Source organism: Pongo abelii, chromosome 8 (assembly GCF_028885655.2).
Source record: "Pongo abelii isolate AG06213 chromosome 8, NHGRI_mPonAbe1-v2.0_pri, whole genome shotgun sequence".
In the NCBI taxonomy this organism is placed as follows: domain Eukaryota; kingdom Metazoa; phylum Chordata; class Mammalia; order Primates; family Hominidae; genus Pongo; species Pongo abelii.
In genome coordinates, this window is record NC_071993.2 from 119,275,634 (window position 1) to 119,397,529 (window position 121,896).

Sequence of the window (121,896 nt, forward strand, 5' to 3'; positions counted from 1 at the left end):
CAGGGGAAATGGAGATAGCGGCCTGAAGCTATTTAGGAGATGAAATGGCTCAAAATTAGTGATTAGCTCTCAGGGTAGAGAAGAGAGTAAAGAATGAATTCCAGCCCCTCAAGTGAGTCCACAGATACCTGCAATGACAAGGGAAAAACGAGAACTGACAAGCCCCACTGGTCTGTGCTTTCAGATCTAACACACCTGCAGGAAGCCAGCAGTGCCTACAGCTTCACAAGACGATGACGTTCCCACTCTGCTGGGAGCTTGACATGCCAGGCATCCAGCCATTTCTCACTTCTGCTTTAGGTCTCAGGCAAACTATGCAAAATCCTTTAAGTCCAGGGCATCTCGTTTTTCATGGCAAAGAGCAGTGACTCAACCTTTGAAAGCCACTTGACATTTTAATTTGCCAGTGCCCCACCTTGGCAGAGGATAATCCAAAGGTTCAGAGTGGCTGAGGGCGTTATTCAAGGTCACATAGCAAGTTGGAGGTGAGTAGAGACTTAGAACCAAACATTCCCAATTTGTTACACTACTTGCTGCCCAGGTTCTGAATAAATCAAGCACCTTAAGCTATGTCACTGCCCTCCTTAGCCTATGTAAGCAATGGTGCCAAGAGTAGGAGAAAATGCGGTAGCCCCCATTCTCAGTGTTGTGTCAGCTCCTGTATAGTCAATCCCTTCCTCTTAATAACAGAACCTCTGGGTTTGTCTCTGGAGCAATGGGTGGGTGGGCAGAAATCCACATCTCTATACATCCCAGTTCCTCCCGGACTCTATGTCTATTCTTGACTAGCTTTGAATAACTCGAAGAAGGTGGAGTGGGGCGTGTTCTGATTCTGAAACATGACATTTGAACAGCACCTCTCTCCTGGGAGTGAGCCATAAAATGAGGTAGCGCCTGGATCTCATCTTTCATCCTGGTTCCCCTCAGCAGGCACCTGAGCCCCTCCTGTGTGCCAGGCACGCGTCAGCAATGCACATCTGTTATCTAAACACAATTTTGCTCAGGCCTCTGATAAGCACTTTACCTGAAAGAGGAAGAAAAAGGTTTTTTAATGCTTGCCTTCTCCTGAACTCAACCCTGCTACAGTTGATCTCATGTGCGGTATGCAAATCCAGGGGCACTGAATTGCTGTGAGAAAGTGAGAGATGAGAGCTGGGTGCGGTGGCTCACGCCTGTAATCCCAGCACTTTGGGAGGCCGAGGCAGGTGGATCACCTGAGGTCAGGGGTTCGAAACCAGCCTGGCCAATATGATGAAACCCCGTCTCTACTAAAACTACAAAAATTAGCCTGGCGTGGTGGCAGACACCTGTAATCCCAGGTACTCAGGAGGCTGAGGCAGGAGAATCACTTAAACCAGGAGGCAGAGATTGCAGTGAGCTAAGATCACGCCACTGCACTCCAGCCTGGGTGACAGAGCAAGACTCCGTCTCAAAAAAAAAAAAAAAAAAAAAAAGAAAAGAAAAGAAAGAAAGAAAGAAAGTGAGTGATGAGACATCTAGACACCTGGGGGGTGGGAAAGTGGGGCGTGGGACGGGAAGCTGAAGCCTCAGAGGCTGGGAAGGCCCCAAATGGGAAATCCCCACTGTGGGTGGCCCCAAAAGATGGACAGTGAATATGATGAGATGGACAATATAGGCCCTCCTCCTCCCCCACATCTGCATTCATTGATTCAACATTTATTCAACAAACAGTAAATAAACACCTTCTGAAGTGTTCTGGTACTGGGACTATAACAGTAAACTCAACAGACCAAAATCTGTTCTCCTGTAGTTAATATTGTAGTAGCGGAGACAGATGTTAACAAGGATATCAAATGTTAGGTAGTGAGACAGGATGGAGTGACAGCCTGAGTCAGGAAAGGCGGCCCACAGAATGGGTGGTATGTGAGAGGGGAATAGGAGTGCTGTCATGGGAGGCCAGGGAAGGTGTCAGGGAGAAGGTGAGTTGTTTTTTTGTGTGTGTTTGGCTGGGGGGTTGTTTCTTTGTTTTTTGAGACAGTCTCACTCCATCACCCAGGCTGTAGTGCAGTGGTGCCATCTCAGCTCACTGCAACCTCCCCCTCCCGGGTTCAGACGATGATTCTCGTGCCTCTACCTCCCTTGTAGCTGGGACTACTACAGGTGTGCACCACCACACCCAGCTAATTTTTTGTTGCATTTTTAGCAGAGATGGGGTTTCTCCATGTTGGCCACGCTGGCCTCGAATGTGCCTGGCCTCAAGTAATCCGTCTGCCTCGGGAGAAGGTGAGTTTTTATTAAGCACTGAGGGAAATGAGGGAGCTAGTACTGCAGATGCCTGGGGGAAGAGCCTTCTAGGCAGGGAAACAAAAAATGCACAGTTCCTGGGATGGGAGCGTGCTTAGAGTATTAGAGAGAGAAACATCAAATCCACTGGTCAGGAGCAGAGTGGGCAGTGAGAGCAGGAGGGGCTGGGGTCAGAGTGGTGGCCAGCCAAAGAACAAAACTGATAAGCATTTGATTTTTTGTGTGTTGCGGTTAGAACAGGGTCAATCCATAGGGACAAAGGGGCCAGTGGACTTCGAGGGGACATGTACATTATATCTGGTCTCCCTCATAACACTACAAATAAGGCAAGCGGGGCTCAGGAGGGAAAGAGGAATTGTCCAAGATCACAAGGTTAGGGTGGTAGAAGCTGGAGTCGATCCTGCAACTGATAGATTAAGCCTCTGCTCATCCCACTACAGTCAGCTACAAAGTGGGCAGTTGGGAAGGAGAAAGAGAGTGAGACACGGAAGTGTGTCTAGATAACAGATGTGCAGTGCTGATGCCGTGCCTGGCACACAGTAGTTACTCGGGTGCCTGCGGAGGGGAACCAAGATGAAAGATGAGATCCAGCTGCTACCTCACCCCACACTCACTCCCAGGAGGGAGGTGCTGTTCACGTGTTGTGTTTTCAGAATCTAAACATGCCAGATTCCACCTTGTTTGAGTTATTCAAAGCTACTCAAGGACAGGAGAAATAGTGTCGGGAGGATTGGGGATGTTTATAGATGCGGATCCCTGCACGCTCATCTATCTCTCTAGGGCCAAAGCCCAAGGAATAGCCCAACCCCCACATAATCGTAGGATCTGAGAGTGGAAAAGACTAATACTTAAAGTGATCACATATCCCTCTTTGCATGGGACAGGCCCAGAGTGCTCCTATTGTCTTGCAGAATTATTTTAAGACCCTCTTTCATCTTGTAACACAACCTTGGTTTGGATCAAATTATATACTCACCCTACTGGGCCTCAGTTTATAGATAGAGGCCCTGTGTTACAAGGTCTGTGATACACTGTAAGATATTTCAGCTTAGATCGTAGGATGTGTATGTGTTTGTTTTAACCTATGCCCTTGGGTAAAACAAGGAGTAGTAACTCACCTAGATGTGATTAATTAACACTTGAAGTACACTCATCAGGAATACACACTTCAGGCACTGGTTAGCATTTGAAATGATCTAATAAAAAATGGAGGCTACAACCAGCCCTTCGGTCAGAGACTTTATAAACAGTTATGATGAATGTTAGAAAGAATTTTTCCTTGGTGGAATGAAATGATGAACACGCGCAGATTGCTAGACATGTTCAGGCACTCCTACTCTTGCATGAACAGAATGTGAGAACATAGCCTAATTCTGCAAGACAACAGGAGCTCACTGGGCCTGTCCCATTCAATAACCTGTACTCTCTGGAAAGCCACCCTGGGCTTCATAGGAAGGTTTTATTGTCTGATTCTGGATAGGTTATCTGATTCCTACTGCTAAAATGTTACATTCATCTAAAGAGAAGCTTTTAAGCAAGATGCTGAGGGAAGACCTCAAAGGATACAGAGCTGAGTCTTCATCAAGCTTACATAATTACATGTTTGCATGTCTTTTTGCTAATAAGCAAAGGCACATGTGGTGGAATTCCAACTGAGACTTGTTTGAGACTTTGCTTGAGACTTGTTTTCTCTGTGATCTTACCTGTAGATCCCGCCCGTATCTACTGAAGAATTAAAGAACTGTGAACAATCCAATTTTCTTGGCTCAGTTGACAACATCTGGGAAGGTGGCAAAGTCCCAGAGGAGAAGGACCCACAGGCTGTGTCATACACACCAAAGCAAAGAAGATCTTGGGCAGCTGTACAAGTGTCCCTCAGGGAAAGAGCCCTGTGTATCCAGAGGGCATGGAAGCTTCAAGGAGAATTCGTGAGCCAGTGGCTGTGAAATGGGACAACGCAGCTGCATCCTGCCTGATGGTCTCCCAAACCTGCAACCACTGGGAATGGGGTTATCTCAGACGCTATCAGTGTGCGTACATGATGACCCTGGAGACACATACACTCCTAAGCAATAAAGGCTGGGAAGCACTGAACTGAGCATGGTAGGGTTCAAAATAGGAAGTTAACTTATTTATACCTCTTTTTATTCTTTTATTCTTTTTAATTTTTGTAGGTACATATTCAGTGTATATATTTATGGAATTCATGAAATATTTTGATATAGGCATATATAATAGGTAATAATCCCATCAGGGTAAATCACATCACCTCAAACATTTATCCTTTCTTTTTGTTACAAATAATCCAATTATACTCTTCTAGTTATTTTTTAAATGTACAATAAATTATTGTTGACTATGGTCACCCTGTTGTGTTATGAAACACTAGATCTTATTTATTCTATCTAACTACATTTTCATACCCATTAACATCCCTACTTCCCCCCAACACACACACACCCTTTCCTGCCTCTGGTAACCATCATTCTACTCTTTATCTTCATGAGTCTAATTGTTTCAATTTTTGTTAGCTTCCACAAACAAGTGAGAACATGCAATGTTTATCTTTCTGCGCCTGGCTTATTTCACTTAACATAATAATCACCAGTTCCATCCATGTTGTTGCAAATGACAGGATCTCATTCTTTTCAATGGCTGAATAGTACTCCACTGTGTATATGTACCACATTTTCTTTATCCATTCATATGTTGATGGACACTTAGGTTACTTCCAAATCTTGACTTTTGTGAATAGTGCTACAATAAACACGGGAGTGCAGATATCTCTTCAACATACTAATTTCCTTTCTTTTGGGTTTATACCTAGCAGTGGGATTGCTGGATCATATGGTAGTTCCAATTTTAGTTTTTTTTTTAGGAACTTCCAAACTCTTCTCCACAGTAGTTGTCCTAGTTTACATTCACACCAACAGTGTACGAGGATTCTCTTTCCTCCACATCCTCACCAGAATTTCTTACTGCCTGTCTTTTGGAAAAAGCCATTATAACTGGGGTAAGATGACATTTCATTATAGTTTTGGTTTGCATTTCTGTGATGATCAATGATGCTGAGCATCTTTTCATGAACCTGTTTATTGTTGATATGTCTTCTTTTGAGAAATGTCTATTCAGATCTTTAGCCTATTTTTTAATCAGATTATTAGATTTTTTTCCTGTTGTGTTGTTTGAGCTCCTTATATATTCTGGTTATTAATCTCTTGTCAGATTGATAGCTTGTAAATGTCTTCTCCCATTCTGTGGATTGTCTCTTTACCTTGTTGACTGTTTCATTTGCTGTGCAAAAGCTTTTTAACTTGATGTAATACCATTTGTCCATTTTTGCTTTGCTTGTCTATGCTTGAGGGACATTACTCAAGAAATCTTTGCTCAGTCCAATGTCCTGGAAAGTGTCTCTAGTGTTTTCTTTTAGTAGTTTCATAGCTTGATGCATTCAATTTAAGTCTTTAATCCATTTTATTTGATTTTTTATATGGTGACAGACAGGGGTCTAGTTTCACCCTTCTGCATATGGATATCCAGTTTTTCTAGTAACATTTATTGATGAGACTGTCCTTTCTCCAATGTGTGTTTTTGGCATCTTTGTTCAAAATGAGTTTACTGTAGATTCATGGATTTATTTCTGGATTCTCTGTTCTATTCCATTGGTCTGTGTGTCTGTTTTTATGCCAGTACCATGCTGTTTTGGTTACTATAGCTCTGTAGTATAATTTGAAGTCAGATAATGTGATTCCTCCAGTTTTGTTCCTTTTGATCAGGATAGCTTTAGTTATTCTGGGTCTTTTGTGGTTCCATATAAATTTCAGGGTTGTTTTTCTATTTCTGTGAAGAATTTCATTAGTATTTTCATAGGGATTGCATTGAATCTGTAGACTGCTTTGGGTAGTATAGACATTTTAACAATATTGATTCTTCCAATCCATAAACATCCTCAAGATATAAGTAGTTTACACACCACAATTACAGTGTGATAATATTGTGCTTTTCTGTGAAGGTACTATTACCAGTGAGTTTTTTACTTCAGATGATTTCTTATTGCTCATTAATATCTTTCTTCTTTCAGATTGAAGAACTCTCTTTAACATTTCTTGTAGGACAGGTCTGGTGTTGAAATCCCTCAGCTTTTGTTCGTCTTGGAAAGTCTTTATTTCTCCTTCATGTCTGAAGGATTCTTTTGTTGGAACAAAGTAAAAGTTTATCCTAAAGATAAAAGTTTTCTAGAATACAAGTTTTTCTCCTTCAGCACTTTAAATACGTTATGCCACTCTCTCCTGGCCCATAAGGTTTTCACTGAGAAGTCTGCTGCCAGATATATTGGAGCTCCATTATATGTTATTTGTATCTTTTCTCTTGCTGCTTTTAGGGTCCCTTTTTATCCTTGACCTTTGGGAGTTTAATTATTAAATGTCTTGAGGTAGTCTTATTTGGGTTAAATCTCCTTGGTATTCTATAATTTTCTTGTACTTGAATATTGATATTTTCCCCTAGGTTTGGGACATTCTCTGTTATTGTCACAGGATCCTTAGGGTGTCACTTTTCCAGCTCAAAACCTCTGTGGCTGGTGGTGCTTTTGCCTGAATTTTGCTCGGGCCCACTGGGCTCATTCCACCCACTCAGCCCAGCAGGCTGTGCTTGGGTTGCACTATCAGCCCAGATCCCACACCTGCCAAGGGCAAGCCAAGCATGGAGCGGTGAGGAGTGTGTGACTGAGTACAGAGTTTGGCCACTGTGCACAGCCAGGCATGCCAGCTGTGGCAGGGTAGGTAGCTCCAGGAGCCAGCATAGGCACTGGCTCCCTCCATGGCTGTGGCTGGACCAGGCGTACCACAAGCAGCTTCCAATGTGGGCACCGGGAAATGTGGTGGCACCCAGAAGCTTGGAGGTGCGAAGAACTGCAGAGCCCCAAAGAGGGTGTCACAGCCCTGGCTCGGGGAGCTTCTAAGTCTAGGATCCCCAAAGGGCTACACCTCTTCTGTCCTCACTTCTCTCCTCCTTGTTGACCCCAACATGGCAATCAGGGGGCATGTATTTGACGTGTTTGTGTTACAGCTCTTTCAGTCCTGCCATCCAGTAGGTCCCAAGTTCTTATCCTGCATCCAGGGAGAATGGAGTAGACAACATAGACAACTGGAGGGTGAGCAAGGTGGAGAGGAGCTTCATTGAGTGACAGAACAGCTCTCAGGAGACCCAAAGTGGGTAGCTCCTTTCCACAGCCAGGTCATCCAAAGGAGTGTCCAGCTCTCATCAGAGAGGAGATTCAGAGTGTGTAGCTCCTACCCACAAGCAGGTCATCCTGATGAGTGTCTAGCTTTCAGCAGAGAGGAGACCAGGAGTGGGTAGCACATTTCTGCAGGCAGCCTGTCCCTACAAGCTGAGGAGATCCAACATGGGTAGCTCCCTTCCACAGCGGGTGGTCAGCCATCTGTGTGAGTCTGGCTGAGTCTGGGGTTTTTATGGGCTCAGAAGGGAGAAAGTGCATGCTGATTGGTCCATGGGCAGCCATGAATAGGCCTGGAAAAAGCATTGTAAGTTCTCATTCTGGGCCATGGACTCCACCTGGAGCTGGCAGCCCAGACCCCAGGCTTCAGGTGGTCCCTGGCTTGAAGGTGGAGTTTCACCAGGGACCCGCTCCTTTCTGCCCAGGAGCCTGTCTGCCTCCTGCCACCATCAACATTCCATCCACAGGACCCAGGCTGTTTGTGCCAAGGGGTTCCTGCAGGCCCATGCCAAGCTGCCTGCAGCATCCCTCGCCAGCCTCCTTCTCATGTTCATCGGCACCCAGAGTCCAGTGGGGGCTGAGGCGGCAGGGGGTTGGCATGTCGGTGCCACCCCAAGTGCACACACACCTGGCTGAGTCACGACAGTACCTGGGCTCAGCCACAGCTTTGCTCTGCACTGGAGTGGGAGCCAGGAGTGGAGAGAGGCCAGGGAGCAGGAGCAGACACTTCCGAGCCTGTGGGGAAAGAGCCCGCAAGAGCGCAGGGATGCTCAGGTCGGGAGCCGGGGCTGGGCGGCAGCAGCTGTGCCCAGGAGCATGGGCTCCTGCTCCACCAATTCAACAGGGGGCAAGGCTCTCACCTGTTCCCAGCTCCCACCAGCACCACAGAATGCACAACCCCACTGCACCTCCCCTGCTGCAGGTGGTGTCTTCATAGCAGCTGCTCCAGACTGGCCACTGCTGCCATCATTATTATTCCTTTGAATAAACTTCCTACCTTTTTCTGTCTCCCTACCTTCTCTTTAAGATCAATAACTCTTAGATTTGCCCTTTTGAGGCTATTTTCTAGATCTTGTAGGCATGCTTCATTTTTTTTTTTTTTTGGTCTCTTCTAACTGTGTATTTTCAAATAGCCTGTCTTCAAGCTCACTCATTCTTTCTTCTGCTTGACTAATTCTTCTGTTAAGAGACTCTGATGCATTCTTCAGTATGTAAATGGTATTTTCTGCTTTATTCTTTAACTATTTCAACTTATTTGTTAGATTTATCTGATGGGATTCTGAACTCCTTCTCTGTGTTAAATTGGATTTCATTGAGCTTCCTCAAAACAGCCATTTTGAACTCTCTGCCTAAAAGGCCACATATCTCTGTCTCTCCAGAATTGGTCACTTGTGCCTTATTTATTAATAGCTCCTGTGGTGAGGTCATGTTTTCCTGGATGGTCTTGATGCTTGTTGATGTTCATTGGTTGTGGGCACTGAATATGTAAGTATTTATTATGTTCTTCACAGTCTAGGACTGTTTGTACCCATCCTTCTTGGGAAGGCTTTCCAGGTATTTGAAGGGATTTGGGTGTTGTGATCTAAGTCTTTGGTCACTGTAGCCATATCTGCTTTAGGGGGTGCTCCAAGCCCAGTAATGCTGTGACTCTTGCAGACTCATAGAGATACTGACTTGGTGGTCTTGGGTAAGATCTGGAAGAATTGCCTAGATTAACAGGCAGAGACTCTTATTTTCTTCCCTACTTCCCCCAACAAACAGAGTCTCTCTCTCTCTCTCTGTGCTGAGCTGCCTGGAGTTGGGGAAGGGGTTAGAGAAGAACCCCTGTGGCCACCACCACTGGGACTGTGCTGGGCCAGACCCAAAGCCAAGCCAAGGACTGAGTCTTACTCAAGGCTTGCAGTCACCATTGCCTGACAACTGCCTATGTTCACTCAAGGCCCTAGAGCTCTACAATTAGCAGGTAGCAAATCCAGCCAGCCTTGTGTCCTTCCCTTCAGGGCAATGAGATCCCCCTGGCACTGGATGGGTCCAGGGTTGCCATCTGGGAGCTAAGGCATAGAGTCAAGAATCTTAGGAATCTACCTGGCTCTCTATTATACTACAGCTGAGCTGACAACCAAGCCACATGACATAGTCCTTCCCGCCCTTTCCTCCCACTTCCACAAGCAGAGGAGTCTCTCCGCCATGGCCTGTACCACCCCAGGCCCACAGTGAGGACTGCCTGGCTACTACTGTGGTTCACTCAAGGCCCAAGGGCTCTTCAGTCAGCTTGTGGTGAATTCTGCCAGGCCTGAGTCTCTCCCTTCAGGGCAGTGGGCTCCCCTCTGGCCCAAGGCAGGTCAAGAAATTCCATCCAGGAGCCAAAGCCTGGAATTGGGGATCCCAGGATCCCACTTGGTGCTCTACTTCTCTATAGCCAAGCTGGTAATCAAGTTGCAAGACAAAGTCCCCTTTAATATTCCCTCTCCTTTCCTCACACAGAAGGGGTCTTCCCCCATAGAGCCACCACAGCTAGGGATGTTCTGGGTCACACCCGAAGCCAGCACTACTCTGATTCTTACCCAAGGGCCATGACAAATACTTCCTGTCTACTACTGCTGATTATTCAGGGCCCAAGGGCTCTTTAGTCAGCAAGTGATGAATTCTGTCAGTACTGGGCCTTTCCCTTCAAGGCAATGGAGTCCCTTTTGACCCAGGGTATGTTTAGAAATATTATCCAGGAGCTGTGGCTAAGCTAGTATCCAAGTTGCAAGACAAAGTCCTCTTTACTCTCCCATCTCTTCTACTCAAACAGAAGGAAGAAGTACCTCCAAGAGCTGCAAGCTGTGCTGCCTGGGGTTGGGAGAGGGGTTATGCAAGCACTCCCTTGGCCTCCAGGCTTATATCCCACTAGGTCCCATGCACCCCAAGTCCACTGGCTCCATGCCAAGCACAGCACTAGGGCTTGCCCAAGAATTACAGTCCGTGTGGCCTAAACTGCCTTTCAATTTTATTTAGAAGCCCAGAGCACTTTAGCCCATGATGGCAGGGCTTGCCAGAACTCAGCTTCTGACCACTGCAACGGATGATTTGCCTGTGGCTAGGACTAGTCCAAATGCTCCTCCATGGGTGTTGGTTGGGTTCTGCCTAGTGTTTCTTTCTGCTATGACAAGGCAGCAATGAGTTTCAATGCAAATTTCCACAAACACTGCATTCTCCCTCCAAAAAGCACACAGATTCTGTCTCCGCACCACATGGTGGCTGCTGGAAGATTGGGCAGAGGTGGTGCAGGCAATTCAAGGCTGTCTTTCCTACCGTCTATAGTGCCTCCTTCCTTAATATGATATTAAAACCAGGTACTGTGAAAAATCACCTGATGTTTGATTCTTATGAAGGTGTTTTTTTGTGTGGATAGTTGTTCACTTTGGTGTTCCTGTGTGGGTGGACAATTGCTGAAGATTTCTGTTCAGCCATCTTGCTCCGCCTCCCTCCTGCACCTCTTTTACAGCTTAGTTTGTGAACAAAGATTCATTCCTGTTATGATAGCTATCATTGATTGCTCATTCACTCACATATGCATTTATTCAACAGCATTTACGGCAGGTGCTGTTGTAGGAGTTAGGGACACTACAGTGAACCACAAAAACAATCCGGAAGTAATAGATACATGGTACATCCACGCAATGAAATATTTAGCAATAAAAACAAATGAAGTACTAATACATGCTACAACATGACTGAACCTGAAAACATTATGCTAAGTGAAAGAAGCCAGAAACAAAAGATTATATATTGTATGATTCCATCTCTATGAAAAGGCAAATCGATGGAGACAGAAAATAGATTGGTAGTTGCCAGAGGATGGCGTAAGTTGAGTGCAAGTGAAGAGCGACTTCTAATAGGTTCAGGGTTTATTTTGAGGATGATGAAATGTTCTAAAAATAATTGGGCTGACGGTTGCACAACTCTGTAAATTTACTAAATCCACTTACTTATACACTTCAAGTGGGTGAACTGAATGATATGTGAATTGTATCTCAATAAAGCTGTTAAAAAAGAACATTACATTAAAAATTTTTAAGATTAAATCAATAGATGCAGACATTTAAAAATTAGTAGATACAATAGTAGCGCACTACATGACTACCAGGATTACTTCCGTGTATTTAGATTTTTTTAACTTTTTTTTTCTGCAGAGATGGGGTCTCACTATCTTGCCCAGGCTGGTCTAGAATTCCTGGCCTCAAGCAGTCCTCCTGCCTTAGCCTCCCAAAGTGCTGGGATTCCAAGCATGAGCCACCATGCCCAATCAGTATATTTGTTTTAATATAATGAACACTTCTGCTAGTGAATTATCCAGAATGCAAAAGTAAGTGAGGCATCAACTGAACCAGGCTGAGCTCAGAAGCTCAAGCTCAAATTGAGAAGGCTGCCAAAAAAAAAAAAAAAAAAAATAGTGTGGATTTTCTGGGGCTTTTATTGTCCCCACCCTTTTCAGTTTCCATTAGTCTAGAGAAGTGAGAATCAGCAGATTGGATGAAATTTCCTGAACCTGAAGCTGTTGAGAAAAGTCTTCCTAAGCCTCCTTGAGTGCTGGCAGGCATGGTTTCTTTTGGTTCTCCAGAGACAGAGCCTAAAGCAGACCCTTGGAAGCAGGTAACCTTTTGGGAAAATATTCAGGCAGCAGGAGTGAGAGACCGCAGAGAATGAGACCTGGAGTGGGGAGCACCAGTCACGAGGACCTTATCAAGCTGATTCCCATCTTGGGAAATGGAGCCCAGACCTTCTGGGGACTGTCTGAGGCACCACGTAGAATGTAACTCAGAAGTGTCTTTTATTTATTTCTATTATTTATTTATTTATTTACTTTTTGAGACAGGGTCTCATACCATCATCCAGGCTGGAGGGCAGTGACGCGAATAGGGCTCACTGTAGCCTTGACCTCCTAGGCTCAAGTGATCCTCCTACCTCAGTCTCCAAAGTAGCTGGGACCACGGGCACACACCACTATACCTACCTAATTTTGAAATTTTCTGTAGAGATGAGGTCTTGCCATATTGCCCCGTCTGGTCTCAAACTCCTGGGCTTGAGAAATTCTCCTGCCTTGGCCTCCCCAATGCCAGGGTTACGGGTGTGAGCCACTGCACCAGGCCAGAAGTGTCTTTTGAAGGACCTGGAACAGGCATTTATCCCTCTCCAAGAACATTAACTGCCCCCAGCTCTGGGCAACACCTACAGGTGGGCTAAGTGGGTTCCCTCAGTTTCTGAGAAAGCTCTGAGGTCAAACCTGGCACTTGAGATGGGACACTGGAAGTAGGCAAAGAAGTGTCCACCACTGCTGACCTGCAATTAGAGGGGTGACCAAGAGGTTGTGATGTGGGGCACAAAAAGAGTCTGCTTCATGGGGTGTGAGATCCTGGGTGCTCACTGTCTAGAAAAGAGACACATGTCAGGAAGGTGGGTAGGGGAAGGGCTGACCTCACCAGAGAAGTACCCCGTGAACATGACCAAACCACTGGGGAAGGAAGACAGCATGTTTCAGACATTGCCTGTGCATTGCTTCCTTCTCTGCTTGCAGTCGGTCCTAAAAACATAAGAGAGATGCTCTTCTGTTTAGCAGAGGAGAAAGCTTGAATAAATTACGCAAGCTGCCTGAAGTTGCTCTGGAAGAATATGACAAGGTAGGGATTCAAATTTGGAGAGCAACCTAATCACAAAGCCCAACTAATATTTCTGTATCTTGATGATGACACATTATAAAATATGTTTTATATAGGGGCTCAGATCACACACACACATATATAACTAAAAGTTTCATAAAAACCTCCCTTCTCATTGGGCAATACACTCTCATGTTTAGTTCTATTCTGTTTTTAAATGCCACTTGCAACCATTAAACTTATTTCACAATTCACTAATGGGACACATCCCATGATATGGAAAGAATACTCGATTACTTATTTATTCAGTCACTTGTGAGACACATATAGTGCCCATCCAAGCCATTCCCCCATCAATAATAATTGTCATATTATTTGTAATTAGCCCTCTCCTTCAGTCTTGGCCAGTTCCCAATTAAATGCTCTTAAAACTGGGTCAGTTTTCTTTAGAGTGCTAATCTTAAAGTGTACTTACATATCCCATTTGTGCGGTTATTGATTTCTGCCTGTCTTCCAAGAACTGTAAGGTTTACTCACAGTCAAGTCTACTTTGACTCCCCTGTCTCCCTAGCACCAGCAGCATGAATAGTATACAGCAGGTGCTCACTGTTGGTATAATGAATTCATTTTAATAAAAGTGATTGGTTTTGAGGTCACTACTCTCAGATGTATTTTTTTTTTTTGGAGACGGAGTCTCGCACTGTCACCCGGGCTGGAGTGCAGTGGCGCGATCTCGGCTCACTGCAACCTCCACCTCCCAGGTTCAAGGGATTCTCCTGTCTCAGCCTCCCAAGTAGCTGGGATTACAGTCACCTGCCACCACACCCAGCTAATTTTTTGTATTTTTAGCAGCTAATTTGTTGTATTTTTAGTAGAGATGGGGTTTCACTATGTTGGCCAGGCTGGTCTTGAGCTCCTGACCCTATGATCTGCCTGACTCAGCCTCCACAAAGTGCTGGGATTACAGGCATGAGCCACCACACCCAGCCTGCCCTCAGATGTATTCTTATCTCCTTTCTTCTTCACAACTCCATGAGTGGACACAGGGAGGGGGGTCAACTGCTTGACTTCAAATCCTGCCTCCAAATCCTATAAGCTGCATGACCTCCAGCAGGTTTCTCATTCACACACATAAAAAATAATAATGACTTACCTTATGGAATTATTGTGAGAATTCATTGATAAGATCTCATTGAACAAAAATAAAGTGGGGGTAGGAATAAAGAAAGTTTACTGTAAAAAGCCCTGAAATGAAATATAGTCAAGTGAGGCAGATGTTATGAATTGAATCGTGTCTCTCTTGCCAAAAAAAAAGAGAAAAAAGATATATTGAAGTCCTAACCTTCAGGATATCAAGTGAGCTTATTAGGAAATTGGGACATTGCAAAAATCATTAAGATGAAGTCATACTGGAATAGAGCAGGCCATTAACCTCATATGGCTGGTGTCCTTATAAGAAGATGGCCACGTGAAGACAGAGAAACACAGTGAGAACACCATGTGATGACAAAGGCAAGATTGCAGTGATGCAGCCATAAGCCAAGAAATGCCAAGGGCTCCAGACAAACTACCAGAAGCTAAGAAGAGGCACTGTCAGATTCTCCTGCAGGTTTCAGAGCGGATATGGCTCGGCTGACACCTAGATCTCAGACTTCTCGCTTCCAGAACTGTGAGACGATCAATTTCTGTTGCTAAAAATAATAACCTCAATGACGATTAGTCATTATTATCATCATTCTACAGATGAGGGCAAAGTAGCATCTTTCAAACCCAAGTGAATTAATTGGCATTCATCCTTTAGGGCCTGGGGCTGGTTTCTGGGCTATACCTTTTATATATTTCAAATGCACACTCTAACAATACAACAATTCAAAATTTTAATAATTTAAACCCTTCCCTCAGGTAGCAAAATCCAGTGGCTAGCAATTATTGCAGTGTCCCAATTTAAGGGCATGTTAATAACATGTAAATGTTCTATTCTTACCAACACACATTCTAAATAATCTCTTCCAATCAGGCCTACTAAATTGTCCTTCTAATCTTATCACCTGTGACATTAAAAATCTCTTGACCAGGGAGAAGCAGGCCCTAAAGAGGAATTGTGAGAGGATTCAGCAAAGACCTGAAGGTGACTGAGGTTAAGGAAGCATTGCCCCTTGTCATCAGATCTTACGTTTCCCAGACAGTAACAATCATGCCTTTTAGGGTCTAGAGTTGACCCCCATCTGGGTGTGTGTTTGACCTGCAGTGAGATCTTACCCAGAAGGGGTGAGGAGTCTTCTTTGAAGTAGGATCCACAGGGTTGGCCTGACTGATTACTAGCTTGGGCCCCTCCTTCCATGTAAAAGAGACATTGCCCAGGTCCCCCAAGCCTGACAATGTGGCAATGTGGACTGGTGATGGAGAATCCAGAGTGTGACTCAGACCCGAAGTTGGCTCCCGGCTCAGCCACTTATCAGCTGCCTCACGTGTCCTCATCTGTAAAAAGTGAACAAAAAGAGCTCCTGCTTCATAGCATTGCTGTGAGGGGAAATGGACTTGATGGGTGGATGTGCTAACACAGCACAAGGCACACATTAACATTTTTTAAAGGTTTGTCTTCTCTTCCTATATTATTATCATAATTATTATTAACATGAGTATTGAAGCCTCAGGTTAACTTTGACTTCTTCAGTTCCCAAATGCAATCATTTTTTTTTTCTTTTTCCTTTGTTTTTTTGTTTTGTTTTGTTTTTGTTTGTTTGCTTGTTTTTGAGATGGAAACTCGCTTTGTTGCCCAGGCTGGAGTACAGTGGTGCAATCTCGGCTCACTGCAACCTCTGCCTCTCAGGGTCAAGTGACTCTTCTGCCTCAGCCTCCCTAGTAACTGGGATTACAGGAGCCTGCCACCATGCCCAGCTAATTTTTGTATTTTTAGTAGAGATGGGGTTTCACCATGTTGGCCAGGCTTGTCTTGAACTCCTGACCTCAAGCGATCAGCCTGCCTCGGCCTCCCAAAAAAGTGCTGGGATTACAGGTGTAAGCCACCATCCTCGGCCAATGCAATCATTTTCCAGGTACTATTGATTTCATTTCTGCAGAGTCTCCACTGTCCCCTTCTCTCCATTTCTATCCCTTTCATTGCCTCTTGCCTGAGTGAGATTGGGGCCTCAGCACTTCTCATGTAGTCCCGCTCAGCTTCTTGATGAGCATAATGACACCTTACACCAGTGGTTCTCTAACTTTGCTGGAAATTAAAATCATTTAGGGAGATTTGATGTCCCCATGCCCACCACAGACCAATTACATCAGAATGTGTGGCCATAGACAGAGGTACCAATATGATCCAGGGGATTCCAATGAGCCTGCAAGGCTGAGAAGCACTGCTCAGTCCATGGCTCACACTACTGCTAGAGTGGCCTTCTCAAAAGACAGCTCCACCCAGGCCTCTCCCCTTCTGAAAAACACTGGTGTCTCCCTTCTTTTTCAATTCAAAAGAAATCTTATTGCTGGGAGAATCCATCCAACCAAATAGTTCCAAGCCCTATTTTAAAAATAAGTTCACTGACTCTGCATATGTTAGTAGTTTTCCATTTGCAGAGTATGTGGACTGACATATAGGTACTATGAGTTCAGTAACACTTTTAAATGAATGGTGTTTCTTAGTCATCACTACAGAATCTCCATATACTTGAAAAATAGCACATATTGAGAGCTGTTGTGCCATTTCTGTATACATAGATTCATTGACTTACCCCAACAACCCCACAGGCCCCAGGGTCCACAGCCCACAGAAACTGCTGATTATGGTCAAGGTGAAAACTTCATTGAGCATCAACTTGAAGCCATAAAATGGTTAGATAGGTTTTCCAAGGCCACAAAACCAGAGGTGGAGCAGGGAGCTGAGCCCCAGTCTTCTGATACCAAGTTCAGTGCTCTTTTTACTGCAGAAGATTCTCAAGACTTTCTATACTTGTCCTAACACACCTGGTATGGTTTGACTCTGTCCCCACCCAAATCTCATCTTGAATTGTAGTTCCCATAATCCCCACATGTCATGGGAGGGACCTGGTGGGAGGTAATTTAATCATGGGGGTGGTTACCCTCATACTGTTCGCATGATACTAAGTGAGTTCTCACATGATCTGATGGTTTAATAAGGGGCTTTTTCCCCTTTTACTCAGCACTTCTCTTTGCTGCCACCATGAGAAGAAGGATGTGTTTCCTTCCCCTTCCACCATGATTGTAAGTTTCCTGAGGTCTCCTCAGCCATGCTGAACTGTGAGCCAATTAAACCTCTTTCCTTTATAAATTTCCCAATCCCGGGTATGTCTTTATTAGCAACATGAGAACAGACTAATACACCATCTCTTTTGATTTATGTGGCACCATCTCCCAACAAGCACGAATAGGCCTAATAAAATAGATCCTGTTATAGGACCAATATGTTTATATGCCCACTGTGTAGCAAAAGACCACACACACAGACAGCAGGGTTTGCAACAGAGAAAGAGTTTAATGATTACAGAGCACCAAGCAAGGAGATGGAAAGCGACCCTCAAATTCATCTCCCCAAGGAATTCTTGACTGGTGCTTTTAAGGGGATTGTGGAGTGGAAAGGGCTGGAGAGTTGGGATCATTGATTGATTGGGGTAAGAGGGATGAAATAATCAGGAAACTATTTTTTGGTGAGCCAGTTCCTGTGAGGTTCTTCAGACCAGAAGATGTCAGTAGTTTCACTGATATGCAGGACTTGAAAGGAATATCTCAAAGGGAAAATTTAACATCTCATAATGTTAAAGTTGTTATCTACAGAAGAGTTGAGGGGAACTATAATCTTATAACAGGGTGTACATGATCCTGAGGCAATAGGCTCCAAACAGCTATGAGGAAGCAGGTCAGAAAGCAAGCTGACCTAATGATTAATGCTGAGTTTGCTGCAAGCTTGGTTTATTTACATATCTCCCCCTCCCTTCTTCACTGATTTTATAAAGTTTATAGGGGTGGTTTGAATCCCTCACACCATAACTTCTTGTGGTAGCAAGAATGATGGTCCCCAAAGATGTCCATGTCCTGATCCCCAGAACACATAAAAATGTTACTTTATTTGCCAAAAAAGACTTTGCAAGTATGAACAAGTTTTGCATCTTAAGATAGGGAGATTACCATGAATTATCCACATTGGCTAAAGGTAATCAAAAGGGTCCTTATGAGAGGGAAATAGAAGTGTCCAGGAAGGACATGTGTCAATGGAAACAGAGGTCAGCGTGATGCAGGGCTATGAGCCAAGGAAGTCAGGCAGCCTCTAGAATCTGAAAAAGACAAGGAAGAGACAAGTCAAGAGCCTCCAGAAAGGACACAGTCCTGTTGGCACCTTGATTTTACCCCACTGAGACTAATTTTGGACTTCTGACCTTCAGAATTGTAAAACAATAAACTCATGTTATTTTAGACAACTGAATTTGTGGTAACTTGTTACAGCACAACAGGAAACTAAAACACCCTTGCATACACCCCTGGGTTTCTACCTCTACATTTACAAACGAGCTCCGCCTCTTCCCAGGGGCCCCTCACATCACCACTTGTTAAAATGCTACCCCACTCCACAACGGAGAAGAAAAACTTACAAAGGGAAAAATACTTAAACACCCAATATATGTATAAAAATATTACAATACCAAAAGGGAGTGTAGTGGTTAATAATACTGAGGTCTTCACAATCAGAGCTGCATTTTAGTTCCAGCTCTGCCACTTTAACAGCTATGCAATTTGGGGTAAGTTATTGAACCTCTTTTGGGTTCTTATGATGGTCTTTTGATGTGTCAACTTGCCTAGACTACAGTCTCTAGTTGTTCCATCACCCCAATCCAGGCGTTGCTGTAAGATGTTTTGAAGATGTGATTATAGCTCATAATCAGTTGACTTTAAGTAAGATAAATTATCCCAGATAATCTGCATAGGCATAATTTAATCAGTCAAAAGGCCTTAAGAGCTGAACTGAGGCTTTCCTGGTGAAGAAGAAATTCCATCTCTGGACCATATCTTCAGCCTGTGCCTAAAATTTCCAGCCTGCCCTTCCAGGGCCTGCCCTAAAGATTTCAGACGTGCCCAGCCAGCACCCACAATTGCATACAGCAAATTTCTTGCAATAAATCTCTTAATATATATCTCATACTTGTTCTGCTTTCAATTGATACAATCCTTAAGCTCTAAAATTGAGATAATAGCATCTACTCACAGGACAGTTGTGAGGATTCAATGAGATAATGCATGGAAAGTGTTTGGCACACAATTAATTGCTAAATAAATATTTGGTCTTGTTCTCTTCTGTTTGTAATAACCTTGGTAGACTGCCTTGAGTTCTTTCCCTCATTCTTTTCCAACCTCCTTGCCCTGTGAACAGCAAGGAACCTGCTGCCATGCTGATACCATGTCACTTGGTTTAGCCAATGGCATGTTAGCAGGTGCTATCCAAGCAGAGACTTGAAAAGAATTTGTATCTCAGAACTCCTTGCCAGCCACATAAGGAAGCCCTTGATGGATGATGAGAGGTACATTATCCAGTCACAAACTTCCCTGCCCTTGTTACCAATAAACAGCAAATCCTTTAAAAGTAGAGCCCTTATCTGATAGTAGCTGCATGAGTGACCCCAACTGAATTTAGCCCAAATTTCAGATTCACAGATCATTAGCTAAATGAATGGTTTTCTTCATAAGCCACTATTTTGGGAATGTTCTGTTATACAACAAAACTAACTGAATCAGGAATAAAAGTGAGATTCTTTTTAAATCTTTCAAATTGGAAATTTCTTTTTTGGTATCAATGACCATTATTAATTTGGGCATAGGAAAACAGATCTTTTCTTAGATTTCTTTTGGGCATATAAATTGTTACAACCTTTTGAAGGGAAGTTGATTAAAAGGTATAATATGTTTGAGAACTTTATGTACATATTCTTTAATCCAGTAATTCCAGTTCAATAATGTATTGTAAGAAAATAATTAGAAATATGCACAAAGATTTATGAATAATGATGTTTAATGAGGTGAGCATTTTGAATGGTAAAGTGGATCTATCTATATGATAGTAAAGAAAGCAATACATTTCCAACAATGGAAGATTATTGAACCACTCCTGGTGCAATATAATTGAATACCAAGCAATAAATAAACTTAACATTTCAAAGATTGTATAGTCTTAGAAAGCTCATAATTTGTTCAATGAAAAATGATACTATAAATCTGTGAACAGTTTGATCTAAGTTTTATACTGTGTGTGATTGTATAAATTGATTGATTGTATAATTGATTGTACAGGGGAAATTGATTCTATAGGGGAAAGAAAAAGAAAATACATCAAAATATTAATAGTGATTATTTCTGGGTGTGGGATTATTGGTGGTTATTTTATATTTTGCACTTTACAACATTTTTGTGATGAACATATATTATATTAATATTTATTACCAGAACAGTAAAAAGACTTTAGAAATTCTATCCATTCTTGAAAACCATGTCAAAGGCCAAACCAGCAAAGCCTTTAATTATCCCTGATTGGGAACAAGAGGAACATCCCCTAGTGATTTGCTCCTCTCTGTGTTGCTTATGACATGCCTTGTATTGCAGTCATTTATTTACTTTTCTTATCACCCCACCTTTATGGTGAGTGCTTCAGGGCTGTGCTGTATTTGCCTTGAATGTAGAAAGCACACATTGCATATTTGTTATCTAAAGATGTATTGGATGATTTGTTGTGATATCACATTCAAAATATACCCCATATCAGACTACTTCTCCACCTCAGCTCTGGTCCCTGGTACCATGCTGACCTCATGTCTTATGACTTTTCCCTAACTCACAGTCCAGCCATACTGGCCTCCTTGCTACTCTTCCATCTCCCCATACAGGCTCCTGTCTCTAATACTTTGTGCTTCTTATTGCTGCCTGAAAGAACTCCTCCCCAGTCATTGGTGTGGCTTTGTACTCTCTAATTCTCCTTCAAGTCTTTGCTCAAATGTCTCCTTTACCTCCTAAAACACAACGGCAAAACTTCAAATAACCCAACTTAAAAATGGCCAAAGGACTTGAATAGACATTTCTCCAAAGACAACACACAAATGGCCAACAGGTATACAAAAAGATGTTCAACACTGCTAAGCATCAGGGAAATGTAAATCAAAATGACAATGAGATATCACCTCACACCTATTTAGCTGTTCTTTAAAAACAAAAGATAAGTTGTGGTGAGGATGTGGAGGAATGGGAACCTTTGTACACTGTTGGTGGGAATGTAAAATGGTGTAGTGGCTATGGAAAACAGTATGGCGGTTCCTTGAAAAATTAAAAATAGAACTATCATATGATCCAGCAATCCCACTACTGGGTATATATCAAAGGAAATGAAATCAGTATGTCAAAAATAAATCTCCACTTCTGTATTTATTGTAGTATTATTCATAGCCAAAATAAGGAAACAACCTGAATGTCTATCAATGGATGAATGAATAAAGCAAGTGTGGTATACACACATAATGGAATATTATGAAGCCATAAAAAGAGAAGGAAATCCTGCCATATGCCAAAACAGGGACGAACTGGAGAACATTACGCTAAGTGAAATAAGCCAGATACAGGACAAACACTACATGATTTCACTTATATAATGTATCTAAACGTGTCAAACTCATAGAAACAGAGAGTAGAATGGTAGATGCCAGGGGCTGGGGGAGGGGCAATGGGGAGTTACTATTCAACAGGCATAAAGTTTCGGTTATACAAAATGAGGAAGCTCTGGAGGTCGGCTGCACAACATTGTGCGTATAGTTAACTTAAATTTTTGTTGATGGGATAGATCTCATGTTACCTGCTCTTACCACAGTTTTATATATACACATATATATGTCTCCCCTTCTCAGTGAGGCCTACCCTGAACCCCACTCTCCACCCCAGAACTTCGTTTCTCCTTCTCTTGCTTTGCTTTTCCCCATAGTTCTTTTCACCACTATATATTTCACTTATTTGTTGTGGTCCACCTCCCTCAGTTAGGAAGGTCTTCAACAGAGCCCCGCACAGAGAAAGAGCAGGCACTTGATAAATATGTACTGAATCATTCACGTCTCATGCCACAGCCACTGTGCTTTACTCCTCTTGCTTGACTCTTAGGACATAGCTCCAGTTGCAGGTTTAACTTGAACTCTGAGGCCAGGCAGCTTCTTTCAAAACTAATAATGTTCAAGTGGCAAAGTTCAGTTGCAGCAAAGCATTAATTGCTCACGTGAACATCAAAGTTTCCAAAGCCTTGTGACCTTGCTTCCCTAAGACCCAGAAAGGGGAGTCCTGGACATCAAAGGAATCCATCAAGTGTTACCGACAATCATTCCAGCGATGCTGAAAGTCTAATGTTTTCAATGACCCCTGGCCTCTCACTTGAGCAATAAACCCAAAAGTGACTTTTCTCTTCAAATTTCCTTTCCCTAGTCAGACCAACAGGCACACACAGAAGCATGAAATAATGGTGCAATAGAACAGGGCTGGACTAAGAAGTCAGGGAGCTAACTTCTAATCTAGCCTTCTTCACTTCATATCTGTGAGTATGGGTGAGTCCCTTACTATCTGAGCCTCAATTTCCTCATTTTTTAAAAAAAGGATTCAATCTAGATCATCATCTCCATATACCCACTTTTCTTGCTCTGAAATGTTAGTGTTCCATGAAATGCTAAGTCTCTGCAAAGAGGATGCTAGAGCCATCCTGGGTTGCATTTCCTCAATTCCTCCATGTGAACCCTGTCGTTTTTCTTCATTTCTTTCCCCTGCATAAAACTACCTTCTGTCATATCCCAGGGCAATTCTAATTATGAGGTTCTTAAGAGGATCTCCTGAGCTTATTCCATCCCTAAACTGGAACAGGCATAAAGATCTGTTGGGGCTCTGTGAGTATGAAATGCACTAATGTGTACAAACCATCTGTCTCAGTGCCAGCATATAGCAGGCTCCTGGCAAATATTCATTTTGTCCCTTTCACGTCCTTTTCAGGGTTCTATTCTGATGAGCCTAGGAAAAGAGAGAATGCATGAAACCATTAGCCCAGCATCCATCTGATCAAACTTGCCATCTTCATCTTCAGAAATGACAGGGCAGCCGCCTTGCCTTGGTCCATACAATTCCACCAGGGCTTGGTCAGATCATCATGATGTCAACAGGCTTTTTGTGGATCATTCCCAATGGCTTCATTTTTTGCAACATATATTCTCTCATTTAATCTTCACAACAGCCCTATTAAATAGCTATCATTTTCCATGCTACAGATGAGGAAATTGAGGAGCACATGTTGCTGAGGGTTATCACAAGCTGGTAAGTGACGAGTTGGGCACTCAAAATCAGGTTTTCCAATGCATAGCTCCTTCCTCCTTCCCAAAGCTGTAGAGTGAAATCGGTTTGAAGGAATGAGTCACTATCTGAAAATGCTGGGTCGACATGCGCCAAGTTGCAGGAGTTAACATTGGCCTGGTCCCTAACATATTTTTCCCTTAAGGGGTAATAATGAACAAACCTTAACCTGTTAAGCATCTGCATGCACATAGTATTACATCTGATTTCTAATTTTTCCAACTCTGAAAGCAAGCTGAGCTCAAAGAGATTAAGGAACCAGCCTGAGGATACCCAGGCAGTAGCTGGTAGAGCTGTGGGCCCTACCCAGGTTCCTCTGGCTCCGTGGTTCCCCGTCCCCACTCTGCAATTCTCTCTAGTAATGTCAATTGTTGGGCCCTAGGGGTGAGATTTTACCACAATACCATCTGAGTACCTACCCTGCACAGAATACTGCTTACCCCATCTGAGTCTCTGGCACAGGAACCAACAGCACGAAGTTGGCCTCAGCTTCACCTCCCATCACCTGAGCACCATCTGAGCCCACCACTTGCCCTTCCTGCTTCAAACGCATAAGATCCTCATGAGCTGCCCTGCTCACTAGGCCTTGAAATTGCCATATTTTGCATCACTCTCAACACTTCCTTATGGACAAAGGATACCTTGAGGGCAGAGCTTATGTGGGGTATGTTTCTGTTTGCTCATGGCATCTGGTATAAAGCCTTTCTTATAAAATCCTGAGAATAAATGGATTTATGCTCAATGCTTTGGGAATTGTGATGAAGCACACTGTGCTTCATTAACATGTTTCTCCATCCTTGCATGGAAGAGGCTATGAAATTTAAGGGTTGAGCAGCAAGAAACTAGGTTGTGAGCAACTTGAGAACAGAAACAATGTCTGATTCATTGTCTAATGCTTAGGCCAAAAGCCCTTCCCCTAGCGCTTAGGACCTCAATGAACAAACAGACTTCAGCAAGTCCAACAACCCCCTAAACATATATGTAAATGTTTTTGAGGATGTTCATTTCTACACTTGTCTGCTGCAAAAACCCAGAGCTTTCATTGGATTCTCAAAGCGTGTTAAGACTCACTCTCCAAGTACATAGTAGATGCACACTCATACATCCAACATATGCTGAATGAGCACTTCCTCAGAACCATTTACTCTGTGGATTGATGAAGGAAGGAAAAGAAGTGTGCAAGGTGCAGACTTTTAAAGTCAGATTCATTTATTTCACTGGTTTTAGTTAAAGCTTTTGAGATACTGTTAGGGGGTCAAGTCCTTCTTCCCAATTAGAGTCCCCCTTAAGTCATCTTAAAGGCCAAATTTTAAAAGCAGCAATATTACACAAGTTTCAGGCTAGAAACTGGGACACCTGAATTCTGATTCCAGAGTTGTTACTGATTAGTCAGAGTGGCCTTAGGCAAGTCCCTGAAAGCAGGTGGTTTGTGACACTTCTCAACTTAAAGTCTGCCACAACCCAATGACAGATGACTTTTCCATAGGAGAACAAATTTATTATTTTTTAATGTATGGAAAAGTAAAATATAACCATAATTAATAAATGTTATATTGACAACACATTCTGGAAGATTCTTTCTAATACCATACCCTCCATCCCTCTGTTCCCCTATATCCCTTACTCACCCATGCCTCCCCTTTCATTTCCACCCAAGAAAGCATATGAGCAGGTGAGGAATAGTGATTCCTCCTATTTTAATTTAAAAGTGAATCGTTTGCAGACATGAGCACTTTGATGGTAGTGTGTTATAGACTCCGGGAACATTCCTCCCAGGACGTCGTGAGCATTTGGAGCTCAAGAAGGTGGAGAGATCCCTGGATTTAGAGTCAGAGCAATTACATAGCAAATCTCAGCTCTGCTTATTGGCTGTGTGACTTTGGGAAGTTAGATGACTTCTCTGTGCCTCTGTTTCATTATCTGAAAAATGGAGATGGCACCCGTTATCTCACAGGGTTGTGAGGGTTAAACAAGGTATAGGGTGGAAAGGGCCAATTAGCACTGTGCCCAGCCCATAGATAATGAATTTCAGTGTTCTTCTCCTAATTACTCTCTCTGGACCTCAGGTTTCTGGCCATCAAGATGAAAAGGTTGAATTAGATTTACGTCGGCAGGACCTATATTGGTTTCCCTCACCTCCTGACTCTAGAATGGATCCCAGCTACCTTGGGGGTGAGGCTTTAGTAAAATGGAAAAAACCAGAGACAGAGGCTGGGGGGGGTTGCTCACGTCTGTAATCCCAGCACTTTGAGAGGCCAAGGAGGATGGATCACCGAGGCCAGGAGTTTGAGACCAGCCTGGCCAACATGGTGAAAATCCGTCTCTACTGAATATATACAAAAATAATTAGCCAGGCTTGGTAGTGTGCACCTGTAGTCCCAGCTACTCGGGAAACTGAGGCATGAGAATTGCTTGAACCGAGGAGGCAGAGGTTGCATTAAGTTGAGATCGCGCCACTGCACTCCAGCCTGGGCAACAGAGCAAGACTCTGTCTCAAAAAAAGAAGAGAAAAGAAGAGACAGAAACCCTGTTAGCAAAACAATACATCAAAGATTTGCTACTGAGTTAGCCAATATTATTGAGGGAAACTTCTTAGCAGATGCTTCTCTCTGAAGGACAGGAAAGGTCATCCTTCACTTCTGTAGCAACCACAAAGGAAAAACTGGAAGGAGTGGCCTGTCCTGGCCTTCTAGGCCCCACAGAGAGAATTAAGCAGTCACAAATCTTTGCTTCTCAAACTAAGATACAGGTATGCAGGAATGCAGCAGGAGCTAGGGACACCCGAGGCACGAGAAAGCCAGCTTATCTTACTGAGACACTGTATTGCAATTTTTTAAATTATTTTTTTTGCAGTTTTTTAAAATGGCAATATAAAACTTTATATTTTGCTTTTATTTTTAAAAACACAGATATATTATGATAAAACTGTTTTTATAGACTTTTAAGACCAGGGCGGGGAGGGGGCCTAACCCATTCATATACTCTTATGAGGTAGAAAAGTTTAAGAAACACAGGCCAAGATGGTTCCTAACATTACGTGTGGTTGAATGTCTGTGCCAGCTCCAGGCCTGCCTCTCCAAACAAGACTATCGGAGCTTATCAAAAACAAATAACTAAATTAAAATACAAAACTGGGGCAGAAATTTGAAGTTCACCTTAAAAAGAATTAGCTCAAACAGCAAGCAAGCCAGAAGCAGCTGAACAAACTAAGTGCTCCCTGGCCCAGGCTACAGGGTTGCACGGTGCTGGGGGAGCATTTTCACTTTATGCCCAGGACAAAAGGCCTTCGTGGACATCACATGTATTGAGGCAGGCGCCCTTGTGATGTTGCAGGCAGATAAGGAATAGGCCAATCATTCTTATGGTGTGTAAAAGGAAAACAAGAGCTGTAAGAACTCCAGTGGACAGAAAGGTCACAAATCAACTAAACACCAAGAATGACAAAATTCTAATCATTTCTGGATACTGCCTACATGTTGAAAGCAATTCATTTTATTGCATAAAACTGGAGAAGTGCAGAAAAGCATAAACTACAAGTAAAAATTACCCATAATCGCTTTGCATAAATCTCTAATTTAAATTTGGAATTATACTATACACAATGTTTTGTTACCTATTTTTTCATTAGACATTAAATTAGGGGACACCAGCTCCCTACACAGACAGGCATCTATGTAGATGGTGTCTCAAGATGGTGCCACATGTGAGAAATGAGGCTTCACTCTCACCATCAAAGGGACTTTTCCCAGTCTTATTCTGAAAAATTATAGTTTTTTTTTTGTTTGTTTGTTTTGTTGTTGTTGTTTGTTTGTTTTAGACAGATTCTCACTCTATCACCCAAGCTGGAGTGCAGTGGCTCGATCTCAGGTCACTGCAACCTCCACCTCCAGGGTTCAAGCAAGCAGCGGGGATTACAGACACCCACCTTCACACCCGATTAATGTTTGTATTTTTAGTAGATACTGGGTTTCACCATGTTGGCTAGGCTGATCTTGAACTCCCAACCTCAGGTGATCCACCTGCCTTGGCCTTACAAACTGCTGGGATTACAGATGTGAGCCACTGCAGCCGACCCAAAATAATGGTTTCTAATTATTTCATTACAATGCATTTTTATATTATTATGATATACAATACATATAAAGTAAATTATATTTCATTTATGCAGTTATATACACATTTCAATATTCATGCATGTGTATGTATATTTAGTTTACTTAACCAGTACTTTTGGAAATTTATATCTAAATTTTCACCATTATAAACAATGACAGTAACAATAGCTAATATTTATTGTGTTAAGCACCTTATAAGGATTATCTTATTTCATTATTTCACAAGAATGCCCCAAATTGGGTATTGTTATCATCTCCATTTTACAGATGAAGAAATAGAGGCAGAGAGAAATGAAGAAATTTGCCTAAAGTCATAGAGCTAGTAAGGGATATAGCCAGGACATGAACCCAGGCATTCTTTTAATCACTATGAAATCTGAATTTCAGTTTCTTCATTAGTTAAAAAACAACAGCAACAACAAAAACAAAAAAAAAAACCCTTTTAGCACACTGGTCTAAAAGGTCCCTTCCAACTACATATTCCAGTTAATCCATTTCATCACTAAGAGAGATACAACAGTGGTAAAAGTGGAGGCTTTAAAGCCAGACTTGTCTGAGCTTAAAATCCTAGTTATACTACTTACCAGCCTTAACTCTTAAACTTTAGTGTTCTCTTCTTAAAAATGGGAATGACAGAAGTCCTTACTGGGTTGCTTTGAGAAATAAATGAGATGATGCTTGATAAATGTCTCAAACAATCCCCATAACTAATAACATTTAGAAGTGACTTTTAGTGAAAGCATTGTTGCCAATTTTGCCCCAAACTTTCTTCTAGTAATGCAGTGGCAATCAATGAGGCCCTTGACAAAGGATAGAGAGTTTGGTTATTCTAGAAAGTAGAAATGAAGCCAAACAATATCCAAGTCACACTAGGAACCTCACCGGCTTCAGGCCAGATTTGACAATCAGGCCCCTCCCTCAAGACCAAGTACTGGTGGGGAGAGTCCTCTGGCCTCTATGAGCCCAGACTGGCCAGTCACAGACCCACAGGGAGACCTGGCCCCTCCAGGCCATATCCAGGGAGAAGACCTTGCAGAGGGTCCCAGAGGAGCAAGGAAACCAGACTTTAGCATCATCTGCTTCTGGGCCAGGGGTGTGAAGACAAGCAGGCACCAATCATGATCTATGCTTTCTCAAAGGTCTCTGGAAATATCCAGCCATAGTCTGCTTACAAAAAAAGGGGAAAAAAAAGGCTGGTTTTATTTCTAACCAGTAAGAGAAATATATTCTTCTCCTTGGATATTTTCAAACTCCTGGAATTCATCATCCCAGAGGGGACACCAGCTCCCTACACAGACAGGCATCTATGTAGATGGTGTCTCAAGATGGTGCCACATGTGAGAAATGAGGCTTCACTCTCACCATCAAAGGGACTTTTCCCAGGAGGCAACACACTAGTTGCTGATCTACCTACAGGGGCAGAGGCTGCTCTGCAACCACTGCTACGAACACTAGGACAAAATGTGGACACAGCATTGCCAGACCTTGTCACTTTTCAGGTCAACTTAAAAGTTAAGTGATTATATGAAATCTGCCAATTTTTAAATGTTGGCTCAAATTCATAAAACCCTAAAACGGATTGAATCAACTCATAACCTGCCAGTCCATAACCTCTGAGTTAGGGAATGCTCTTCCAGAAATACTCACTAATCAGGAAAGTAGTGGGAAATGACCCTGAAAAGGAAGGAAGGAAAGAGGAAGGAGTCATTACTAGCAGTGTGGAAACATTTAAGCAAAAGTCAGGAGGTGTTCATCAACAGAATACAACAAAGAGATTGATTAATCCAGTAAAAAGGATGAGGAGAAAGGAAATAAAACTGGAAGAATAAGTTAAGGGAGATCATTGGGAGACCCAAATATTGGTATCTGGAGATTTTATTTTATCTTGGTAATAATAGGGAGCCATTGAAGATGTTTGAGCACAGGAGTGACTGACAATTGGCTGCAGAAGGTTTACACAAAATCAGGCCTCTTTTACCAAAATGTGAAAAATCTCTCTCTCTTTAATGAAATGAATACACATGCAATCAAAGGAAGAGCTCTGGAGGGCTGCAGCATTTTTTGAGGCATTGGGTCAGCTGAAATTCGAGCCCAAATCAGCTCCACTGATTCACTGACTTGACTTTGTTCTCTTTTCCCAAAACCACTGTCTTGTCTTTCTCTCACTTGCAATGTGTAAGCTGCCTCTAATGAGCCACCTTGAAGTTATTTAAGTTCCAAAAGTCCTGGGACAATGAGTCCTACTCCATGGAGGATGCTATCAGCTCCCTTGAAATCCCAAACGTAGAAAAATGGGATTGCCCGGTAGGATAATGGTTCCAGTGCATAGAAAAGGAGGCCCTGGTGTGAAGTCATGGGTTTGAGTGATATGGAGGAGAGAATTCTGATTCCACTCAGGATAAGCTCAAGTGCAGAGGGGAGAGAGAGGTCAACATTTGCATTTTCCAGCAGCCATTTGATAGGGAACCTCTACTGGGCCCTGATGAGATTCTGGTGGGCAGCTTATGGGTCACGTTGCAGTTAACCCCACCTGACTCCCTTTTACCAGCTAGAAAATAAAGATTTTGCTGTAAGTCACCCCTCCCTCAATGGCAACGAGGCTGAGTGAGGTGATTCTCTGAAGCTTCAATTCTCCAAACTCCACCTGGGAGAAGACTGAGTACAGATGAGACAGAATCTTGAACTTCCCCTCTTACTCAGTGGTGTGGAGCTCAGGAGACCTTTGGCTGTCATAGTTGAATATTTGAGGTTTATTCTATATTCACACATAATACTGAAAGTTCAAGACATGAGTCATTTGTTATTTTTGGTCATGTGAATTTGAGTTTCAAGCATGGTGAATGGGGTGATGAGATCCAGTTCCATAGTTAATGATGGACCCCAGTCAATGGGCATTTGTTATCACTGTCCTAATTTATGGAAAGTAATGGGAAGAGACCCTGAACAGACTCAACTGCTGAGGGAAAGAAAGGAAGGTATTTCAAAGAAGGGAAGTTTGATTGGGGAAATTATATTCTATGCAAGTGTTAGCAAATATGGAAATTCAAGAAGGTCTTAAGATCCATCCCCAGTGATCGTCAAGGTTCTACTATGCTGTAATCAAAAATGAGGTATTAGCAGGATATCAAAACTTCATAAGCAAAGGGCTCTCAATGAATAGTTGAGATCCATCTACCAGTCTCTCTGTCTACCTACTGTTAGTAGAAAAATGCGTAGTTAAAATGCATAGTTAAAAAATAATAACAACAGCATAAGAAAGGAAACAGGTCAAAGTCTTAATGAGTTTGACGCAAGAAGATGTAATTCTGTGTTTTTCTCTGCTTCTTCAATATTTTGTACATTTTCTAAATATTTCAGCAGTGATCAGTATTACTTCTGTAGTATGAATAAATAAAAACACAAAGGGGAAAGAGGAAGAGGGCAAGAAACACAAAAGGAAGAAACTGAGGAAGGTAAAAGGATGAGAAAATGTCTCAGCCTAACCCCAGCCGTGCAAATCAGCTCAGAGTCACTGTTCAAGGCCCCCCTCCACTTACCCCTCCAATAAATTGCACTATGGTCAACCAGCAGCCTTTTCTCAAGATAAAGGCACCACTAACCACAGGGCCAGCTTCACTGTTGGAAATCGCAATTTCTAATAGTGCCTTGCATGCACGTGTGACCTTGTAGTTTTGAAAATGCTTTCACGACTTCCACCTACCAGTCTGTATCTCTACCTAGTGTGGGTAGCAAGAGATGTCATTAATTTAAAAGGAAGAGAGAGAGAGAGATTTGGCATAATTCCTTATGAGTAATTAGTGCTTTGATATACAACTTGTAATTTTTCAAAACATCTTGTGAATGCCTCTCCTTTGACCTTCACCACAATCTTACAAGAAGTGAGGTGGAGGCCGGGCGCGGTGGCTCACGCCTGTAATCCCAACACTTTGGGAGGCTGTGGTGGGTGGATCATGACGTCAGGAGATTGAGACCATCCTGGCTAACACAGTGAAACCCCGTCTCTACTAAAAAAAATACAAAAGATTAGCCAGGCGTGGTGGCAGGCGCCTGTAGTCCCAGTTACTCGGGAGGCTGAGGCAGGAGAATGGCGTGAACCTGGGAGGCGGAGGTTGTAGTGAGCCGAGATCGTGCCACTGCACTCCAGCCTGGGTGACAGAGTGAGACTCCGTCTCAAAATAAATAAATAAATAAAGAAAGAAGTGAGGTGGAAATGAATGACCAAAGAAATGAAACCATTGGCCCAAGATCAGATAGAGAGTTAAGGGAAGAACCAAAACGGGGAGAATCTAAGTGCTTCCTAAGTCCAAGTCCTTCTGCCTCTCCAAGGGTAGACCACACTTTGCTGTAGTTACCTTGGAGGTGTCCACACAGCCATAAATGGATTTCCTGTCAATTTTAACCATCTTTTAAATCCTCTGGGGAGGATTGATTTCATAGCTTTTTAAATCCAACTGTAAGAGAACAGAGAGTTGGTTTCAAACCAGAAGCTAAAGTAATGTGAATGGTCTGAGGTCACGGGTAAAGCGATGGAGCGCAAAGGCCAGGGCGTGAAACCGTGGAACTCTCCGGCGTCAACAATACTTAGAGCAAATCGCAGGCCTGACTATGCAGCTCCCAAATTCCTCAAATTCAGGTTACTGGATTACTCTGTTTTGGTTTTCTTTCAAAAGAAGAAAAAAATCATTGCACTATATTCTCCCATAAAAAAAATCTTGCAGCTATGCATATATGAACACAATGCTGAGTGATCCCAAAATATCAATACCGTTATTTGGACCAGCCTATTGGCTCACTAAGTCACAGACAGATAAAGCCCTTTAATTGCAAATTGTTAATGAAGTGGGGAAATAGTCAGTAACCAGAAAATCACCAAATAAATTGGGTCTGTAAAGACAGAGCCAATTAACATGAAGGCAAATGGGAATGCAACCAGAAAGACACCTCCAGCCCCATGTCCCAATACTGCAGGTGGAAGGTGGTAAGGGGTTGGCCTAAATTTCTCCTACAAGCTCAGATCTGGCATGTTCTTCTGCTTTGAACTTATTTCCCAATACATGAGAAGACACAGGCTGGTAAGACAGAATTGATGGATGAACAGTTCTATAGGATGTGATTTAAAAGCAAAGTTAGTATCAGAAAGATTCACTGCAGGGCATGAAGCACTTCGGGACTCGAAGCACCCAAAATCTTGAAGGCCACTGTGCTGGCATCGTAAAAAGGTAGGCCATCAGCTCCCCATACATAGAGAATCCCTAAGAGCCTCACCAGAAGAAGCCCGAAGGACTCAGATGAAAGATGTCATCTAAATGGTTTAAATGTCATTTAAAGATTGAGTAACTTATCCACAGACACACAGGCGGTCTGTCTCACATTCATGCCCTGGATCCTAACCATCCACGTAGCCCCTCCCATCATTACTGAAACAATTGCATCGTATTCATGGGCTAAGGCAATGATACTTTCTCCTGGTATGAAAAAGACTCAGACAGCAATCACTGCATTTTATGTCATCATTTAACAATTATTTAGTTAAATGCCAGGCACAAGGCTGAGTGATGGGAATTCAGCTGTGGACAAGTCAGAGACAGTTCCCTGCCCTGCAGCACTTCCAGCATAGTGGGAAAGATAAGAATTCAACAAAAAATAATAACATGACCATTAACACAAAGTTGATAGCCTCAAAGGTGCTTAGAAAATGATAATGCAAGAGGTTTTTATTGTAATTAACTTGGACCAGCAGTTCTCAAAATGTGGTCTCCCAGTCTCTTTGCGTCTCTAAGATTGTTTCAGAGAGTCAGTGAGGTAAAAACTGTTTTCTTTATAATACTAAGATGTGATTTGCCTTTTCCACTAGGCTGACATTTGCACTAATTGTACAAAAACAATGGTGGGTAAACTGCTGGCGCCTCAGCAGGAATCAAGGTAGTGGCGCCAAACCAAAATAGTAGTCATAATTGTCAATGCAACATACTTGTGGTTTTAAAAAAAGCTGTTTCACCTAAGAATTTTCTTGATGAAGCAGCAAAAATTATTAATCAGAATAAATCCTGACTCTCAAGTAGATAACTTTTTAATATTAATATTGCATATGACAAAATGGAAATCATGCATGAAGCATTTCTGCTCCCTATCAAAGTATAATAATTATCTTGAAGAAAAGCACTAAGATCACGTAAATTAAGGGGTGAGCTAGCCACTTTTTTATGAAACAACATTTTTTCTTGAATAAACAATCTACAGACTAGCTATCATTGTTCAGACTTGGATCTTTGGCAGACATTTTCTCTAAAATGAACAAAGTGAGCTTTTCACTATGAGAAACAACTGACGACGTCTGTTGCCAACAATAAAAGTCAAACTTCTACTAGAAAACTGGAATTTCCAAAGTCTAGTTCCACCATCATGATCTCAATACTCATTGAATTTTCTAATTCTGGCTTTAAGGAATGCGATTTTTAAAAATATCTATAATGAAATGTGTTAACTTTTGGAAGCTCTAATAACTTAGTAAACCAATATTTTCTGAAAGATCAATGCATTGTATTATAAATTCTGCATGAGCAAAAATTCCATTAGAGTGCAACAAAAACCAATGGATTTTAGTGTTACAGAGTACAAAAAGTTTACTGATATGGTTTCAGATTCCACAATGCTACTGATCTGTAAGAAACTACTGTATGTTGAGTTTTGCTGTAGTTATCAAAAAAGAATATCTACAATCATCTAAAAAACATCTAAATTTATAGTTTTTCTAACTATAAATCTGTGTGAAGTCACATGCTCTTTGTATATGTCAACCAAAACAACGTATCACAAAAGATTGAATGCAAAAGCAGATATTATAATTCATCTGTCTTCTATTAAGCTAAATTGTAAAGACTCTCATAATCTAAAAATAGTGGCATTCATGAATTTTTTGTTGTTTTGGAATATAAAGTTATTTTTTATTAAAAATACATTATTTGTGTTAGCATTTATGGGTTAAGTATTGTTATGTTCAAATAAGTTAATACATATTTTTTTAAATTATCAGCTTTAATTTCTAATATAGTTAAATATCAGTGGACATAGTCCACATAAACCAAAGCCCTCAACAATCTTTAAAAACATAAAAGAATCCTGAGACCAAAAAGTTTAAGAAGTGCTACTGATTTAGATCTTTATAGTAAATAATAAGATTATTAACAAGATGGATAATTGCCTGAATACTTAGGTATTGTCATTCCAAGGCTTCTATATGTTTTGTTCATTTTTCTTATTTTACTCATTTAACAAATATGTATTAGCTTCCAGGCTGTGCTAATCTAATTATTAGCTAGTATTTCTGCTAATAAGACTAGCGGAACTTTTTGCTTTCCCTTTCATGTTACAAATTGAATTGAATTAATAACCACTTGAATTAATGCAAACCTGGAGCCACACAGCTTAGGGTCATAGTCAGGCTTCCTTAGGCAAGATCCTGAGCTTTTCCTCAGCTGCACATTGAGGATAACCATATATACCCAACCTCATACGACTGTTGCAAAAAGTGAATCTGGCAATACATGAAAAGTGTTTATGATAGTACTGACATAATAAAGGTTGCATAACTATCAGCTGGAGTTGTGATATTATAAAATAGCTTACTCTCATTGCAATTCAAATTTGAAAAATATCATATAATGGCATTTTTATTTTGTAGAAAAAGGGCCTATCTGAATGTCCTGGACATACCACTCTAAGGGCCTTGCACGCTTATGACCCTCTCTAAAGGAAAGAAAAAACAAAATTCTCTTATACCTGATCAGCATATTTTATCCAATTTGAACATGGCTTTCTGATCTCAGCTGATTGGACCAGGTATCGAACCACCTATAGGCCAGTCAGCAACCATTGAGATAGCTGCTTTGGCAAAAGAGCTCTGCCATTAGGGTACCAGCTGACCAAGGAGATCCTCCCTTGGGGTGAGACCAGGAATCTGCAGACGGGCTCAACAGGCACTTCAGTGGGCAAAATGTCTGCACAGGGCAGGAGGAGAAGATGCAACAGCTTTAGGCCAAGATTTACAATTTCTGGATAGATAATCTCAAAAGTCCCTGTCAGCTTTGACAACCACTGACACATCCAGCCTAGAATCCCAAATTCTTCTCTGCCTTTCCCCCGAGTCTGAAGCTCAGCATGCTGAGGCCTGAGGCTTGGCTGTCTTGGGTCAGAAGACCCAGCCACACTAAACCCTGCTGCCATGATCTCTACAGGGCCTGCTCTTTAGAGTTCATCACTGGAGGACAGGAAAGGCAGGATGGGCCCCATACAGTTAGCTGCCATCAAAGCAATCTCCACACTGTCTGCAGATCTTCTGTTGGGCCAGGGCCCAGGAGGTAGCTGCTGGTGGACACTTCTAATGCAGCTGGGATTGGCAAGCATAGCCTTGCAATGTTTCTAAAGGAAGCTGAGGTGGGAGAACTAGGTGATGAAGAAAAAGAGGCAGAGAACCTCAGTACTGCAAAAAGTACATCCTAGGCAGTACAGCAAAAAAGATGGAGATGGTTGGAGAAAACTCAGCTTTTCATAATTCACATTGGTCATTTCAATCTTTGATTTGAACAATTCAGATCATTTTCAACCTTATGTAAGGTGACCTTAATCACTCAAATATCCCACTTTCTAACTAGATTGCTGCCTTAAAGCCCTTCCTTAAAGAAAATCTGCTGCCACCATTATACATAGACTAGTTTTTCCAGCTAAATCACTGGATTAATTAAACAGAGCCCCTACACAGGCTTGGGAATCCTCTGTGACGTTTTCCTCACCCACAGCCAGTGTGCACAGATTAGTGAATTCAAGAGCTGGGTGGCAGGTCCAAAGGCTATTTGTTCTCTTCCTGCCAAAGACTGAGGTCTGTGTGATCAATCCTAAAGGTTTGCAGGGAGTAAGATACCTAACCATTTCTGGAATAAAATCAGGACAGAAATTATTATTCTGATAACCCAGAATCAACAGGTTGCTGTTTGTGAGCACAGCCTTCTCCAGGGCTTACTACAGAGTGTTAGGACATTCTGGGACCCAGTGTATATGCTCAGAATTGTCCAGATTCTTTCTGGATAATTCTCTATGGGGGCCTTTTAAACCCATGCCAAGTCCTTTACTTTTTATTCATTAGGGAGTCAGTTAACAAATATTTGCTGAGTGTTTACTGAAGGTTTTCAGGCTATGAATTCATAAGATCAGAGCTGTCTTTTAAGAAGATTGATCTGTCAATAATTTGCCTGGTCAGCTGACATCAAGGGGAGTGGTTTGGGGTTATTACAGCAGGTCAGTTAGGTCATTGGAAAGCCTGAATAAGAATGGTGATGGGAAAGAGCAAACAATGGGATGGTGTAAGAATCCAAATTATTAAGCAAGGAGAGTAGGGTGGCTTTAGAACTGACAACCATGAGTCAAATTCAAGCACCAGCACTTATCCCAGCCAGTGACTTAATCTTCCAAGTTTCAACTTTCTTATCTGTAAAACAGGAATAATAAAACCCACTCATAGATAGATAGATACATAGATAAACAGACAGATAGACATACAGTCTTGCAGAAAGTAACTATATGTATTGGATTACTAAGTGTTCACCAAAACCCATTTCCCCTTCTCAATGGGCAGACAGTTGAAGTTAGATGTCACCACATGATGGAGTTCCAGCCAATAAACTGAGTGGAATTGACATGTGCCACTTCCAGGACTGGTCTTTTCAGATTTTCCATTGACGATCCTCCATAACCTTTTCCTATTTGCTAGCTTGATATAGAGAACTCCAAGGACCCAGAAGAGGACAGATCCATGAGATACATGAAGCTCAAGTCCTTGGGTGACCATGGGAAGACCACCTACCAGTTGGGAATACCTGTTTGAAACTTCACATGTGTAAGAAACGAATTTCTATCATATAAAGCCACTAAGATTTGAGGCTTTACATCTATCTATCTATCCATCTATCGATCTATCCATCCATCCATTCATTCTTGCACAGAACCTGACTTAATAATCCCTCAATAAATAATCATTAAAACATATTTTAGCATTATGGGAAATACAAAGATATACAAGGTCTCAATTTAAGAAGACAAGACACATACATAGCAGCCACATACATGATGTAGACAACATAAGTTTTAAGTTTAAAAAGTTCAAAGTCCCCAGAAGTAGGGGGATCTGAGATGGCATCACATAGCACATAGCCTTGAGCTTGTCATTGAAGAGTGGATATGAATTGTCTGGATATGGAGACACTACTCATTCATCAACACTTAAAAACATCAATACGAAATCCCCCATCACCCAGTATCCACCCCCATAGTCTGTAGAACACTTTGGCTCTTAATATTTCTCAATTGCTCGTGTCTTCTGATTTCCAGAGTGATCTGGTTCCTAGTTTCCATGCAATGGCCTTCAATCATCTACAACTTCTGAAATCATTTAACATTTCTACTCCCCATTTCCAAAGGCTCTGGCAAGAAAGGAAGGACCTCCAGCTTCAGAATCTTTTATATCCTCTCCCATGGGTCCATCACAGCCTTGGGTCTGTGGCTTTAAGGAAATGGCTGGAAAATGAAACCATAACTGTATATTTATATTACTCTAGCATTTTGCCATTCTTGCAGCTGTTGATCAATTAATCCATTTTAATTACCATTTCCCTCTAGTTAAAGCTTGAGGCTGTATGAGCAAAGAATTGCATTTCGGAAATCAGAAGGCTGATCAATCCATTGTATTTTAATTATTACCATGTGAAGAAAGCTTGCAACATAAACTTACTGCTCATATTTTCCTCTCTCAAATAATGAATTATAGATGATATGATAGAAAATATGCTATTGTTTATAACTCACTTTTGCTTTCCATAATCAAAACTATTGCTCTTTAGTCTTTAAAAGCAGTTGGAGTGCCATAATAGAAACTACCTGTGTAACTTCCCGTTTTCAACTTTCCCTATAATGCTTAACATAGGCATTGCAATTCTCCAAGGTCAGAAATGCTCAATAGCTTTAATTAGCATAATTATCCCTGCTTATTAAACAAATGAGACCACATACTTAGGGTCAAGAAGAACAGAAAAATGAAACTACTCAGAATTTGGTATAAGAAATCATTTAAAACTCATTTAATCACAGTGTCAAGCTTGCATTTTGTAGAGAAAGTACTGACAGAGCTGTAGGATTTTGAAAGTACTTTCACCCCTGATCCCAAGACGCAAAATTTGGTTCTTAGAGCAAAGAAAATATTGGCAAGTATGTGCATTACAGTTATATAGAACCCCTCCCCCTCCCTTTTTTTTTTTTTTTTTTTTGGAGATGGAGTTTTGCTGTTGTTGCCCAGGCTGGAGTGCACTGGCACAATCTCAGCTCACTGCAACCTCTGCCTCCCAGGTTCAAGCGATTCTCCTGCCTCAGCCTCCCAAGTAGCTGGGATTACAAGTGCCCACCACCACACCCAGCTCATTTTTGTATTTTCAGTTGAGACAGGGTTTCACCGTGTTGGCCAGCTGGTCTCGAACTCCTGACCTCTGGTGATCCACCTGCCTTGGCCTCCCAAAGTGCTGGAATTACAGGCATAAGCCATCACGCCTGGCCCAGAAACCCCTTTAGTGCAATGTGGAAACGGCCTGCTCCTCAGAAACACTTAAGCAATAGTGCCTACAGTAACTGTAGGAATTAAAACTAGTATTGAGAACTAGTACTGACTGCAAGGAGTTGGCTGAAGAAAACTCAGAGAGGGCCTTGGAAGGAGTCTGCCTGAGTCTACATATGCTAACTGGCCAAAATCTAATTGGCTTCACAAAGAAATACAGAATAATGCCTTCAACAGAGGCGAGTAGTATTCTAGTAGTGTTTGCGGCATTGTGTTGCAACTTGAAAAGTACTTTGACTTCTTCCAAAGAACATCTTTGTGTTATTCACACATTCAGTAAATCATTTGCTAGATCAGCTATGTGCTAGGTATTATGTTGGAAGCTAATGATTTAATGCTGAACAAAAACCCAGATGGAAGGCTTGCCTTAATGGAGCTTTCAGTCTAGTAAAGGAACTTCATGCAAAATAGTCACAACTATCATAGCAATGATAATTATTATGAAGGAGAAGTGCATGGTGCCATAAGGGTATATCTCTCAGCCTTAGAAGCAGTACAGTTGCTTACACTAGAGATCACAAATGGGTTTCAACTCATATGCTAATTCCAATTGATTATTAATGTCTGCTTGGAGTACGGTGGTGAGAATGCTTCTGAGGTCATGCTAGAGGCTAGAGGGGAAGACTGTCTTGATTAATAATGTCTGGCATGGATGCAGAAGGGGGAAGCAGCCAGATGTGTGCCACATATTTGACATGTATGGTACCCATCTAAAGCATGTAGGCATCTGGGAACAAAGTGAAGAGAAGCGTGGTTCCAACTGCATAGTCACCTAGTGGTAGCACACAAGATGTTTCTATAGGTCTTTTCTTCTGCTGCTTCTTCCCTCTACATCTTCTTACTGTCTGAGGACTAAGCATAACCTCTACAATAAACTGTCACAGACACGAAGGGAAATGGAACTCATCCCAGGTCTAGCATAATTATGATGATATCTGACGTGGTTAGCCTCTGACTGGGCCTAAGGAAGAAGCCAGGGGGTATATATATATATACACATATATATACACATATATATACACATATATATACACATATATATACACATATATATACACATATATATACATACATATACACATATATATACACATATATACACACATATATATACATATATACATATATACACATATATACATATATACACATATACACATATATACGCATATACACACATATACGCATATATACACATACACATATATACATATACACATATATACATATATACATATATACACATATATACATATATACACATATATACATATATATACACACACACACACACACACACACATACATGTGACGGTTGATAAATGAAAGTCTCCATCCTGCATTAGAGCCTCCTTAAGCATCATACCCCCTGTCTAGAATACACTGCCCCTACACATATGTGCACACATGCACACACACACATACACGTGCATACACATCTGCACAAATCCCACTGTCACCCATTCTGGCCTAAAGCCCTCATCTTTTTTTTTTTTTTTTTTTTTCGCCCAGGCTGGAGTGCAATAGCGTGATCTTGGCTCACTGTAACCTCCGCCTCCCGGGTTCAAGCGGTTCTCCTGCCTCAGCCTCCTGGGTAGCTGAGATTACAGGCCTGCGCCACCACACCCAGCTAATTTTTGTATTTTTAGTAGAAACAGGGTTTGATCATGTTGGTCAGGCTGGTCTCAAACTCCTGACCTCGTGATCCGCCCTCCTCAGCCTCCCAAAGTGCTGGGATTACAGGCCTGAGCCACTGCGCCTGGCCTCAGGCCTCATCTTAAGTCTCTCTTCAAAGAGATTTTCTCCACCAGGCCATCTAAAGTCAATGACTCCTCTCTGCCCCATTATTCTTTATCTCTGAAGCCCACTTGTGCCCTTCCTCCATATCCTTACATTTACCCCAAGCAGAAGATGTAGACACAGATACAGATGGATAGTTGATTACTGCCCGGCAATAACACACACTCATTACATATTTGGTAGATGAATGACTGGGTAAATAAATAAAAGAATAAACGAATGATTCTCTGGGAGGTTTCAAGAACAGAATAAGTTATTTGCCTTGGATGTTTTAGACCAGTAATGAGATCCCTAAACTTGATCTGAGGAGGAGCAATTTTTAGTTCTTCAGCCTGATGATTGCCAGTGGGGGTGAGGAGGGAGAGGGGGAGACAGGTAAGGGAGGGGCTGATGGGGCCATAAGAGATGTGACTGTGGGTCCCCCTCTTCTGAGGGAAAGGTCAAGGCATTGCTTAGAAATTAGCCAGAAAAGATACCAAGATCTCCTGGAGGGGCCAGTTTATCTGCCTAGAGCAATGTGGGTTTCTAAAGCTGATAGCTTCAGGGTCAGGTGAGAGATGGGGGAGGCAGGGTGTCTTACTCTTAATTCCTGATGCACTATTACCAGTGGATCTTTTCTCACTTCTCAGTTCTCCTTTTCTACCACTTTCTCTGGGGAATTGTTAATTCCTGGGGAGTAGTGTGAGGTTTGAGCCACTGAAGCCTGCACGGAAACACCCACTCATTTGCAAATTGGCAAACAGAGTCTCCCACAAAGTGGAAGAAGGCTTGATTCAGAGCTTTAAGGAAACAATGCAGTTCATTTAACATTTAATGAACTTAAAATAGAGTATTCTAAAAAATAAGTCAATAAAGCAGTTTTTTAATCTTTAATGCACGCTTGCTAGCATTATGTCCGAAGTATTATCTGTTACCTCAGTATGGGTTTACTGGTGTTGTTTATCAAATGACTCATTGCCTGTATGATTTCTAGGCTGTGAATGAAAATATTGAGTGGAATTTTGCAAATGGAAACGCTTTTGTTTCTGGCCGCAGCTTTCCCAAATCATTCAGGGCCTTCAAATAGAATAGGTACCTTCTATTGCTAGGCAATTCACAAAAGAAAGGTACAGGACAGACAAGCTCATCTTTTAGATAAGTCTGCCATAAAATTCCCGTTCTTGGGCTCACTCAAGGTCCTGTGAATGTTAAGATCTTCCATTCAGTTTATGTGTTTTTGAAGAAATAGCAAAATTCAGTGTGCTTCTCAGTGAAAGACTTTGCTTTTGCATTCCATCTCCCAGTGGCACCTCCTCCCCCTCCATCTTCCTGTGAGGGAGAGAGAGTGTTGGAAAGCAGAGAGGGGATGGGCTGGGGCATTGGTATGGGGGCAGGGGTACTTACCAGGAAAAATAGAAGCCTCCTGCCTTTTATCAGAGCAAGTATCAAATACCGTTTGGCCCAAGTACATTTTGTTCCATTCTGTTTCTTATGCAAATTAAACATCTAGAGACCAGCCTGCCACAAAAGTTAAATCTACTTCCCAATTTCATTCAGCTTGTCCTTGAAAGGAGTATCATGTACCTGATGGTTAGCTGGATTCCCACCCTAAGAAATTGTAGGCGACATCTCTTTCTCTGTCCCAGGATCTTATCGCTATCAGACTTCTCTAGAAATCAAAAGCACCTGCTCTTTTGTTAAGGTGGGCTTCTAAAGAGAGAGATATTACCATTAGAAAACACCCAGAGTTCACATGAGAACGCCACTGACATGTCCTTCCAGCCTGAGGATACCAACCTCAGATGAACACACTTCAGGGCAGCGAGTCTTCATAGAGTGCTTACTGTATCCAGGCACTGTGCTAAGCAATTTATACGCCTTATTTCATTCTATCTTTGCAAAAGCCATAGGCAATGAGAAGCCCCATTTTACAGATTTGAACACTGTAGGCTTAGAAAGGTCAAGTTATGAACCCGAGATAACACCATTGGAAATGTGACAGCGCCATGACCTCTAATTTCAGAACCTGTGATCTTAGTTACATATGATGTAATCCAGGGCTGATGACAATAATGTGTGTTATCTAGGGGTGACCCACTCCTACTAGGCTTCCCTCTTTGGATTTCCCAAGTAGAGCTGAGCATAGACACAAAAGGTTTTCCTGGTCCCTTGCCCTGATCAGGGAAAATAAGCCATGTCTATGCTAGCAGACATATATCTCATTTAACAGTATGAGTAACACTGTGTCATAGATATTAGCATACCCTTTCAGGAGAGGAGGAAATTGAAACTCCCAGAAGCCAAGTAATCTGCCCAAGAACACACAGTTAGTAATGACTGAGGTGGACTTTAGATTCCAGGCAAACAGCAGAGTCCAACTGCCCAGGCTACTCCTATCACATCTCGCAGCATCTTGCAAGCACCCATCAGACATTTCTGCTGGGAAAGAGGAAAGGTGTCTATATCCACTGCAGCCCTGTCCATGAGCGACCCCTGCCCTGCTAAGTCAGAGGTAAGATTACACTGTTGACCTGCTGACCTGCCTGGGCCAAAGTTGGTTGAAAAGAGATACATATCTGTAGAATCCTCTTGAAATGTGAACAAGTACTCCAACCCATGTAAAAAAGCAATACTGAGGCCGGATTTGGTGGCTCACACCTATAATCCCAGCACTTTGGGAGGCCGAGGCGGGTGGATCCCTTGAGCTCAGGAGTTCGAGACCAGCCTGGCCAACATGGTGAAACCCCATCTCTACTAAAAAAATACAAAAAATTAGCCAGGTGTGGTGGTGTGTGCCTGTAATCCCAGCTACTTGGGAGACTGAGCCAGGAGAATCGCTTGAACCCAGGAAGCAGAAGTTGCTGTGAACTGAGATCACACCACTGCACTTCAGCCTGGGCGACAGAGTGAGACTCAGTCTCAATTAAAAACAAAAAACAATACTGAATTGCCAGTGACGAATAATCGTTTATGTCACATCAGAAGGCTTTCCTTATGCAGTTGGGCTGTTGTACTCTTCTGTGGCTTGACTTACCTGCCAAGCATTCTGATCGTCCCTTTTTCCTCCTCTCCATCCCACAGTCCTATCTCTGTGCCCTCTCCTCCCCTAGTTCCTCAGGCAAAGAAGCCACATGAAGTGCATGCATCTTCCCAGGGCCTGATCCAGTATACCACAGGGGCTCAATAAATGCTTACTAAAAAAGAGGGGAAAAGAAACACAGAGAGTTAGTGCTAAGTCCCAGGAAAGAGGAACTCAGAAAATTCACACATATTTTCGAGATTCAAGTGTCTTTTTTCTGCTCAGGAATGAACTATGGAGAACAGTAGAAATATGCCAATGTCACTGTTCACAATAGCAAAGACTTGGAACCGACCCAAATGCCCATCAATGATAGACCAGATAAAGAAAATGTGACACATATACACCATGGAATACTATGCAGCCATAAAAAAGGATGAGTTCATGTCCTTTGCAGGGACGTGGATGAAGCTGGAAACCATCATTCTCAGCAAACTAACACAAGAACAGAAAACCAAACACCGCATGTTTTCACTCATAAGTGGGAGTTGAATAACGAGAACACATGGACACAAGGAGGGGAACATCACACACCAGGGCCTGTCGTGGGGTGGGGGGCTAGGGGAGGGATAGCATTAGGAGAAATACCTAATGTAGATGATGGGTTGACGGGTGCAGCAAACCACCATGGCACGTATATACCTATGTAACAAACCTGCACGTTCTGCACATGTACCCCACAACTTAAAGTATAATAATAATAATAAAGAAATATGGCAATGTTTCCAGGCCACAATAAACTTGATCCTACTGTTTAAAAATTTTTTTAATATATTCTTTATCTTCTCCCTCTCAGCTCATTTGTTCATCATCCATAAAATATTTTGCATACGTGTCATACAATACAGATATTCCTCCTGTTAAATGAATCATAAATCTACAATGAGTCACTTTGTGTTGCATCTAAGGAAAGGAAAAGCAACTCATGGGACACATACATGCTACCGGAAATTGTCAGTTGTCTTTTCATGTAACCTACTTATTTATCTACTACTTACAGTTTACAAGAGCCTTCACATCATTGCTCTCCTACTCTGTAAGTTCAGCCCAGAACCACAGCCACCATTTTACACAGAAGGAAACTGAGTTACAGAAATTTTTAATGGCTTGCCACATGGCTATTTCCTTCATTCTTTGATACCATCATTATAAAACATCCCATCAATTTAACAATAGGTTTTGAGGAAATAAAGAAACTGTACCACATTACATATGCATATTGCTTATGAGACACCTCCCAATGTTTTGAAACATTAAATGATGTGCATTATCAATAATATATCTGGAACCTTCATGGGAGTAACGTTATCTGTTGTTTTCAGTGGGATCTTGTCGGGTGACTAAGAATTGAATTATAAGAGAGACTTTCTAAGTTTCTTCTTCCAATGTCATTGCTCTGGGAGACTAATAAAGCTTTAGAAATCTCAAGGGTGTACAATTAAAAGTTGTTCTTCAGGATGAAGTTCAAGACACTAGAGTTTTTTTTTTTTTTATTAGAGGGAAAATCCTTTAAAATGTTTACGTTCACACACACACACACACACACACACACACACACCTAGTTATCAGGTGCAACAATGTTAAACCTGAGTTTTCTTATCAAAGTTTAGTTTACCTACATACAAAAATAAGAAAGCAGGAAATAAAGCAAAGAAAGCAAGACAAAAGATTCAAACTGTCACCTGGAATTGTACAGAAATAGTTTGCCTCCATTCAGAGTTATTTTGTGTACAAAGGGGGAAAAAATCAACTTTTCTTCCCAATCTTGGTTGAAGCAGTTAAAAACAAAGTTTTTCCAACTCTGTAAAGCAAAAGAAATTAGATTCAAGTAACTGAGCTTCCCATCGGATTACTGTGCTAGCCCCCCTTTTTATTCCCCACACAGTGGATAATGCATGCTCATTGTGACTTATCCGGAGCTGGTTTCTTTTACATCCTCGGGCTATATAAAGTCAAACTAGGACTGGGGCAGGAGATTTGGGGAGCATCCAGCAGGCAGCCTCTACAGTCCGGAGAGGATGAAACAGTCGGGAACATGAACAACTCCATGTGTCATTGACGCTTCCAACGGTATGAGCCCCACTTTTTGCCTCTCAGCGCTAACAGGAAACAATTAGAAATGACACAACATCGTTGATCTCCCTTGAAAATTTCCCCAAGACTGTATGTGCGGCTTTGTTCTTCCCTTGATTTTAACTTTTCATTCACGTTTCTGACTTAGAATGATCGAGGCTCAGACCCTGGAAGGACTGTAAACATTTGACCAGCTTGGTTTGGATACCCGGCAGAGACCAGGTTCTGAGAAGCAATGGTGATGAAGGCCTTTGTCCTGTTGGCCATCTTTGCAGAAGCCTCTGCAAAATCATGCGCTCCAAATAAAGCAGGTATGTCCTCACCACAGTCCATTTTCCTGGGAAGAAAAGTTTCCTGAAGTTTCCTTTTACAATGCTTAGCACTTCTGTGCCTAACTTGTTATAAAAATGCAATGATGTAGCCAAGTAGAAAAGTAGTTAAGCACCCCCCCCCCCACCCAATACCAATCAGACTTTTCCCAAATGGAGCAAAAATGTACTGGATAAACTTGGACTTTTTTTTAATTAGAGAATGCTTGCTCTATTTCACTCTCTCACTTACACACTCTCTCCCCACATCCCATTATATATATATAAAGCATCTCCACTTTTTTTTCCATTCAACTACTGAATTTCTATCTTGTGCCCTAAATCAGTATTTCACAATATTATGCATGAAATTGACATTTAAAATGTTTAAGTTATGTGCTCATTGTTATGGAGATTTTAATATATATTTATATATGTCTAATACATCCTACCTGTGGTTTCACAGATACATTTCTTAAAGTTCCAAATGGACTAATTTTAATTCCACGTTAAATGTGGTGCAGTCATTAAATAAATGCAGCAAAAACTGTAAGAGTGACTCTTCAATGACTGAAGTTTCGGGAAAACTTTTGTCACAGCTGGTGAAGAATAGCAGGGAAGGTGTTTTTAACCAACTGCTTTTGCATGCTCAGGTGTAGCTGGAATCCACTGTTCTTTACGTAGGTTAGCATGATTACCATAACTGATTTTAAACTATATGTGTGCTCTTTCCAGATGTCATTCTTGTGTTTTGTTATCCCAAAACCATCATCACCAAAATCCCCGAGTGTCCCTACGGATGGGAAGTTCATCAGCTGGCCCTCGGAGGGCTGTGTTACAACGGGGTCCACGAAGGAGGTTACTACCAATTTGTGATCCCAGATTTATCACCTAAAAACAAGTCCTATTGTGGAACCCAGTCTGAGGTAAGACCAGGCCACATGGTGCAGAGTTGTTTAAGGTAAGGCAACTGGACCCAAGAATGAGATGTCCGCCATCCGTCCTTGAAAGGATTCAGAATTTACCCATTTCCTTTTAAAGGTCAGTCCTGATTCCCAAATATCCTGGAATGTTGGTGTTATTTAAAATCTTCTCTTCTGCCTAGTTTAGATAACTCTTTTGGCTTGACTCTTATCCTCCTAATTTGTTGCCAAAGCCAGTGAAGCTACCTTCTAGTAGAACAAAGTACATTTCCCACCTTCAAGTTCTGAACCTGTGCTCACAAGCCGCCATCCTTCCTGGATTGGATGGGTGGATGGATAAGCCATTCTCTGCCTGAGACTTCAAAGTGGTGACGAAGAGCATTTGGAAGGGCAGTTTAGGGAGTGACCAATGTATAATACAACTTCTAACTCGGTCTTGTGAAGTGCCCAGGATGGGATATCGTAAGATAATTATTAGGAAACAGACGCCCTCTCACCAAGTATCATATGACAGATGAGAAATCTGAGACTTCCCAATAAAGTCACTCATTCAGGGCCACAGAGCCTGTAGGGATGGAATCATGAAGGGAGGCTAGGTCTCCCAACCTCCCCACCAAGGTCTAGCATTCATACTGCCCTACCTGCCAGAAGGCTGTGCATCTATCTATCTCAGAGCATGAGAACAAAGAGCTTCCAGGGCCAGCTCCTCTTTCTAAAGGCCTCACAAGGATTCAGTGATTTAATGGGAAGAGTCATGAGCATGATTAACAAGACATCATGTCTTTGAGTATATCCTAGTGAACTAGAAATCATCTGTGTGGTCTCAGGTCAGTCACTTTTCAAGTGGATGTTCAAGATCCCCTCCAGCTCTAATATTCTGTGATTTTAGAGCCCAACAAGTCAGGGGAAAGAGTCTCAGAAATCGTGCTTATAGTTAGAAGAAGGAAAGAGCAAAGAACCAGAAGGAAACATTCTAGAAATTGGAGATGGGTGAAGCATTCATTTAGAATACTTGGACAGGAGAAATGGATGAAGAGTTGACTTTGGGAAACAGAGATTCTTGAGCCAGTTCCTTTTGGTCAGAAGTCCAATGGGGACATGGAGATTTTTAAGCATACGACATGAACCTAGATCATTTTTAAACACTCTTAGTTGAATAAACTAAGGAACCCTTTACAAAATTATCAGCTCACCCGCAGACAGGAAGAGTGGATGCCACTGTCAGTGGCAGACATTCCTGTCTCCCCACTGGACTTGTTTCTGAGCCATCTTCTTGCACTTCTCCCAGAACCCTCATTCCCATCGCGGGGACACAGATTCATCCTGACTGTCTCCTTTCTTTGTCCAGTACAAGCCACCTATCTATCACTTCTACAGTCACATCATTTCCAATGACACCACAGTGATTGTAAAAAACCAGCCTGTCAACTACTCCTTCTCCTGCACCTACCACTCCACCTACTTGGTGAACCAGGCTGCCTTTGACCAGAGGTAAGTTGCTGTGTGGCGTGGAGGGCTGGCTGCCTCGTGTGTGTGCTGCAGGTCCTATCAATCAGTGTGTTTCAGTCCTTATGCAAAATTCTCTCCCCTTTTCAGAGTGGCCACTGTTCATGTGAAGAACGGGAGCATGGGCACATTTGAAAGCCAATTGTCTCTCAACTTCTACACTGTAAGTGGTCTCCAGGTTCCCATTACTTCCCTGTGGCCTTTCTAGGAGATGGTGGGATGCTTCCTCAGGATTCAGTCCTCCCCAAGCTCTGTGCAGAGCCCCATTCTTAAATTCAAGTTGAAACATGAACTTTGGTTTAGCTTTAAACCTCTTTAAAAACTGTCACAGAAAGTCAGATTCATAAACTGGATAGAAGAGCTGAAAGGTATAAGATATAAGCTATAAGACCAACCTTCCGGCCAGGCATGGTAGCTCACGCCTGTAATCCCAGCACTTTGGGAGGCCGAGGCAGGTGGATCATCTGAGGTCAGGAGTTTAAGACCAGCCTAGCTAACATGGTGAAATCTTGTCTCTACTAAAAAAATACAAAAATTAGCCAGGTGTGGTGGCACGCGCCTGTAGTCCCAGCTACTTGGGAGGCTGCAGCAGAAGAATTGCTTGAATCCGGGAGGCGGAGGTTGCAGCGAGCCGAGATCGCACCACTGCACTCCAGCCTGAGAAACAAGAGTGAAACTCCATCTCAAAAAACAACAAAAACAAAAACAAAAAAACCAATCTTCCGCAAAGATATAAGACCAACCTTCCCATTTTACAGATGAGAAAACTGAGGCAAGGTCAACAGACAATAAGACAACCAATGTCTGACTTTTAGTCAAGATTAGTTTTCACTACAACTCACTCCAGAGATTTATATTTAAGATCTAGCTCTTAAAATATTTGGCACAACATATTGAGGTTCCTGACTGGGACAGGGCTAAAGAGAAGGATTGGGGTCGGCCTCTACTGCCTAATTTTTTGGTCTCTGAAGCCTTTCAAGTAGCGTTTCCTCCTTGCTTAATCTGGGCAGGCTGCCCATGTTGACATAGAAGTTAAAGGCACACTTCGGTCTCTCTCAAAATAAAGTGCTCCAGAGAAACCAAATATGCAATGGCCATTTGCCCAGCTGCTCTCCTCTTTAGAAGGGGTGCTTTGTTTCTACAAACCTGCAGCTTGCATTGAGGACACATGCACACAGAGATTGTCCCAGAAGGCTAAAGGAAGATGTGGGCAGAAATACAAACCTTTGCATAGAACATTAGAGTCAGAGGACCTCCTTGGAAAGGCATCATGTCCAACCCATTCACTTCTCAAAGGAGCAACATCGTACTACCTGTAACTCCATTAACTTTGAACTCTTTAAACTTGCTTAACCTGCTGCCTGGAAGCTATTAGCCCTGCTGAACTCAGAAGGCGAGAGCTGTAAGGGATCCTAGAATAACCTAGTCTGTTATACAGATGAGGACCAGAAGCCCAGAGGGAGAAAGGATTAGCCTGAGGGCCCACAGGTAGTTCAGAGCGGTGGCCAGTCTGGAACACAGATCTCCTAGATATGGTCACTTTACTTACTGCGAAGGGAATGAAACTCATTTCGAGGCCCTTTCAAGGCCTTGTGTCTAATTCTGTATTCAAAAATGTGATTCTTTTCATTAAAGAGGACTCCCCACATTGTAAAAGTTTCCAGATCCCACAAAATCTACATCTGCCCCTAGCCACACACCACTAGTGGTTAAGTACTGAGAAAAGGCATCCATACAGCCCTCGACCTATAATCGGGGGCTAAATACAGCATGGGCCACCAGGGTGATGATAAGGTGGTGAAACCACTAGAGTCACTGATGAAAGCCGTCCGGAGAGGAAAATTGGCTTCTGCACACTGACAACAGTCTCAGGGGACTCCCTGAAGACAGGCTGCCTTTGCTATTGAATCCCTGTCTGGAAGTGAATAATTGTTATTTTAACCAGATAAAATTATAGATATGATCCCATGAAGGTTTTACAATAGTTGGTAACACGGAGACACCAGGATTGTCAAAAATCATTGCCCACCATCAGCTGTGTAGAGCTGAGCTTCAGGCATAAACAAAACATCAAGTCTTAGAACTGGAATGAGCTTATTTTCTTAAAAAAATAATAATAATAAGAGACATGTCCTCAGCATCCCCCAGGCCATCCTCTGGGCTGGACAGACAGAAAACGGGACACCCCCTTCAACAAGTACAGAATTAAGGGTCAGGCGTCCCCTGAGGCCCACCAAGACCTTTCCAGGACAAATGGGCCTCAGCAAAGAGGGGACTCTGCCGTCCTGACACTTTCGTACTGATTAATATTCCCGCCGTGGGCTCAGTTCCCTATGCCTGACCCATGTGGTTGGTATTTTTTTCTCCTCCCTTCTTCCGCTTTCAGAGCATTCTTATGTGTTTCTGAAGCAACAACTGCTCCCTGCATATATTTCCATCAAATTACCAGAAAGAGAGCTCTGCCCTAGATAACACAATGGAATCAATGCACTGCTAATTGCTTAGGATCCTGAAAGCTTCAAATGCTGGGCTCTAAAAGCACCAGTTCTACTCAGCAGGCTTCCTCTTTCTTTTCTCTCCATCCCCCTCCTACTCACTCTTGACAATATCCCATGGTTGGTATTCCTAGTGAAAAGTTATTTTGACCTTCAATACAAAATAAAGGAAGGTAGTTGGCTTACAGAAACACCCTAGTGCTGTGGTTAAGAAAATGGGCCTTCTCAACAGACCACTAGTTTGAAGCCTTGTTCCATCATTTACTAGTTGTGTGACTTTGGGCAAGTTAGTTAACCTCTCTGGGCTTCTATCTCTGCATTTGTTAAACAGGGATAATAATACCACTTACCCCATAGGTTTGTTATAGAATTAAATGAAATAATCTTTAGGAAGCACTTAGCACAGTGCCTGGCACAAGTTAAGTACCCAAGAAAGTAGCCATTCTCATCATTGTAGACTCTGACCCTATTTAAAGTGGAAACTCTGAGGGCTTCTAGCATTGTTACCTTTATAAGGCTGAACATCGATGTCAGTGTGGGATTATATTGACTTTTATTCAATCAAAACAGTACTGATCATTCTTCTTAGAGAGAGAGAAATGAAAAAGCTTAAGATGGAAAAAATGCAAGCAATAGAGGCCAAAATTATAGACTCCAAGAGTCAAAACAAGCCTCTGAGGTGGTGAACCTTGACTTTCTACCCAAAGCCCAAAACCCTTCTGCAATATTGTTGTGGGGTGGCCTCCCCGCCTCTTCCAAAGACAATGATATTTGGGCCTTCCCATTTTAGATCAGCTCTGATATCTGACACCCTGAACTCTCGCGCATGTGTCCCAGTTCTGTCTTCTGAAATAATATCATATAATTATGTGGCTGACGGTCCTTCAAATATGTCCACCTTCTCCAAGCTAAACATCTTGTCTCTGCTGGTGGTTCATTCACCATCCTAGTCACTCTTCTCTGAATATGATCCAGTTGCTCAGTATCCCTATTAAAAAATGAAGCCCAGAGTTGAAGTGTTATATTCTAGACTTTATCAGACCTGTGCAGGCCATCATGGGTCAGAGGTGACCTTCTAGGTTCTGGAAGACTCTCTAGGAATGTGTCCCAGGAAAATAACTTTAGGGCAGTTTTTTTCACCACTATTTCACATGGAGCAACTCCGAGATTTTTCCACATGAACTATTGTTAAGCCAGGTGTACTCATCCTTAACTTGTGACACCAGCTAGTTGTGACTCAACCGTTCAGTAAAGTAGTCCCTTCTTACCCACAGTTTTGCTTTCCATGGTTTCAGTTACCCTTGGTAAACTGTGGTCCAAAAATAGTAAATGGAAAATCCTAGAAATAAACAATTCTTAAGTTTTAAATTGCACACCTGTTCTGAGTAGCATGACGAAATCTTGCACCACTCGCTCTGTACTTCCTGGGATGTAAATCATCCCCTTGTCCAGAATATCCACCCTGTAGACACTACCTATCTGTCAGTCACTCAGTAGCCATCTATGTTATCAGATCAAAAAAAAGTAACATATACAGGGTTTGGTACTATCTGCAATTTCAGGAACCCACTGGGGGTCTTGAAACATATCTTCTGTGGATAAAGGAAGGTTACTGGATCTGGAATAGGTTTCTAATTTTCACATTATAGAGAAAGTAGGGGAAAAATTATTCCAAGCCTTGCCTGAGCTTTTGGGTGAGAATATAGAGAACTCAATCATTAGTGTCCTATTTCAGAAATTGAATTAACGGTGTCAGCTCTGTTCTTCACTTTGTAACAGAATCAGGCAGGTTCTTCCATGAGGAGAGGTATTATTCCAATATTCTAACATTCTGCTGGCTGGTCCTTGGCAGAAAGAGTTGGGAGCGATACCTCTGACAGGTTTGGGGACTACATCGGGGTCTCCAGGTAAGTTCCCATATTTGAAAATGGCCTCTCAAAATATGACAAATCTCAGAACATAACAAGGAACATTAAAAGCCACTGTAAATCTGCCACTTCAACCTGCATATTAAGCCAGTAGATCCCTTATGATTAAGAACATTATTATCCAATTATTGCAGCCATTTAAATGGTGCAGGGGCTGACAAATGGGAGGAAGCAACTGACTTCTAGGTGACTGAATCAGGGAGCCCTTGCTGAACTTGCCGTAAGTAAAATAATGTCAAAGGCACTAGGAAACGAAACAGATTCTGAGCCCTCTCAGCAAAGTCCCTGTGTGTTTGACATGTGAGGGGTAAAGTCACTTTATTTTGTTTTATTTTATCTTTATTTGTTATTTTTATTTTAAGTTCTGGGGTACATGTGCAGGATGTGCAGGTTTGTTACACTGGTAAACATGTGTCATGGTGGTTTGCTGCACCTAGCAACCCATCGCCTAGGTATTGAGCCCAGCATGCATTAGCTATTTTTCCGAATGCTCTCCCTCCCCCACCCCACCCACCAAAAGGCCCCAGTGTGTGTTGTTCCCCTCCCTGTGTCCATGTGTTCTCATTGTTCAGCTCCCACTTGTAAGTGAGACCATGCACTATTCCTCTGTTAGTATGCTGAGGATAATGGCTTCCAACTCCATCCATGTCTTTGCAAACGACCAGAAAGACCATTTGACCCAGCAATCCCATTACTGGGTATATACCCAAAGGAATGTGTATAATTCTATTACAAAGATACATGCAACCCAAAGGAATATAAATCATTCCATTACAAAGATACATGCATGTGTACGTTCATTGCAACACTATTCACAATAGCAAAGCCATGGAATCAACCCAAATGCCCATCAGTGACAGACTGGATAAAGAAAATGTGGTATGTATACACCATGGAATACTATACAGTCCATTTTAACTAGACATCCTTGCTGAAATCCGTTCCTCCTGCCACTGTCTACCTATTGCAGTTCTGCAAATCTCCAGGTCTATGAAACTCAATCTTTCAAACAGTAACCTGGTCTAAGCTTTATTCTCCTATTACATAAAGTCACAAAGGTTATGTCCATTTTGCATAGGAAGAAGCTGAGGCCTAAAAGGCTGACTTGACTATAGTGTGTCCCAAGTTAGCGGTGGAAGCTCGGGTTAGCCCAGGATCCTTGCCCTTCCATGGTAATGCTTTTGTCTCTGAAAGCTAATCCACAGGCTGGGCGTGGTGGCTCACGCCTGTAATTCCAGCACTTTGGGAGGCCGAGGCAGGCGGATCATGAGGTCAGGAGACCGAGACCATCCTGGCTAACATAGTGAAAGCCAGTCTCTACTAAAAATACAAAAAATTAGCCGGGCATGGTGGCAGGCACCTGTAGTCCCAGCTACTCGGGAGGCTGAGGCAGAAGAATGTCACAAACCCGGGAGGCGGATTTCACAGTGAGCCGAGATCACGCCACTGCACTCCAGCCTGGGTAACAGAGCTGGAGACTCCATCTCAAAAAAAAAAAAAAAAAAAAAAAAGGGCAAGCTAAACCACAGAGCAGTTCAAGATTGTTATTGGAGTTGAATGAACTCAAGACTCAGAGAATGGAGAAATCAGCCTCCTTTGAGTAAATCAAACAGAAACACTGCTGTTACTCCTAACAGCTCACCCAACATGTCCTGATGAGAATGGCAGGCAAATATCACACATGCCAGGCCAGTGATCAGAACCTGCTGTTCCTGTGCTCAAATCATGGTGTTGACTCCTTGTTGCCCCACTGCACTCAGAGAGTAAGACCAAGTGTTTAGTTTTTGAGGTTTTTTGTTTTTTTTTTTTTTTTGACAGAGTCTCACTCTGTCACCCAGGCTGGAGTGCAATGGTGCAATCTTAGCTCACGGCAACCTCCACCTCCCAGGTTCAAGAGATCTTCCTGCCTCAGCCTCCAGAGTAGCTGGGACTACAGGGACTACAGACGCCTGCCACCACACCCAGCTAATTTTTGTATTTTTAATAGGGACGGGGTTTCGTCATGTTGGCCAGGCTAGTCTCGAACTTGTGGCCTCAAGTGATCTGCCTTCCTCAGCCTCCCAAAGTGCTGAGACTACAAGTGTGAGCCACAGCGCCCAGCCAGCCCCAGTCTTCTTGATCAGCCCCCATAACTTCTCTAACCTCACCCCCGCCCCGCTCTCCACTCTCCACCCTCCTGCCTCACTTACTTGTTCCAGCCACACTGTCCTCCTTGCTGTGCTGCCAGCCACAGTCCTGCCCCAGGGCCTTTGTCCTGACTCAAGCATTCTTCCCCGGATGGCTACATGGACCCCCTCCTCACTTCCTCCAAATCTTGCTCAAATGTCACATCCTCAGTGAGGCCTCCCCAACCACTGTATTTAAAACTGCAACCTGCCCTTCGTCACATTGCTGATCTTCCTTATCCCACTCTGCATGTCTTATAGCTTTTCTAGATAATGTCCTATGGTCTATAGTTACATATTATATCATTTACTTACTTATTGTTTGTCTCCCCTGCTAGAATATGCCAGATCATTGAAGGCAGATATCTTTGCTTTGTTTGCTAACAAAATCCTGACAGAGTCCATCGTCAGTGCCCAACACATAGTAGTTGATCAATACATTGTGGTTGTGGTTGTTATTGTTGTTGATGATTGCACTGGGAATCAGATCCTACACTTCCCAACCCACGCTGAAATCTGCTCAGGCAAAAAGTAGCAACGAGTGAGGGCAGAGGCGGGTGTTGTATGTGCTCAGTCCCTGTGTCCTTGGGCGATTCAGTATAACACGGTGCCTTAATATCCCTGAATTTCACTTGTTTTCCATTAGTGAAATCTCATTGGCGTAAATGAGACATACAGTGTGTGTCTCACTATAATGAGCAAATCTAGAATACGTGATTATATGATGTTCTCATCCCTTCTAAGATGGCATAGCATCCTAACAGAGTTTCTCTGGTCCTGGAGGATCGCTCTGTGGTCTCACGTGCTTATGTCTTTGGGTTGATTCTCATCCCCACCCCATCCCAATTCATCTGCTCCTGGTAGACCCAGCTGCTTAATCTGAGAGTTCATAATGCCCAGTGTCAATTTCCTCCCAAAGAATGCCAAGTTCTCCACCAAGAAAGAAGCTCCCTTTGTCCTGGAGGCATCCGAAATCGGTTCAGATCTGTTTGCAGGAGTGGAAGCCAAAGGGTTAAGCATTAGGTAAGTACATTTCCTCCAAGTTTATATGTTTAAATGCAAAGAAAAAAAAGACTAGCTGACATACTTTTTAATCATCAGATGTCTGTAGGCATAAGATTCTCTGTTTCAAAGTGATGCCACTTTGTTTTATTTCCAGGTTTAAAGTGGTCTTGAACAGCTGTTGGGCCACCCCCTCGGCTGACTTCATGTATCCCTTGCAGTGGCAGCTGATCAACAAGGGGTAGGTACACTATCTAGAGACAGGGCTGAGCAGTGGAACTGGGCATTTATCGGGCTACTTTGCTCTGGCTTGGGAAAGCTTGGGAGGAAGAGATGAAGCCTGCTGAAGTGACAACAGTGACATCCTCTGTGGTTCCAGGCAAAGGACAAATACTAAGAAACAGGACATAGTGCATTCTAGGGACCAGATACTGTTCTGAGAGCTTTAACTTATATTAACTCCTTTAAGCCGTACAACAAGAAAGGTAGTTTTACTATCACCCCCATTTTACAGATGAGAATACTGAGGCACAAGAGAGGGTAAGTTCTCATAGTAAATGTGTGTGTGTGCGTGCATGTGTGTGCATGTGTGTATGTGTGCAAGAGGAAGTGTGCAGGCTGAATTCAAATCCAATTAGTCTGACAACAGAACCACGGTGATGATGACTAAATTAAATTATCCATATCAAAAGCTTAGCAGATGGTACCTGCTAGATAGTCCAACCATTTTAAATAAGATCATTGTTTTTATTACTAATTAAGTAGATAACCGGGAGCTTTTACAATTTGGAGTAAAGCACTAAAGTAGTACTAAAAGTGTGCCCTAGAAAGGCAATGCTGGAACTCATACACAGGATGGTTTAGAAACATGCAGGGAAGGGAGAAAGACCAGATTAGACGCCCTGGCAGCTATTGTGCAAGGGTGATAAGACATGAACTGCTATTGTAGCCAAGTGAATGCAACAAGGTAATAAAAAGTAGGGAGACACTTCTACAGGAATGAGAAAATGTAGGAACTAATCAGATAGGAGGTGGAGGAAAGGACAGTGCAAGAAATCTGGGGAGTAATGGAAAAATATGGCTTTGTGTTCTTAAATCTGTGGACTACAAAGCTGAGGAAGAGTGTTTGGATTTGGCTGTTGGAGAAGGAGGTTTTTGGATAGGGAAATATGGATTCTAGCTGAGTTTACTAACAGACATGTTAAGCTTCAAATGATGATTGTCCAGAAGTACTTAGAATTGTACCATTGGAAATCAGAGGAGAGACGGGGCTAGACAAGAGATGTGGACATCATACACATAATTAGCAGTAAACAAAGAAGAGATCATTCTCTAAACAAAGCACATAACAGACCAATGTGCCTGTGTTATTCTCAGAACCCATCAGGCCAAGGAAAAATTAATGTCAAGGATAAAGATAATTGGATAACAAAAGTGGAGCTATTTTGGACCTCTATTTTTATTTAGCAAACTCTTATACGCTCTTACAGTATACCAAACATTGTTCTAGATAGCTGTTTCACAAATATTAATTTATCTAAATGTCATTAAACCCTCTCTAAATAGATAGTATAATAATAATTATTTCATAGAGAAGAAAACTGAGGCACAGGTCCAGAAACATGCCTAAGATATGGAGCTAGTAAGGAGAAGGCCTGCGATTCAGACTCAGTCAGTGTTACCTCCTGAGTGGCCTGGACAGGACAGGCTGGCCGAGGCACATCTACGCAGCCCAGCAAAGCCTCCTGTAGAGATGGCAGCTTAATTTGGGTGTTTACCTCACATCTGCCATTGAATGATTCAATTCATTTAGCCTCTGTTAGCAATGGTGCAATCAAATGACTCCAGGAATTCTGAAATAACGTATTGGCCTGCAGGGACCAGAAATTGCTATCAGGCACTGGGAACCTCTCTCAGGCAATGGTCACACTAGGCAAAGGCTTCTGCCACCCCTGGAATCATCTCTCTGCAGGGAGTTCTAGTGCCATTGTTCCCATCTGGCAGATGTGCAACATGGCTGAAAAAGGGATGCCTGTGGCTTTGGGTGGTCTGCACAATTGTCCTCAAGCTCTAATGTACGCACAAACTGCGTAGGGTGCCTATTACATATGCGGGTGCACTGTAAACCTACCAGATCCGAAGGACTCTGGAGAAACCCAGGGAATCTGCATTTCAACACAGACAGATGTAAGACATCCCGATCCATTTCTACGTTCTTCCTAGTTGACATGGCACCTCGAAGTTGGAGATACATGCACAAAGTTCAGTGTCAAAGGGAAGAATGGAAAACTCCACTCCCACAATCTCCAGATGATTTTTTTCTCACACTGGGCCCCTTTGGAAAAAAAAACCCAGTTTACAAAAGTTCCTGGAGAGATGGCAGGAGACATATCATCAGGAATTTCCCTGTACACATGGATGCCCCAAAAGCAGCATACTTATCTCAAAGAGCAATCTGACATGGGAAAGGAGGCTCACGCAGAGAGGGCATAAAAGCCTCCTGTGGGCTTCCACCACCTAGAGGTAGCTGCCACTGAAGTGTGGGTGCTGCAGCTGGTGCCAAGAAGCAGCAGTGCCTAGGCATCTAGACCTGCCTATTTTTTGCCTCCTCCCCACCCCCTGACAAAGCTCTGCTTACATTATTTTCCACTGGCTGACCATGCCTGGGGCACTCTGGCTGCAAAGAGCTATTTTAAGAACTCCCATCTTGAGTTCATATGGGGATCTCGGGTTTATTGACAAAATGATCCTCCAGAAGTCTTCTTTCACAACTTGGAAAATGCCACAGTTTCATCACTGTTCAGAGCCCACCACACACAGACCCAGCTCTGACCCCTGGTCCAGGTACAAAGGGACAGCATTCCCTCACTTCACTCCCTCACTCTCACACTTGACTTCCTTAGCGCCTGCCTTTAGCGTGGCCCCCTGTTGTCTGTTTCTGAGGGAATGGGGATGGGGTAAAGAACATCATGAAGGTTCCCTGGGGTAACTGGACCACTCTCTGGCATGTGTGCCGAGTTTACAATACAGGAAGAAAGATGCTTCAGAGTCGCGCATTAATTTGGGGCCTGCTGTGGTGCTGTTCAGTGGTCTGACGCTTTCGATACATAGACCTTTTCCTGCAGAGCAACAGACCCTGGTACCCCTTGTTACCTGCAGATAACAAACCCCCACAATAATGTGGGCTTCTCTGTACAGTCCCAAGAATGGTTGTGTCTGTTTCCAACACCCAGTTAAAGGAATGGCACTTAGGTCATCAGTCTTTGTTAAATGAAAAGTATGTTTGCTGAAACCAGGGTTTCTCAATGTTGGCACCTTGACATTTGGAGTGGGACCATTCTCCACTGTGGGGGCTGTGCTGTGCACTGTAGGATGTTCAGCAGCAGCCCTGGTCTCCGCCCACTCACTAGATTCCAGCAGCACTTCCCGCAGTCTGGACAATCACAGTGCCAAATGTCCCCTGGGGCACAAAGTGGACCAAGTGAGAACCACTAGCTTAAATAAATGCCCATCTGTGTCATTTTTTTAACTGAATTATTACCTTTGAGACGTTGGAATATTATACAAATATTATATTCTCATTATAGAGAATTTGGAAAAATACATAAAAATACAAAGAAGAAAACCAAAAATGCCCATAATTTTATCCCTTTGTATCAGCCTGTGTTAACATTTAGACGGTATCCTTCAGTCATTATTTCTGTGCTTATATTAAAAATGTGACATTTTTACAAAGGTAACTATGTAGATATATATAATTTAAATAATATACCATAAATACAAATTTTCAATGCAAAACCTCACAATTCACACACAGAAATGTGTTGGGTGTGACTTGAGCTTAGGCAGCTGTGGTAACAGGGTCAATGCTGCTCCTGGTGCCATTGTCCTTACTTTGCATGTCCCTCAAGGGCTGGACATATTCCAGTCCTCGGAGGGCCTTATCTCCTAGGGATTTTCTTTCTTTGGGACACAGGTGTAACTTACTAAAAGTGTGGCTCTTATAAGTCACTCCCCTCCCATCGTACCTTGTCTATAGAATGAGGACAGCAATACCCACCTCCTAGCTCATCAACTTGACCTCACAGTTGTGAGGATCAAGTGAGGTGCTGCTAATCAAAATGTCTGGGAAGGTTAGAGGCCATATAACCACCTTGGGAGCCTTGTGTGTAAATTGCTCAGCAGCTCTTGCTGGAGTTCAAGGAGGTGACAGTTCACTCTTCTTTCCCCATCTGCCTCAGCTGCCCCACGGATGAAACCGTCCTCGTGCATGAGAATGGGAGAGACCACAGGGCAACCTTCCAATTCAATGCTTTCCGGTTCCAGAACATCCCCAAACTCTCCAAGGTGTGGTTACACTGTGAGACGTTCATCTGCGACAGTGAGAAACTCTCCTGCCCAGTGGTGAGCTGCCTCTCTCCAGAAGGACAATGTTACCTAAAGGGTGCCAGTATTGGAGGAGCTGGAGTTTGAGTGGGGAAATCATAACCAGGCCAGGGCAGCTGTGTGCTGAGGGCATCTGGAGGAAATGGCACTGAGTATAAGGGCAGATGCTCATGAGGGCAGATGCTGGGGGCCCTATCCACCCTGCCTCCAACAACCCACATAGTCTGGCATGTGTTGCCTAACCCGCTGGGACCTGCTTTCTCATCCTTAAGCAAAGTGTGTTAAGTAATGATGGCCCTTCCCTCATCAGAGGGCAGTGTAGGTAAATGAAAGTGATAACAGACATGGAAATACTTTGAAGAAGTGAAAAGGGCAAGGGAAATTCAAGGTCTAGGTGGCAGGGACAGGCCGTGGGCACAACTCAAAAGGTGGGTGTTTTTAGTCTTGACTGAACAGCCCGAGGGTTCACCTCTGTGACTTCAGAGAGATGCTGCAGAAATTCCCGACACTGGGTCATGGCTGATTGGACCACGTGAGAGGAAGGCCTGGCAGGCTGTGCTCTAACAAGCCACAGTCATTCCGGTGCTCACCCAAGCCTGAGAACCACCACTGAGACACTTAGACGTGCCAAATCTCAAACTGTTCTCCTTTCTGGTCTCTTTCAACTGGAGACCTCGGTGTTTCCAAAGAGACTGCTATCCACATGGCCTATAGTAACCAACAAAAATAAGGTCATAATCTCTATTGCTATTGTTTCATTTGGCCAGAAAATGGTTCTTTATGAGCACAAACAGCAAAAGGGAAAGAAACCACAGAGTGCAGAGCCAGGGAGAGGAGGGGAAAGACATTGTACAGTTGATCAAAGGATAAGTATCGAGGCCATATTTTTAAAAAGAAAGAAAAGAAAATGAACCAGAATACAATTGCAAGTGTCCACTTTTCTAATTACTGTGGTGAGAGTGATAAGTAAAAGCCTTATCAAAGGAAACGGTATCAATCCCTTCCACATTCAATGACCTCTTCCAGCAGGATTCCCTCTGGCTTGAAGAGTTAACAAAGTAAAGCTTTCTCTTTGTATTCAAGTTGGAGAAGGGATGAACAGTGTGTCTCTGGGTTATTTTTTAAAAAGGTAACTCATCTCTGTTGACTGGGGAATTGTGACTCCACGCCATTTGTGACCTTTTTAAAATGTCTTTTCTTTCTCTTTTCTCCCCTTTGCTCACGCGTCATCCCACCTTCCCCGCTTCTCTCCCCTCTGCCTCTCTGGGTCTTCAGACCTGCGATAAACGGAAGCGCCTCCTGCGAGACCAGACCGGGGGAGTCCTGGTCGTGGAGCTCTCCCTGCGGAGTAAGCGTCTCTGTTTTCCAAATGGTTGAGTTCACTCTGGGCTGTGTCCACAGGCACAGCCAGTTTGAGCATTTTTACTGAATTGCCAAACCAGTCGTGCCTGTGGGCACAACCTTCACCTGCTCCTAGAGTCTTCTAGCCAGGGGTGGGGAACAGCTCAAGCCAAACGAAGGAGTTGAGGTTTGTTATCTACTCTAAAAGTTCTATCTGCACCCTAAATTCAAATACCCCCAAGGAATGAGGAAGTGCTGAGCTTCTAAACAGAGCATGAAGTGAACAATAATAATAGAAAATGAGATGTCATGGGGCCAGGCTCGGTGGCTCATGCCTATAATGCCAGCACTTTGGGAGGCCGAGGTGGGCAGATCACTTGAGGTCAGGAGTTTGAGACCAGCCTGACCAACATGGTGAAACCCCATCTCTACTAAAAATACAAAATTACCTGGGCTTGGTGGGGCACGTCTGTAACCCCAACTACTCAGGAGGCTGTGGCAGGAGAATCGCTTGAATCTGGGAGGCAGAGGTTGCAGTGAGCTGAGATCGCGCCATTGCACTCCAGCCTGGGCAACAAGAGTGAAACTCCGTCTCAAAAAAAAAAGAAAGAAAGAAAGAAAAAGAAGAAAGAGAGAGAGAAAGAGACAGAGAGAGAGAGAAAGAAAAAGAAAGAAAGAAAGAGAAAGAAAAAAGAAAAGAAAAGAGAGAAAGAAGGAAGGAAGGAAGGAAAAATGAGATGTCATGAGAATGTCATGTGCAAGTCAAAAAACCTTTACTGAGCATCCAGTACTGTCTGGCCTGGCAGGGCACTAGGATTTCAGAAATAAATGTGACCCAAGCAGGCCCTGTCCTCAAGGGATTTACTGTCTAGCAAGGAGAGAGATGTTAGACACTAAGGGAAAGAGAAATTACGTTAAGGGGGGTGACGGTGGGCTGGTGCCATGGCTGCACAGTTGATCATCACTAATGTGAAAATCCAAAATCCAAATGCTCCCAAACCTGAAACTTTTTGAGCACCCACATGATGCTCAAAGGTCATGCTCACAGGAAATGCTCATTGCAGCATTTTAGATTTCAGATTCCAGGTTTTCCAGTTAGGGATGCTCAACTAGTATAATGCAAAGATTCCAAAATCCAAAAAAAAAAAATCTGAAATCTGAAACACTTCTGGTCCCAAGCATTTTGGATAAGGGATATTCATCCTGAACGGAGCAAAGGGGTTCCACCTAGTGCAGGGCTTGTGAAAGAGCTCTGCTGACAATATCCAAGTGAGACCTGAAGGATAGTGTGACATGAAGAGTGGGCAAAACCTGTGGGAAGGTGGGAAGCTGTAGTGGCTCTATCTTAGAGGACAGTCACCAAGCCAAGGCCCAGGTGCCACCTGGTTTTGTGGCCTGCAAATTAAGAACAGTTTTTACATTTTTATGTGGTTCAAAAAAAGAATCAAAACAACAATATTTCGTGATACGTAAAAATTACATGAAATTCAGGGCCAGGCATGGTGGCTCATGCCTCTAATCCCAGCACTTTGGGAGGCCAAGGCGGGCAGATCACCTGAGGTCAGGAGTTCGAGACCAGCCTGGCCCTGTCCCTACTAGAATACAAAAATTAGCCGGGAGTGGTGGTGCACACTTGTAGTCCCAGTACTTGGGAGGCTGAGGCCAGATAATCACTTGAACCTGGGAGGCAGAGGTTGCAGTGAGCAGAGATCACGCTACTACGCTCTAGCCTGGGCAACAAGAGTGAAACTCTGTCTCAAAAAAAAAAAAAATTTACTTGAAATTCAAATTTCAGTGCCTTTAAAGAAAGTTTTATTAGAACACAGCAACACTCGTTCACATAGATATTGTCTACAGCTGTGTACTGCAACTACAGGGTGGATTCGTGGCAGCAGAGATGGGACGGCCTGCAAAGCTGACAAAATTTACTATTTACTATTTTCTTTTCAGAAAGCTTACCAACCCCTGCCTTGGAGAGAAAGCGTTGTGAGATGAAACTTTGTAAACCCCCAGTATAAACTGTCTGAAAGGCAATGGAGCACCTGACGGTTTAATCAGGGGAGGACTGTGGTCAGGTTTTGTGTTTTATTTATTTATTTATTTATTTATTTATTTATTTATTTATTTATATTTATTTATTTTTTTGAGACCGTGTCGCCCAGGTTGGAGTGCAACGGTGTGATCTCAGCTTCAAGCAATTCTCCTGACTCAGCCTCCTGAGTAGCTGGGATTACAGGCACGTGCCACCACACCCGGTTCATTTTTGTATTTTTTGGTAGAGACAGGGTTTCATCATGTTGCCCAGGCTGGTCTCGAGCTGCCAACCTCAAGTGATCCGCCCACCTCGGCCTCCCAAAGTGCTGGGATTACAAGTGTGAGCCGCAGCCCCCAGCCAGGTTTTGTGCTTTAGAAACATCACTCTGAGACTTCTCCTTTCCATGATCTTTTCTTAAACTTTCTGCATTCTCTCTCTTTACTCACTACAGGCAGGGGATTTTCCAGTCTCTATAGCTTCTCAGGTAAGGAAAAGAGACACTTCTGGGATTTCATGGGGCTATGCTGTTAAAAGGCAGAGAGTGTTTTAAGAGAAGCTTAACTTTGGCCCCAGCAAAACTTTTGAGGATTGAAAATTATACTCTAAAGCACACCCGAGCGGCGCAGAGGGGGCAAGATCAAGAGGTCTCCCTCTGACCAGCCCCTGAACTCTGAAGAGAGGGAGGAACCGAAGGTAAATTGGATGAAGCAGAATTGGACCTCACTTCCCCAAGTCTTAGTAAAGCCATCCCCAGATGGCTTCCCTTGGATTCCAACATTTACAAAAGAAGATTTTCAGTGATCTGTTCGTTCAACAAATATTTGAATTCTTGTTATGGCTCTGTCTTTCATTAACTGAGTGACCTTGGGCAATGACCTCACCCCTCCTCCATACCCCAGTTTCCTCTGTGAAACTGGGCTAATAATTGCCCCTATCTACATGGCTGTGGTATAGATATTTAATTACAGCTAAGGGCACTGAATGATGCCCAGCAAACAGCAAACACCCAGTCAGGGTGAGCCATGATTATGATGACTGTACTGGGAACTGGTCTTGTGGCTACTGCCGTGGACAAGACAGACAAGGCCCCTTCCCTTGCTAATATGTGTAGAGTATTTGAGGTTCTATGGGGGATGTGATTTACAGAGCAGCCAGGGAAGCCCCTTAGAGGAAGAAACATTTCAGCTAAGACCCAAGATCTCACCTGAATGATATGAAGGAAGCAACTACATGAGGAGATGGGGTAAGACAGTTCACTTATTAATAATCTCACAGACAGATTTTGCTCTCATCATTACAGGAAAATCATGTAAATCAACTTTTAAAATTCCAATCCTAGATTCTCATTGTTTTTAAGTTCTACAGTGAAAGCTCTAGAGTACAATGCACCATCACTGATTTCTATTTGTCAGAGGTCCACAACCTAGGTTTATCTGTCAGGTTCTTTGTACTGATAAATGTGAGCTACAGAATCCCCAAGGGATGAACAAAATCAACTTTGTCTAAACTGTGTGGATTTTATGAAGACCCCTGAGTTAACTCTTTTGTTGAGTTGGCTTTACCCTTGTAGAACTGTCTCTGAGTGCTGTCTCCCTCCCCTTCTGGTCCACAGATGTTCTCCACCACCTCATCATGATGTTGGGGATTTGTGCCATGTTATAGGAGTTAGCCAGGCAGCTGCTGCTCCTCCACCCACAACAGTCCTCAGTGAATGACAAACATGTTTATTGTGCTGCCAAAAAGAACAAACAGAAGACCACATTGTTGGGGGACAGAGAATAGCACTTTGCCAAATATGCACTCCAATAATTTCTGTGAATTTGGTGATGCTTTTTTCTTTCTAAGAAAAACTTAGGCTACTTCTCATGGCCCTTAGATCTCACAGATCTTCTAAAGCTGGGGTAGGAGCCTCCTTTCTCCATACTCAAGTCAGGGCTGCAGTAAATTCCTTTGAAAGCTATTTTAACTTTAAAAGGTTAGCAGACCCAACCAAGTACCGCTGAGCATTTTGAAGAGAATGTAAGGTGCAACTACAAAGTCAACACTAAATGCAGAATGCACATTAATAGCTGACTTTGCCAAAAAGGGGCTTTGTCATTGAGGCAGTATCATTCTACTTAAGGACCAGAGCTGAGCCCCCAGGCAGGGGGTTCCAATCTTTCAACTGATGACATGGGAGATGATGTGGGAATCAGAGTGGAATACAATAGTTTTGCTCAAACCTAATGATATAAAGGAAATGGATTCTTGAAAGCCCCTAGTACTGACCTGATTTGTTTTTATTATACCATTTGTTAAATATATAAACATGATATAGGTAGAAACTCCTTGTGTTTATAGCAGATGTATACTTCTAAAGTCAAAAGAAAATTACAAATTAAATAGGAATATTTACAAAAAGAATAATCACAAGAAGACTACAACTCACATTAATTTAACCTAATAAGATGGCATTGCCCCAGTGAAACTGCTGCTGGAAACATGACTATAAAGTGACTCCAATGACACAAGTGCTGTGAGTTTTGTGACCCAATCCTACAAATAAATGCCTTGTGACACTCAATGCTATTTTTTCTCTATTTGCTCTACTAAAAAGTTTTCATTTATAAGAAATGGTCTGATCTCATTTAGCTTTTACTTAAACATTGAAGCTTACATCTGTTTTTGTCTCATTCACTTACAATCATTAGAATGAAGCTAACACAAAATCAGAAACACAAAAGCAAATGCAGCCAATGAAAGCATGCAGTAGCACATCTTGGTAACTGGCCACCCCAGTGATCCAGAATATGCCCATATAAATGATTTACATTGTCAACAAAATACAAACTGAATGAACCAATTCCGGTAGAGAATTGGCTGGATTGTGATAGGAAAAGGCAGAGTTCTAAGTCCTTAGTTATGTAAAGACTTAATTAGTAGGCTTATAATTTGAAAACAACACATGGGTTTGTCTCTCTGTATTTAAGGTATTTGAGAAGTTTTGCAATTTGCAGTTTGATGATTCTTTTACAACTTGTGTTAGTGAACTCAGAAATTAAACTAGTTATGAAATCTCCGGATACATGAAGTGTATGTTTGTTTAGTAATAGGCTAGAGTAAAATGACTCAATTTGGTCTAGACTTGGTCTCTAAGCTGGAGTTCCAATGAGTTTAGGATCTCTTCTTTCTGTAAATTCAGGTTTTTATAGTCAGGAAAAACAGAAGACATATTTTATTGGTTCTAGTAGAAAACTCTTAAATAGCATATTCATAGCCATGTTCAAATCCTTTGCTGTCAGAATAAACCAATGTTGTATTAGTTTTGCTGTATTTCATCATTGTGTTTTATGATCTTGTATCTCTACCTGGTGCTATGGAATAAACAAAATGCCTTAAAATAAATAACCTGTGACTACAGTTTACAGTGTTAATATATCATGTTGACAGCTAATTCCCCAATTCTCTCAGGGGTTTCTAGAGCTTCTTAGACTCGCACATATGCCACAGACTTTTTTTTTTTTTTTTTTTTTTGAGATGGAGTCTAACTCTGTCACCCAAGCTGGAGTGCAGTGGTGCGATCTCAGCTCACTGCAAGCTCTGCCTCCCGGGTTCACACCATTTTCCTGCCTCAGTCTCCCAAGTAGCTGGGACTACAGGTGCCCGCCACCACACCCAGCTAATTTTTTGTATTTTTAGTAGAGACGGGGTTTCACCATGTTAGCCAGGATGGTCTTGATCTCCTGACCTCGTGATCTGCCTGCCTCGGCCTCCCAAAGTGCTGGGATTACAGGCGTGAGCCACTGCATCTGGCCTTCCACAGACTTCTAATTATTCTATCCTACCTTTACATTTAAAAAACTCCCAGTATTGGGTTTCTGATGCAAGGAGGTAAAGCCTATCTGTATGATTAACATTTCGGGGAAAAGGTCTTTTGGGTCATCCCTGCCTATAGAGCCCGAATGTCTCTCACCAGTGACTGGATGTGTTTTGATTTGACATTAACTAACAACCTCATGATGTTTGATTACCCTTCTTGTCTCATAACTTCTCCTTTGAGAAAATAAGACAAAGTACTCTCAAAACAATCTCTTGTAAATTCTCGGTAGTTCTAAACACAAGTAGAAACATTAAGAAGAAAAGTAATTCTCCCCTAGGTATCCTTAGCTGACACAGAAAAAATACTGAATATAGATTTAGAAAAGTGTTCTTATCAAAATTCTTAGTTGTGATCCATAAAGACACTCTCACTCTCATTCTCTTTCTCCATGTGCATATGTGTATGTATGCATGTGTGTGTGTATATATATGAGGGTGTGCATATATATATGTGCATGTGTGTGCACGTGGATGTCTGCTTATGCACACATGTGTTTTTGTGTGTATGTGTGTCTAGATGCCAAATGTTTATGTTATGATGTTCAATAAGAAAGGCAGAACTAAATCTATATTACATGAACATAACTTACATAAGCACATGGGCTAGGGCTGGAAGAAAAACAGACACACACACACAATACAAAGACAGGCTAATAATAGGCAACTGCCTTACCTGGCCCCATTCTTTCATCTGTGTATTATTTTCTAATGGTCTTTTAATGTCACAGTGATGGATTGCTTAGTTACTGCTACGCATTTGTATATAGGTCTATTAGTCGTTAATATTGCTTCACGCAATGAAATTATGCTTTCTTCTCCCTAATTAGACTGCAAGCTAAAGATCAAGGGAAAGTTCATATTCTCTTGTGTACCCCAGAATGGCACAGAGTAAGTGCTTAATATATGCTCCTTGGATTAAAGAAATGTTCACATGAATATGTGGACAGGTGGGTGGATGGATGGATGGATGGATGGATAGATGGATGGATGGATGGATAGATGGATGGATGGATAAATAGATGGATGAATGGGTGGATGGATGGATGGATGGATGCGGACTATCCTAGCTCTCTAGGAGGCCTCATAGCAGAGGTGGCCTTGTTTCCTTTCATGGTTGAGCAAGGTGTTTGGGATCCAGAGCCATTATCTCAAGAAAAGGAGTTATGGGGAATGAGAAGATAAATTTGGCTTACTGTCTCCATGCTAAAGTAGCAAGAGAAAGCCTTCCTCTCCTCTTCACATAAATGCCTTCTGCCTTCTCTCCTTTTACATATCAGTCTAAAGCCTTCAGTCCCCAATGCTGAAGGCCTCTGGGGAGGAGCAAAGCCTACCACAATGAAAACAGAATTTTCATATAGAAAACAGAGCGTGTGATGGATGTAGAATTCAGTCTTCCCTCTCCGGGCAGAAGCAAAATACTGCTAATGGAAATGCTTAAGAGCTCAATGAAGACTGGATTATTTGGGGAGTGAAAGTGCTTTTGTGTCCCTCTTCCTAAAGAAAGGCAAGAATTCCACCAAATCTTTTAAATAATTTGGTGTTAAAAGCCTTCAATAAACCAAAAAGTAGTTTATTTCCCATACAGGTCTCAAAAGTATCTCAGCAAAGGCAGCTCAGAGACCCAGCAAGAAAGAAACTATTTCTGGTCTCATTGATTTTCGCTCCTTCTGTCACGGGAAGTTCAACAGGAAAAGGTCTCAAACACAATATTTCATTCAAATTGCTCTGCCAGATTCAGGAGCAACCACACGAAAGATATCTGGATGTGAGGAGTTGCAAGAGATGAAGAAAGAAGTACTATAAATGCATTAGCGGTTCAGTAAATCTATTAAAAGATCCACTCAATAAAACAACATGGAATCCTATTCATTATGTAGAAGGGAAAACCATCGTAGCAGGAATGGATGGGTTCGTCTTTGTCTACTGGAACTTTTTTTAAATTAAACTCTTCAAAAATGACTGAGAAATTCTACTTAACGTTCAAGCCTTGACTGCAGGAGTTTTTGCTCGGTGAATAGGAGAGAAATTAGGCAATACATTGGGAAGAGGGCATTATGCATTTGGGAGCTGCTCCGCTCACAGTAACTCAGGGCTCAGAACCAGGCTTTCCAATAACTGCAGAGGGCCTGGCTGCTTGAAATAGCCTTGGCCCTGTTGGATTTCGGGGGCTGCTCATGCCTTAGAGCTTTTTTTTCCTGAACACATTCTCAAGATGCTGTCAGATATGGGCTCCCATCTCCTTGCAAGCTGATTAGCTGATAAGGAAAATCAGCACCAAAGGTTAGAGAGCAGGCATCTTGCACAAGAAAGACAGGCTTCATCCTCTCCACTTTCCCCTTCTGCCGAATGAAACTGGGTTCACTACAAATTCTCAAGTTAATGGGCTGTAAATATCTGGCAGCTAGGGCAGTTGCACAGGGCTGAGACCACAGGCCAGCCCTGGCACCCCAGGAAGTGAGTTCACCATCTTCAGCTCCTCCAAGTCTGCATTTGCTGGAGGCACAGGCTGGGAGCAAACACGGGTGGGGCAGGGGTTGAAAGAGCGGGGGCCAGCTAGACGGCTCCCCCTAGTGGGAGACTGGATCGATGCCCCGGAACCACACCTCTTAAATGGGATATTGACTGCGTCTCGAAGAAGGGTCCCCAAAGACTTTCATGTGACTCCACAAACATCTTGAAAGAAAATACTCACCTCACAATATCTCTGGCACTTTGGCTTTTTCCTCAGTAAATTCGGGGAGTGGAAGAGTAAAGCCTTCTTTATCGTTCAACCAGAAAGTTGTTTGCTCTCCTTTGCCCTGTGGGACGCAAAGGAAGGCCCTGGGGAATCGCTGGCAGGGTTGGCGTGGGGCTGGCAGGCTGCCTGTAATGCATGGCCTCTGGGCAGATGTCTGAGGTCTGTCTTACTTGCTGGGACAGTGGGAGCTCCCTCCCTCCACAAGCAAAAGGCCTCCTTACAGATAAAATCTTAAACTGATTTTCTTGGGCTTTGCTGATAAGCCTGCATGGCCAGGCAGCAATGTCCTAGGGGGTAACAGTCCATGGAGACTACAGTTTTTTGCAAGGAAAATCTTTTAAAAATAATAATAAAATCTATCGCACTCTTAGTATGAGTGGGGCACCCAGTGAAGCGCCTCACATCCATGTCCACATTTACTTCTCACATCCACCCTTCAAGGACAGTATTATCACCACCCCCACTTTGCCGATGACAAAAACAAGCCCTCAAACTCAGACAGCTGGTCAGTAGCACGAATGGTTTCCAAGCTATGTCTAAATGCCGCCTTCTAGAAAAATCTTCCTCTTACTGAAGTCAGTTGATTGAATACAGAACGCCAAGGCCAGGCTAAGCAAAACTGGGGAGTTGATGCCACTGCCTTCCCTTCTACTTCTTTTTCTGGACTGGGGTGTTCAAGAGGAAGCTAGGGGACCATTTGTAGCAAAAAAAAAAAAAAAAGAAGAAAAAAAGGAAAGAAAGCATTCCCTAAGGGGTTGGTTTAGCTGGGAGTTAAGGTGTTCTCTGTTGAAGATTTCACGTTTGATCATTTGAGGGAACTTCTTCTCCTCTGAAGGTAGAAGATCTGGCAGTCATGAGTGCCTCCAGGGGAACCTTAGAGGTCTCCATGCATCACTCCATGGAGATGCATCCATCCCGCTAAGTTCCTCGACGTCTCTATCGGAGACCCAAACGGGGCAGGCGGGGCACAGTTGGCCTGGTCTTACCTTGACTGGAATGGTGCCTCTCTTTTGCAAATCGTACCCTCCCAATGCCACCAGGGCACTTGCAGTGCTCTCTGACAGACATGAATCCGGAGAGCTGCCATAAACTAGTCACTGCTTAGTTATCAACTTGTCAGTGGAGTGTCAGTGGGGTAGGGGCTGCTTTGGAGAGGGAACCTACACTGCTTGAATTCTCTGATCACCAGGACTTTTCATTAAGCAAACCACAGATGACTTCTCTGAAGTCTGGGACTCTTAGGTTGGGATTCTCAACCATTCTGACATTGCTCAATCATTGTTGAGTCCTGCTCAAAACCTTAGTGCATTCAGTTTGGAAACAGAAGGCAGAACTGATTCAGCATACAAGGTAATCCCCATGGAGGGCAGTTCACTGGGCTCCTCAGCTGGGACATTTTACTGAAAATGTTGTTTGTAACCAGAAATGCAATTAGAATCAGGTCTAGATCCTTTATAAGCAGCTCTAGCTTCAAAGTTTATCCTAAAAACCTTTACTTACAAGATAAGAGAGAGGATTAAAATTCTTGTTTGAAAGCTGGGCGTGCACCATTTATTAAATAGGGAATCCTTTCCCCATTTCTTGTTTTTGTCAGGTTTGTCAAAGATCAGATACTTGTAGATATGTGGCATTATTTCTGACGGCTCTGTTCTGTTCCATTGATCTATATCTCTGTTTTGGTACCAGTACCATGCTGTTTTGGTTACTGTAGCCTTGTAGTATAGTTTGAAGTCAGGTAGTGTGATGCCTCCAGCTTTGTTCTTTTGGCTTAGGATTGACTTGGCGATGCGAGCTCTTTTTTGGTTCCATATGAACTTTAAAGTAGTTTTTTCCAATTCTGTGAAGAAAGTCATTGGTAGCTTGATGGGGATGGCATTGAATCTGTAAATTACCTTGGGAAGGATGGCCATTTTCATGATATTGATTCTTCCTACCCATGAGCATGGAATGTTCTTCCATTTGTTTGTATCCTCTTTTATTTCCTTGAGCAGTGGTTTGTAGTTCTCCTTGAAGAGGTCTTTCACATCCCTTGTAAGTTGGATTCCTAGGTATTTTATTCTCTTTGAAGCAAATAAATGGTGCTGGGAAAACTGGCTAGCCATATGTAGAAAGCTGAAACTGGATCCCTTCCTTACACCTTATACAAAAATCAATTCAAGATGGATTAAAGACTTAAATGTTAGACCTAAAACCATAAAAACCCTAGAAGAAAACCTAGGCATTACCATTCAGGACATAGGCATGGGCAAGGACTTCATGTCTAAAACACCAAAAGCAATGGCAACAAAAGCCAAAATTGACAAATGGGATCTAATTAAACTCAAGAGCTTCTGCACAGCAAAAGAAACTACCATCAGAGTGAACAGGCAACCTACAAAATGGGAGAAAATTTTCGCAACCTACTCATCTGACAAAGGGCTAATATCCAGAATCTACAATGAACTCCAACAAATTTACAAGAAAAAAACAAACAACCCCATCAAAAAGTGGGCGAAGGACATGAACAGACACTTCTCAAAAGAAGACATTTATGCAGCCAAAAAACACATGAAAAAATGCTCACCATCACTGGCCATCAGAGAAATGCAAATCAAAACCACAATGAGATACCATCTCACACCAGTTAGAATGGCAATCATTAAAAAGTCAGGAAACAACAGGTGCTGGAGAGGATGTGGAGAAATAGGAACACTTTTACACTGTTGGTGGGACTGTAAACTAGTTCAACCCTTGTGGAAGTCAGTGTGGCGATTCCTCAGAGATATAGAACTAGAAATTCCATTCGACCCAGCCATCCCATTACTGGGTATATACCCAAAGGACTATAAATCATGCTGCTATAAAGACACATGCACACGTATGTTTATTGCGGCATTATTCACAATAGCAAAGACTTGGAACCAACCCAAATGTCCAACAATGATAGACTGGATTAAGAAAATGTGGCACATATACACCATGGAATACTATGCAGCCATAAAAAATGATGAGTTCACGTCCTTTGTAGGGACATGGATGAAATTGGAAATCATCATTCTCAGTAAACTATCGCAAGAACAAAAAACCAAACACCGCATATTCTCACTCATAGGTGGGAATTGAACAATGAGAACACATGGACACAGGAAGGGGAACATCACACTCTGGGGACTGTTGTGGGGTGGGGGGAGGGGGGAGGGATAGCATTGGGAGATATACCTAATGCTAGATGACGAGTTGGTGGGTGCAGCGCACCAGCATGACACATGTATACATATGTAACTTACCTGCACATTGCACACATGTACCATAAAACCTAAAGTATAATAATAATAATAATAATAATAATAATAAAAGAAAAAAAAAAAAAAAGAAAGCTGGGCGTGGTAGCTCACGCCTGTAATCCGAGCACTTTGGGAGGCCAAGGTGGGTGGATCATCTGATGTCAGGAGTTCGGGACTAGCCTGGCCAACATGGTGAAACCCCGTCTCTACTAAAAATACAGAAATTATCCAGGTATGGTGGCAGATGCCTGTAACCCCAGCTACTGGGGAGGCTGAACCTGGGAAGCGGAGGTTGCAGTGAGCCGAGAGCACGCCACTGCACTGCAGCCTGCGCAACAAGAGCGAAACTCCATCTCAAAAAAAAAAAAAAAAATTCTTGTTTGAGACTCAGTTAACTTAAACAACGAATGTGTTTTTATATATTGTGGAAAATTTACAATATAAAACAATGTTAATCATCTAAGCCTTTTTGAAACTTACATCACTGAGTAATTCTTTTTTACGTCTCAACTGACAAATGGCATACGAGTGCCTGGCAATGGTAATGCAATAAAATTACTATAAAGCAAAAGAATGTAATATTCCCCAGAGGTCCTGGCTATAGATTTCTTCTGTAACACCAAGAATATACTCTACCTCGGAGAAGGGCAGATTATCACCTATGGGCCAAATCCAGTCCATTACTTGTGTTTGCAAATAAAGTTTTATTGGAACATGGCCATGCCTGTTAATTGACATATTGTCTACTGCTGCTTTTGAGCTACAACAGCAGTTAAGTAGTTGCAACAAAGACTCTATGGCCCCTGAAGCCTGAAATATTTACTATATGGCCCTGTATAGAAAAGGTTTTCCAGGCCAGGCACAGTGGTTCACGCCAGCTAATCCCAGCACTTTGGGAGGCCGAAGTGGGTGGATCGCTTGAGGTCAGGAGTTCAAGACCAGCCTGACCAACATGGCGAAACCCAGTCTCTACTAAACACACACACACACACACACACACACACACAAATTAGCCGGGTGTGATGGCGCATGCCTATAATCCCAGCTACTTACAAGGGATACTCCTGAGGCAGGAGAATCGCTTGAACCCAGGAGGCAGAGGTCACAATGAACTAAGATCACACCACTGCACTGCAGCCTGGGTGACACAGTGAGACTCCATCTCAAAAAAAGAAAAAGTTTTCCAACTCCTTCTCTTAAGTGATTATATGTGCGTGTGATTGCTTAAAATGGAAAGTCAAAAAAAAAAGGAGGCTATGTGTATTTGCATGGTTCTAAAAGAGCACAGTACAAAACCCTGTCTATAAAGCATGTGATCGGTGTTGCCTGAAGTGGATAATGATCTTATCCTCCAGATGGAAAACAGTAGGCAAAAAGCAATGCATCTTCTAAAAGTATCCCCTGGTTAAAGCTAGGGGCCTGGAGGGAGATAACAACATTGTGTTTACAAAGTGTTGTCAGTGATACCCACGTGAACTGCTGCTCTCCATTCTGGATGCCATGTTCACAGTGTCTCCAAACAGACAGTATCTGGACATGGTGATCCCCAGCACACCAGCCACCACAGGACCTAAAGAGTGAAGAACCAAAGGCCATAACTGCTCTGCATTGCCCGAGGCTGGACTCTACGATGCGCATCAAATGAACAAATGTAGTGATGCACTCTCTTGGGGCAAAGTTTGGCAATAGGTTTTAGGGTTTACAGAAAGGAAACCCACAGAACCCACAAACTCCTGCCGGAAAGCGACATCATCATTAAATGACGGTGTCACTCATGAACTAGAGCTGTGAACAATGCCAATAGTGGTACAGACGTGGGAGCAATTCATTCTGACCGAGGATCAGGTTTTATCTTTGTTGAGCCTTGGAAGATAGGTAGCCTAACTGGCTACAGAATTTGCTGGAACAGGTGCAGAGTGAAAACACAGGACACTTTGTGCAAAAATGACTAAGAATTTCCAGACAGTGACAGAAGAGTGTGAAACCAAGCATGGACCACTTCTGCGCAGATCACATGCCCATGAGTTGGCAAACACAGAGCACATCAAAGGGCATTTGACGCTGAGGCATGGAGGAAAAGTAGCCCTATAGAATCCATCCTGGGTTTTGGTCTCTTCCTTTTTTTTTTGACAGAGTTTCGCTTCATTGCCCAGGCTGGAGTGCAGTGGCACAATGTCAGCTCACTGCAACCTCTGCCTCCCAGGTTCAAGCAATTCTCACGCTTCAGCCTCCTGAGTAGCTGAGATTACAGGTGCCTGCCACCACACCTGGCTGGTTTTCTGTATTTTAGTACAGACAGGGTTTCACCATGTTGCCCAGGTTGGTCTCAAACTCCTGAGCTCAGGCAATCCACCCATCTCGGCCTCCCAAATTGCTAGGCTTACAGGCATGAGCCACTGCACCCAGTCCTTATTTTTGGTTGAATACATTGAAGCCATTGTGTGTCCTTGTTGTTACCAAGCAACCTAGCTAAATAGAAACACACATGCAGAGACAATTCAATCTTTTATTTCCCCTAAAGATGTTACTGTTCAATGTCCAGGTTCCTAAAAGCCTTGGACCTAGGAGTGGAACCCAGAACTACCTGCTGCCATCCCTGGACCATCAGGCCATCAGTTTTGTCTACCTGTGTGGAGGCCAATCCAAAGCTGGAGCTTCTCCTGGTGCATGTGCCCAATTTGGAAGCAGATGGTGGCACTGAGGAAGTGCAGGGATATGGTGGCAATCTCAGCCACATGCTGGCTTCCATTGCGGATAGGGAGTCCACTAGTCACCATGTATGCGTCTCCAATGGTCTCAACCTGAAAACAAAGTGACAGAGTGACCTTTGCTTTCCATGAGGGAGGCCAAGGGTGGGGGTGGGGTCAGAGATTAAGGCCCTTCCTTTGTCCCCAACCTTGAGGCCCCATGTTTGGACGCGTCACACTCCCTGACCTCCACCCCATGCAACTTCCAGCATTTCTTCAGTTCCTGCCCTTGTCATGGCTCTTCCACGAAGGCCCCTCACCCTCCTTCCCCGAGCCTCCCTCCCCACAGTCACTCTTTCCTCCTCTGAAATCCGATAGTAGCAGTGACTATATTTCCCCAGCTGAAATTCCGAACCAGTGAGACAGGGAGCAAAGAGAGTCAACCTTGAAGCGTGAGGTGGATCCGTCAAGCAGAGACCATCTCACCCAACCTGAAATGTCCATGCCCCGCACAAGGGCTCTTAGGACATTTATACATGGGTATGCATTACACATTACACAAAATGTATTCATTCGTATATATATATATATATAAAATGTATGTATCTGCCTGTCTGTCCTCTTCCCCCTCCATCCTCCTAATAAAATCAGCTTTCAGATGTGTCATTCACAATAGAGAAATAAATGACAAGTAGAAGCTTAAAGTTACAGCCCTTTCCAGATACATTTGCATTTTAGCAGAATCCAAAGATGATGTGGTAAAGGCTGAATTTCAGGCATTAGCCAGACGGTAAGAACACCTCCGTCCTGGTGACCCTGAAATTACGCAAAGTCAACTAGTTGACAAGCCTCACCTGCTTCCGGGTTTCCTCTCCCTACCGTGATAATGTCCTTTAGAAATACAAACTAAGTTTTAATATGAGCTCAAGCAAAACACAACTGAGAAGGTAATACTAAGAGGAAAATCCCAGAAGATGTCCTCCTAAGCAGGGCAGGTTCTGGTTTTCTTGGGTGTGTGTGATCTGCTCTTAAAGGTTATCTATACCATCCTTTCTTTCACCCTTGAACAGAGGCATCATTTGTGGGGAACACTGGGAGATAAACATTGAAGACGTGTCACTGTGTCACTGAGATATATGATATGACCACACTGTCCCCCAAATCTCGCTGTCCCCAGGGCCACAGGCAGAGACAGGGCCCTGGGATTGTGGTCAGTGCTGGTGCGCTTGTGGCTACCCACCAGGCATGTATGAGCACAGGCAAACGGTACTATCCCTGGAGTCATGATCTGATCCCTTCTAAAGAGTCAGAACACACAGAAAGCAGCCCTCATCAGCACCACCACCCGGCAGTCATGAAGAGCCAAAACATTTCTGTATTCCACATCAAAAATGGTTTTCACTCTAGGTGACCATGTCCTTCTATCTCCCAGAGCAGCAACCAGCAGGGAATTGTTGCTGCCCCCCTTTTAGCCACAAGTCTGATAGTCTAAAATTGGGAGTCTTTCTTCACTCTTAATTGCTAAGGATCAGGACAACAGAGGTGAGACCCACACAAGATCCAAGGACAACCTTTGAAGGACAGTAAACAGGAGCCTCTCTGCCTCTGAAGGGAATGTATTTAGGAAAGACGGGAAGGAATTAGCCAGTGGAAGGTCAATGCCTCTTTTTAAAAAGTGTTTACTGTGAGATAAAATAATGGAAGGAAACAGGAAACTGGTGATTTTTGACAAGCACATACATCTGTGACTAATCAAGACATCTTCCAAGAAGACAAACAGAAATAAAATATGGAGTTTCTGCCATGAAGTGACATAGACTGAAATGGAGCTTCCTCCTGGCTGATGTCTGGAATGAGTTCCATTCTCCATCATGCCCCGGAGACAGCCCGCAAGGAGCACGCGTGATCGCACAGTCAGGATGAGGCATCTCACCTTATAAACATCAAAAGTTGTGATGATGTGATCAGATAAACTGTACAGGTCATTGAGGAGCTTGACGACTTGCAAAGGGGAGCTGAGAGAACACAGCTTTGTGAATCCAACAATGTCAGATAAAAAGATTGTCACAGACTCGAAATGTTCTGGTTCCACGGACCTTCCGGCTAGGAGTTGTTCTCCAATGAAGCTGAAACCAGAGAAACGGATCATTTTTTAATGGGATCTTATTCATCTCATCTCTTACAGACTCCTGCAAAGTTGTCCTCATTGGTCCTTTTGCTTCAATGGCTAAGTTTTTGGTTAACAAAATTCATTTTCTAGAGGAATTCTTTTAACATCCACTTCTCCAGTTGCATTCTCTCTAAAGAGATATTTTAATTGATGTGTATAAATTGTGGGGGAGTAGGAGAGAGGGTCACATAATTTCTTCACAAAAAGGATTTTCTTTATGTATATTGGTTACAGAGTTAGGGTGTAAAGACTCTGCAGTTGTGGAAGGGAATATAATCATTCACCAATCCATAAATCAATTTCATTTCAGTCAACCAATCTCATTAAAAATCCCTGTCCCTGCTTCTTTGGTCTAGACATGCAAGAAGCGCACGGGAATTTTAACAGCAAATACTTCTGCCAAGTGTTGAGAGAGTGAACATATAGAAACAGAACCAAACATGGAGCAATATTTGAACGTGAAGCCACAGGTACATATTAAACTGTGTGGAGGTTTTGGACCTACAATCAAATACAGGGGAGGTAGCAATTAGTCGGACTCGTGAAACGAGGGCGCCATCTAGTGGCTACTCTCCTGTTGCTGCATCCACCACTCTCCCGTTACTGCATCCACCACCCTCCACGTAAAAGACCGACTACAGCCTCTATTTCTACGGATTCAGGAGACTTTGCCTCTATCTCCCTTTACAGGTGTACCAAACTGCACACACAAAAAAAAAATGCCTGACCCCTTTTAGAAGAACCTGACATTCTCTTAGAAAAACAGTCATGGAAATAATCCCCCCTATGTGGGGCTGCTAGATGGTGATGCCGCAGCTTCCAGGCCCCAGTGCTTCCGAATACCTGGGCACTATGGTGGACAGAAGCTTCTCCACCTTCCTCTTCTCTGCAGTCAGCTGGCTGGTCCTCTCTTGCACCACTTCCTCCAGGTGATTGGCATAGACTTCCAGCTTGCTCATCATACTGGCCAGTATGCTCACACGGCTTTAAAAGAAACCAGACATTGATGTTTTCTCCCAAGACCCTTAGGGCCTCAGTGGAACAAAGCTTACAACTACACATTCCAGGAAAATATTTCTTGCCTTTCAGGTGTCCTAGTTAAGGGTTGCCAACGGACATCGGGGAAGTGACAATGGCATTGCAGCCGCGTGACAGGACAGAACCTGCCTTTCATCAGCCCTCTAAGCTGCCTCCTTCATTTCTCTGAGCCTCGCTTTACTCATTTGGAAAATGAAGATAATCACGCGTATCTCATGTACGTACGATCACATTGTTGTTCTGAGGACGTAGGGAGATAACATGCATAAAGTGTCTAGGGTCACGTCTAGGGCCACAGGCACTCAACAAATAGTGGCCTTCAATGGCCCGTTCCCCACCTCCCAACAGACATTGAGAATGCAGATTTCGGGATGGGTCGTTCTTTTCAGACGGTCTAATGTAAGGGGCACTTCTAGATTCTATTAGTCCTTTGTTTTTGAAGGGTCTTCAGAGAACTCTTTTAAATTCCTCATCTTCAGATGAGGAGCCCTAGACTCACATACGAAAACAGATTTGTCATAACATTGAGGTCAATATTTTCTAAGTAAAAAATATGGGGATGTATTTAAGCTTACTTAAGATGTACCTTTAGGTTAATTACCTTGATTTAATCATTCCACACAGTATACGTATTCCGAAACATCACATGGTATACCATAAATATAAACGTTTCACTTGTTAATTTTATCTTTTATTTTTTTATTTTATTTTATCTTACATTTTTGAGATGGCGTCTTGCTCTGTCACCCAGGCTGGAGTACAGTGCTGCGATCTCAGCTCACAGCAACCTCCACCTCCCAGGTTCAAGCGATTCTCCTGTCTCAGCCTCCTGAGTAGCTGGGGTTATAAGTGTGTGCCATCACGCCCAGCTAATTTTTGTATTTTTAGTAGAGACAGGGTTTCACCATGTTGGTCAGCCTGGTCTCAATCTCCTGACCTCAGGTGATCCACCCGCCATGGCCTCCCAAAGTGCTGGGATTATAGGCTTGAGCCACCACACCCAGCCTCACTTGTTAGTTTTAAAAATCATTTAAAAATAATTTTTAAAATTTAAAAACTATTACGAGCTTGGAAATGCAGAACACAGGGCTATTGTGTTAAGAATGCATAGCTGAGGCCAGATGCGGTGGCTCATGCCTATAATCCCAGCACTTTGGGAGCCCAAGGCAGGCAGATCACCTGAGGTCAGGAGTCTGAGACCAGACTGGCCAACATAGCAAAACCCTGTCTCTACTCAAAATACAAAAATTAGCCAGGCATGGTGACACACACCTGCAGTCCTAGCTACTCAGGAGGCTGAGGCATGAGAATCACTTGAAGCCAGGAGGCAGAAATTGCAGTGAGCCAAGATCATGCCACTGCACTCCAGCTTGTGCAACAGAGCGAGACCCTGACCCCAAAAAATGTTTTGGTTTTTTTTTCAAATAATGCATAGCTGAAGGTCCAAATTAAGAGTAGACACCTGACTCCTAGCCTGGGGCTCTTTCTACCAACTCAAGCATGGGCATGTCTTCCTAAATTCATGTACTAAAAGATGATACAATTATCTGGTGTAAAGGAAGCTACTATTGAGAAAGTTGTTGGAGAGGCATGCATAATTTAAGTCATAACCTACTCTACGGGTGGTGAGTAATTTTTATCCCACAGTCCAGTCCAAATTGATTAGCCTAACCCTTGGAATGCTGATTTGAAAAAGACTCTGAAGCCATGTCAAAACTCCCTGGAAACAAGTGCCTTAATTGATTAGTGACATCTGAGATAGACAAAGAAGGCAGTAGAATTATTAATATCTGATCCATTTTTGTGGCATTTATGAAATAAAGGGAAAATTTCTCACTCCACTGTAACCAGCATGTAGTACAGTGTTTTGTGTATGGTAAGCACTGAGTGAGTGTATGAGGAAGGAAGAAAGGAAGAAAGGAAGGAAGGAAGGAAGGGAGGAAAGGAGGGAGGGAGGGAGGAAGGGAATGAGTCACATAGAACTAATCACAGCCATATAGATTTAATTTTTGTTTTGTTTTGTTTTTTAGAAACAGGGTCTCGTTCTGTCACCCAGGCTGGAGTACAGTGGCACAATCATAGCTCACTGCAGCCTTGACCTCCAGGGCTCAAGCAATTCTCAGCCCCCTAAGAAACTCAAACTTCAGGCTCATACCACCACACCTGGCAATTTTTTATTTTATTTTACTTTTTATAGATACAGAATCTCACCAAGTTGCCCAGGCTGGTCTTGAACACCTGGCCTCAAGGGATCCTCCTGCCTTAGCCTCCTAAAGCACTGGGATTACATGCATGAGCCACCATACCTGGCAGCTCTAAAATCCTCATGGTTAACTGAGTGAGAGCAAATATCTGTTGCACATCTAACTCACCCTCTGGGACTGGCCTCTCGTAAAGTTTTCTTGATGGAAGAGAAACTGGGTCTTTTCTCCAGAGATTCATCCCAACATGCCCTCACCATGGCCACGAACTTTTCATCGCCCTTCATCGCCCTTCTTCTCGGGCAGGGAAGGTTGCAGTGGGACAGCTGCTGCAGGGTCTTTCATTCGGTTGATGATTTCTGAAATTCATGTTGGGTTTAGATAGCCAAACATCAGAACTTTGTGCCACTTACTACACTTAATTTTCAATAGTAATTGTGCTCTTATATTTGTAAACTGAGTTTTTAAACAAATAGAACAGATTAGAATTCCAAAGTAATCTGGATATTTTAATAGGAATATTCTGAGAATCTGCCTGGAAAATGAACAATTCTAATGAAAAACATATAAACAAACACCCTCCTAATTAATTTGCTTTCAAATCAAGATTTTTTAAAATAGAACTTTGCTTGAGGAGCAGCATATCTCTATATGATTTCAGGAATGTACAGGCATTTCGTGTTGGAAACCCCCAAAGCGTGCTTCATGCAATTTTGTTAAATTTTCTGTAATATGTTGCAGAAATGCTAATTTAACAGATAATAAATGTTACCATCATGTCCTGCCTCTCTGTCCGATTTTGTAAACCTAATTTTTCCCACTTCTTCACTGGTTCCTACTGACATTTATTAAACATTCTGCTTAACCAGAGGTTGTCAAGAAAATAATATTTTGAGAACAATGTATACATGTTTTGGCATAAAAATAAAAATACTGTGTGTGCAACAACATGGATAAGTCTTACGTGCATTATTACTAAGTTAGAGAAACCAGTCAGAAAAGGCTGTGTACCGTATGATTCTATTTACACGGCACCCCAGAAGCAACAACACGCCAGCAGCAGTGGGCATATCTAGCATTTCTTCCTTTCTTTTTTCTTTTTTTTTTTTTTTTGAGATAGACTCTGGTCCTATTGCCCAGGCTGGAGTGCAGTGGCATGATCTCCGCTCACTGCAACCTCCGCCTCCTGGGTTCAAGCGATTCTCCTGCCTTAGGCTCCCCAGTAGCTGGGACTACAAGCATGCGCCACCACGCCCAGCTGATTTTTGTACTTTTAGTAGAGATGGGGTTTCACCATGTTGGCCAGGATGGTCTCGATCTCTTGACCTCGTTATCCGCTCACTTTCTAATACCTTTCTCCAACAAAAGAAGTCATGCCTTCTTGGAGAATTGACTGCATCTAGCACTGGGGCAGGAGATACGCAAAATGAGACTTTCTTGTTTTCCCAGAAATTAAGGAAATATACATTCTAGAAAAGACAAAATTTTAGAGACAGAAAACAGATCAGTGCTTTCCAAGAGTTTGGGGAGCAGAGAGCGCTGACTACGTGAAGTGCAGGGGATAATTTTAGGATGAGGAAACTTTTCTGTAGGATACTATAGTGGTGGATAGATGACACTATGTATTTGCCAAAACCCATAGAGCTTTATAGCACAAAAGTAAGCCATAAGGAAAGCAAACTTTAAAAAATACCAATTGGGAAATTAGGCAACCCCAAGATAAAATGCAAACAGCGATAAAATAATCTAACAGTGTTACAAATATATAGCATAACCTTACAGAATGGGATGAGTGAGAAAGAATGCTGACCTACATCGCTTGTGAAATGACTAGAAACTTTAAGGCTAAAGACAAAAGGAACTATTCATAATCATCGTACTCTAGTTGGTAAAACTGTTTCTCATGGGGATGCAGATTAACAAGTCTAAAATCACTGAACACACACACAGGGATTGAACAAAGTACATGGATGGTGGATGGTGGGAGCCAGTATCTCAATGTTGGAATTTACAGAAAAGTAATTGGGAAGACTGCAGTGAACCATGATGGTGATGAGTTAGATTTGGAGAAGTCAATGGGAACTCATGTTTAGTTTAATGTAGATGCAGATATATGTGTATGGGTGCATGTGTAGTTATAGAGATATGTATACATACAGGTTAGTACACACACTCATTTCCCTACTCTGTCCACTGAGAGGGCCCATAAGCAACAACACTCCGGTAGCAGTGAGCGTATCTAGTGTCAGCTCTAACTTTCTAATACCTTTCTCTAACAAAAGCAGCCAGGGCTTGTTGGAGAGAATTGGTTGCTTCTAGCACTGGTGCAGGGATGTGCAAAATGAGACTTTCTTCTCTTACCAGAAAGTAAGGAAATACGCAGAAACAAGACAAGACACCACAGTGATGGCTACATGTCAAAGAGACACAGAAGCCGCCTGAAACTGAATGGCCCAAACTGGAACAATTTAAGCCACAAAATAAATAAAGTGATATTCAGTTATAACTCAAAGGATAAAATAAATATCCATGAGTCCATACTGACATAAGTACTTGGAGAAATAAATGAATGGGCAGAGTAGACAAATCTCCCACAGAGAAGAATTCCAAGTATTCCCTCCTCAAAAAGGTGGAACCTAACTCCCCACTCTTTTTTTTCTTTCTCTCTCCTTTTTTTTTTTTTTTTTTTTAAGACAGGGTCTCTGTTGCCCAGGCTGGAGTGCAGTGGCAGGATCTTTACTCCACCTCCCAGGCTCAAGCAATCCTCACACCTCAGCTTCCAGAGTAGCTGGGACGCTACCATGTCCAGGTAATTTTTGTATTTTTGTAAAGACTGGATCTCCCTATGGGCCCAGGTTGGTCTCAAACTCCTGGGCTCAAGCAATCCGCCCTCCTCGGCCTCCCACAATGTGGGGATTACAGGCGTGAGCCACTGCGCCCAGCCCAACTCCTCACTCATAAGTGTGGGTTTCACATAGAGATTTCTCTCCTTAGACTAAGTATGGAAGGGAGAAATCAGAGCAACTTTATGGTGGAGAAATTGACAAACACTTCCCCAGCCAAGTGATCAAGGTCAACATCAACAGCAATAATCAATGAAAAGGACAATTTACTTGTGCAGTCATCCTTCAAAACACATATACGCAAAACCATGAGAAAAGAAAAACAAATCAGACAAATTCCATATGAAAGAACTTCTACAAAGTATCTGACCAGTACTCCTCTAAAGTGTCAAGGTCATTGAAAATAAAGTCTGAGAAATTTTCCCAGAGAAGCTGAAGGAGACATGACAACCAAATATAATGTGGTACCCTGGATGGGGTTCAGAGACAGGACAAAGGACATTAGGTAAGAACTAGGAAATCTGAATAATATATGGCTGTTAGTTTAATATAATAAAAAAATACAGGTTACAAAACTGTGCATAAAATGTCATCTTGTTTAAGTGTACATGTTTAATGCTTAAAAGTATTCCGAAAGTATGTGCATTAAAAAGCACTCTAGGAGGCACGGTGGCTCATGCCTGTAATCCCAGCACTTTAGGAGCCCAAGGTGGGCGAATCACTTGAGGTCAAGAGTTCAACACCAGCCTGGCCAACATGGCGAAACCCTCTCTCTACTGAAAATACAAAAATTAGCCAGGCATGGTGGTGGATGCCTGTAGTCCTAGCTACTCAGGAGGCCAAGGCAGAAGTGCTTGAAGCCGGGAGGTAGAGGCTGCAGTGAGCCGAGATCACGCCATCACACTCCAGCCTGGGCGACAGAGAGAGATTCCATCTCAAAAAAAAAAAAGTACTCTGGAAAATTGTGTTTTACTTCCCAAATGAAGTACAATTTGAGACATGAGACAGCAATGGCTTCAAAAGCAGTGACTGAATTACTATGGCATCTTCTGCTTTCTGTGTTTAGCTCTAAGAAATGCATGAAAGAATCAGAAAAATGATATAGGACTTCGAGAGCAAATTCGGACCCATGGGTCTGCACTTCAGAGAATATGTGTGAATTACCTAGTAACTTCTAACCAGCTGTTTCCATCCTATAATCTTTAACCGTCTACTAGACATGTTAGCACTGTTGCTCATTTGCTTTGGCAATGTGCATCAGAATCGCTGGGGAGCTTGCTGAAACACAGATTTCTGGACCAATTCCTCCACAGTTTCCAATGAAGCAGGTCAGGAGTGGGGCCTGAAAATGTGCATTTCTGACACGTTTCCAGCTGATGCTGATACTGCTGGTCCAAGGACCACAAGGACCAAGGCCAGTGCTTCTCAAGCTGTGGCTTTATCAGCATCACCTGGGAGGGTGATGGAAATGCACATTCTCAGGCCTCACCCCAGACCTACTGAGTCAGAAACCCCAGAGTGGAACCCAACAATGTTGTGTTTGAATTGCCTCCCGGTGATTCTGATGTCTACCGAAGTTTGAGAACCATGGGTCTTGCGTGCCCAGAGAATCAATAGCTACTCAGTTCCCAGTACAAGCTTTGTTTGTAGGAAAGTGTCAGAAGTTAATTGAAGAATTGTTTGCCCATAAATTAGGTATACACTGTACTCTTCCTGGTTGCAGTCCTGTGGATACATAGTCCCATGTAGCCAGCTCTCAGTTAATTTTGTGAGCTCAACAAGGAAGGGGAAATACATTGATTGTCCACAGTATCTTCCCTTACAGACCCCAACTGGCAAAACCTAGGCGGTGATGGGGCTGAGGGACTGTGGGTGGGCTCCTGCCTGGGCTCAGTCTTGGAATATTTGTGTGTGTGCTTGACGCCAAAGTCAGATGCACTTGGATTTTGAGTTACCCTTTTTGGATTAATCTCACCTCTGCTTTATTTAGCCAGAAATTAGAAACTGGAATCTCGTCTAAAAGCAATTGCATATCCTCACAACGGGCTCCTGACTCAAAAAGTCTCCAGGTAATAGATAATGATCTAACACTGAGGCTTGAGACAGACCACTGAGGATAGGCTACAAATGGTAGGCAAAGCAAGAAAAAAAAATCAAGAAAGTGGGCTGAGTTTACTTAGAAACTCACACTTAAGTGTGTACACACTCACACTGGTATCCTCTCTCCAAGCAGCCTGAGCTGCTACATATTACAATCACCCCGGGAGCTTTGAAACCCTGACACTGAGGCAGCACCCCGAACCAATGATATCAGAATCTCGGGCTGAGATCCAGGCATCAGCCATTAAGAGACAACCCAGCAAAACAAAACAAAACAAAAAAAACCCGACAATGTCCTTTGTAAGTGGACAACTGAACAGCATTTATCATGGATTTTGAATATATTTAAAATATATTTATCTCCTCAATTTCATGGCTAGAAATCTAGCCTGAAGAAACATTCACCATGTGTGCAAAGATATAGAGCTGCTCATTGCAGCAATTTCCAAAATGTGTATCAAGGTACCATTTATGGCATATTCTCACAGTGAAAAATTTTGTAGCCCTTAAGAAAGAATGGGGCAAATTTGTACATAGGAATATGAGGCGAGAGGTGTCTGGGCAGAGGGAACAGTACACACAAAGGGTCTGGGGTAGAAATGTGTCTAGAGTGGTAGAAACATTTCTACAACTCCAAAGTAAACCCCTTGCTCATTAAGCAGTTTCTCCCTGTTCTCCTGACCCCCAACCCCTGGTAACCACCACCAACCTGCATTCTGTATCTATGGATTTGTCTATGTTGGAGATGCATGAAGGTGGCCAGTGTGACTGAAAGGAATGAGCCATAAGAGATGACAGTAGGAAGGTGCAGTGGGCTGAACTGTGGTTCCTAAAGGGAAATGTCCAAATCCTAATCCCCAGAATCTACAAATGTTTCCTTATTTGGGAAAGGGGATATAAACCAAATATGCAAATAGAATTAAGTTTAGGATCTCAGGTTGAGGAGGTCATCTTGGATTATAGGGGTGGGCCCCAAATCCAATGACAAATGTCCTCATAAGTGGCACAGCCAGGATAAGTACACAGAGGAGGAGGCAATGTGAAGACGGAGCCAGAGGTTGAGGCCATGTGGCCACAAACCCAGGAATGCTGGGGCAGCCACCAGCAGCTGGAAAAGGCAGAGAATGGAAACTTCCCTAGAGCTTCTGGAGGGAGCAGAGCCTTGACAACGCCTTGACTTTAGACATCTGGCCTCTAGAACTGCCAGGGAATAAACATCGGTGTTTCAAGCCACCAAGCTTGTGGTCACTGTTATGGCCCCCTAGGAAACTAATCCACAAGGCCACAGAGGTTACAGGACTTCGAGGCCTCCGGTGGTCTTGTAGGCCATGAGGAGGATTTAGTTGTCACTCCTCAGATGGGAAGCCACGGGAGGCTTCTGACAGGCAAGTGACATAACCTGCCTCATTTTCTAATAGGATCCCTCTGGCTGCTGTAACAAAATAAGTTATATAATTTGGGGTCCCTTGATTTTTTTGGTAACCAAAATGCAATTCATTTTCTAATTTAAAAAAAGAATATGAATTTTTATTTTTCTTTAATTTTTTTCTGAGTCTGCTTGCTGGGAAAGAGCATGAATTTTTCAATAAAAAATAATGGAATAAATTGTATATTCATAAAACAATTAATTTTAAAAACCAGCATTTCAAAGCTAGCCCACACGACCAAAACCTCCGAAGCAGGCTGTCCTGCTTTACCATCCGGTGCCTCATGGAGGTCATCAAAGGGCCCGTGGTCCCAATGGTAGATCAACTCCCTCATCAGAATGGCGAAGCTGTAAACATCTCCTTGCGGGGTACCCGACCAGGGCACCTCCGGGAGCCACAGCAGCTCTGGGGCAGTCCAGTAGAGCTCTGCAAAGCAATGGGATGTCCACATGGAGTGAGGGTGCTGCCAGGCAAAACAGGAAAAGCCACCTCTTCATCCTTGGGGGCACAGGAGAAAGGAAGGCATCCAGACCTGAGCCATCAGCCCCAATGGTGTCTGATTTGAAGAGCAAATAGGGGTCCGTGTGTGTGAATATAGAGAAAATTAGCAGGAAGGATGTACGCTAACACGTTAACGGTAGTTTACTCAAGACTAAAATTACAGCTGGTTTTCATGTTCATTTTCCTTCTCTGTATTGCCTTTATTTTTAAAAACAATTGTGGTATGATTCATAGAACATAAAATTAACCATTTTAGGCCAGGCGCAGTTCACGCCTGTAATCCCAGCACTTTGGGAGGCCGAGGTGGAAGGATAAATTGAGGTCAGGAGTTCCAGACCAGCCTGGCCAACGTGGTGAAACTCCTCTATTAAAAATAAAAAAATTGCTGGGCATGGTGGCTCACGTCTATAATCCCAGTACTTTGGGTGGCCAAGGCAGGTGGATCACCTAAGGTCAGGAGTTCAAGCCCAGACTGACCAGCATGGAGAAACCCTGTCTCTCCTAAAAATACAAAATTAGCCAGGCATGGTGGTGCATGCCTGTAATCCCAGCACCTGGGGAGGTTGAGGCAGGAGAATCGCTTGAACCCAGGAGGCGGAGGCTGTGGTGAGCCAAGATCGCGCCATTGCACTCTAGCCTGGGCAACAAGAGTGAAACTCTGTCTCAAATAAATAAATAAATATATAATAAAAATAAAAATACAAAAATTAGCCGGGCATGGTGGAACACATCTGTAATCCCAGCTACTCGGGGGGCTGAGGCAGGAGAATCACTAGAACCCAGCAGGCAGAGGTTGCAGTGAGTCGAGGCTGCACCACTGCCCTCCACCCTGGGCAACAGATCCAGACTCCATCTCAAAAAAAAAGAAAAATAACCATTTTAAATGAACAATTCAGTGGCACTTAGCATATTCACAATGTTGTGCAACCACCACCTCTATCTAGCTCTGAAACATTTCCATCACTCCAAAGTAAACTCCTTACTCATGAAGCAGTTTCTCCCTGTTCTCCCGACCCCCAACCCCTGGTAACCACCACAAACCTGCATTCTGTCTCTATAGATTTATTGGTCTATTCTAGATATTTTACACACCTCCTTTTTTTGCAGCGAAGTCTATAGGCTTATGTCATTATAGGTCATAGTCATTAAAAGAAAATATATATATTAGAGGATGCAGAAGGGGAACTAGGACAGCTGCTAGCAGGTCTTGGCCGGGCACGGTGGCTCACGCCTGTAATCCCAGCACTTTGGGAGGCCGAGGAGAGCAAATCACTTGAGCCCGGGAATTCAAGACTGGCCTGGCCAACATGTGGAAACCCCATCTCTATTAAAATTACAGAAATTAGTCAGGCGTGGTGGTGCATGCCTGTAATCCCCAGCTACATCGGGAGGCTGAGGCATGAGAATTGCTTGAACCCAGGAGGTGGAGGTTGCAATGAGCCAAGATTACGCCACTGCCCTCCAGCCTGGGCAACAGAATGAGACTCTGTCTCAAAATTAATTGGTTAATTAATTAATAATAAAAACAAAATTTCTCCTCCTGTCCTTTTTTTTTTTTTTTTTTTTGACAGGGTCTCTAAAGGCTGGAGTGCAGTGGCACAATCACAGCTCACTGCAGCCTTGACCTCCCAGGCTCAAGTGATCCTCCTACCTCAGCCTCACATGTCACCACACCAGCTAATTTTTCTTTTTTAAGTATAGATGGTGGGGGCGGCGGGGGGTGTCTCACTATGTTGCCCAGGCTGGTCTCAAACTCCTGGACTGAAGCAATCCTCCTACCTTAGCCTCCAAAGTGCTGGGATTTCAGGCATAAGCCACCATTCCCATCCCCCTTGTCTTTCTGTAAGACATCATCCTATCATATGTTATAGAAACCTCCCAAATTGACACAAAAAAGCTGCTGGTGACATACTGCTCCAACAAAAAGGGGATCAGGGCTGAGAACATTGGTCTCAGGAGAGCCCAGGATACACGCAGAGGTAAGAATCCAAGGCATTCAATTAACTGGACAGGTAAGAAGAGTCATCGAACCCCACTTGGCACATATGGAAGGGAAAAGTGGACTTGAGGCAGTGGTTTTGTCTTCAGATGCACAGCAGAATCACTTGTGAGCATTTAAAAAACAATTCAGATGCCAAGACCCCATCTTCAGATATTCTGATTTGGCTGATATTTGGTTGGGGGTAGAGGGACCAGGCACCTAGAAGAGAGAGAACTATGGAACTCGATTATCTCTGAAATATCTGGCAGATCTTATGTTCTAAGCTGAGAACATAGGATAAATGTGGGAAGGAACAAACAGAACTAAAGAGAGGGGCAATGGTTGCTCCAGGTGGCCCAACTGAGCTAGGACAAGAACCAGTCTCCAAACCCAGACATCACCCCATGAACTCATGCCACTTGCAGAGACTTTTTTTTTTTTCTCGTTCTCCTCAGTTGAACAGAACAGCCACATATCATCAGCTCCAGAGGAAGGCCCACCTGTGGATACCTGTACAGATGAGCATCAGGAAGCAAAGATGGAGCCAGGAACCTCTGACCATGCTGCCAATAGCTAGTGGGTGCAAGATCAACCAAAGGTTACCTGAGTGGTCCGTCACTGTCTCATCATATGTTCTGTATTTTCAGCCATGCTTGAGTTCCCACAGCCTGAATCGCGACAGCTTCACCTGCAGCCGACCATCCACCAGGCAGTTGGAAGGTTTCAGGTTGCCGTGGGAGCCCAGGGGGCTCCTGTGGAGGAACAGCATGCCCTGCAAGGGTGAAAATGAGCAAATGAGGCAGACCAGATGCTGATAACACTGCTGGAAGGAACCGAGGCAGAGAGACAGATGAACAGAAACACCGACAGAGAGGCCTGGGGCAGGGGATGCGCCCATCTCTGTGTTCATTTGTTCAGGAGCCACCAGCATAGCCCCTTGTCCCTGGAGTCAACTGGGGCTGGGACACCCAAAATGGAGAAAACTATTTCCAGCTCCTTAGTGTGAAGCCAAGAAGGCCAGGCCAGCTTAAAATAAATACATCCTAGTGATCAGGCTAGGATGAGTAAATTTGGAGTGTTAAATCGCTCCCAAGAAGTCAGGACCAGAGCTGGGATATAAACCCAGGTGGGATTGGGTTAGAAGTCCAGCTTCTTCTTGTTTTTTTTTTTTTTTTTAACTAGATTTTCCTGTTTCCTGTGCCCTGGGTGATGGGAGATAAAAAGGAGGAGGAGGGAAGAGGGAGGAAGGAGGGTCAAAGCACATACTCCTGCTGCACAATGACACAACCCCAATGTGTAATTACACAATGACACAAACTAACTGAGAAGGGGCAGTGAAGTCATGTGTGGGAGGGACTACGAGGAGGTCCCAGAGAGGAATGGGGTGGGGGAACATCCTGAACAGAGAAGTGAACCCAGGGACAGGGTCTTGGGCCTCTTGGGCACCAGTGATGTAAGAGTTAGAAAGAGGCTGGGCACGATGACTCACGCCTGGAATCTCAGCAGTTTGGGAGGCTGAGGCAGGTGGATCACAAGGTCAGGAGTTCAAGACCAGCCTGACCAATATGGTGAAACCCCATCTCTACTAAAAATACAAAAATTAGCCAGGCATGGTGTCCGCGCCTGTAATCCTAGCTACTTGGGAGGCCAAGGCAGGAGAATCAGTTGAACTCAGGAGGGAGAGTTTGCAGTGAGCCAAGATTGTGCCACTGCACTCCAGCCTGGGCGACAAAGCGAGACTCCGTCTCAAAAAAAAAATAAATAAATAAAAATAAATAAATAAAAGTTAATAAAGAAATTAGTTAGACACTTAGTGAGTGTATGGAAGTCCTTGGTAAGGTTTTCCTTTCAATGAAAAGCAGCCCCTGTCAGGCCTCTGAGCCAAAGCTCAGCCATTGTAACCCCTGTGACCTGCACATATATGTCCAGATGGCCTGCAGGAGCCAAGAAGTCTGGAGTAGCTGGAAAACCACAAAGAAGTGAAACAGCCAGTTCCTGCCTTAACTAATTAACCCATCTTACGACATTCTACTATTATGACTTGTTCCTACCCTGCCCCAACTGATCAACCGACCCTGTGACATTCTTCTTCTGGAAAATGGGTCTTATAATCTCCCCACCATACACCTGGTGACCCCCTCCCCTGCTAACAATAGATAACCACCTCTAACTGTAACTTTCTACCGCCTATCCCGGTCCTATAAAGCTGCCCTTCTCCTATCTCCCTTCACTGACTCTATTTTTGGACTCAGCCCACTTGCATCCAAGTGAATAAACAGCCTTGTTGCTCACACAAAGCCTGTTTAGGTAGTCTTCTATACGGACACGCGTGGTAGCCCCCAAATCATTTTCTAACAAAGAGCAGCCTGTAAAATCAAGCTGCAGACATAGAAAGGCAGGTTAGAAGCTTGCATGGGTGAATGCCTGCAGTTGTGCTAATAGGAAAGGGGCTACCTAGGGACTAGGCATGTTCAGATAGGGGCTCCATCGTCCCTTTTCTTTGTAAACCACGCATACAGTAAGGAGCAGGCAACATGGCGCCAGGCAGGCAAAGACTCCATTTGCATAATAGAAGATTAAGGTGAGGAAGCCAGCTTCATTGCTGGCTATGTAAACGTCACACCTGGTCCAATCAATCTTTGGGCCCTATGTAAATCAGACACCGCTTCCTCAAGCCAGTCTATAAAATCTGGTGCACTTCACTGTGGGCCCCCTCTCTCTCACAGGAGAAGGAGCTATTCTCCTTTCTCTTTCTTTTTCCTATTAAAACTGTGCTCCTAAACCCACTTCTTGGGTGTCGAGTACTCGATTTTCTTGGCATGATACCACAAACCTCGGGTATTTACCCCGGACAACAACCAGCTTCAACAGCACAGGGGTGCACCTCTTCCTCCAGCAGTGCTGACAGGCCAAGTCACTATCCCACCTGAGCCAGAGCCCTGAGGCCAATACTGCATTAGAAATATGGGATAAGGGCCAGGCACAGTGGCTCATGCCTGTAATCCCAGCACTCTGGGAGGCCGAGGTGGGCGGATCAAGAGGTCAGGAGTTCAAGACCAGCCTGACCACCATGGTGAAACCCTGTCTCTACTAAAAATACAAAAATTAGCCTGGCATGGTGGCGCGCATCCGTAATCCCATCTACTCAGGAGGCTGAGGCAGGAGAATCACTTGAACCCAGGAGGTGGAGGTTGCAGTGAGCTGAGATCGTGCCATTGCACTCCAGCCTGGGCTACAAAGTGAGACTCTGTCTCAAAAAAAAAAAAAAAAAAATGGGATGGGGCTGGGTGTGGTGGCTCATGCCTATAATCCCAGCATTCTGGGAGGCTGAGGCAGGTGGATCACTCAAGGTCAGGAGTTCAAGACCAGCCTGGCCAACATGGTGAAATCCCGTCTCTACTAAAAATATAAAAATTAGCTGGACGTGGTGGTGGGTGCCTGTAATTCCAGCTACTCTGGAGGCTGAGGCATGAGAATCACTTGAACCCGGAAGGCAGAGGTTGCAGTGAGCCTAGATCCCTCCACTGCACTCCAGCCTGGGCAATAAAGTGAGGCTCCGTCTCAAAAAATAAATAACAACAACAAAAAAGAAATATGAGATAACACAGAAAACATCCAGGAGAATGGATACATGCCCCCACCCCTGCCCCAATCACTCTCCACCCCCTACCCCATGTTCCTTTATCGAAGTGCCTTATTTGTTTTTAGATGGTAACGTTGAATCACCTTTTGAAATTGCTTCCCACTCAACTGGACCTGGAGGGGCCTGGCTGGGGCTGCCTCTGGGACTTCCCCAGGGAGGCTCCAATAGGCTAAGGTCCAAGCTTGAAATCGGGTGAGACCTGTGTCTGATCCAGAGTTCTCTGATTCCAGCAGGAGACCTCTCCATTCAACAGGACTGTCCCTGATACACACAAGGCCTTCTTCTGCTTTCCTCCTGCCTTTGCTAGTGCCAGGCCTACCCCAAGTATGAGATATTTTACAGTCAACGATTTCACATTCTAGGATTTTAGTAGAGCTCCTTCCATTAGGGTGAAAATGACATGCTGAGGGGCGCTTGGAATCCTGGGTGTGCATTCCTCTCTAAGAGATGGCATGCATGTCTTTATTTTCTATCTTGATGGAAATGTATGATTTTTATGTATATTACCAGAGAGCAAATAGAGCTATGAAAGGATTTATTATTTACATGCCAGATTTTATGCACTGTTGGCAGCTCTGAGACAGGAATAACACAGGGTGGCTGCAGGAGAACAGAAAATTCCAGGCAGTTACACATGACTAGCAAAAAGGAATTGAAATAGCTGCATAAGCCATTATTTTCAGGGCTGATAAGACCCTGAAAAGAACAGGGTGTGGGCCAAGCCAGGTAAGATCAACTGGATCCAACATGGTGCTGGATTTGACCTAAGTTTCACCTGGGACCTTATTATAAGCTCATTAACATACTAGGTCACACACCCACCAGTGCCACAACAGTTCCAGGAATAGCCATATTTGATGTAAAAATGGGTAGCACCACAGTTCCTAGAAATCTCCACCTTTTTTCAGGAATCCTCATGAATGTTCTACCCCTTGGTTAAAGAAACTCATGAAGGTAGAAGCCCCAAATTCCATTGCGTGACTCTCTCTCGAGTCCGCCTGCACTCCCCTTTCCTGAGTGTGTACTTTTCACTTTGCAGTAAATCTCCATACTTTCACTGTTTTCTGATTTATCCTTGAATTCCTTCTCACAATGGTGTTAAGAGCTTGCACACTGGCTGGGGTCGAGGTCCCACCAGCATCAGTTCAATCATCTGTTCGTTAGCTACATTTCTTGCCCTACTGGAAATTCCTGGGTGGCAGACAGCGCTCCTACCTCTGGGCCCCATATCTGTACTCTCTGTACTTAGCAGGGAGGAAGCATCGCATGGAAGAGCAAACACAGCCTTTGGAGACAGAGTGGCTACAAATCCCAACCTGCGTCTGACCAGCTGAGCAGGTGATTTCACCTCACTAAGCCTCACTTTTTCCCTCTTGGAAATGGAGATAATGTTACTCCAATATTACTACTATTGGAGTTAAAAATGAATTAATAATGGAGTTAATTGTTAATTATAGAGATCACTGTCCAATAGAAACATAATGCAAGCCACATGTGTATTTTTACATTTTTAGCGGCCATGTTATAAACCAAACAGGTGAAATGTATTTTATAATGTTTTATTTAACCCAATGTATTGAAAAATCTTATTTCAGCAAGTAGTCAACATAAATATATTAGCAAGATATTTTATATTTTTTTTTTTTTGCTAAGTCTACAAAATCCAGTATAAACTTTATAGCACATCTCAAATTGAACTAGCTACAATTGCAGTGCTCATTATCCACATGTGGCTGGTGGCTATCATATTTGGACAGTGCAGACTTGCCCCATAGGAGTGTCGGGGAAATTAAAACAAGAACATGTACTTCTTTTAGTACCAGTAATAGAATTATCTATGATCGTGATACTACTACTGCTACTACTAACAATCAACATTTACTGGACGCCTGTTACAGGGAAGGCATGGCACTAAGCATTTTGCATACATTAGTCCTCACACAACCCTATGAGTCAGGTACTGATGTTATCTTTACACATAGGAAAAGTGAGGCCCAGGGTTGTTAAGGTCACCTGGCCAATAAGTGGCAGTCAGGGTTCAAACTTCAATGACAACTTCTATGCTGAACTGTCCTTCATCCTCTTAATCCATCAAGACTTCTCTTACTTAGACATGAAGACCTATTTGTAACTCAAGAAGAGTATTATACTCTCCAAACTCCTTCCCAGGCTTGCCCAACTGGGTTGAACTTTTTGGGGACAGGACAATGAGGCTCATTCGTCTGTGCCTCCTACGCCCAGAAACGGGTCTGATCCAAATTAGGCACTTGATCAATATATGTTTGTTGCCTTGAAATGTCTATGGCATCTCAGAGTCTCTCTGATACCTGATATAGAGGAGGTGCTGATCAAATAGACATAGAGAGACTTGTTTCAAAAGTACAATCGCCCCCATGGAGCTTGGCCCAATGCCCAGACCCATGGCAAGGCTCTAAGAGTACAGTACATTTTCTGTTACTCCCAGTCCCCTTTCAAAGAACATTGGCAGAGTAATTAACCTCAAAGGGCCTACCTGTGCCTTGATCTAGCCTATTGTGTCATCAGTAGTGGCCCTACATGATCCCAGAATGTGCACACTCCATCTCAGGAGGTAATGATCCTTCCAAAGCAAAATGCCAAGCTGTCCTCTGTTTTCCTGGCACAGAGTAGAGGGTAGACTCAGTGAGTTAGAGTAGGTGATGACCACCAGGGAGCTCTCCCCCTTCAAAGTGCCATGCCCACCCGCCATAGCGTTTTTCCAGAGAAACCTTTGAGTTAATGCTTCTTGAAATCTGATGCCTACACTAAAAAGGTCAAATCTGTTAGTCATTCACGGCTTGGTGAGAACTTACTTACTAGCTTAGTCTTCACTTCCAATATAAATGATGTTGGCTGTTTTGATGGGGGCAGGAGGCAGATAATTGGAGTCCAGAATACTTCTCTGTGCTCGGTGGGAAGAGAAGGGAAAAGTGGGTGAAGGGAAGGAGAGAAGATCCCAGGGTAGGAAAAGATGCCACGTCACATCCTTCCAGTTTACAACCACGCCACTTAAAGAATTTTATATGTACATCTCCAGACTATTTTCTTCCCCTAGATTTTAAGCCATTCAAAGCTGGAAACAAGTCCTTTCTTCCTACAAAAGTGACCAGAGTAGGATAGACTCTTAACAGATGCTCAATAAAATTTTAATGAAATAATAACAGTGGTGGTCCAGGGTTGCCCATGAAGACCCAATCACAGAGACGCTTCCGTTTATCGACCTTGCTTTATAACAATCTGCTGGCTTCCTGCTAAAGCCTAGGAAATCAAAGTCTCACAGAGATATAGGACTCAGCTCCCTAGAAACAAAAAGCAATAAAATCCTTGTTGAAGGAAAGCCCTTAGACTTCAATTGGGCCAGCGTCATTCGTTCTACCTATGTGGAGGTCAAGGTCTAGAGTGGGGAAGTGGCCTGGCAAAATCACTCAATAAGTCAGTGGCCCATTAATCCAGGAGGACACAGCTTGTGTTTCATCCTTTTTGCCCTCTCAACACCCAAGTGAGTCTTCCCCACAGGAGTCTGTTGGTTGATTGATGGTTGGACTATTGACTAGCAGTGGACCACTATCCTTCACCGTGCTGCCCATGACTAAGAGGTTTCCTCACTGGACTGACTCCCAGGTCACTGGCTTTGTCCCTTCTGGTGGTAAAAGTATAGGCAGCAAGCTTAAGAAAGAACAGCTGGATTTAGCGCAGGTGGGAGAGAGCAGTCTCAGGATGCTGGTCCATACTGACATGGCTCACCCCACGGTGAATCTCCTCCCTCTCCTGCCCTCTCCATCCCTTATCACCAGCTGCATACCTAGGGCATGGCCCTTCAAGACAGTGTCACCTTGGGCTTTGGATCCAGCTGCCACTTCTCAGCATTTCCACTGCCTTCCTGGCAACAGGCAGGAATTGGTCTCTCTCCAACTCCCTCTGAATTACCCCTCCCCAGCCCCTAATTGGCTTCTAGTTGTGAGACTGATTTCTCCCTGTGGTAAAACACAAAAGCAAGCTCTAGTGCTTCCTACTGAGAGGCAGTATGGTATGGTGGTTAAGGGTATAGGACTTGAAAATGCCTGGGTTTGAATCCTAACTCCACTATTTCATAGCTATGAGACTTCAGGAAGGTCATAGGAACTTTCTGTGCTTTGTGTTTTTTTAATCTGTAAAATAAAAGTAACAATAGATCTACCTTATATTTTTGTGAGAATTCAATAAATTAATATATACAAAGTACTGGAAAGTGCCTGGCCCAAAGTAGGCACTCTATATATTTTAGTGTTACTATTATTCCCTTCTTCGCAGCCACCATAGTCCACTGTGCCAAAGCAAAGATTCTACCTCCTCAGATCAGCATCTCTGGCCCAACTCTTAGGTCAGCAGCTTTGTGGTTAATGTGGCACCCCCATTTCCTAGGGAAAGAAATCAGGGGTTGAAGAGCAGGGAAGAATATCAGGAATCACCTCTCCCAGTCCAATTTACAATCTAGTGATGAGATACTCTTTGAGATAGAAAGTTCTACCCTACAATGTAAATACTCTGCTCTTTTCTGATTGGGTAAACTTAGCATCCATTCCAACTTTAGCATAAAATACTTTCCTCTCTATATATTTATCTGCCATCAGGGAAGAAGAAAAGAAAAAAATCAGATAGAAGTGATAGATTTTAGAGCTGGAATCACTCTGAAGAGGAGATCTGAAGAGGTCCAACATTTTCAAGAAAAATTACAGTTTAATTCAAGACAGAGCAACTCAAAAACACTATCATATTCATTCTTTGGAAAGTTTGTGTTATACTTACATTGACTATGTCATATGCAAATGAGAGTTTGAATATCCAATCCATTTCATGATCCGAGTTTCTCAAAACATCCTGAAAAACACAGTTATTCAAAAGATTCCTACTGACTCAACCTGAAGCACAGTGAGCTTTAACGACTGAACAGATTTGACTCTAATATAGCTTATATTTTTGGCCAGAACTAACGCAATGTGGGGCAGAAAACATTAAACCTAATAACTGGAAATCTTCCCAGGAGATACCATAACCTGACTCAATATTGAGAATGCATGCAGTCTCAAGTTTTGCAAACACTTCCTTGTTCCTGACAGAAAGCTGTTGTCACATACCATAATAGGATGGGTCCAGGAACACAGTTCAAGAGTAGCCATAACATCCTAAGAGAAGAAACCAAGCTCAGTTTTCCCCCAGAACAAAAGAAGCAGACATTTGGCTAATTTGATTCCCAGAAGGTAGCCTGACAAGATAATTCAGGTCTTGCAATTAGAACAGAGAGGAACTGACCTTGGATGAATAGCAGAGGGAACTGAGAAACTTCTTTATTATCTATCACTAATCAAACCTAAGGAGCATTTTACTATTTTGCTTACCTTAAGACTTCCTTTTTTTGCAATACTGGGTGACAATGCAGATGTTAGGTGGTTCGGTGCAAATACCAAAGAAGGGAACAATGTTCTTGTGCCTTAATTCACCCATCTGGAAATAATCATGGTTACAATAGCTCATGTATAGAGTGTGTCTCTATGTCCAGGACCATGCTATGTGCTTTGCATATTTTCAGTCAATTCTTATAAAGACCTTGTTAGATAAGAACTGTTACAGATCCCATTTTACAAATGAGGGAAATCCCACTGAAAAGTAAGGTAAAGTAACACCTATAAGTGGCAGAGTTGGGAGGTAAACCCAGGAAGTCTGTCTCCAGCAAATAAATCAGAGGAATGATCAAAGTCTAACCTCAGCCATGGGGATTAACTCAACCACATCATAGTAAATGGACTCAGCCCTGCTTCCATGCTTATGGCTGTCAATGCCAGTGTGGGGCCTGCAACAGATCACAGAGAAGGAGCAGGAAGTCAGGCCCATGAAACTGACTCCTTCCAAGTACCAGGTTCAAGGCTGGCAGGTAGGCAAGCAGCCATCACAGACACAGAGGATGAAGGGCCAGAATCAAGGCCAGGAAGAATGATGGGGAAAAAACAGAGGTCGGAGTGATCCCAGGCTTCAGGTGCCTGGGAGAGGGTAGGGGTCTGAGATTCAAAGCCTGGGCTGTGGAGGGGAGGGAGAGATGGGTCACGTTAAGGGAAGCAGCCTCCCATCCCCGCTCCTTTGGGACCAGGAGCTGGCAGAGGAGCTCACTGCTTTGTCTCTCCACTGACCCTGGGCAGGGGGCCTCACCAGCTGTATTTCCTGTAGCACAGTCGGCTTCCTAACCCAGGCTTCTGCTTGGTCACCAACGTAGCAGATGGCCACATGGTTTCCCTGGAATCAAAGAAAAAGTGGAATGTTCTCAACTCAGAATGAATCAGAAAAAGCTCCACTTAGGGCTAGGGAGGGGAGCAAGAAGACTGGAAAGAAATGCACCTAGAAGCCAATCATCAAACTCCTCACTGCCCAAATCAACCCCTTCGGTGGCCCTGTGCATGGCCAGGCACTAAGCTAGCTGCTTAACTGGCATCACGGCCCTGCGAGGTAGGTATGATTGGCCCATTTCCAGATGGATTGTTGAGGTTACGTAACTTGCCCAAGTTGCATATTTGTAGGTAGTACAGCGAGAACTTGAAAGTCTGACTCCAAGACTATACACTTTCTATTATATAATAATATCCCATTATCATTCAGAGGAAATAGTAAGTTACAGTGATGAGTGCAGGTTTGGAGTCAGTTGCCTGATTCTAAGCCCAGTGCTACCACTTACTGCCTTAACAACCTTGAGTTGTTCTTAACTTCTCCAAGCCTTTATTCTCATCTGTAAAATGGGATTAAAAATAACATCAAACCTAAAATAAGTTGTTTTTTTTTTAAAAAAACATCAATCTCATAAGGTTTTCTGAGCATTAAATCAGTTAAAATACCACTGGTAACTCAAGACCTGGCATATATCAAACTTTCAGTAAATGGCATATTTTATTTGTATTGCCTATGGAGTCTGCTTTTAGAGAGTCACTTAATCAGTCACCATAAAAACATATCATAATGTGGTAAGAGCTGGATAGAAGAAGGCATAGAATCCGGACCCAAGAGAAGGTAAGCCACAAGAGAAGGTAAATATCAACCCAAGATCTTTCACGTTTCGTATGAGGGCAATGGCAAAGGACTCAGGACTATGATGGGAGGGCCACAGAGGAAGGAATGCCTGTGGGATGAAGAAAAGGATTCTTAGAAGGGGTGATGCTTAAGCTGAACCTTGAAGGATAAGAAGATTCCACATGGGTTGGGTGGAAGGGGAGTGGCACTGTCAGAAGGTGAAACATACGTGGCAAAATAGGCAAGACCAATTGGATAAGCACAGAATTTGAAGCCGGGGAAAAAAAGATTAGAAAAATAGATAGGGACTAGGGAGTCAAGAGGCTTAAGTCCCTTATTAAAGAGTTTTGGCACTATCACACAGGCAACAGAGGTGGGGAATCCAGTGATGGTGTTTCACAGAGAGGAGAGGAGACATATTTTTGGAAGATCAATCAAACAGCGATATGCTATGTGTTGCTACTTCCTTCTTTATGTGGCTGGGTGACGACCACATAGAGTTTTGCATGGATGGTGGTCCCTAAGGTATTTGGTAATATCCCAGGAGGTTTTTGTAGTTTGAGAACTCAAGTAAGCAGATGTTTAAAAAATCAAGTTTCATTGCATAGGGGATAATTTGGCTCTAGTCTTTTCTAACCCCAATATAGAGCAATGAACAATTCTTCCCTTGCTCAGAGATTTCTGTCCTTACTCTCTGGGACCCCCATTTTAAAGAATAAATACAATTTCATACATACTCTTACCCCAAGGGGACTTGAATTTTGGAAGGATTGCTAAGTGCAGACAGCGATCATGGTCTGGGTATGGCAGGGAAGGTGAGAAAGGACAAGCGGAAATTATGTTTTAAGCTGCAGCAGCAGTCACTGTCTACACCGCAGAAGCACCAGGCCCCACGACTGATTCATCCATGCCAAAGTAGCAAGGATGAAATAATCCACACTCTAGGACTGCACTGTCCTTTAAGGGAGCCACCAGTCACATACGGCTATTTAAGTTTAAATTAATTAAAATTAAATAAAATTTAAAATTCAGTTGCCCAGGCACACTAATATTCAGTAGTCACAGGAGGCTAGTGGCCACCACATTGGACAGTGCAGATCTGCGACATTTCCATCATCACAGAAGGTTATTTTGGACAAAGGTAAGTCTAATCTAAAAGCCAGCTTGGGAATCACCTAGAAGATTTTTTTTTTTTTTTTTTTTTTTTTTTTGATACGGAGTCTCGCTCTGTCGCCCAGGCTGGAGTGTAGTGGTGTGATCTCAGCTCACTGCAAGCTCCGCCTCCCGGGTTCACACCATTCTCCTGCCTCAGCCTCCCGAGTAGCTGGGACTACAGGCGCCCACCACCAAGCTCGGCTAATTTTTTGTATTTTTAGTAAAGACAGGGTTTCACCATGTTAGCTAGGATGGTCTCTATCTCCTGACCTCGTGATTCGCCCACCTTGGCCTCCCAAAGTTCTGCGATTACAGGCATGAGCCACCAGGCCCGGCCAGCAGATTCTTTAAAATGCAGAATCTCAGGCACCACACCAGACCTACTGACCCAGAATCTGCATTTTAATAAGAGTCCCAGGTGATCCATCTGCACATTAAGGTTTGGGAAGCACTAGTATGGAGTCACAAGACCACCTTGGCTTTTGCTTGGAGAATGCTCTTCTATTCAGAATGCCCTGCCGGGCAGAAACGATGCACAGAACAGAACAGAGATACACTAAGATCTATGGGCAGCCATCTGGCCTCAGAAATACCTGATAAAGCCCTACTGGGGCATAGAAGAGCTCTTCCCCCTGCTGGCTCTTGACAAAAGAGCTGAGGTCCGCAGAAATCATCACGCTAGATGAGTTACTGTTGATGCCTTTTGACACAGGTGTGCCTCTCTGGGATGGCTGTAAAAGAGGAAGTGATTTGGTCACTCTCAGTAGCAAGGCCAAGTACAAAAGGGAATGCATTTTATAGATGAGGAAGCTGAGTGCCAAGGTCAGACAGTTAATAGTAAAAGAGTCAGGATTTGAACCCTGATCTTTCTGACCTGCTACATGCATCACTTTAGGACAGCACCATCCCATCATCCATGCCCTCTATGGCATCTGTACCACCATGGAGGTGTAGGTTAAGAGGGAAGGCTCTGAGGTCAGACTGCCCAGACTCAAATTCTGGCTGTGGCACTTAATTAGATGTGTGGCCTGGGGTGAGAGCCATTTTCTTAAAGAACATCTAACCAGGTTGTCTCTGTTTAACACCCTCAGTGCTTCCCAACACCTAGAAAACACCTTCAAAGCATAGGAATCTTGTTTTCAAGGAGAACCTTATCTGAAACCCTAATGTACAAATGAAGTAGATCGAAGCAGAGCTGCTTTGGTGGAAAAGGGAAGAATAAGTCTCTGAATCCCCGGGGACGTTTGGAGATGAGTTACTAATGAATCGCAGTCACCTGCTCTTAGCATGTTGAAGCCTCCCTGACTTGGTACCAGCCAAGCTTACCAGCCCTGACCATCCCACATCTCGTTATATCCTGTGTGACTTCACTCTTTTTCACCACTTGCAAACTCACTCTTTTCAAATGTCACCTCCTCTCCAAAACCTTCCAGATGCTGAGACCTTCAGTCTCTCCATCTGCAAGGCTTCCATCTCACCGTGGAAACACCTCTCTGACACTTGCCTCCCTCTGGAGGCATCTCATTTGTGGGATATCCCCATACCTTGTATGATGCTTGGCCTGTAGTTAATGGTCAAGTCCTTGTCAAGCAAATGAACATTATTGTATTAGTCATCGATTGATTAAAGGAGTTAATGTGGTTTTGAAAATAACTAAATCCGGCCGGGAGTGATGGCTCATGCCTGTAATCCCAGCACTTTGGGAGGCTGAGGTGGGTGGATCACCTGATGTCAGGAGTTCGAGACCAGCCTGACCAATATGGTGAAACCCCATCTCTACTAAAAAAAAAAAAAAACAAAGACTTAGCTGGGCATGGTGGCAGGCACCTGTAATACCAGCTACTCGGGAGGCTGAGGCAGAAGAATCGCTTGAACTCGGGAGGCAGAGATTGCGGTGAGCTGAGATCGTGCCACTGCACTCCAGCCTGGGCAACAAGAGCAAAATTCCATCTCAAAAAAATTACAAAACAAAAAATAAAATAACTAAATCCTCCCCAGGAGACAGCTTTAATATCTGAACAGCATCTACAGTTCTCACCCACAGAGTAACAGAGCAAAGGGAACTTTAGAGACTGTCAATCATTTGTAAGTATTTAGAAACTGAGTCTTGGGGAGGTAAAATGACATTCTTAGATTCAGCAAGCAAGTGGGAGGCCTAGAACCAGAACTCAGGCCTGCAGACTCTTCATGAAGTGCTCACTTAATAAATTAGCCTCTTGCTCTTATAAGCTCCTAGATGAGGTCCCTTCCACACATCTCCAGCAGTGACCAGGAAAGGGGACGGTCTGGGTCACATATGGCCTCACCTTGTTCTGGGAAAGAATGGTGATATCATCAAAGTTGATTTGCCACCAGATGTCTTTGTTTTGCCTCTGCATCCTTAAAATCAGACCTATGATGGCAGCTCCCAAGACAGGAATGAGGATCATCATTGTGAGAAGCATAGCAGTCACGCCTAGAGGGTAGAGGCATATTACCCAGGCCTTGCCCAAGAGCAGTAGCAAGTACATCCCTGCCCAGCTGGGCCCAGCCAAGCAGGCTCCTCAAAGGCTGTCCTCCGGAAGGTCTGGGGTAGGACACACAAAGTCTACTCTGACTTGTCTCTTCCAGGAAATCTTCCCTGACTGCCACCCTAGTTCCCACTGGAACTGCATTCACCTCCCCCTTTGTATAGAAAGTTCCACTGCAGAGAAATAATAATGATGACTTCTGACTCCACCAGCAGTGTTTACAAAACATTTACTGTGTGTTCTCCTTAGGGTGGTTCTCCAGGCATGATCCATCTAATTCCAGGGCTGAGCTCCTAACCACTGGGGCACACTCCCCTGCCCAGACTCTTTCAACCTCCCTAGAGGTGAAGTTCCTGAGACTCAAATCTCAGGAGCCAGTTTCCCTTACAGCAGTGATTCTCCACAGGGGAAGAAGGTAATGTTGCCTTCTAGGGGATATTTGGCCATGTCTGGAGACATTTCTCGTTGTTCCAACTAGAGGGCTGCTACAGGCATCTGTGGGTAGAGGCCAGGGATGCTGCTAAATATCTTATAATATACAGGGATGCGTGACTTGAAATGCCAGCCTCCCCATACACAAAATTTATCTGGCCCAAAATGTCAATAGTGCTGCCTGCCATACAGAGACCCTACTATAGAAAGTCTTTCCCTGCTACCTTCTCCAAACAGCCATACTTACCCGTAAAAGCAGGCTCAGTTTCACAGAACTCATTATAAAATCCACAGCCAGGTCTGTCTTCAGGAAGGGAGCCATGGGGCCAGGTCATATTGGAGAAATTCCTTGTGGGTCTTTAAAAAAAAAAAAAGGTCAGTGTCAGCTCAGTTTATTCTATTTGACTCTACCTCATGTACAGCAGAGACAACGGAAAAATGCATGTTATTCGCAAAACTCAGGCCTTGGTCTCTCAATTCAAACTTCTGTCCAGTTTGCCCAACTCTCCTAGGCTCTTCAAATCCAGCCTTCAGGTAATCTCATTCAAGGAAGGCAGTATCTTTTTGCTGTTGAAATAGCTTCTTCAATCTTTTGACTTAAACCATGTCTCTTTTGGTTTAAAAGATGACATGACAAGTCAATGTTGCTGGGACTTTCACCTGTGTTTGACGTAGACAAATCTTGTTATATAGCAGCTTGACATTTCACAGAACAAAACATCTCCTCCTACGTGGATTGTGCCTGTTCCGACAATACTAAAGACCTAGTTTGCCATGGTTACTTTGTTTTCTGGCCCATTTTGGTCCATTAAAATTCCATAAGAGAAGGGGAGAAAAAAGCCTCAAGTTGGCTGGATGTGGTGGCTCATGCCTGTAATCCCAGCACTTTGGGAGGCTGAGGTGGGTGGATCACCTGAGGTGAGGAGTTCAAGACCAGCCTGGCCAACATGGTGAAACCCCGTCTCTACTAAAAATACAAAAATTAGCTGGGTGCAGTGGCACGCACCTGTAATACCAGCTACTCGGGAGGCTGAGGCAAGAGAATCGCTTGAACTTGGGAGGCAGTGGTTGCAGTGAGCCCAGATTGTGCCACTGTACTCCAGCCTGGGCAACAGAGCAAGACTGTCTAAAAATTTAAAAAGCCTCAAGTTGAATCTGGATTGGAACTAGTGGCAGTGGGGGTGAGTGGAAATTGAATTACATTGTAGGTTTCCTTTTAGTTTTCTCATTGATTTGTAGCTGAAAGAACAAAAACAAAGTTGTTGTTCTTTCTTTTCCCCCAGGGATTCCTGGGTTCTGGGAACCCAGGATGGTGTTCTGGTTGCTGGTGTCCAAATGTGTCTGGGAGTCAGGCTGTCTAGGTGAGCCATTTCAGGGACTGCAAACCCATCCCTTCGGGGACGCTGTGCTCCACCACCCCCTCTGGGCCCAGGGCCTCTCCCCTAGACCATGGCCAATGGGAACACTGGTTGGAACACCAGAGGAGAACAGGGCCCTGGTGGAGGTGCAGTTAGTGGGTACTCTGTTCTACACTGAAATCTGAAACGGTCAAGCTATATCCTCAGTCAAGGGAATAAAATCACCTTAAAGGCCCAAAGTCTATCTTCATGAGTTCTAAGAGCACCAGGCTACTTGGGGGGGTTCTACTTGGGGGGTTCTACTTTGGGGGACTGGATCCCAAACTGGCCTTCCCAGAGCCCTCCTCTTCCTATGTCTCTTTCTGTAGCACAATCTACACTTGCAGAAATGTCCTGCCAGTACCTGATTACTTTCTGATAACTGTCATAATGAAGAAAAGGAAGAAAAAGGGGCCCATTTTCAGACTTCTGTAGGGCATAGACAGAGTAATCCATGTGCCTTTCTCCCTGGGCATCCACAAACACAGCGCCGGTGATTCCTAGAAAGACAGGAGATTGCACAAGGTCAGGAGAGGGAGAGCAACATGTGGCTCAAAATGCCAGCCTGCCCCAACTCAAATCAACAGAACCCCCTTCCCCAACAGTCATTAAAAACCAGACACAGGGTTTCTGCCATTTCAGTGAATCTGAGACAGGGTCAATGGGGACCAGCAAAGAGAAGAAGATAGTGCAGAGATGGCATCCTGTTAGGGCTAAAGGGCCACACTGGGCAGGCAGATGTATTTTTTTCAGGCCCACACTGGGGAAGCTCATCCAGCACTTAAAAAAGAAAAAAGTTTGTTTCCAGTTAATTTCACTTAACACCTCAGATTTATGCTTCCCTTGAACAATCAGATGTGACATGTCAGCAGTTGTCTGGGGCTGAGGGACAGCTGCTTCCTCCAGTTCCTCCCATCTTCCTCCCCCGATCCCACCCAACCCACGCCTCCATGCTGCCAGGCCCTGCGGCACAAGTTTGCAATCTCTGTTCTCCTGGCGGCCCCTTCCCTCCTGGTCTGGGTACAGAGGCCTTGCAGGCCCTTTGCAGAGGCTTGGTGCAGAGGCTTTACAGGGCCTGCTGTGCTGTTTGCTATTTCTTAGGATGTGATTAACTCCACTCCTGAAGGAACGCATCTTGGAAGCACAGCTTCACTTGAAGCACAGCTCCTTCACACCCCAAACTAGTAACATAGGCTCTGACAAAGGACTTATTGCTGATTTTGTCCCACAGGGGACAGGACACAAAATTACCACTGATAAAGCACCTAATAAGTGCTGGGCACTGCAGGTGGTGTTGACCTCCCATGTCTAATCCTAATTAACCCTTCAGAAGGGGCACCATCATCTGCTCCCAACAAGCAAAGCTTGGAGGCATGAATCCCTCGGGTCTTCCTGCCAGGGCCAGGAGGAGGCGCAGCTGGTACACAAGCCCAGGCCTATCAGGCCCCAAGTGCCATGTTCTTTCCAGCTGGCCACACTGCCTTTCTGCATACACATCCGTGGGCATCCTGAATGTGGGTATTGAGCCCGAGGTTTGCACCGGAAAGGCCAAAGCTCCTGCGACAACCAGGGCCACTGCTTTCAGTGTGCATTGTGTTCACTGAGCCAAAGCCAGTGGGGTTGGGGGATTCTGCTCCCTAACTCGACCTCCTAGAAGAGGCCTTCCTTCTGGAATGGTGCAAAAGCCCTTTGGCACTGGCCAATGGAGTGGTTGCCACTATGTGGCAAAAATGAACACAGGAAGCAGAGACAAATACTCCAGTTCTGCCAAGGCCAGTCCTGTAGCCCACAAGGGAACAGAAGGCAGTTTGGAAGGGGTGAGGAGGGCCCTTTGGTCATGAGTCCCTGCAAGGGGTCCACGGGCCCCAGAACCAAAGTGGGATGACTCAGGCTCTTAAAGGGCCTCACTGCTCTTCACAACCTCCCCTCATTCCAGCCTGAAGAATTTCTAAAACCACAGGAAAGAGGAATTAATTGATCTGGCAGAGGGGATTACACTGAGAGCAGAAAGAAGGATCCCCCCTTGTGACTTCTCCCTTTTTTAAGCAAATGCTTTACGGTCTGAAAGGAAAGAAGAGAGAGAAGTTGGTGAATATTTCCACTTGCAAAAGGCATTAATAGGGTAAACGTGACCTGCTTCTATGAAAACTCCAAAGAGCAGGCCTTGGCTGCTGTCTTTAAATTTTCAGACAAATTTTAGGTAATAATTTATTGAGTGATAAGCCAAAGCAAGGATAAAAATAGTGACCATTTGGCTAGGCACAGTGGCTCACACCTATGATCCCAGCACTTTGAGACACCGAGGTGGGAAGATCCCTTGAGCCCAGGAGTATAAGACCAACTTGGGTGACAGAGCAAGACTCTGTCTTAAAAGAAAAAAAAAGAACCTACTATTTAATGAGCACATGCTATATGCCAGGTGCATGTCATATTCTCATTACTCCTATGTTACAGGATAGCAAAAAACATGAGCCCTGGAGAAGGCAGGCTTGATTTTGAATCCTGGCTCCACCATCTAATAACTTTGTAACCTTAGACAAGGTACATAACCTCTGTAACCTCGGTTTACTCACCTGAATAATACAGATAGAAATAGTACCTGCCTCATGGGCTGTGTGAGGATTCAATTAGGTAATACTCAGAAGCTCTTAGCACTTGGCCTAGTGTAAGGTAAGCCCTCCCTAAATGCCAGTTATTATTTCTGCATGTGGTAGCAGGTGTTATCCCTATCTTACAAGTGAGAAAACTAGAACAAGAAAGATCAAAGCAGTTGGTCAGCTGAGTGTGATTTGAAAGCAGTTCACTCCCCAACCTATACTCATCCCCACCAGGAAAGCAAGAATGAGACTACAGCCCATCTTTAGAAGTCTGTGGTGCCAGGGCCCCCATCACAGAGGCTGCAGATGGGAAGTGACCCCGGGAAATGGGTCTCACATTTCTGAATTTTATTCTTGATGGACTCAGTTTCAATGGAACTTCGGGGGAGAATTCCCAGGGGAAAGGGGAAAAGGTGCCCAGCAGCCTCCTCTCCTGGTCTGGGCAGGCTCTGGCCAGAAGGATGAGTGAACTGTGGGAGCTGGGAGGTCTTAACCTCAACTATGCTTACAGAAGGAAGACTGGAATCCCCACAAGAAAGATGAATTCTGGAGTTCAGTGCGAGGCAGGCCCTGAAAGAGGCCTTTAATTACATGCCGAAGATCTCAAAGCCCCCACCGACCGGAGCCGCAGGTCTGAGTTTAGAACACCCTCCAGCAGTAAGCCACCTACCCTGCACTGTGGTCCGACTGGAACCCTTCAGAGTGCTGACCAGCTGCCACCTGTCCTGGAAGTCGCCTCCAGCCTTTACCACCTGCTTCACGATCTCAGCATAGAGCAGCACGGTGTCGTTAAGGTAGGCAGAGTAAGGGCTCACCTTCAATAAGACAAGCAAAGCAGGGTCTCAAGAGGTTCATGGCCTCTTGGGTCACCGTCCAGCACTAAATTAGGAGGAATCTCTGTTCCATCCACCTGGCAGTGGCACACAGCACTTTCTTCCCCCATCCCAGAGAGCAGAAGGTCCAGCACACGCCTGCGCCTGCGCTATGAAACCCAGACGTCGCAGTCTTCATTTTCCTTCTGAATGCTGCGTTTCCCAATTAGATCTTCTGAGCCTTCAGGGATGCTCTTCAGGCCACAGGTGGGAGGGAGCATGGTTTCAGGGAAAGAGGGCACATGCTGGAATTAGACCAGCTCAGCTCCCTACTGGCTATGAGTCCCAGGGTAAGTTCCACAGCCTCTCTGAATCTCAGCTCACTCGTTTATAAAACGGGGATAGGTCGAGTGCGTTGGCTCACACCTGTAATCCCAGCACGTTGGGAGGCCAAGGCGGGCGGATCACGAGGTCCGGAGTTGGAGATCAGCCTGGCCAACATAGTGAAACCCCATCTTTACTAAAAATACAAAAATTAGCCGGGCGTGGTGGCAGTTGCCTGTAATCCCAGCTACTCAGGAGGCTGAGGCAGGAAAATCACTTGAACCCGGGAGGCGGAGGTTGCTGTGAGCCGAGATTGCGCCACTGCACTCCAGCCTAGGTGACAGAGCAAGACTCCATCTCAAAAAAAAAAGGGGGGGGGGATAAAACCGCTGTTGGGTTGAATGTGACAATAGTTAAACGAGGCATAATAGGTAAACTATCCATTGCAGTCCCTGACCCTTAGTAGGTCTTCAGGACGTGATGTCTTCTATTGGGCAGTTAAGGAAAATACAATACAAGTGCCTACTAAGTGCCAGGCACTGTTCTCCCAACAGTACCAGACACAAAGCTGACACTCAGTAGATTGTTACTCAAATATTCTTTAATTTGTTATCTTGTCTTATATGTTGGGATCCACAATTGGCCCCCTCATTTCTAATCAAACTCCTTGTCATCAGTGGCCTGTGGTCACCTTAGGGCTTCAGCTTGGCCCCACACTGGAAGTAGCTCCAGCTCTGGACAAAGGCCTCTCTTCAAAAAATTCTCTGTGAAAGCCAGACACTGTGCCTCCTCATCATACACATACTGGGATTACCACAGGTGGACCCTCTCTCTCCTGATCATCTCCTCCCTTTTCCAGCCCATCTGCTGGCCCTGACCTGTCCTAGCTCCACATCTCTGACCACTCCATCCTGGGTCTAGGTCCTGGCATCCTCCTGGGGAAGGAAATTGTCATGGTCTGGGTACCCATTAATATCTGTTCTGGGCCAGGCACAGTGGCTCACGCCTGTAATTCTAGCACTTTGGGAGGCCAAGTCAGGATTGCTTGAGCCCAGGACTTCAAGAGCTGCCTCGGCAACATAGGGAAATCACATCTCTACAAAAAAAAATTTTTTTTAATTATCAAGACATGATGGCATGTGTCTGTATTTCCAGCTACTTAGGAGGCTGAAGTGGAAGGGTTGCTTGAGCCCAGGAAGTCGAGGATGTAGTGAGCATGACTGCACCACTGCACTCTAGCCTGGGTGACACAGCAAGACCTTCCCTCAAAAGAAGAAGATATATACTTTGCTTCTTCCACAGACAATTTTACTAAATACACACCACCACAGCCTGGGAGGTAGATGCCATTATCAGTCCCATTTCACAGGCAAAGAGACCGAGGTGTAAGGAGGTTAAACAATTCACTACAAGGTCCTACAGTTAGCAAATAGCAGCAGTAGGATGGGGGCATAGGCCTCTGCTCCAAAGGCCTTTCACCCAGTAACCTCTGAGGTATAAATTCACAAGAGAGCATCAAACTGCTGTTTATTTTGGGCGTGGAAGATGGGAAAGTGCATGTGTGTGTGCACCTGCATGTGTGTAAGGGGAGTAGGGAGAGATGAGGAGAAATAAGACGGAGAAATGCAAAAGCCAGACACAAATATGATCAAAAAAGGGGAGGAGGGAGCCTGAGCTGGAAGACCCGGCATCAGACCTGCTCCTCCCAGGAGATGGTGCTGTGGAAGGGCGGCCTCCTCGGTGTTTGGTAGACTTGTTTCCAAAAGCCTTCGTCTCCACAGCCTTTCCTGTAGGAGCTGAGGGCAATGAGAAGCACTGACCCATACACCTTTGGGAGGTGCATCATTTTCTGATTTGTCAGTACTTCCTTCCAAAAACGGTCCTAAAAAGTAATGAAATAAATGTTGTTATTCGGTAGGAAATGCCTTGACAAGGGCACTGCGTGTAACGCAATGTTTAATCTGAACCACTACTTTCTAATTCCTGGAAACACAGTGATTCCAGAAGACCTGCAATACAAGGTCCACGTTCTCTAGCTGGCATATAAGCAATGGAAGAAAAGCCACAAATAAAAAGAAAAAATGTACCTGGTGCATACAGCTGCTAAGATGCAGAAAGCTTACCTACTAACAATGATTGCAAAAACTTAAAAAGCTTGAGACTATAGATTCTTGCTTTTTTTTAATTTTTATTTTTTTGCTTGTGGCATTGTTTTATCATTATAATCTATATTACTATTATGAATAGTATACACCCACTGGTATATATACATATATATGGCATCACACTCACACACATATATATATATGATGATATCATACCATAATGTTCCGCAGCTTGATTTTTTCCACCTAAACCTATACTAGGAATACTTTCATAAAATAGATTTATGCTATTCTTTCATGAAGCAACATGAATTCAATTGCATAGACATTGGTGTATTCTTAGCTCTACCTTCTTTCTGCCATTACACACCAGTTGGAACTGGATCATCAAGGTGTGGGAGAAAGCAACAGGGGAGTTGAAAAGTTTCCCTGCCAAAACTGAATGTGGTCCATCCTCTCCTCTCCTCATCTGCCTGAAAGCAGAGATAAGGGGAAAAGTGAAGAGAAAGGGAGGTGGTCACAATGGAAATCTAAGGTAAGAGAGTGTTCTGGAAAGTCTGGCATGCCTTTAGGATTCCAGTTTACCACCCAAAGAAATCTGAGATGCTTTTGTGGATCTGATAGACTTCATGATAAAGAAGGAAAAATCTGGGACATTACTATATATCTCCCTTTATTTTCTTCTGTCCTATTTCAGCTTCTTGTGATATTTTTTTAAAAGCTTATTTTAGAAAGATAAAACTGCTAGAAAAATAATGCACCGTGTCCATAGGAAAACGCAAGTGGCTTTTGCAGATGCCTGTTGCGTAAGATGCTTACAAGCACAAACACAATAGCCCTGTGAGGCAGATACTACGTGCATTATTTCCATGCATCAGTGCACTTTATGAGAGGTAGAAAAGGAGCCCAGACCACCTGGGTTTGAATGCTAGCTCTCCCTCATACTAGTTGGATGGCCTTGGGCAAGTTTTGGCACCTCTCTGAACCTCAGTTTCCTCTTCTGTAAAATGACGATGATAAAAGTGAGAGGTGACAACATGCTAGCAGCCCTCGCTTGCTCTTGGCGCCTCCTCGGCCTCGCGTCCACTCTGGCGGCGCTTGAGGAGCCCTTCAGCCCCGCCGCTGCACTGTGGGAGCCCCTTTCTGGGCTGCCCGAGGCCGGAGCCAGCTCCCTCTGCTTGCAGGGAGGTGTGGAGAGAGAGTTGCGGGCGGGAACCGGAGCTGCGCGCCCTGCTCGCTGGACAGCGCGAGTTCCGGGTTGGGGAGGGCTCTGCACTCGGAGCTCCGGCCGGCGCTGCCAGCCCCGGGCGGTGAGGGGCTCAGCACCTGGACCAGCTGCTGCGCAGGGTTCACCACGTCCCACAGCACTGCCGGCCCATCCGCGCCACGCTCGAATTCTCACCGCGCCTCAACTGCCTCCCCACGGGGCAGGGCTCGGGACCTGCAGCCGCCATGCCTCCCCTCCCCACCGCTACCAGTGGGCTCCCGCGCGGCCCCAGCGGCCCCAAAGGGTGCCGCCCATCGACCGCCCAAGGGTTGAGGAGGGCGGGGGCGCGGCTTAGCACTGGCAGGCAGCTCCGCAGGTGGGATCCCGTAGGCAAAGACATCACGCTTCCTGAGTTGTGTGGGCACTTGGAGAACTTTTATGTCTAGCTAAAGGATTGTAAACGCACCAATCAGCACTCTGTCTAGCTCAAGGTGTGTAAATGCACCAATCAGCACCCTGTGAAAATGGACCAATCAACTCCCTGTTAAATGGACCAATCAGCAGGCTGTGGGTGGGGTCAGATAAGGGAATAAAAGCAGGCTGCCTGCGCTCACGGTGGCAACCTGTTTGGGTTCTTTTTGGAAGGTTTGTTGTTTTGCTGTTTGTGCTGAATCTTGGTGCTGCTGGCTGTGGCTCTGTGTGACGTTTATGAGCTGTAACATGGTGCAAAGGTGTGCAGCTTCACGCCTGAAGTTGCCAAGACTGTGAACCCACTGGGAGTGATGAACAATTCTGGATGAGCCACCTGTGAGAGCTGTAACAGTCACTGTGAAGGTATAGTAACTTTGCTCCTGAGGCCAGCGAGACCACAAACCCACCTGAAGGAACAAACAATTCTAGACATGCTGCGTTTAAGAGCTGTGACACTTACTGTGAAGGTCTGCAGCTTCACTCCTGAAGTTAGTGAGACAACAAACCCACCAAAAGGAAGAAACTCCAGACACATCTGAACATGTGAAGGAACAAACTCCGGACACACAATCTTTAAGAGGTGTGACACTCACCGCCAGGGTTCGCGGCTTCATGCTTGAAGTCAGCGAGACCAAGAACCCACCAATTCTGGACCCAAAATACCCCATGGGGTGGTTGTGAGCTACAGTAAGTGTTAATGTATTAAGCACTCACAGGGAGGCCCAGTACTCCATAAGCCCTCCAGAAGGCAGAGTTGTGTGGGGTGAGCTCAGTCTGAAAGGCCCAGTCTGGAAGACTAGGTATGCCACTTCGGAGCGCTGAGATCTTAGGTAAGGTAACTTAATTAAGCCTGGGTTTTTGTACCTGTACATTGGAATGCCAATAATATGTACTTCCAAGGCTGTTTGAAATACCAAGTACAAAATATACAGGCACATAAGTAATGAATTTAGTAACTGCCTTGCAAACCATTGAGAATATTAAGTGCAATCGTGTGTAAAATGTGTACCTCAGTCCTCATAGTAAGCAATTGTATTTTTAGCCATTCTAATTACCAAAAGAATCAGACAGCCTAAGAATCGCTTCGTTGCATCAGTATGTTGGTCTTTCCAGCCCTTTGATAAAGCTTCAACAGGGACACAGAGGTAGCTGTGGAAGAAAAAGAAGTGAGAGCCGCTTGTGACTGAGGGTCCCTTGGGAAGGTCTCAGCTGCCCGGTAGAAATGACAGTAGTTCCTCAACTGTTGTTGTCTGATACGGAGTACAGCGGGCTAGGCCCTCAAGCCAGCTGACCTAGTTCACTGCCTGGTTCAGCCTTTCACTAGCTGTGGAGAAGAGCTCTGGGTAAGTTCTTCAAGCTCTGTCTTAGTGTCCTAATTTTAAGAGGAGGACGTGAGACTGCCTACCTCACGGGGTTGTAGGGAGTGCTCAGTGAGCTAATACATCTGGGTCACAATGAGTGCTCCATACTTGCTACCTCTTACTACCAGAGCCATTGAGTGGTCAACGGTACCCACCTCCAACTGCTGCAAAATGATGAAAACAAATTCTCCAGTGTTGAGTCCCAGGTTTTCTGCAGCCAGAAGAATAATTTGTGCATCCTCTGAGATGCAGGTTGAGATGATAACCATAAGAATGAAAATCAGTCAGCCAATTGCACTTGCTTGTGTATGTGTGCTTTCTGACGCATGCGTTCACTCTAAGTCTAGCCTAAAGCCACTGTAAATGAGACATGAACTTGTTCTTTCCTTGGGCATGCCTTAGGAAACAGGAATGCCTAAACTAGTCCCTGAGTTTTTACATTCTTTAACCAAACCTGCAGTGTACAAACTAGTAGCTATAGCACTGAAGTCTTTGCTGCAGCCTCCCCACAATGTACAAGTGAAAAAAGATTGGGATCACCTCTGTGCTCTAGGTTTTTTTTTCTTTTTGGCTCAAAAATCAGAACAGCAGACCTGGCTTGTGACTTGTCAGCCACATTTCAGTTAAGAGGAGTTCACAGAGGACCTAGAATCAAGGGCATTTGGACTTTCTGAGTTGGGCTGGCCGGAGGGAGGAGTAGGCCATGGTACTTTTCTGCCGTTTAATCACATCACCATTTTCAGAATATACAAATGAAGCAGTGGGGTTTATTTTTTATTTATTTATTTTTGAGACAGAGTCTTGCTGTATTGACCAGGCTGCATGGAGTACAGTGGTACAATCTCGGCTCACTGCAACCTCCACCTCCTGGGTTCAAGCAATTCTCATGTCTCAGCCTCCAGGATAGCTGGGATTACAGGCATGTACCACCACACCTGGCTAATTTTTGTGTTTTTAGTAGGGACTGCATTTCACCATGTTGACCAGGCTGGTCTCCAACTCCTGGCATTGAGTGATCTGCCCACCTCAGCCTCCCAAAGTGCTGGGATTACAGGCGTGAGCCACCGCACCCAGCTAGTTTATTTTTTAAATGAAGTAATTTATAGTCTATTTATCTGAGCTCCAATTATGTGTCAGGCACTGTGCTGCACACAGACATAGCAGTGAATGAGCCAGCAGACAGTATACAAGTGAACAGATTAAAGAGATCTTTGAAGATTCTAATTAGTGAGGTTGGAAATGGATGCTGTGATGCTAATGGGTGGGGAGGGGAAACAGCTTCACATTAAGTCGTTAGAGAAGGCCTCCCCGAGGAGGTGGGCTCTGGACCCAGTCGGCAAGGATGCAAGGATGAGAGGAAGCTACCCTCAAGAAGGTGCTGGGTAGGGTGGAATGTGACTGAGACCACATAAGAATTACCTCATTGGATCAGTATGTTGGTCTTTCAAGCCCTTTATTAGAGATTCAACAGGGACACAGGGAGGTAGCTATGGAAGAAAAACAAGTGAGAGCCATTTGTGCCTTAGAGTCCCACATTAGCATCACTGGGTGGAGTGGGTGCAGGTGACACCCTAGGCCAAGGGAGTAGAAAACCCTGAAGTCTCAAGGCTGGAGAAAGTTTAGTTTAGTTGAGGAACAGAAAGGAGTCAGTTACTAATTCATCCTAGAAAGTTGAGCCTTATAGGCATCACCACAAAAATAATTGCTGTCATATGTTGACCAACTACTTGTCCACACATGGTGCTAAGCACTTTACAGGCATAACCTTATTTAATCCTCCCCTGTCTGTGATATAGGTAGGATGGTTGTCTCCATTTTATATAAAAGATACTTGAGACACAGAGAAGTTAAGGTACTTACCCAAGGAGGACACAGCTAAAATGTCAGAGACTGGATTCCAACCTAGGTCTGTCAGTCTGCAGAGCCCATGCAGTAAACAAAGAGTGAAGTCCAGGACCTAGCCCACCTGGAAGATGCTTCTAGAACTTGCTCTGTGTATCATAACACTGTAGCATGTGGGGTTTTACTTTAGACCAAAAAAAAAAACCCACAATTTTTTGTTAGTGATGTCAAGCAATAAAGGAAATTGCTTTTGTATATTATTAATTTTGTACCTTGTTTCCATCTGCATTTACACTCATAGAAAAGTGAAGAGTTTTTTGGGTTTTTTTTTTTTCAAATCTGCTTGTCCCATTTTTCTCTCCAAATAAAAGCGACAGAAGACTTTTCTCTTTACCCCTGGCAATTGATGATATCCTCCAAAGATGCTCTTGAAGAAGGACTAGACTATTGTTGGTGTATCTCATGCTAGCAGTGATGATAAAATGGGATTTGAGTTCATTCTCTACAACCTTCCACAATTCATCCACTCCATCCCAGGAGGAAGCCCCAGAGTAGCCTCCAAACATCCCAGTGTGTTTCCAGCCCAGGTACTGGAGACTTTTCTGGAGCGCATCACCAATGTCCTGCTTGGGTGGCACAAGTTTCACACAGGTGTCACACAGTTTTGTGGTTTGTCCAACAAAGTCAAACATGGGGATGTTCCACTCAGAGGCCAGCAAACCGATAACCTTGAAAATAACCCAAAGGATGTCTTTGTATAATTGAGTTTATGTACACGCAAACCCTAGTGTAAGACATCTGCATAAATCTCAGATTCTGTGAGTCTATGGGTCATACTGGGCCTTCGCTTTTGTAATGTTGATGACAACGTCGGCCTCAGAGAACAAAGATAACGAAAGCGAGCATTAATTGAGCGCTTACTATGTGTGCCGAGCATTCTAAGAGCTTACATATGTCATTTCAACTTTCACAACATTTCTAGGTATTATTACCCCCTTTTTAAGATAAAACAGGAAGACAGAGATGTAAGTTACATAGCTAGCAAATAGTGGAGCAGGGTTGGAAATCAGGTAATATGGTTCCACGGCCCACACTCATAGCTACTCATTCTCTCTTTCTTAATTTCTCCCTTATTCATTTTTCATTCATTTTAATTAGGGGCCTATCAAATACAAAAAACTTTGGAGACCTTGCTCTTGAAGGAGCTCATGGTTTATTACAAGAACCAAGGTATATAAAAAATAGCTTTAAAGTTAAATATATTCTTTAAGATGTATACATAATAGATTTATAGGCATTTAGAGAAGTAAACGATTACTTTTGATTGGGGAATTAGGGATATGGAGGGCGGAGGTGAAGGGATAAAGAAAGGCTCCATGACATTTGATATTAACTCTTAGACAGATAGCCCTTGAACAGATAGAAATGTGTCAGATGGGGAATTCCAGGAGAGAATGGGTCAAATTTAAATGTAAACTTAATTCTGCAGCTCCAGCTAATGATAGTTCTGCAATTGTTGAGAGTAAGACCTGTGCTGCTCCTTCCTGTTCACCTTTTGCATCAACACTTTTCAGGTGACATGATACCCAAGGACACCAACAAAGTTCATCCCAACAACCAAACAAATACAAGTCATTCATTTCCCTCATTTTCTTGCTGTAGGTAAGGTAGGCTGCCATACTTGATTCTTTCTCATTTACTTGCATTATCACTGATTAATTTATTGTACACACCAAAGAAAAGCCTACTCAAACAATTGATAGTTTTCTATTTAAAACCAAGCATTTATTTCTTCTTCTTCTTTTTTTTTTTTTTGAGACGGAGTCTTGCTCTGTTGCCCAGGCTGGAGTGCAGTGGCGCAATCTCGGCTCACTGTAAGCTTTCCTTCCGGGTTCATGCCATTCTCCTGCCTTAGCCTCCCGAGTAGCTGGGACTACAGGCATGCGCCACCACGCCTGGCTAATTTTCTGTATTTTTTTTTAGTAGAGATGGGGTTTCACCGTGTTAGCCAGGATGGTCTCGATCTCCTGACCTTGTGATCCGCCTGCCTCGGCCTCCCAAAGTGCTGGGATTACAGGCATGAGCCACTGTGCCTGGATGCATTTGTTTCTTCTTAATTTTCCTAAGCTTTGTAGCTTAGGAACATGAGAGTGAACTATAAGAGTCTATACACAATAGCATCAAGTTCAGACAATCAACAGGAGGAGGAAGAGGGTAGGTGAATAAACAATTATTGATTTGAAAGGCTTTCTGGCCAGATGTGGTGGCTCACGCCTGTAATCCCAGCACTTTAGGAGGCCGAGACCGGTGGATCACCTGAGGTCAGGAGTTCGAGAGCAGCCTGGACAACATGATGAAACCCTGTCTCTATTAAAAATACAAAAATCAGCCAAGCATGGTGGGGCACTCCTGTAATCCCAGCTACTCGGGAGGCTGAGGTGGGAGAATCGCTTAAACTTGGGAGGCAGAGGCTGCAGTGAGCCAAGATCATGCCACTGCACTCCAGCCTGGACAATAGAGCAATACTCCATCTCAAAAAAAAAGAAAGAAAGAAAGGCTTTCTTTAAAGAGAATGTTAACTCTTCTAATTACGTAGACTAATTGCATCTCAAAAATGATATTCAAGATCTACACGGTTATTGTTATAATAATGTGATCCTTGTCAGGAGATTACTCAAATCTGTACCATCATCTTGAAGGCCACCCCTTCCAATGGAAACTTAGTTTCCAGAGGCTATATATACCCTACCTCAGCTGCTTCTGGGCATGCTGGTCCAAACAGGGCAGAAATCTGTTCTGTCTGGACCTGGTTGTTGAAAATAGTAAGAGACTCCTTGGTGCTGCAGGCTGAGTTGGTGTAAGTGAACTCCCAGCTGAAATTTCCAAGGTCCACTAGCTCTGAGTTGACCTTGTCCATGGCAATCTGGAGGTCTGCACCCAGCCTTTGCATGCTGAATGGATGGGAGATGTTCCAGGGGGTCTGGAAGCCTACAGTGAGTTTAGCAGCCTCAAGGCAAGTCACCAGCACACTGGCAAAGAGCATCAGAACTAGTGTTGGGTGGTCAGCATGGCATTCAATCCCTGAACAGACCCCAGACTCGATTGGGGCCTCAAGACATGGTTTGAGAGCCATGGATGGCATGTAACACCTGTGTCACTGCAGAACTGTGAGAGGCTCAGCCTCCTGATTACTCATGCCAGGAACTTATATGACAGTGTAGAGTTCCCTGAGGATCACAGCTTGCTTTCTATTCAGTGCCATTAATTAACCGAAACTCTCCCTTTTCAGAGTCTGTCTTAATACCATCTAGAAGCAGCAGGCTTGCAGAAGGAGGCCAAGGCGGCTAGTCAGCAGGGCCCTGGTGATTGATACAGTGACATCCGTGACAAACTTCACATTCCTGGGCAAGTCACATGACCCCTCTGTCCCTCTCCGCTGGTAAAATAAGAACCACAGAAATGACTCAAATGGAGTCAGATGGCCCGGGCTGGAATTCTGACTCCATCACACGTTAGTTGAGTGACCTAGAACATATTACTTCCCCTTTCTATGCCTTAATCTCCTGCTCTGTAAAACAGGGATGAAACTGTAATGAAGTCTTCCGCAAAGTGATATGGTAAAGATTAAAAGAGATCATACAAGACTAGCCCTTGGCAAAATACCTGGGCAAAGAGAGCCAGTCCATCAGTGTTAGATTTGACAATGGTGTTGATGATGATGATGATCCCAGTAATAGTGATAATAATTATCACTTGCTGATTCCATCTTCTAGGAAATTTTTATGAAATAAGTAAGTTTATGGCTATAAGGTTTACTGAAAGGTTGACACAGTCTGTATCCCTCACCCAGGCCTTTAGGGCACTTGAGATTGGTTATTGATGCATGAAATA

At 43.6% G+C, this 121,896-nt stretch overlaps 2 protein-coding genes across 2 annotated transcripts; one reads left to right on the plus strand and one right to left on the minus strand.

The window, feature by feature from the left end:
* The first annotated feature begins 43,540 nt into the window (after positions 1–43,540).
* On the plus strand, positions 43,541–66,299 carry TECTB (tectorin beta). Its single transcript, XM_054523499.1, has 11 exons — positions 43,541–43,567; positions 46,356–46,518; positions 47,251–47,441; positions 48,787–48,929; positions 49,035–49,107; positions 56,452–56,555; positions 56,692–56,775; positions 60,776–60,938; positions 62,196–62,268; positions 64,748–64,780; positions 66,142–66,299. Exons 2-11 carry the CDS (start codon positions 46,443–46,445, stop codon positions 66,297–66,299), a joined length of 1,098 nt encoding a protein of 365 aa, XP_054379474.1. The 5' UTR covers positions 43,541–43,567; positions 46,356–46,442.
* Positions 66,300–70,845: 4,546 nt separating this feature from the next.
* Positions 70,846–121,350, minus strand: LOC100460177 (guanylate cyclase 2G-like). Its single transcript, XM_054522857.1, is given in 22 exon segments — positions 70,846–70,952; positions 75,626–75,724; positions 76,781–76,955; positions 78,775–78,967; positions 79,855–79,995; positions 82,422–82,534; positions 82,536–82,609; positions 88,891–89,046; positions 91,706–91,874; positions 99,549–99,620; positions 100,139–100,156; positions 100,158–100,244; positions 100,944–101,027; positions 103,541–103,678; positions 105,254–105,402; positions 106,137–106,246; positions 107,651–107,786; positions 110,554–110,698; positions 112,716–112,901; positions 116,319–116,430; positions 118,402–118,733; positions 120,755–121,350. Coding segments are annotated over 22 exon segments (3,120 nt in total). The 5' UTR covers positions 121,148–121,350; the 3' UTR covers positions 70,846–70,914.
* Positions 121,351–121,896: the final 546 nt, after the last annotated feature.

Excerpts from the sequence above, each read along its gene's own strand:
- TECTB (XM_054523499.1), top strand. The coding sequence starts at position 46,443 with ATGGTGATGAAGGCCTTTGTCCTGTTGGCCATCTTTGCAGAAGCCTCT. Across the intron at positions 48,930-49,034 it reads CAGGCTGCCTTTGACCAGAG|AGTGGCCACTGTTCATGTGA; the intron begins GTAAGTTGCTGT and ends TCCCCTTTTCAG. Across the intron at positions 49,108-56,451 it reads TGTCTCTCAACTTCTACACT|AATGCCAAGTTCTCCACCAA; the intron begins GTAAGTGGTCTC and ends TTCCTCCCAAAG.